The sequence below is a fragment of the Camellia sinensis genome, chromosome 3 (genome assembly GCF_055761805.1).
Source record: "Camellia sinensis isolate YWXY chromosome 3, ASM5576180v1, whole genome shotgun sequence".
NCBI lineage: Eukaryota > Viridiplantae > Streptophyta > Magnoliopsida > Ericales > Theaceae > Camellia > Camellia sinensis.
In genome coordinates this window covers 32,810,242-32,934,826 of record NC_138963.1, presented here as the reverse complement: position 1 = coordinate 32,934,826, position 124,585 = coordinate 32,810,242, and the positions used below count along the sequence as shown (strand labels likewise).

The window sequence follows — 124,585 nt, the reverse complement described above, 5'->3', positions numbered from 1 at the left end:
AAGAGGTTATGAAGGCCCTAAAACTCACTGAAAATGGCCTGAAATGAGGCTAGGAAGCATGCAAGTAAAGGCTCCTTTGAAAGGCCATGAAGAGGGTTACTTTACACATGCAAGAGGGACACCTAATATGGCAAAAAAAGCTCTGGAAAGAGCTCATGAAGGTCCTAAAACTCATCAAAAATGGCCTGAAACATGGCTTGGAAACATTCAAATAAGGGCTCCTTTGTAAGGCCAAGAAAGCTAGTAAACAAGACAAGGGGTGAGAGGGTGACCCCTCTTTGATTTTGATTCTCAAAATAGCATGCTAGCCACTGAAAATCCACTGGATTTCGGTGGCTAAAAGGCCAAACAAAGCACAACACAAAGGCCTTAGTGCATGGCTCAAAACAAGATGCAAGGGGGTAGATGACCCCCAATGAAAAAATGACCTTAAACAAACTTGTTAAGAAGCTCAAAATAATACTTTTTTCAGTTTATGCCAAAGCCCAAATATGCTTGCAAATATAGCTAAGATATGAAGCAAAATAAGGACCAAAAGGGAGATAAGAGAGTTACCCTTGTAGCCAAGAAAGACAGCAGCTTCTGGACCAAGAAAGTGGCTTCTCAACCTCTGAAAATAAACTCCAAGGTGCTTAGATGGATGATGGAGAGGTTAGGCTAAGAGGTGTAGTGCAAAAGGGCTAAGAACTTAGCACTTTTGGGACCAAAATGGAGATGTATGGAGATAGGTGTATGTATGCCTTGGTCAAAAAATCTGAACCTTGGCTCATGAGAGAGAGGCTCTCTCTTATAGAAGAGGAGGTCCATAGCTTCTCTAAGAAGCTTGGAGCAAAGAGGCCAAGCTTCTAAAGGAAGCTAAACCAAAAGGGTCAAGCTTCTTAAGGAAGCTAGACCAAAGGAGTCAAGCTTCCTCAAGAAGCTCAACAAAAGGTCAAGCTTCTCTTAGAAGCTAAGCAAAAGGGACCAAGCTTCTTTAAGAAGCCAAAATAAGAGGGTCAATCCTCGGAGGATAGGGCAAATGCCTCATAGCTGGCACAGCTGGATAGCACTCAAAAAGACAAAAAAGCAGAAGGCTGGCAGACCAGTTCAAGTGGTCGGCTGACCACTTGCCCTGGTCGGCCGACCAGGGGTCAAAAGGTTCAAGTTGAAAAGGTGGTCGGCCTACCCATATTGGTGGTCTCCCAGGTGAATGCAACTCAATGGTGGTATGGGAGACTAGAAATTGTGGCTCAAAAATGAAGGAGACCACTTACCTGTCAAGAAAAATCGGTTGATCGGGAAAAGGTGGTCTCCAAGAAGAAAATGTGGTCTCCCATCCTACTACCACCTTCCTAACAATGAAACTAGGGTCCATGTCAAAAATGAACCCACACTGATGTGAAACGAAGGTTTGGGGGCCAAAACGCGCAGCCGGGGGCCCCGAAAACTGACTATTAAGCATCGAAAGTGGCGTGCGACCACGAAAGTGGTCTCCCGGGCCACAGTGTCCCTCTAAGGAGAGGAAACAAGGTGTGTGCCAAAAACCGGAGCAAACAGAGGTAGTTAAGCGGTCTCGAACAGAGGCACACGACCGACGGCTCCGAAAATCGAAAACTGGTCTCGAAACGAGAAAAATGACCTACAACCACGAAACGTAACCTACGGCCATTGAGAGATGGTCTACGAGACCTCTTCCTCCATTCAGGAAGAGAAAATAGAGAAAACAGGACTTAGTTCGCAAACCGAGGCAAGACACGAAAAGGTTCCGAAGCCCGGAGGCAAGACTCTCAGCCAAAACTTTGCAACCTCAGAACGAGCACAATATGCAACATCACCGAGCGCTCAGTTGGTGACATCTGAGTCTTAAGGTCGGTCAAAAATGGGGTGTCTACAAGTACTTTATTTGATAGTAACATGCTACTCTATCTTACAGTAAGAGCATCTCCAACGGTGAATCAGATTTTTCACCAAATTTGAGTAAAAAATGATCAATTTTACCAAATTTGATACTACTCGCTCCAACGGTGTACTTTCATCAAATTTGTGCCGGGGACAACCGGTTGGTCGATCGGTCGGTCGACCGGTTAAGCGAAATTTTTTTTTTTTTTTTTTTACTGTTTGAACCTTTTCTTTGAACCGTTTGAACCTTTAGGCGGTCGACCGGTTGGTCAACCGGCTGGTTGACCGGTTGGTCTCTCCCAACGGTCAGGAACAGTGATTTGGTGAAATGCTTCGCCTGTTCTCATTTTTGTAAAAGATTTGCTGAATTCTCGATTTGATATCGATTTGGTGAAACCGTTGGAGCTCAAAAAAGTGGCTTTTTCATCAAATTTTGAATTTGATACCAGGTTTGATGAACCGTTGGAGATGATCTAACATGTTACTTTGTTTGACAATTACTCTATTTGACAATAACATATTATTCTGGTTCACAGTAATATGTTAATCTGGCAATATTATTCAAGTTAGAAAAAAACAAAAGAAGATATTTTACTTTGTTCTTACTCAATTATGTGTTTTCTCTTTACGGGGTTTATGAAAAAAATAAATTGAGCTGTCATTTTTACCAAATAAAGGTCCAATTGAGAGGTTTTTTTTAAAAAATTGAAAAAAAATCTGCTAAATACCCAAAAGAAAAGTTTATTTTTTTGACTTATGAATTTTTTTGACTTTTGAGATTCTTTTACATTAGATGGACCATAAAAGTAAAAAAAATTGACACAAATTTTAAAAATATCACTAAAAATAAATAATAATAAAATGACTTTTGTAGTTGGATGCTAAACCACGCCTAAAAATACAAAATGAAACGGGATTTACATATCATCCACAGTGGGCTTGAAAGATTCAAGTTATTGGGCTTGTCCTGGGCTTTGACGCTATGTTATGTCTCTTTCATAAGGCAAAAAATTGATTGGGCTTGCCCTGGGCCTACATTTTGTCTGAGCAAATATGGGCATTGCTTTTTTATTTTTTAATAATCGATCCATGCATAACGCAATAGGACTTGATCTCTAGGATAATTTCCTTACAATAGTGATTTGAGAGCCTAAAATGTAATCATTAAGTAAATTGAGGATGGTTTAATATTGTAATGATTGTGTTTTGAGTTGTTAACTCAACATTGTATTATTGTTAGAGTGAATTATTGCAGATTTTTTTTTTGAACTCCGTAAATTATTGCAGATTAGTTTAATATTGTAACTACACGATTTCATGATATTTGTTTTTATAATATATTTTTTAAATCATATTTGTTGGCTATTACTTTAGTGAAAAATTAGTTGATTATGTTTATCATATCAATTTAATTTATAAATGATTTAAACATATGTGCGTAAAATATGAATGGAGCACATAATCAAATAGTCTCTACAGTTGGTAAAAAAATCGAATTCAACAGTTCAATCTATTAACAGTACTATAGACAAAGTGTAGTGAATTCTCTCTCTCTCTAAACTTTTCTCCCCCTAGAGTTTCCCGAGTTGGTGGCTGCTGGTGGTGGGGGAGGGGTTTCCGGCGGCCTCCGGCCTCCTCTCCTCTCCCCCTACCCCTCTTTTGCTCTTCCTTTCCTCTTTTGCTTTCCCTAAACTTGGAAGTTTTGCCTTCCATCCTCTCCCTCCTTTGTGAGGTGTTTTCCCCCACCCATTCACTCCGGGAGTGGCCTTCTCAGATCTAGGCCGTCACCGCCTTTGCACCACTGTCTTCTCCATAACCACCGCCTTCTCTTCCTCCCTCCTTTGATCGACTCTGCCTCCTTCTCCATAGCCACTGCCTTCTCTTCCTCTCTCCTTTGTCGACGCTGGATTCGCCTCAGCCACCTCCTTCACCGACTCTTCTCCGTCGCCTCTTCCTCGCCGGTCTTCTCCATCGCCGGATCTGCAGATGCTGCTGCCAGATCTGCTTGGTTGTGGGTTTTTCTAGTTTGGTTTTATTTTTGTTTGTTTTTGTTTTTTCTTTCACTGGTTTGTGTTGTTTATGGGTTTGTTTGGTTCTTAGAGTCCATTTGTGCGTATTTGTCTAGCTTACCCTCATTGTAGTTGGATCTATGATTTATTTCGGACATGCTCTATTGTCGAACTTTTATGATCGACTCTGCATCGCAGTACGAGCACAAGTACGTTATGTACGTCTGAATATTTTCGTAGTTTTCTTCTTGGGTGCTTCTTGCATTATTTTTTCTTTGTTTGGTGTAAGTTTAGGGTTATATAGACTCTTGTAATTGCCGTTTTGGCTCTATTAATTGAAATATCTCTTCCGATCGAAAAAAAAAAAAACAGTACTATAGACAGGCCCATCCAAAATGTGTCAATAAAATATTTGCCATGCAACCATTATACTATTTAATATAATTGATTTATAGAATGAATCCCCCTTTAAGAAATGATGATGTCACCAAATTTGTGAGTATATTTAAGATTATTAGTGTATTTAGTATTCAATATGTATATATCAAAATCAACATATGCATGTGTGTGTAATGTGCTAAAAACTCTAAAATGCTACAAATTTGATGCCAACAAAACACTACACATATGCTACAAGAGGGTTGGTAAGTTATCCACCATCCATTAAATGACACAAAGAGGGTTGATGACATCAACTCAATTTTCTTGCAAAATCAGATGAATATCTATCACCTAACTCCAATAGGCTATGCCCCAAGAACATGCCATCTGTCCTAATATGTGCCCTAATTTTTCTTTTTTTCTTGGGTAGGTCCTTAAACATCTCCTCTTGTCTCCAGAGTCTTGCACCTCTTGGCTTCCATGAGAAAGTGCCACGTGTACTTACACGATATTCAACTTCAAAGCCAATCAAGTCGCTGTTTTATCGGGAGGACCTTAGAACATACTTGTTTTTGTAGTGATCCCCATATTTGTTCTTTGTCTTTTCAGTTTGTTGAAATGATAGACTCTGTATAACTAGAATGTATACATTGTTTTCATTTCATTTACACCCTTGAAACATCTAATTAGGTTAATCCAAAGACTATCTACTATTGAAATGTGTAAACTGGAAATGACATAAAAGTTCTTTTTCCTATTCTCCTCATAAAAACTCACCAAAGTGGCAAAAATATTTCAGCTTTATTATAACACAAATCAAATATAAAATAGAACACAGAATATACATAGATGAATAAAATTGTATATAATATTATACATCCCATATACATTATTGTCTAAGTTTGTGGTCATGACTTATTCAAGAGATTTTGAATAACAGAGGAGGGGGGTTGGAATTTGGGAGAACTACCCATCAGTAGTAGTTAGAAATTTTCTCACTAAAGTGTAATAATTTTTGAAAACCCTCTGAATGATAATTTTTCCTTAAAAAAAAGTCAAAATGGAAATTTTGAAGATAATTAGGCCCTTAAAAATAAAAATAAAAACATATAAACTTTATTTATATGAAAAGATCTTCATTTCTTTCTTATTTAATATCACAAGACTCCCAACACATAGAATAGAACAACTACATATATATATATACATCAAACAAGCCATCTATCAAAATCTCCATATATATATAAATCCAAAAGATCACAGAGATACCTTCAATCCAAGAGAGAGCTTTTCCACAGATGATCATAAGCCATGGATGGCATGGACCCAACAACACGCAAATCCTCCAAATCAGTCTTCACTCCCCTCCTCATCTCCATGCTAGGCATAGCCTGCACATCTCTTGCCTTAATCCTCTACCACTTCATAGTCAGGTACATCACAAGCCAAAGACGACAACAACAACAACAAACCACCTCCACGCCACCACATATCCTCCCCGGAGGTCAGTGGACCTCCGGAGTTGACCCCAACGTCCTCAACAAGATCCCCATCCTCTTCTATTCCGCCCAGAATTATGACCTATTTTGTTCTGACAATGATTGTCAGAACGAATGCGCGGTCTGCCTGGGCGAGTTAGAGGAGGGCGAAATGGTCCGTCTGTTGCCCAATTGCAAGCATGCGTTTCACGTGACTTGCGTTGATCAGTGGTTTGTGGGACATGCCAGCTGTCCGCTTTGCCGAGCCCCTATCGTCGCGCCACGTGTCGTTGATGGAGAAGAAGATGATGATAGTAATGAGGTCATCAGAGCTCCGTTTGGCGATGGAGTAAATGGAGTTGTTGGTGATGATGGTGAAGGTGTTAATGGTTCTACGATTTCTGTATCGCATTCGTGCGGATTGCTTCGCCATTGTGCATCAATGGAGGTGCCTGTGGAGAGATTTGAACCGGGTTTGAAGCGATCATTGTCGATGGATCAATCTTTTGTTGTTGTTGATATACAAAGAAAAAGTGAGAGAGCTTGTTCGTCCTCATCGTCATCAACATCTTCTTCTTCTGAAATTGATGTTACGAGGACAACAACGTACGTGGATCGATCGATGAAGCATTTGGATCGTGTGTCGTCCAAGTTTTTTGGGTCTTTTTCGCGACGTAATCCAAATCTTCTTCCCTACTGACGTTTTTTTTTTTTTTTTTTAAATTAAGTTGATGGAGAGTTGTGTGAAGATGAATTATGTTTATTTAGTGGGGATATCAAATTAGTGGTATTTTCTAAAAATAATTACAAATCAGCGATAAATTTTAGGGTAAATTACATTAATCGTCTTTACATTTTACTCTTTGTGTCATTTTGGTTCTTAAATTTTTAATTGGCTCAAATTTGACTTTTAATTTTAGATTTTGTGTTAAATTAGTCCAATTGATAATGCTTGTAGTGTTTTTGACAGAAATTATCATTGAATTTAAAAAACCCTATGTGATTCGTGATTCAAAATAGATTTAATTACTATAAATCCCAAGAACACAAAACAAATAATCTAAATCATCTAGCACATACGAAAGCGACTTAGCTTGTAGTTCACAATTGATAAATCAACACAAAAGATTTAACGTGGAAAAAATTATAATTAGAGCACCTTCAAGTGTGAGTAAGAATCACGGACTAAAAGCCACTAATCAATCAATTATGAAGATATTGAAATTATACAAGAATACAATCAATTACTCAACACACTCCAGAATTGTCATCCACTCATTGTGCCTCTTTTATCAACATCTTCGCCTCGGAATTGATTAGTTTGGTGTTGAATCAACAACTATTAACCGCTTCGAACTTCAAAGCATCCAAGCTCAAACCCTTCAGAATCCACCGATGAAAGCTCTAACTAGGTTAAATAGTAACAAGCCCCTTAATATGTGCAATTCAATCCATGTGAGGTGACAAACTCACAAAATCATCAAGGGAAACAATAGCAACGCTCTCTAGAAGAATACTCAAAGGTTCTTGGGTCTCAAATCTCAAATCTGGAAGAGGTAACCCTAAAAGAATGCATCTAATAAGGTTTTAAACAAATAGGGTTGCAAAGATCGCTCGAGCTGTGTGTCTATGAGGCGGTGGAACAATAAGTGACTTTGCTTGAACGATAGACAGTTTGCTCGAGCAGAGAATGAATCCTCCAAGTATCTCAGATCAAGTCTGAACTACTGGGCGAACCATTTCAGTGCTCGAGCATACAATTCACCACTCGGGCGGTCCATGAACAATGCTAGGCACAAACAATACAAATCAAATGTATTTGTTCGTGAAATTGACAAAATAAGAGACCTAACAGAATTAGTTGAGATTAACTTACTGAGTTAATTAAATTAATAATTTTGCCCTTAAAATTATGACACATGCTATTTATGTACATATTTTTCATAAATGATTGGACTAAATTGAGACAAAAATCATAAATTTAATGTCAAAATCGAGCCAATTAAAATTATGAGGATCAAAATGACACAATAATCAAAATATAGGAACTATGTCGTAATATATCCTAAATTTTACAAATATTAATAATTAAAATCTTAAATTTTTTCATAAATCTGTAATTATTTTTAAAAGTTTCACTAAATTATAATTTCCTCTTATTTAATTGGGTTATGGAGAATGATATATGAAATCGGATGAATTTTAGCTTCTTTTTTTTTCCACCTTTTTTTATCTCCTAAATCAATGTAACAAACATTATATATATATATATATATATATGAACAACTCATCACATCTATAAAATAATCGGATTGACCATTATTTTTTAATCTGGTTGGTCCTTTTTCTTGTCTCCTTATTCAAATTTATTCATTGCAATTGTTGAATTATATCAGAATTTTGAGATATAAGAATACCAAACCATGATTAGATAGATATGAGTGAATTGGGAGAGAGACAGTTGTACATAAATAGTGTTTTGTGTAGGAATGGCAATAAGGCGGGGCGGGGCCAGGGATCACACTCCCCGTCCTCGATCCCTGATGCTACAAAATTCCTCGTCCCCTTCTCCGATGCTACAAAATTTCCTGTCCCTGTCCCCGTCCCCGTCCCCGTCCTTGATCCCTAACAAGGAACCCATCACCCCCCGCCCCCTAACAGGGATCTGGTTTCCTCGACCCCGAAAAATCCCCGTAGCTCTGTGTGTGTGTGTGTGATTAGCTTTCTCTCTCAATAATAAATCATCAACAATAACATTATTTTCATCAACAACATCATCAACAAAAAAAGAAAAAAGAAAAAAAAGAAATGGAGACAGACAGAGACACACACACACAAACATACATGAGATCTAAGTGACGGGATCTTCTCAAATCTGAGATGTGAGATGTGAGAAAAAGGGAATCAACGGTGGTGGGATCTGCTTAGATCTGCCGTGGCAAAAACCGATGCCGGAGTATGAAGGTTCGGCGATGGCGTGGATGAGGAGAAGGCGAGGGTGATTGCGTACTGCCTCGAAGGAGGAAACGATGCCATTGCCAACTACGGAGAGAAGAGTGAGTGAAAGAGAGCCGTTGCCGATTGTGGAGAGAAGAGTGAGTGAGAGAGAGCCATTGCCGACTGCGAAGAGAATAGAGAGTAGAGGGAAGAGAGAGAGAGAGAGAGAGAGAGAGAGATCAGAGGAGAAACGTAGGGGGGTTATATATATATATATATATGAATGGATAGAGGGGTATTACGGTAATTTTATTTTGGGGAGAAACGGAGACCGGGCCCTGGACGGGCCGGGTCTAGGGCTGTAAAAGCTATCCCCGTCCCGGCTTGAAACTGATCGGAGATTCAATTTTAGATACCATTCCCGGTCCGTCGAGAGTATTTTTCGAGAAAACCCGCTCTTATCAGGGACGGGAGGTAGGTCTCCGTCAGGCCGGATTCAAATTATCATCCCTCATTTTATGTGTTAATTCATGTAAGAGGTGAGAAATCCCAGTGAAATTTATTGGGTCTGATGCATCTTTTTATTTTATTATTCTTCTGTTGACAGAAATTTAGTTTATAAGATTGATTGAAAAGTGCCCCAATAAGATTTTCCAGGTTTTCATGTCCTTTTGCAATAGATACTAAAGTTATGGTGATGTATAGAAAAGATGTACTTGAAAATCCCACAAAAATAATATGATGGTGTTGCAATTAATAGCCATTTTTTAAGGGTGTTTTGTTTTAAATTGTGATTTGGTCTGTACATTAAATCATTTATTGAGAGCATTTTCAATGTTTTATCAAATTTTTTTATTAAATTTGTGTAAAAATTTGATTTGATATCATGTACTCCAACAATTTTCATTAATTCAGTCGATTACCTAACTCATCACAAAATTCGATTGTCCGGAAGTACGTTTAGCCCAATGGCCACCTACAAATTTAATGAAAGGATAAAGCTTTCTTAATTTGACCAAAAAAATAACTCTCTGTATTTGATATCTATTTGATAAAACAATCGGAGCTAAGTTCTCTCCCTTTTTTTTTTAATATCAAATTTGAATTTGATGAATAATTAGAGATGGCCTAAGGAGTTGTTTGGAAAGTTGTTGTTGTTGTTGTTGTTGTTTTTTTAAGTCTAAAAAAAGGTATAAAAAAAATGTTACGAAAAAGTCATAGACAAACCGTCATTCATATTTTTTATACAATTAAGAAAAAAACATTTTTAAACACATTAATTTTCTTTCACTTCAAAAAAAATTAAGAATTTATTAATAAAATCAAACCCAAAATCACAGCTAAATCTTATCTAAAACAGCATCCCTCAAATCTCAGACCAGATGAGACACAATCCATGTGCAAAATGTGTTATTTATCTCTCTTTCCAACACAATAGGCAAGGGAATGTACACATCATGAACTGTTCACTACAACCACCAAAACCGATATAGCCAAATAATTTTATTTATTTATTATTGAGATAAGTTAAAGCTCAAAAAGCCAATTGGTAGTATTTTAATTGTGATTTTAATTCACTATAAAAAGAAAAAATTCAAAAAAAGAACAGATGTATCGTATTTTGAAGGAGATATTAATCTGCCTTGAATATGCATGTATGTGTGATTTTAGATAATTAATTGATCCATAAAACCCCTGAAATTAATTTGACATTTTCCATGATTATTTTAAATATATTAGTCATGAAAATATTTTAAGTTGTAATAATGTATTTGTATATACATGCAAATGAACTAGGAAGCAATTTGAGAACTAAAAAGAAGGGTACTGTAAATACATCACCTCCAATAAAAAGAAAAGGAAAAGGAAAAGAAAAAATAGATAAAAGTGAGAGAGGAAAAAAGGAAAAAAGAAAAAAAGGTATAGCCAATTACCAAGCCTCAACAGACGGTGTGCTTGCAACAACTAGTTACGTTCCAAATAATAAAATAAAATAAAATAAAGTAAATTATACTTAGTAGTTTTTATATTTTTTGTTCTTATATTTTTTTAATTCTTGTAATTTTGATTAGCTCGATTTTGGTTCTCAATTTATGATTTCGTCTTAATTTGGTCAAATTGTTAGTTATTTTATTGAAAATGCGTACATAAATGGCATGTGTTATATTTTTATATGTAAAATTGTTCAACTTAGTTAGTTAACCTTAACCAATTCAGTCGCCGTTTGGCATTAAGTTTTTTAGTTTGCTTTTTTGAATTGAAACTTTTTTAGTTTGAGACTAAAAAGTTTGTTTGATTTAACTTTTTTGGTTTTTTTTTTTTTATTTTTGTGAGAGAAAAAGTGAAATAATTATGATTTGGATGTGACATTTTGTCTTATTAACTTATTTAGCCTATTTTGCCTTTCGTGTTTTTTTAGCCCAATTAGTTGCCGTTTGACATTGATTTTTTTAGTTAGCTTTTTTGAATTGGGACTTTTTTAGCTTGAGACTAAAAAGTTCATTTGGTTTGACTTTTTTGGCTTCTTTTTTTTTTTTTTTTTTGTAAAAGAAAAAATGAAATGATTATAATTTGAATGTGACATTTTATTTTATTGGCTTATTTAGCCTATTTTGCTTTTTGTGTTTTTTTAGTCTAACTAAGTTAGCCAAAAAAGGCCTAGTAATCATTTTTCTTCAAAAAAACCTAATCAGCATAATTAGACGAAATTAGCACAAAATCCACGATTAATGATCAAAATCGAGCTAATTAAAATTATAGAAATCAAAATGATATAAGGAGCAAATGCAAAGAATATCAATGTACTTTTACCCCTCCCAAAAAAAAATGAAAAAATAAAAGGAAATTACCCCTTGGTGGGAACTTGAAAAAATTATTACATATGTATAAAAAAAATTATAATTTTAATTATCAATATTAATAAAATTTATTATTAATTTGTAAATATTTTTTTACACTCCAAAAAAAATCAGTGAAGCATCCCTCTCCAACTCTATGTAATAGAAGAGATCCAAGATATTTTTTTTATTAGTTAAACTCCCTTGATGAAATTTCCCTGTGATCATATCAGAGAAATTTCTCTGAGTCGGAAATTTTTTTTCAGAGTCGAATTTTCTTTATGAAAATGTTGAGAGACCTTAACTATTATGAAAATGTTATATGTCATTTTTATTTTATAAAATCTTAATATCAAAAATTTTTAAAAAAATAAATTCCCAAAAAACAATATAGTTTCACTTTGCAACAGTTTTTAAGCTAAAAAAAGGTCGAGATACCTTTTACTAAAGAAAAGTCCATGTTTTGTTCTACCTTTTTCTTCTTTGGCCTTATTTGGGATGTGCTGGAATGACACGTCTTTTTATTTTATTTGAGCCACATTACTTATTATTTGGATCACATTCTTCTAACACATTTTACATCTTTTTGTAAAAAATCAAAAAATATACTAATTTAGATCATTTCAAATAATCTCTTAATAAAGTCTCATCATAATATTATTTTAATAACTTAATTTTAATTATTATAAATGAATTTTTAAATTTAAACTTATGTTGCAATATAATTTTTCCAACATTTACCATTAAAAAATTAAACGAATACAGGGTGTGGGCTATGAAAATGAATATGAAATTTTTGTAAAACACAATTAATAGCTTCCTTAGGCTGCTATTCTTCTTTGTCCTCTTTTCGGCAGTCCACCAGCTTTAAAAAAAAAAAGAAAAAAAAAGAAGATGTTATTGGTTGTGTTCCTCGTGCGGGGAAACCAGTCCATGCCTTCTCATGTAAATAGAAAATTCGTAGAGAAATTCTATATAAAATAATATTGGTGAATTTGAACTTAATGGTCCCTTTAATTTGAGTAAAATTTACTTTGATCCCATTAGTTTTAATTCCATCAATTTAAACTTTATACTTTCAATTTTATTTCAATGAGATCCTTCTGTTAGGTCTTACTGACATATTGTATCCAAAAAATCACAAGTGTCACCGAACTGAAATTCAAAAGAAACTATAAAATTTATCAGTATAATTTTTTTAATTTTGTTTTTATTATGCTAGAATTCCTAAAATTTTCACATTTCTTTGGTCTGGAGTACTAACGACATTTGACAAAAAGACCACATTAAAATACAATTGAACATATAGAGTTTAATTGATAAAATTAAAACTATAAACATCAAAAGTGAAATTTCACTTTATCTTACTTTCAAACAGTAATTTTATGAAGACAACTTTCAATTGCAAAACTGTAACTATATCATCAATCTGATTATATTCAACAATCATGTAACATCCATCAATCCCTCCTCTTTCTCTCCCTCTGTGGGGTATAAGTTTCAAGGTAATAAATTAAAAACGAACTAACCAATTGATTGAGCTATATCCAAATTAGGCGGAAACGAAGAAAGTTGATTTGTTCCCCTTAAAAATGTGTTAAACAATAAAATGATGTCGTTTCTTTATGTAAACGGCCCATGTGCATTAGCGGGACCAGCAAAACTATAAACGGACTCCACAATGACTTGCTTTTGATTTCTTTAATTCCATCTACACCCCTTCCAAACCCCATCAATAATAATGTTGCATTATTGTACTCTCCACAAATAAAATTTGTTTTCTTTTTGGGACCCCAACTTCAAATAAATAACTTTCCTTGTACCCTTTTGTGTAGAGTACATAAAATAAACTGTATGATTCAAATTCGTTTTCAAATTTAAATTTGGGTACTTATCAATCAATCAATCATATTAATTAGACTTTTATCTATAGGTTTTAACTGATAAATTTATTTATAAAAACAAGAGAGGGCGATAAATTTATCACTTAATAAATTTATCAATAGGACTTAATGGGTAATAAGTTCAAAAAATAGGACCTATTGGTAATTTATAGGTCACTCATACGATAAATCTAATCTACTTATTTAATTTTGAGTCATTATAATTTATCTTTTGTGTCAATTTAGTTATATAATTCTAGTTGCATCAATTTTATTTTTAATTTTTGGTACATGGTATCAATTTAGTTAAATTGATAATGTTATTTTAAAGTACGATTAAGGGATTGACTTCCAATTTGAAATGGTCTATTTTTTTTAACCGACCAATACCCTTAATTTATATTTATTTTCTTAATAAATGGTATTGATTGGACTAAATTGATACAATGTAAAAAATTAAAAATAAAATTGATACAATTAAAATAGTATAGACAAAATACGGAGAGCATGTGTAGAATTTGCTCTTTAATTTTCTATGCACATTTTTTATATTCGTGGACCCAAACACTTTATGGTTACCTCATTTTAATTTTTTTTCTTTGGAGACAAGGAACCCCTAAAAGAAGGGCACTTTGTGAAACAAATTAACCACAATGAGTTGTATAAAGTAACTTTATAAGGGGGTAATTAGTTAGGAACCAAAAGGTGCCCTATGAGGAATGCCCTTTCTCCTCCTTGCATTAGGAGGTGGTGGAGGTGGGGGTGGCATGGGTGGGTATATGCATTGTGGTGAGTCTTCACCCAATTCTCCTTCCTCTCCTGTTGATGATGACGATGCCAATGACGATATGACTCTCCTTGACGGCCCTTCACCTCTCCTAATTTCCATAACTTCTTCATTCTTAGCCTCTAAAGTAAAGCTTGCATTCCCATTTCTCTTTATTCCCACAAGCTAAGTCATTAAACCCACAAAAAAAAAACACAAAAAACACAAAAAACAAAGCAAACAAGACAGATTAAAAAACCATTAAAGCAAAAAACTCATTTGGGGCAAATAGTTAACATGTGATGGTGATGATGATAATGATGCACCATGGCCATTAGTGGTGGGTTTGTGTGATGAAAACTATGGTGATGGTGAAGGTTTGTGAATGTGGGTCATGATTTGAGCATATATGGTGTGTAATTAGTAATGAGCATATGATTGGTTGTGGTTGGATGAGAATCATAAAGATGATCATCATCATGGAGTTACAATGATGTTGATGGGGATGATTTATGAATGTGGATCATTATGGTGGATGTTGTGCATTATGGTTGTATTGGTTTGGAAGGATTAAAGGGAGTTTAAAATAGGGATCTGTGGGTATTAGAATTTGTCTTCCAAAAAACTCATAATCCTTTATTGAATTCATAATTATGCGTTCGTTTCTCATATCGTGACCTCGTTTGAATTATTACCGAATCTCATTTTCCTAGGACAACTAATCACTTTTTGAATTATCTTCCCTCTTTAATTTAACAATCAAAACAATCCCTCAAATTTTATGATATTTTGTTTATGAACTTGTCTACAAATCCAAAAATAAAAATAAATAAATAAATAATAGAATCTACCTAAAATTTTGAATCAAATGTCAAGATTTATTTATACAATGACCCCACAACAAAACAATAAAACGTACACCATAGATCTGGAATCTGGATCAAATTTTGATTTCCTTTTTTCTGGTTTCATAGATTTTCCGATTGTTTATCCCGCTCAAACTAAACAATCACATTATACATATAATCTCATTTAATAATTTTATGAAATTAAAGGGACAAAATAAGACTAATTAGATGGAAGATGGGTTATGATATGACCATTATGATGAGTTGTGATGGATGTGAAGCAAGTGATCCAGGTTAAAATTAGAATGCTAACCTTACACCCCAATGAACAGAATCGCAATGGATCCAAGAGGCTTCTCCCACAGATTTCACAAATGTGAGAAACTCCTTTCCCACTACTACTCCTTGGCTGAGGCCTCTCATTCAAAAACAACACCCTTGCACTGTTTATCACATAGGTTTGAACTCCACTTATCTCCAATATCTTCTCTATCTCGGAAACCCTCACTACATCATGATATGAAGATCTCCTTATCTACCACAAACAACAAATGAAAATTTCAAATTAAAAAATAATAATAATAAGGTAATAATGCGAGTGAGATATTTGTATCCGAATACTTATGTCACGATATTCTTTCAATCTCATAGATTCTCATGCCTGAAAATGTATTAGGACAGCGAGATTTGGATAAAGAATTGAATGTCACGATTAAAAATGAAAAATCAAAATAAAATTTGATATAAAGTATAATCGTATAAATTGTAATTTACCCATATTCTAATAATGCAAGTGACATATATGGGACAATGTCATCTGCTCGGTGCGCTTTCAGTCACATCTCGGAAATTTAGTTAGTCCGTGACATAAAATTTTAGGAATGATTGCATTGCCGACATGAAATATATATGTATGCTTATATTAGGGTAAGCAAAGCAAAAAAAAACCCACCTGAATAACTTGATGATCTTTATGATTGGATGAGCGGCAATAGAAGCAAAATGAGTCTCCACCATTGCAGTCCAAGCAGTACATGTTGCACTCACTCCTGGCTGAGTCTCTGTGAGTCGGGCACACAGAGAAGAAGGCAGTGTTTAGCAGTGGTTCTAGCCATGGTGGAACCGGCATTGTGTCCTCCTGGTTGAACCCAAATGAGAATGGAATTGATGAGAGATCAAGGATAGAACATTTATCATAATTCTAGAGAGAGGGTTGTATAAAGTGAGCTAATGAATGTGTAATTAGCATTACCTTAAAGAGAATTGGATGGGCTGAGATGGGTTGTGGAGCAATGTGAATGTCTGTTAGATTTTCTTAATGAAAATGGAGAATTTGCAGAGCGAGATGAAAATGGGAGAGAGAGAGAGAGAGAGGAGACTATCTGGGCTAGAACAAGTAGACTATAGAGGACAAGGCTGGTTAACAAATTTGCGTAGCTTTTACGCAATCAACGGCCGAGATAAAGGGTGGTGACTGGGGTGATTGTGGGCCGTCTGATTAGAGAAGATAGAAAGAGAGTGTTTGGCGCTTTAACGCATGTTTGGACCTTGTTTTCGTCAAGACTTATCGTATGGGCTATGAGGTGAGGTCAGCCACCAGGCTACGCCTTCTAGCTGTCCTCTTCAAAATTATCCACGTAACTCACCCCTCACAAATCAATGTGAATTTTGGATTCTCTTTAATTTAATGTAATTTGTAGTATTTTGAAGTGAAATAGTGAAATTAAAATGATGTTTTTTTATTAATTAAGTCTGCATGAAAATATTAAAATAATGTTGTTTTTAATTTTAATTTTAAATTTTAATTTTAATTTTAATTTTAACTCTTAATTTTTTTTTCTTTTTTCTAAGTATCATTTTATCATTTAAATTATTACATATTACATTCTAAAAAGTGTACTATTGAATATTCAAATTCATAATGATGGTCTATAGATTAGGGATTTACATTGTAAAGAAAATTGTAAATACATAAAATTCATACACATAATCGAATATAATTTTCTCACATAAAATGAGGTCATTAAAAAGTGTGGTCTCACCATTGTTATTTTAGTAATGAAATTTGACATCTAGGGATAAAAAAACTATTCTTTTGGCGTTAAAATTTTCGTTTAAATTTTTTTTTTCATGAACTTATTTTGTCTTTAAAAAATGTTTGTATCAGCGGCATTTTTGAAATTTTGTTATTAAAGGTCTTTTTTTTTTTTTTCTGAGATAACCTATTAGTGACAATTCTCATAACAATAATGATTTGGTCTCTTAATATTTTTTTGCAACAATTTTTGCTTTTAGAAATTTAAAACTCTTATATATGTAATGTATACCAGTAAAAAAATTGTTTTGTGAAATGAAATAGAAGCCAGCTAAAAATTTTGGATTACCATATATACCCTTAAAAGATTGGGAAACTTTACAATAGTTGTGCCATGTAGGAGCTATTTTGGTCATAAATATGAAAATTTATTGGTGTTACATTAATATGTTATAATGGTAGTTGTGAGATCAAACTCCATATGAAATGTTAGGAATGATTCCCTTTTCCTTTTCCCCTTAGACCTAAATTAAAGAAGGTTCTAATGATCTAACGAATAGTCAAAAATAAATACATAAAATAAAATAATTGGTAAGACATTACTGTTAAATTTCTCATGTCTATTTATAATTGACTTAAAGTCAACTATATAACCTACATCACAATCACACATGCAATATTTTAAAATTATCAAATAATTTCTCCATAAATATAGGCAACATGTCATGTTGGAAGAGAAATTTATAATTTTTAACTAACCAACGAATTAAATAATTCAATTAGTTCTTTTAACGATAATTAACAAAATCAATTTCCAATTTAAGAAAATCAATTTATTATAAAATTGGCATATTCTTACAACAATAGTTGTCGGTATCATAAAGTTTGTAGCTATTGTGGGTTACAGCATTACAAATAAGTTACACAGCTCCCAACTTTGCCTTGATCTCGACCGTTGATTTTATGGACCATTAGGTGTTATATAAAAAAATAAATAATAAATAAATAAAAGAAAAGGAGGCCCACAATTTGATAAAATCAATAATCACTGTCAAGGATTATTATGCAATCTGGATTAGTTAGGATGTTAAAAGCATCACACTATTATTGCAACCATTGAAAATTTATGCTATTATATGACATGATATAGGGTGGGACCTATATTATAGGTTCAGAATATTGTATTTGATGTACAAGGCATTCTTAAAGTTAAAGATACTAACACTAGAAATTAAACATTATTCTTGGTTACTTCAATTATAATACTCTTATATATCATTTCTCAAGTTTTTTTTTTTTTTTTTTTACCAATAATATGTTCTTTGAATATGATTATGCAACAGAGAAGTGATTTAAGATAAAAGGACAATTGAGATGAAGATAAGAAATCTAATCTCATTATCATCAGCACCCCGACTCTATAAAGGTGATGTCTTTAATTTTTACATATAATGTTTCTTCATCTAAAAGATCTACAAGATCTATTGAAAATTACCTTTTTGCATGACGAATTTTATTATAATAATAAAAAAAAGGCTTGCTAAATACTAAATTCTCAAAATATATTTATTGGTAAGGTTGTTGTAATCAGTTGTTTCTAAACTTGGATCGACTTAGAGTGATGAGCATTCTAAGAAAGGTTATTTAAATTGTGAAATGTATTTTTGTCTTTTGCTTTTTTACCACCATACATTTATTAACATTAATCCCACTAGTCACTATCTTGTGTTCACTCATAAGAAATTTGGTAAAAAAATTTATTTATGTATTTGCATATTACATTTTTACACTAATTGGTTCAAATGGTAGAGCGGACCTTATTTAAAGCTGTAATTATCTCTTGCATTAATCAATTAGAGAAGAAGCTATTGTTCGTCCAACTGTTAAGTGGGTGTTTGTACCTAAATTTTTTAATTTGACATCTACAAAATAACACGTGTGATTGGAGCACATTTATCTTATTTAAAAACACATATTTATTTAATTTTTTTTAATACAAGTTGCTTGGGCAATACACACGTGTCAATTGGAATTTAGGCATTAAATCTTTTAATTTGTAGCTGAGTTATGTAATTCAAATTCTTGAATTTGAGATAATTATTATTTTGAGTTACTTTTGTATTTTTCCAAAGAAGTTCTTACAATTCATCACCTTAGCTAGTTGGAATTTAGGCACTACATCTCTGTCAATTGTGACTTGGCAATTTTTTTGCTAACAGTGAGTGAATAAAATCAGGCTCGCATATTATTCTTTTTCAATTGAACCCTAAAATGATCATTGCAAGTGGGCTTTATGTGACATGCAAGGTTGGCAACATGGGAACGTGCATGACAATATGTACTTTCTTTAGGAGCAAGTTCCCCTATTAGCTAAGATTGCATGTTCTCTTTATTATGATTTGATCATTAAGCTAATGTTATCTTATGATCTAATTTTAATCCAATTAAGTTGGCATGGAACGTGGCTCGGTATGCTGCCACATGGTTTGGTTTTGGATTACGAAAATTAAATAAATAAAACAATACCCACAATTTATATTTTGTTCTTCACATTTTACGTCATTAAGTTACAAATTTAAATCCATCAACCCAAAAATAATAATTATTATAATAATTTATAAATTTAACTGATTTGCATGAACTATACATCAAAAATGGAAATAAAATCCTAAGTTAGTATGGAATCCTATATCCCTTTGGCATACCATATTTGGATTAAAATAGTCACAAAAAGATAAATATACTAAAAAGTCAATAAGACAAGATATCACATTTAAACCATAATCATTTCATTTTTTCTCTTACAAAAGTCAAAAAACTCATCCCAAACGAGGCTTTTTAGCCCCAGGCTAAAATAGCCAAAAAACCAACACACATCCCAAACGAAAGCTAAATCATATTTTGAGATTTTTATATTTAGAGATTCTCATGAGATTTAACAATTGTGCGGCTTTTTCATATAGCAAGATATGACGATTTAGAGATAGAGAATCATTTTCGTTTGGGAACCCTCCCTTTTAATTAAAAAGTCAAAAAGTTATTAAATTAGTCAAAAAGCCAACAACACATACCAAAAAGTCAAAGATTTTCTTTTCTCTCTACTTTTTGCACATCTTTTCGTAAAAAGTCAAAAATTCATCCCAAACATACTAGTTTTTTTTAGCTCATATTTTAGCCAAATAGTCAAAAAGTTACTATATTAGCCTATTCCCAAATTAGTCTTTTTTTTATAGAATATGGTTGCTTTCTATACTACTATCTTCATACTCCTCTATTGTATATTTTACAAGTCTCATCCCAAGTACATAATGATGATCCAAATTGTTCATCTCGTGAACCTCACAAGGAAGACCATTTATACAAAAAATTAGCTTCATCGAATATCAATGAATAGATGAACAAATCGTATTTTGTTTTATAAAAGAAATATTTTAAATTCAAATTCATAGTTGTCATCTATTTAAAATAAAAATATATAATTTAGTTATATGTCTAGTGATGTCAATGAAATTAAATTTTGGACAAATTACCTACACCTCCCTTGAGGTTTAATGAAATTACAGATTCCCTCTTGAGATTTCAAAAATTACATCCCACTCCATCGCAATTAAAGCCGTTAATGGATATCATAAATTGACTAAAATGACCTTTTAAAAAATAAGGGTAAATTACCTATACCCCCTTGAGGTTTAGCTAATTAAATTAGAGATTCTTCTCTGAGGTTTAGCTAAATTACAGATTTTTCCCTGTTGTAGACACCCCATTTTTGACCGACCTTAAGACTCAAACGTCACCAGTTGAGCGTCCGGTGATGTTGCATATTGTGCTCGTTCTGAGGTTTCAGAGTCTTGGCTGCGAGCCTTGCCTCCGGATTTCGGGACTCTTTTGTGTTTTGTCTCGGTTTGCGAACCAAGTCCTGTTTTCTCTTTTCGAAAGGAGGGAGAGGTCCCGTAGACCATCTCTCGGTGGCCGTAGGCTACGTTTCGCGGCCGTAGGCCATTTTTCCCGTTTGAAGGCCAGTTTCCGGTTTTTGGAGTCGTCGGCCGTGCGCCTCGGTTCGGAACCGCTTAACTACCTCCGTTTGCTTCGGTTTTAGGCACACCCCTTATTTCCTCTCTTTTGAGAGACATTATGGCTCGAGAGACCACCTTCGTGGTCATACGCCACTTCTGGTGCCTAACAGCCTGTTTTCGGGGCCCCAAACCGCGTTTTGGCCCCCGAACCTTCGTTTTGCATCCGTCTTGGTCCATTTTTGGTAGGGACCCTATTTTCATTGCTAGGGAGGTGGTAGGATGGTGGGAGGCCACCTTTTCCCCTGAAAAACCAATTTTCTCATTTTCTCTCTCCAAAAGCCAGTTTTTCTGACAGAAAGCTGGTTTTTCTCACTTTTGAGCCACAATTTCTGGCTTTTCATACCACCATTGTGTTGTGCTCATCTGGGAGGCCACCAATATGGGTAGGCCGGCCAGTAATTCACCTTGACCTTTTTGAACCTTGCTAAAAAGCTGGTTTTCCTCTCTCCTGGGCCACATTTTCTGGTTTTTCACTATACAGCTGTGTTACACTCATCTTTGAGGCCACCTTTTTGGGGTGGCCGGCCAGAAATTCTTCTTGAACCTTTTGACCCCTGGTCGGCCGACCAGGGGGAGTGGCCGGCGAGCCACTTGAACTGGCCGACCTACTTCTTGCTTTTTGCCCTCTCTGAATGCATCACGACTGTGCCAGCTGTAAGGCAATTGGACCATCCTCCATAGTGTATGGAGGATATGTGACGCCACTTTAAGATATTTTAGAGCCTCTCCTCTATAAAGGGGAGGCTGATCTTCCATTGCAAGGGTGGAACCCCCCTCGAAGGCTTACAACTCTCTCTCTCTATATATATCTCTACACTTGAGCCTCAAAACCTTAATTTTCTTGCATCATTTGCACTACAACCCTTAGCACAACACCTCCTCCATCCATTTCAGCACTTTGGGACTGATTTGCAACGGTTGAAGGTTCACCAACTTGGTCCAGAAGCTCCAGCTTTGCTGCTCTTCAAGGGTAAGCACCTATTTCCCTTAAACTTGCATTTTTTTGCTCCATTAATTAGCCTTACTTGCAAGTATTTGTGGACTTTGTCATAAACTAAAAAGTGTCATATTTTGAGCTCATCTTAAATATTGATTAAGGACACTTTTCTGTTTGAGGTCTCCTACATCCTTGTATGCTTTATCCCTCTTTGTAGGCCTATTTTGCATCATATCTTAGTCCTACTTGTGAGCATTTTCGAGATTTGTCATAAACTAGAAAAAGTTTCCTTTTGAGCTTATAAACTGTTTAAGATACTTTTTCTGTTTAGGGTCATCTACCCCCTTTCATGCCTTATTTCCCCATGTTTTGAGCTATGCATGTGAGCACTTGCATTGGCCTTGATTTGGCCTTTTAGCCACTGAAATCTAGTGGATTTTCAGTGGCTTAGATGTGCCTTTGAGCTTCAAAATCATAAAGGGGTGACCCTCTCACCCCTCATTCTCTTTACTAGCTTTGTTGGCCTTCTAAATGGACTCCTTTTTGCATGCTTTGAAGTCATGTTCCAGGCCTCATTCTGAGGGTTTTGAGGTCTTCCTTAGCTCTGTCCGGAGCCTCTTTGGTCTTATTTTATGTCTATAATGCATGTGTAGAACAATTTCATTCAAGGCCTTTTGAGGGGGCCTTTCATTGTATGCTTCATTGACCCTTTTCAGGGCCAATTTGGTAAGTTTTAGGCTTTTCATATTTGATTTCCAGAGTTGGTTTTGCCATGCTAAGTGTCCTTGTTGTATGTGTTGAGTAACCCCTTGCATGGCCCTCCAAAGAAGCTCATCATTTTTGCATGCATTGGATGCATTTCAGTGGTTATTTGGGCATATTTTGTCATGTTTTATTCACTGTTTTTGGCTGGTTTGATGAGTTCTCATACGCTTCATATACATGTCATGTAAACCATGCTTGCTAGCCAAATTTGCATGCTATTTTAATCCATCATGTTAGCACTTTTTGGCCATGCTTCAAACTAGAAATGTGCATGTTTTGGGACTACCTTGGCTCTGTCTTTGTACTTCATGGCCAAATAATGCTTGCTTTGCATAGTTATAATTCAATACATGTGCCTAGCTTTGAGTTTTGGGGCTTATTTCATGCATCGGGTGCCATATTTCCTTGTTTTGGGACCATTTAGCATCATGTTTCAGTGCTGGAAATTACATGTTTGTATGCCATCTTTCATCTCTTGCCATGCTTTGGTAGAGTGGCATTTTATGCCTTAGGTTCGGTCCTCGGTATGCGTGCACGTGTGCACGCATTTCAGTTCTCTCATTTCCATCACATGGCTACTGATGTGAGTGTGGCTGAGGTCCACTCATGTTGGTATGAGTCCATCATGCATTGTGTATGCCATTTCGGTCCATAGCATTGCGTATGCTAGGTCGCATGTTAGAGCATTGTGTATGCCATTTCATAGCATTGCGTATGCTAGGTTGTATGTTAGTCGCATTGTGTATGCCATCTCATTTGCATCGTATTTGGGTAGAAGTTAGCCCAAGAACGGGAAACGAGGTACGTTTCGTACTCCGAGTGACGGAACGTGTCTCAATTCCCTGTCGCCGACACTCCGGATTACCCATGATGGAGTTTAGGTCTTGTCGTGTTTTCATGTGCATTCATTTCATATTGAGTCGTGCAATTCGACTTCTCGGCCATCATGCATCGATATGCGTGATTGGTGGTACGAGGATCGAGGACTACACTCCTTGAAGAGTAGTCATGCATACATATGTGAAAATACTTTGCCATGCCCCTTTGTTGCTCTCTGTTGCAGTAAATCAGAAATCAGCGGCCTTCTGGAGCGTTGCGCAATATTCTGAGAAACAGAGGCAAACTGGGGCATCGTAATGGATTTCTGCGCAAGGCAACTCGAGCATGCATCATTCATCATTTGGAACAGAGCTGAGGCGGTCCATGGATTTGCGTGCTAATTTACCTGCTTTCCTAAATTAATTTGTTAATTAATTAGGATTTTGTATTTATTCGGACTGTACTATTTATTCGGACTGTATATTATTTATTCGGACCCTCCGAGCGAGGGCAATGTTGTAATAAGTGTGCGTGAGTGTGATGTATGTCTTCTAACCCCACGTCTTTCTCCCTTTTATTTACCAGCTTATGATGGTTAATTTAGGGCATGTTTCAATTAGCATACATTATGATAGCATGTTTGCATTCATTCATCTGTCTTGCATGCACCGGGCTCGGTGCATCATACTAACTGCATTATATTTCAATTCTAAGTTGAATATTTGTTAGTTGTAGCATCATCACATGCCATCTTTAGAATAGCCGAGCCTATTGTAATTGCATTCCTGTATGTGTTGCATTAGGCATTTCTGTATAGTTAGGATCATGCATGGATTTCTAACATAGCTTTTGTTTTGGCTTGGAGTACTCGGTAAGTTTTACGCTTTAGCATCCTTGCATGTGTGTGAGTGACTGCCATGATAGCATTCTTACCATAAGGATAATTGCTTATGTGATATAACTACCTGAATGCCTGTGGGTGAAGGTTGGGTTATTTGAATTGGAACAATTCATTAATTGTGAGTTTTAAAGCCCACTAGATAATGGCAAAATCATGTTTTTCTAAGCCCACCCGAGGGTGACAAATCCACGTCTTAGCCTACTTGCGGGTAGCACTATCAAACCACTTTAAAAAACAAACATGAAACGTTTTGTTCCAATTCGGGTGATCCAGTCTATACTTGTATGTTGTGCGTATCACATAGTAAATCTAGGCTAATAACCGAAATAAGAACGCATAATGTTTTCAAAACTAGATATCATGATTAGTAGAGGCCGATCTTTGATCGGGCGAGCGGAGGTGCTCACGAAGTGACCTTCCCCAATCGTACCCAAGTTCCCGAACCGAGGCAATTTTGGTGATGACGGACACGTGGCCTTAGGCAACGAGTCAGGATTTTCTAAATTCCCCAAAATAAAACATTTAGGTGGCGACTCTGTATCTGGCAAAGCAGTCCATGTTTGGCACTTCTTTCAAAAAATCTGTTTTCAAAAACGATTTGCCGGATTTGGACTTTTTGATGATTCATCAGTCTTGCATTGCACTCCGCGAGATTAGATACAGGACCATGACACAAATTGAGTCCGAACTATAGTGAGGCCCAAGGGTGCGTCTACAGTTTCTGGCGACTCTGCTGGGGATTTAGAGAACTTGACTCAAACTCATGATATCTTGTTTTGATTACACTTATGTGTTTCTTTGCATTGCATGTGCATTGGTACGCCTAGAACACCATGTTTGCCGTATGCTATTGCTGAACGATTTGTCGGAGGCTCGCTTCGAGAAACGTGCCATAAAGGCTGACCGGTTGCGGGCTCTGCCACGACGGGAACACAAACCCCAGTTTTACCGGGGCACCCTTTTTGACCATTCGACCTAGTGCATATCGGAATCCATAGTGACCATTCCAAAGCTAGGACAGGTTGCTTACCCGATTATAGGTTGTTTGAAACCGCTGCGTGCGTAGTGAAACCTTAGCTCCTGACAAAATAGGACAGGAAAACCCTACCCCAACATAGGGGTGTTTTGGTTCTCACTTGCTTGTTATGTGCTTTTAGAGCGTGTCTCTACAGGAATGCATGTATCAGTTTGCAAGTCTGAGTATCAGGCCTGAGGGCATCAGTATGTGGAGAATTAGTTTGACCTGAGGGTATCAATTTACAGGCAGAATCTTAGACAGAATTCAGTAGAGAGTACAGTTGTTCGGCTGCTCATATCTGTTTTGGTGAAATCAGGTTGAGATGCTGCATATTTTCTCTTTTGCTAGGTAGTCTTGGAACTATAGCTCCAGAAGGCTTTGAGATCCCCCAGATTCATTGGACTTGTGTTGATAGACTTTGGTGGGTCAGAGATTCAATTCAAGGGCAATCAGTGTTCCCTTTGCCAGAGGTAGAGTAAAAGGGCCAGTCAGGCACAGATCACCAGTTCAGCAATTACCAGATCAGTGGCCCTCATCCACCCTACCAGTGAACAGTCAGGCTGAGGCCTCAGTTTTTATCACAGAGATAGATATACCAGTCAGTCAGCCGGAACAGCAGAACATGGCAGGGATGGAGGAAATGATGCATCAACTTCAAGAAAGTATGAAACTCATGCAGCAAGACGCTGCCCGCCAGACGAAATTTGCCAAACAGCAGGCTGCGATCATGGCCCAGCAGGCTGAGCTGATCACCAGGCTGCAACAGCAAATCGGAGCATCTGCTTCGCACCAAGCCCCTCTCCTACCAGGAGTTCCAGCACCCGAGGAGGCACCAAATGTCCAGGGAGATATGGACATTCCGACAAGACCGGCTCCGCCCCCAATCCTACCCCAATTATCCAAAACACCCACCAACCTGCCGAATTCTCCCTTTGAGTCTGAGGTGGACCCCACAGCATTGAAGGTGAGCAAGCTTGAAAAACTGTTCAAGAAATCTCAGGGCGTCAAGTCCATCTCGGACATTGAGGATGGGTATACCAATGCGGCTGTGACGCTGCCAGACCGCTTTAAAATGCCACATATTGACCGCTTTGACGGATCCGGGGATCCCATGGTGCACTTACGGCTGTTTTCAGACATACTAAGGCCGATGGGCCTCACCAGACTACAGAAGCTTTCTTTATTCGGCCGGACCCTGTCGGGTGTGGTGCCCATCTGGTACGCAAAACTGGAAGACGATGTTAAGAAGGATTGGGATAAGATGGCCGAGGCTTTTGATGCTCAGTACTCCTATAATACACAGATCGAGGTCACAACCCGTGATCTTGAGACGACTAGGCAGGAGCCTAAGGAGAGTTTTTCCGACTTCGTAACCCGGTGGAGGGCCAAGGCCTCAATGATGACCACTAGGCCCACTGACAAAGATCAGATTCGGATGATTGCGTGCAATCTCCAGCCCAAGCTTATGCAGAAAATGATCGTTCTCCCTTTCCCCACCTTTTCAGACTTACATAAGATGGGAGTACAAATTGAGGATGCTATGAAGCAGGGCCTCATTGACCAGGAGAAGGAGCAGCCCAGGAGGGCGTTTTCCCGCAGTTCGAATGCGACCACCAGTGGTGATATAGCAACAAGATCTTCTGAAGTAGGTATGGTCACCACCGCCACATCAAAAACAGCTACCCCATTCACCGATGCGTCCGGAAGTAGTTCATAAAAAAACAAATATCCACCTCGAGTCAAAAGGGTTTTTACCCCACTTTATATGCCTTTGTCAAAGGCTCTAGAGGTCTTAATCCGGAAAGGACATCTGAAACCATTGGAACAACGACCTTTACCTGATCCTCTCCCTCCAAAGCATGACCAGACTAAGTACTGCGCCTACCATCAACAAACCAGTCATGACACTGACAGTTGCTTTCGTCTGCGCCATGATGTACAGGATCTGTTTAATAACAAGGTCATCGCCGCACCAGCTCAGCAAAGTCTATCGCCACTGAATCAGTGAACTTGGGGGATAGTGCGAATATGTGGTTAGGGGATGAACCACCTGCGGGTGACACTCAGTTTACTCCAGATGTGGCGTGTGGCACGCACTGTTTTGAGCATTTGTGAATGCTAGTTTTTGTATTTTCTGACTTGGGTATTGGGTCAGTTTTGTTGTTTTGTACATAGTCAGTCTTTTTATACTGTGTCAGTTGGGTCTGTCTTGTTGTATCGAGTCAGTCCTGTTTTGTTAGAGTCGGGTGATCCCAGGGCTGTTACCTCAGATATCATTATTTTGTTTTGTGTCTATCTTTTCGCTTCCTTTTGAGTCTGTTTTTGCCGGGGAGCCAGTAACACCAAAAGATTTGAATGAAACAGCAGTGGTTTTTCATGCTTTTGTGCTTGCTTCTGCCTTGTGCCGGTTGTGCCAAAAATTTGAATGAAACGGCAGTACTTTTCACCTGCTCTTCTGTGCCTTGAAATTGTTGTATTGACCTAAGTTTTTCAAAACTTTTCAAACACTGTGATGAAAACGAAGAGGGAGGAATTCCTCGAGTTTTGTAAAATTTGCTCAATTGAGGGAAAGAGAGGCGTGCTAAGCCCTTAATGATTGAGATCATGTTTGTTAGTTTGTTAGTGTGAATACTGAGAAGGATCCTGGCTTGATCCAGATTGGTTCTACACTGTCTTCAGCGCAAGCGATTTGTTGCTTTCTTAAAAGATTTCAAAAAATATTTTGCGTCGTCCTGCGAAGACCTGTGCGGAATCGCTCTTGAGATTGTGCAGCTTAGGATCGCTCTCAGCCTCGAGACTTGACCCCTCCCCCTCTTGATTTCAAACCTTGAACCTTAATTCAGAATGTTCAACGGCCAATTGCAATGTGAGGCCTGTGTGACCAGATTCGAAGCAACCTATGCGTTAACGGCAATAAAGTCAGGTCGAGAAGGCTAGCCATCATCAAAAGAAGCTTGCAAAGCTAGATCAGAAGCACCTCTGGAACTAGGGACAGAAAAATGTCAGATGTGCTCGAAGAGTCAAAGATGAAGACTGGCAAGAATGCCAAATGCCAGAAGGGAGGAAAGAAGAAAGCATTGCTGAAGAACAATTGAGTTCCTATCCACAACACTAGGGGCAAATTTACCCCTCGGATGGACTCCTGCATCATCAGCGAACAACAAGCACTCTCCTGGATTCGGATGACTTCAGGATCTCAAAACCATTTGACATGGACCAAGCTACACTTTTACCCTTGAGAGGCTCGCTGGGCCGAAAACCTGAAAGGGTGACCCAGGCAAAAGTTAGAGCGAAAAAAAAAAAGAGAAAAGAAAAGAACAAAAGAGAAAAATGCAAGAAAAAAATGATGACGAAGAAAATGCAAAAAATGAAAAAAAAGAAAAGAAGAAAAAGATGAAAAAAGAATAATTGAAAAGAAAAGAAGAACAAAGCTCGCAAGGTTGAAAACCCGGAAAGGGCGGCCTTAGCAAAAGTTAGAGCGCAAAATGAGAGGTTAATACCCGAGTGTACCTTAACCCCGAATTACGTAAGGCTTGATTCCCATCTTTGGGATACGTAGGCAACTTCATTCTGGAGTCCAGCCGTAAAACACTTCAAATCTGACTGTGTCCATGTGATGGTTCTGGTCATCTTTGTCTTCTCTGTATGTGAGAATTTGGTTGTAATTGTCACTGTAAGGACTGGTCGCCATGTGCTGCGACGCTATTCAGACTAGGGGCAACTTTCTGTTGCCATACAATGTGCCACGGTGCTATTCAAACAAGGGGCAACTTTCCGTTGCCATGCAGTGTCCTTCAAGCGAGGGGCAATTTTCCTTCGGATCTGAGGTTGTGCATCTCAAGGGTAGGTTCCGTGCTCGTTGAGCAGTGGCCGTTTGCAAAAACAGTTTTTGAGAATTTTTACTGAGGTTGACTAATTCTCTCGAAAATTATTCCATTCTTCTAAAACTGGACCATTTTTTGGATCCAAAAAAGGAAAATTTTCAGTGCCCATAACCTAACTTGCATGATTTCAAATCAGAAAATCGAACAAGCATGTTAATCTAACTCTCATGTCGGTCAAAATTGTTTTAGTAGAAAACCAAAACAAAAAAGATTGGTCAAAATGATGAACTAGGGACACAGTTGAGTTAGGCTTCCTGTCTTTCCCCCGTCGTCAATGCATTTGCCCGAAAGGGCACCCTGTTCGCTAAGAAGGGCACAACTGAAGCTAACAATATTTTCCAAGTAACGAGGTATCAAGCCAAGTGCGAAGCATGAACTGGAATGGATCAAGATATTCCACTCCCTCATCTGGACACATTTGATCATGTCCAAAATCCCCAGCAGAACATCGTCAGCATATGTCAGCTGCAGATTTGCTACACACCCAGTTATAGCGCAACCCCTCTACAGGAAAGTTCACTGTTGTGAGCAGAAGAAGAGAATTTAGCAGAATGCTAAGGACAAGAGCTCACAACTTCTGATTTATCCATCAACCACCCTGGGGAGGGATGAAAAATGAGAGATTAAAGAATAGAGAGATGTGCGCTGAGAGAAAAAGTGAGGAAAAAGGTTTTGTGAGAAAAACAGAGCCTGAGAGTCGAGTGATGTGAGAATCACAAATGAGAAAGGGTGGGAAACACTACCCGGAGAAACTGGCTCCTCGCGAACTGAGAGGTCTCTCGTCTTTGTAACACGTCTGTGTATCGTGTCTTTTCTATTGTCTCGATTCTTGTTTTGAGTCTGTTTCGAGCGTGTCTCGTTGTGTTTAAGTAGTCTACCTTTTGTTTTGCGTTGCTGAGTCCTTTTTCACTGTGTTCAGTCGTAGGCTCAATACCCGGTTGAAAACCCTCTCCTCAAATCGTTTTATGCTCAGGGTGCTGTGCCATTCTCCACATTTGTGCAAAACAGAATTTGTTCTTTCATAAAATCGTTGGGTTTAATCCAAGTCATGCAAGAACAGTAGAACCAGGACCTATCTGAAGCTATATGGGTTCCAGACTACAAAGCAAAAGAAAAGAGGGAAAATGTCGGGTATCTGAGTTTGTTTCCGCTTCAGTAAGTTCCGAGACTACATTCTGTGTGTACCTCTTCAGGTCTTGCTAATGCTCCGAAGTATGAGTGTGCCTCTACCTCAAGCTCGAGATCAAGTCTGCTTCAAGCCAGAATGGCGATCAAAAGTGCTCTCCCTGAGTACCATTCCCTGCCAGAGGCATCTTGGCTGTGTTCGCAATGAGTTCCTAGAAGACCAACTGCGACAGTGGAAACTAGAGTTCGAATGGCTGTTGCCTAGAACGCAAAGGTTCGGGATTTCCGTGACTAAAGTCTGGTTTAAATACCCAGAGGCATGTCCTCGGCTTAAAATCTGTATGGAAGCCCCATAGGTTGAGATAGCGTGTATGCACCTCAATTCTGGATACCGAACCAACCTAGTCTGTCACCCCGTTGGAGAATAGGGAAAGTTGTGAATATGATCAGGAAGAAAGGCAGCATCCAAAGTGTTCTACGTGAAGAACCCTTGTTAGTATTTCAGAGCCTTTGTACTGTGAGTTGAAGGTAAGTATTCGACGAGCACAAGGGGAGATCCCCGTTGGAGAAGAGCGGTTCACCGCCACTCACCTCATGAGGTGCTTTCTAAAGCGCCGCTACGCTTGTTTATTGCGTTCCTTAAACGTCATGCATTGTATTGCATTGTACCTATCAAGTTTCTTTCTCATTCATGCACGATATTGTATGTACGGTTCATTCAAAGAAGTTCCGTTTGAGATCATTTATTTAGTGTATCAATCACACTTCATTCAGTTAGTGTATCAATCACACTTCATTTATTTAGTGTATCTATCACATTTTCTTCAATCGCACTTCATTTATTTAGTGTATCAATCACACTCTCTTCACTTAGTGTGTCAATCACACTTCTTTCATTTTGTGTATCTATCACACACATTCTCATTTTCTGTATCTATCACACACACCCACCTTTAGTGTATCCATCACACTTGTTCACTTAGTGCATCTATCACACTTTGTGTTCACCTTTAGTGTATCCATCACACTCGTTCACATAATGCATTTATCACACTTTGTGTTCACTTTTAGTATATCTATCATACTCTGTTCACATCGTGCATCTATCACATTTTGTGTTCACTTTTAGTATATCTATCATACTCTGTTCACATAGTGCATCTATCACACTTTGTGTCCACCTTTAGTGTATCCATCACACTCGTTCACATAGTGCATCTATCACACCTTGTGTCCACCTTTAGTGTATCCATTACACTCGTTCACAAAGTACCTCTATCACACATCGTGTTCACCTTTTATGTATCCATCACACTTGTTCACTAAGTGCATCTATCACACTTTGTGTTCACCTTTTGTGTATCCATCACACTTGTTCACTAAGTGCATCTATCACACTTTGTGTTCACCTTTTGTGTATCCATCACACTTGTTCACTAAGTGCATCTATCACACTTTGTGCTCACCTTTTGTGTATCCATCACACATTTTCACTAAGTGCATCTATCACACTTTGTGTTCACCTTTTGTGTATCCATCACACTTGTTCACATAGTGCAACTATCACACTTTGTGCTCACCTTTAGTGTATCTATCATACTTTTTCACTAAGTGCATCTATCACACTTTGTGTTCACCTTTTATGTATCCATCACACTTGTTCACATAGTGCAACTATCACACTTTGTGCTCACCTTTAGTGTATCTATCATACTTGTTCACTAAGTGCATCTATCACACTTCGTGTTCACCTTTTGTGTATCCATCACACTTGTTCACTAAGTGCATCTCTCACACCTTGTGTATCCATCACATGTTCATTTTAGTGTATCTATCACTACACTCGCTTTGTGTGTCTATCACACATGCTCACTCACTCTGTGTATCTATCACATCTCGTCCACTTTTGTGTATTTATCGCACATGCTCGCTAAGATTGCATAATCTTTTTATATCCTTTCTGCATGTAATGTAGTTTGGTTTTCATTCTTGCTTAAAACAGTTGCATTTATTGTGAATATTTACTTCATTACCGTTTGCTACTTTGCATGATCATAAGTTATGTGCGGCTTTGTGCATATCATTTTGCATCTTGCCTCCTACCTGCGGGCATGCCTGCGGGCACATCTACGTTATCTTGCCTGTTTGTTTAAGTCTTCGGCCTTGTCAAAAATGGGTCGTCTCTGGGCTTTGACATTCACTCCCGTCACGTATGACTTCCGAGTTCTGTCAAAGAGGGGCAACTGTAGACACCCCATTTTTGACCGACCTTAAGACTCAGACGTCACCAGTTGAGCGCTCGGTGATGTTGCATATTGTGCTCGTTCTGAGGGTTCAGAGTCTCGGCTGCGAGCCTTGCCTCCGGACTTTGGGGCTCTTTTGTGTTTTTTTTCGGTTTGCGAACCAGGTCCTGTTTTCTCATTTTTCTCTTTCCGAAGGGAGGGAGAGGTCCCGTAGACCATCTCTCAGTGGCCGTAGGCTACGTTTCGCGGCCGTAGGCCATTTTTCCCGTTTGTAGGCCAGTTTTTCATTTTTGGAGCCGTCGGCCGTGCGCCTCGGTTCGAAACCGCTTAACTACCTTTGTTTGCTCTGGTTTTAGGCACACCCCTTATTTCCTCTCTTTTGAGGGACACTGTGGCTTGAGAGACCACCTTCGTGGTCATACGCCACTTCTGGTGCCTAACAGCTTGTTTTCGGGGCCCCAAACCGCGAGTTTTGGCCCCCGAACCTTCGTTTTGCATCCGTCTTGGTCCATTTTTGGTAGGGACCCTATTTTCATTGCTAGGGAGGTGGTAGGATGGTGGGAGGCCACCTTTTCCCCTGAAAAACCAGTTTTCTCATTTTCTCTCTCCAAAAGCCGATTTTTCTGACAGAAAGCTGGTTTTTCTCACTTTTGAGCCACAATTTCTGGCTTTTCATACCACCATTGTGTTATGCTCATCTGGGAGGCCACCAATATGGGTAGGCCGACCAGTAATTCACCTTGACCCTTTTGAACCTTGCTAAAAAGCTGGTTTTCCTCTCTCTTGGGTCACATTTTCTGGTTTTTCACTATACAGCTGTGTTACACTCATCTGGAAGCCCACTTTTTTGGGGTGGCCGGCCAAAAATTCTTCTTGAACCTTTTGACCCCTGGTCAGCCGACCAGGGGGAGTGGCCGGCCAGTCACTTGAACTGGCCGGCCTGCTTCTTGCTTTTTGCCCTCTCTGAATGCATCACGGCTGTGCCAGCTGTAAGGCAATTGGACCATCTTCCATACACGTGTATGAAGGATATGTGAAGCCACTTTAAGATATTTTGGAGCCTCTCCTCTATAAAGGGGAGGCTGATCTTCCATTACAAGGGTGGAACCCCCCTTGAAGGCTTACAACTCCCTCTCTCTCTCTATATCTCTACACTTGAGCCTCCAAACCCTAATTTTCTTGCATCATTTGCACTACAACCCTTAGCACAACACCTCCTCCATCCATTCCAGCACTTTAGGACTGATTTGCAACGGTTGAAGGTTCACCAACTTGGTCCAGAAGCTCCAGCTTTGCTGCTCTTCAAGGGTAAGCACCTATTTCCCTTAAACTTGTATTTTTTTGCTCCATTGATTAGCCTTACTTTCAAGTATTTTTGGACTTTGTCATAAACTAAAAAGTGTCATATCTTGAGCTTCTCTTGAATATTTATTAAGGACACTTTTCTGTTTGAGGTCTCCTACATCCTTGTATGCTTTATCCCTCTTTGTAGGCCTATTTTGCATCATATCTCAGTCCTACTTGTGAGCATTTTCGAGATTTGTCATAAACTAGAAAAAGTTTCCTTTTGAGCTTATAAACATGTTTGTTTAAGATACTTTTTCTATTTGGGGTCATCTACCCCCTTTCATGCCTTATTTCCTCATGTTTTGAGCTATGCATGTGAGCACTTGCATTGGCCTTGATTTGGCCTTTTAGCCACAAAAATCCAGCGGATTTTCAGTGGCTTAGATGTGCCTTTGAGCTTCAAAACCATAGAGGGGTGACCCTCTCACCCCTCATTCTCTTTACTAGCTTTGTTGGCCTTCCAAATGGACTCCTTTTTGCATGCTTTGAAGTCATGTTCCAGGCCTCATTCTGAGAGTTTTGAGGTCTGCCTTAGCTCTGTCCGGAGCCTCTTTGGTCTTATTTTATGTCTATAATGCATGTGTAGAACAATTCCATTCAAGGCCTTTTGAGGGGGCCTTTCATTGTATGCTTCATTGACCCTTTTCAGGGCCAATTTGGTAAGTTTTAGGCTTTTCATATTTGATTTCCAGAGTTGGTTTTGCCATGCTAAGTGTCCTTGTTGTATGTGTTGAGTAACCCCTTGCATGGCCCTCCAAAGAAGCTCATCATTTTTGCATGCATTGGATGCATTTCAGTGGTTATTTGGGCATATTTTGTCATGTTTTATTCACTGTTTGTGGCTGGTTTGATGAGTTCTCATACGCTTCATATACATGCCATGTAAACCATGCTTGCTAGCCAAATTTGCATGCTATTTTAATCCATCATGTTAGCACTTTTTGGTCATGCTTTAAACTATAAATATGCATGTTTTGAGACTGCCTTAGCTCTGTCTTTGTACTTCATGGCCAAATAATGCTTGCTTTGCATAGTTATAATTCAATACATGTGCCTAACTTTGAGTTTTGGTGCTTATTTCATGCATCGGGTGCCATATTTTCATGTTTCGGGACCATTTAGCATCATGTTTCAGTGCTGGAAATTACATGTTTGTATGCCATCTTTCATCCCTTGCCATGCTTTGGTAGAGTGGCATTTTATGCCTTAGGTTCGGTCCTCGGTATGCGTGCACGTGTGCACGCATTTCGATTCTCTCATTTCCATCACATGGCCACTGATGTGAGTGTGGCTGAGGTCCACTCATGTTGGTATAAGTCCATTGTGCATTGTGTATGCCATTTCGGTCCATAGCATTGCGTATGCTAGGTCGCATGTTAGAGCATTGTGTATGCCATTTCATAGCATTGCGTATGCTATGTTGTATGTTAGTCGCATTGTGTATGCCATCTCATTTGCATCGTATTTGGGATAGGAGTTAGCCCAAGAACGGGAAACGAGGTACGTTTCGTACTCCAAGTAACGGAACGTGTCTCAATTCCCTGTCGCCGACATTCCGGATTACCCATGATGGAGTTTAGGTCTTGTCGTGTTTTCATGTGCATTCATTTCATATTGAGTCGTGCAATTCGACTCCTCGGCCATCATGCATCGATATGCGTGATTGGTGGCACAAAGATCGAGGACTACACTCCCTGAAGAGTAGTCATGCATACATATGTGAAAATACTTTGTCATGTCCCTTTGTTGCTCTCTGTTGCAGTAAATCAGAAATCAGCGGCCTTCTGGAGCGTTGCGCAATATTCCGAGAACAATTGCAAACAGAGGCAAATTGGGGCATCGTAATGGATTTTTGCGCAAGGCAACTCGAGCATGCATCATTCATCATTTGGAACAGAGCTGAGGCGGTCCATGGATTTGTGTGCTAATTTACCTGCTTTCCTAGATTAATTTGTTAATTAATTAGGATTTTGTATTTATTCGGACTGTACTATTTATTCGGACCCTCCGAGCAAGGGCAATGTTGTAATAAGTGTGCGTGAGTGTGATGTATGTCTTCTAACCCCACGTCTTTCTCCATTTTATTTACCAGCTTATGATGGTTAATTTAGGGCATGTTTCAATTAGCATACAGTATGATAGCATGTTTGCATTCATTCATCTGTCTTGCATGCACCAGGCTCGGCGCATCATACTAACTGCATTATATTTCAATTTCAAGTTAAATGCTTGTTAGTTGTAGCATCATCACATGCCATCTTTAGAATAGCCGAGCCTATTGTAATTGCATTCCTGCATGTGTTGCATTAGGCATTTCTGTATAGTTAGGGTCATGCATGGATTTCTAACATAGCTTTTGTTTTGGCTTGGAGTACTCGGTAAGTTTTACGCTTTAGCATCCTTGCATGTGTGTGAGTGACTGCCATGATAGCATGCTTACCATGAGGCTAATTGCTTATGCGATATAACTGTCTGAATGCCTGTGAGTGAAGGTTGAGTTATTTGAATTGGAACAATTCATTAATTGTGAGTTTTAAAGCCTACTAGATAGTGGTAAAATCATGTTTTTCTAAGCCCACCCGAGGATGGCAAATCCACGTCTTACCCTACTTGCGGGTAGTACCATCAAACCACTTTCAAAAACAAACATGAAACATTTTGTTTCAATCCAGGCGATCCAGTCTATACTTGTATGCTGTGCGTATCACATAGTAAATCTAGGCTAATAACCGAAATAAGAACGCATAATATTTTCAAAACTAGATATCATGGTTAGTAGAAGCCGATCTTTGATCGGGCGAGTGGGGGTGCTCACGAAGTGACCTTCCCCAATCGTACCCAAGTTCCCGAACCGAGGTAACTTTGGTGATGACGGACACGTGGCCTTAAGTAATGAGTCAGGGTTTCCTAAATTCCCCAAAATAAAATATTTAGGTGGCGACTCTGTATCTGGCAAAGCAGTCCATGTTTGGCACTTCTTTCAAAAAATTTGTTTTCAAAAACGATTTGCCGGATTTGGACTCTTTGATGATTCATCGGTCTTGCATTGCATTCCGCGAGATTAGACATAGGACCGTGACACAAATTGAGTCCGAACTATAGTAAGGCCCAAGGGCGCGTCTACACCTGTGATTTAGCTAAATTATTATTTTTAAATAAGTTATGAAATGCAAAATTAAAATGGAAAAACACTTATTACATTACAAAAAATTAAGATTTTAGAGACCAAAATTTAGAGACAAAATATTTTTGTTGCAAAAAGTGTTGTTATTATATTTTTACCAACGAAAATTGAATATTAGTGACATTTTCGGAATTTTATCGCTAAAAGCCTTATTATTAACTTTTCAGGGCGACCGTTTAGCGACTATCCTCACAATGATAGGAATTAATCCCTAAATGTCTTTTGCAACAAAATTTTCACTTTTAGTGATCAAAAAAATTAGTCTCTAAAACTCTTATATGTTGTAGTGTCAAATGGTGAAAATATTATAAAATTAACAAATAATTAAAAAAGTTAAAAACACATGAAATGACTTGTTAAAAAATTCTTAGAATATATTTAGTTTGATTTTTAGAAATTTATTTTTAATTTTTTAATAATTTGGTTAAGAAATAAAAAATAAAAAATAATTATTATTTTTATATAATTTTATCTTTTGAGTGGTTAGAAATAATTTTTACAAATTAAATATATTTTTTTATATTTATTTTTATTATTATTTTTTTTTTTAAATTCTTTTTTTTTTCTAAACAACTTTTTTTTTTTTTCCATTTAACGTAATTCTTTTGTAACTTTTGTTGATTTATCAAAGGGATTTCAACTGGAGCAATATCGTCTATCAATTTATATTTTGATGATGTCAGCTAACCATTCTTAACGTTTAGTTAACGGTATGGGTTAAATTGTTATGTGAATATAAATCTAGGAGGGCGGGATGTAAATTCTAAAACTTCAAGGAGGAATCTGTAATTTAGGCCTAGTTTGGGAAGACTAAATAAGTGCACTTTTTGACTTTTTATGAAATATGGGTTGGGTTTGGGTTGGGTTTGAAGTGATGTATTAGAGAGCTGATGTGACTTAAATAAGATGATGTGACTTAAATAGGATAGTGACTTTTTGACTTTTTGTCTTTTTTCAATTTTCCCAAACTAGGCCTTAGCTAAACCTCAAGGGAGATGTAGGTAATTTTTCCTTAATTTTTTGTACAACTCATCTTTACAATTATGCTTACAAGATGAACAGTTCGGATTATTATTGTGGACCAGGAATAAAGCCCACAAAATAAAATTTAGAGAAGTACAAAGAATAAGGATATGAAAGAGAGTCATCCCCTTTTTTATATATATATATATATATATATCCTTGATGATAGAGAATATTAGAGTTTGAGCTCTAATTTTAACTCTAGTAATATGACAATACATAAAAATAAAGATAAAAATGCAACATCACAAACTAAAACATCAAAGCATAATATGGAGTTCACCTCTAGGGCTCCTCATCTAGAGGTCTCAAGCATTTTTTTTTGATTCACTTATATGAGTTTTGAAAATTACAAATATATTTTGGAGCTGTAATGTGGGAGCTCTAAAAAAGCTCTAGGAGTAGGCCTCACTCATGTTTTGACTTCTTCTTTTTTTTTTTTTTCTTTTTTTTTTTTCGCTTTATCACATTACTATAGCTCTAATTTACCCTTCCCACGTCACTGCAAAGAGCTCAAATTTAAAACTCTCTATCATTATTGTTGTGAAATTATTCCTCGAAAGATGATTGTAGAGTAAGTTTAGAGGGTGAAAATGGTAAATTTCCGTAAGGTATATGTGTTCTTGTCGTTGATGAAGACTTGGTTTGATGCTATTGGATGGTCTGCAGCGAAAATGCCAGTATCAGTGTTTGATTCTTCTCTACTATATCTTTATTTTTAATTCGTGTTCAATTTATGAGCAATGATCTTTGTATGTTATTGTTCCTTGTTGATTTTTTTTAACCAATTTGGTTTCTATGGTTCCTAATTCTGGTTCTCTGTTTCATTAATTCTCAATGGTTTGTTGATTTGATTTACATGTTGGCAATTTCTTGTTGACTCATGGTGTTTCAATTTCATATATTTTATGAAACTCTTGAGTTTGGAGAAGTGGAGTGCTTGATCCTGTGTCTTGATTCCATAATTTTGGCATAAACTTCCCTTCATACTTTACATCTTTATGTCTATCCATATTCCTTTTGTGGGCTCTAATTTGGACTCACATCAATGATTCGAACTGTACATTTTGTAGACCTCGCAATAAAAGTTATCCATGCAAAAAACAGCTTTACCGAAATATAAACACAGAAACAAATTACATTTATTTTATAAAATGGATGATTTAAATTACAATCCTATTTGCCGTTTATTTTATAAAACAAAATATTATTTGTTTATGTGGTTATGCTACTCAATCAAATTAATTTTTTGCATGAATGACTTTTAGTGCAAAGCCTAAAAGACAGACGATTTAGATCATCAATATGGGTCCGAATTGAGACCCACATGAGAAGTATGAATGGATATGGAGAGATGAAAGTCTAGATGGGAGCTCATCCCATAATTCTGTGATTGGATTTTTGTGGTTTGGTAGTGGCAGTGGTGGGAGTGATCTGAAGGGAAGAAGATGAATGGTAGATAAAGGAGAAAAAAAGACCATTTTCCCTTAAAAGTTGGTCACGAGATCTTTTTTCCAGAAATGAGATGGCTGTTAAGGATTGGACTAACTCCATACAAAATCAAATAACAAACGGATTAATATGATACAAAATAAAAAGTTCAAGGATAAGTGTGTTACAAATTGAAATAACAAGGGTCAAATTGACATTCGGAAAAAACTATAGGAACAATTGGTGTAATTTTCCCTTTAAAAAATAATGAGACCTACCATAACATATGTATAGGAAGTCGCATATACAGGAGGTTATGAGTTTTGAAGAAATATTTGAGTAATAGATAGCATCCCTCCTAGAAATTAACAGGGTCCATCTCTTTTTATTTTAACTTTTGGCAAAATGTTAACCAATGTCCTCGGCACACAACTTTTAAAACATTTATACATTTTTGGTAAAAGTAGAATATATAAGAAATATACAACCATGTAATGCATTGTTAGCTTGTGGCACAGACATATATTAGTGAGACCCACCCTTAATTTTTTTGAGTCTGTGCTCTAGTCCATTTTCATTTTCTTGCTTGGTTCATTTGTTAGGTCATGTGTCTTTGTTGATCTTAGGTCTAAAATTGTGATTGAGCATTAGCTATTTTATTTTCAGTTTGTTTGTTCTATGCGTAACAACCTCTTTCTTTTATTAAAAGAAATAGAGAACAAGAGGATAAGAAAAAAAACAAAGAAAAAAAGGGTGAAAAAGACTATAGCACAAGAAGATGGAACACTCCATAGTCCATATGCATCATGGAACTATAGTTTATGCAGGGTATGTTACACAACTCCCATCTAGCAGGGCCCTCTAAAATAGAAATTTGTTCGAAACCAATAACTTTTTTTTTATTTTTTTATTTTTCTTTACTATGTTAAGCCTACTCATATGTGAACAAACTCATCCTTGGATTTATCGTCTAAATTTGTTTTGTAATTACTACTCTCTTTGTAGTCAAGAGACAAATAACTGATGGTTCCTATGCCATAGCTTTCTTATATACAAAGTTGTCCCAGCCATTTCATTTGGATACTAAAATGGCATCAGTGAAGAGTCTTTTGCTCCTTGTTTCTCTCTCTCTGCTGGTTTCTAATTCATTGGTTCTTGCAAATTCCCATCTTACCGCAGGGACTGATGATGGTTCGGAACAATGGGGATATGTTGAAGTTCGACCCAGTATGTCAAATTTTTCTATGAAACCTGAAAACAATATCCCCCGACTACTTTATTCTTGTGGTGGTTGTCAATAGTTGAACTATGCACATATTTATCAACAAAAAAAATAATAATAATAAAAGTTGAACTATGCACATATAAACCAGTCACAGAACTGGATGCAAAACATGGATAGGTTTTCGAATCTGTGACTGGTTTTCTGTGTTCCTAGCAGTAATCTCTTGTCAGTAGTGTAATTCTTAGTACTATTGGTTTGTTGGCACCTTATTCATTGTTGTGCATTGTGTAATGTAGAGGCCCACATGTTTTGGTGGCTTTATAGAAGTCCTCACAGAGTTGAGGATCCATCCAATCCATGGCCTACAATTTTATGGCTCCAAGGTGGTCCTGTAAGTAGTTCCTGTAAAATGAAAATACCCAAAACAAAAACACAATGCACTATTCATAGTTGTATAATTTATCTTATTTTATGTCATGATTTTTGAATATTCTAGGGGGGTTCCGGAGTTGGGTTTGGAAACTTCTTAGAAATCGGACCACTGGACGTGGATTTGAAGCTGCGGAATTCAACATGGCTCACCAAAGCTGATCTCTTATTTGTGGTAAATTTCACATTCACATAACTCTTTCTTTTTTTTTGGTCGTAATAACTTAATGAACTTAAAATTTTGTAATTTCACGCGATCTACATTTGTTCTTGTAGGATAGTCCAGTTGGAACAGGATTTAGTTATGTAGAAGATGAGAGTTTGGCGGTTAAGACTGATGAAGCGGCAGCGATTGATTTGACTGCAATGTTGAAGGCCCTTTTCAATGGAAATGAGACACTACAAAAGAGTCCTCTGTTCATTATTGCAGAGTCATATGGAGGAAAATTTGCAGTTACTCTTGGGTTATCAGCTCTTAAAGCTATTGAAGCAGGGGAATTAAAGTTACAACTTGGAGGTAGTCATTACCGTCTACTATTTTGGAAGTCCTTTGAGAGCAACGACTGGTTCAAAATTCACTATCCATATAAACATAAAGAACTTGTTTGGTATCATCTTTATTTTTTGGTTTTTTTGTGTTTTCAGAAACAAAATAATGAAAAGTTCGAAAATAATCACTGTTTTCATATCGTATTCATTTTTTGCAAAAACAGTTTTTAAAAAATTCAAAAAATATTTTAGAGGTGTTACCTAAAAAAATGGATGTTCTTAGAAAAGGTTCCTGAAAACAGTTTTCAGAATCAGTTTGCCAAACAAATTTCCATAGCCGTTGTCGTTTTTTGATTTTGTGAGAGCAAAATATACAGAACAAAAACTATAGAAAACTTGTGTCCAATAATTACTCTCTAAATACAACTTTTTTTCCTAATTCTGTATTCTTGCATTGTATTATACAGGAGTTGCTTTGGGAGACAGTTGGATTTCTCCTGAAGATTTTGTGGTGTGTTGGTTGCTTGATTATAACCAAAACTCTTTATCCGTTTGGTTTAAAAGAAAATTAAATTTGGTTCATTTAATTTGGATATATGAATTGTGCATGTGATGCAGTTTTCATGGGGACCTCTTCTCAAGGACTTGTCACGACTCGATAGCAACGCCTTGTACAGTTCAAACAGGTTTTGTTAAAACTGCTTTTCGAAAAAAAAAAATTAATAACAAGAGAGAAAATACTCTTAACATAACCCTGGTGCGTGCAAGTGCAGTTTAGCGCAAAAGATTCAGCAGGAACTTGCAGAAGAAAAGTATGAAGATGCAACAAACACTTGGCAAGTGCTTGAGGGTGTTATTTCAGCAAGCAGTAACAATGTGGTAAGTCTCTATCGAGACACACAGACACACAAACACGAGCATAGTCATATACAATTGGCATTTGGAACGTTGAGTAATTTTGTGATTGAATTGTAGGACTTCTATAACTTCATGTTGGATTCTAGTAATGACCCTGTTGAATCAAGAACATATGAATCGAAAGGACTAACCAAGATTTTTTCATCGATTAATAGTGCATCGGGTCCTGACCTTTACACCGTGATGAATGGACCTATAAAACAGAAGCTAAAGATTATTCCAGAGAATGTAACGTAAGTTCTTTCGTGCTAAAAAAAATGAAAAATAAAAAAACTTTTTATTTGAAAACAAAGAGGGTATGATACAAGATATAAATTTCTACATATAACAATTTTACCCGAAATCGTGTAGATGGGATGGACAAGGTGCAATTGTTTTCCCAGCAATGGTTGGAGACTTCATGAAACCAAGAATCAAAGAGGTAAATATGACTATATTTCAATGTTCAATCTCACTTGCACCTAAGAAATGACTGTTTTAGGTTGTAGACAACATAAAGTTAAATTGGGCATTATGGTAATTCTCAATCAACAATTTCAAATTACCTTCCATTGACTTGGCCTTGTGAAGAATGACTTGGAATTGGACTGATAATGTTTACTCTTTTTTGTCCCGAGTCCAACTAAGATCTATTGGCTATTTGTGTGTTTGTTGGAGTTTGAATAAGTCTACGAATACAGAAATAGGTCACATAATACATATAGAATGACAAGATTTTTAAAAGTGAACCCCACTAATAAACCTGTAAAATCTTGTTTATTCAAGTGTATTTTGTGTCCAATTTTGTGATCGATTTATGTGTTCGTAGAAGAACTCCTATGAATTATAACCTTTTTTGCATTTTTCAGGTTGATGAGCTCCTAGCCAAAGGCGTAAATGTGACCATTTACAATGGACAGGTACTATGAATATCTTGTATTTTCAATATAGATGAATATGTCAGATAGAAATTAGAAAACTATGGATAAAAAGGAGTGTAGACAAGGATATACTTTATCTTAGAACAAGAATGCAATGAAAATCAGAATAGAGTTGTCCCATAGATGTTTAAGAATATTATTTTCCTCCAAAGTCTTGCATTTATTTGTTTCCATTAGCTTCTTTGGTTGATATGGTTTTGATGCTATGTATGACAGATTGATCTCATATGTGCAACCAAAGGAACAGAAGCATGGATCGACAAACTCAAGTAATGGTTCTTTTCATTTTAAATTTACGCTTCTTTTGCCTAGGCCAAAAACGTTTTATGCAGAAAACATTTGTCAGAAAACGTATTTTGGATTTTTGTGAGATTTGCTAATAAACTAAATTTTATAGATGGGAAGGTTTGAAAACTTATTTGAACTTGAGCCGAACTCCTTTGTTTTGTGGAGAAGATAATATAACTACAAAAGCGTTCGTAAGGTCCTACAAAAATCTCTTCTTCTATTGGATTCTTGGAGCTGGCCACTTTGTAAGTGATTCTATCACATTATTATTGCCTCCCATAGTCAATGTTGTTGTTCTTATCATCATCATTCTTAGCCATGGTTTGTCAATTCATTAGTACTGAATTGATATCTAAACAATTGAAAACAGAGTTTCAAAACATTGCTATACTCGGATGAATCTCACAAGATTGATATGCCACATGTAATAACAAATATCGAGTCAATCATGATTTTCGACTAGATTATAAGTGAAGACCAGTTAGTGGACACTGATACTTGAGATCGCCCCTACTCACGACCCCCTAGGTCCATCCTTGCTCCTAAATATTTTAGGCTCAAATTCACTACCCAATAAACAACATTCAAGGCATGGTCAAGCAAGAAGACATTGATACTTGGTCGATAATAGCACTCACAACGTTAGAAAGTGGGTAGGGTTGGTTTTGTTTTTGGAAATTTGTGCCTTATGTGTTAGGTGCAACTTATGCTTATTGTTTATGAAATAGTAATAACGTAAATAAGCTGAAAAAATTTAATTATTGAAAAACAGGGAAAGAAATGTTGTAGTTTCTGCTTTCTGATAATCAACTTTCAATAAGTTACACCAAATAAGCTCAATATCCTTTTTATTTCTGCTTTTAATGATTCAAGTATAGAAACATGTATTTGTGTATGCATGCATATTTATGTATTGTATATTTATTTTTGCTTTATTGGAAGGTCACTTTCTACACAAAAGGCCTCCTTTTATCTTGCATTTTTTACACTAAAAAAATTGTTAGTATGAATAACCATATTACATAATGAAGTAACAAATTAAGAGACGAATTCATACCAGTCTTGTTTGACAAAGATTTGAGTCTTAGAAAGCACATGTAGCCCCTAGTCTCATATAATGTAAACATGTTAACCATAAAATTACCTCCTAAACGAAACAGGATTTAACATCCTACATTTTCAAAACTTCAATTCTGTGTTAATGCGCATGTATCTCGTGAATTCAAATCTTATTGTTGTTGTTATCTATGTGCAGGTCCCTGTAGATCAGCCTTGCATTTCTCTGCAGATGGTTGGCAGCATTACTCGATCACCAAGTAAATCATGATGGATTATTAACGTGAAAAGCCAAATTCTTGAAGTTCAAGCAGTAAACCAGATGTGGCTGGAAATGCACTTACAAGGGATTAACAAACAATTAATGTTATTGAAACAAGTTATTGATTGTAATCGAATAATATTTGTCTTGTAGACAACAAAATATTTTCTAGAAATAGCAAAAAGGATTTCTTGTCTTATAATATTCTCCAAATTTGTTTGCATCAAATGTATTCCTAATTTGTTCTTCTCAAGGGACAGAGATGGATCAATAGAAATCACCCAACTTGGGGATTAGATATTGTCTTGCCAACAGATTCAAATCACAGAAACAGTCTTTTTAAAAATGAAAATAAAGTCGCATACATCTATTAACAAAAATCTGATTAGTAATCTCAGTATACTTTTTACAAATCTTAAATCACTTTTACAAATTTTCAACACTAAAGACAGTCGGTCCAATTGTTTTTAACATTTTTCAAATAAATAAACGAAAAGGAATTTGACATCTACATGCTTCAATCATGAGTGTAGAAAATTGTTGAAGTGACCAATAAACACATATTTAATTTGCACGTGGTCAGTATATATAAGATTTGGTTTAATTTCTCTTTTTCGTTTTATGTTTTGCCTCTTTTGTTTTGCAGCTGCTAAAAAAAAAAAAAAAAAAAAAAAATTACACTTTCAACCACTGCAAAGTAAATTTCATGACATTTTTTTTTAAAAGAATAATGCTCTGTATTTATTGGAGAGCAAAAGAGAAACATTCTCTCGAGTGAAATAACAAAACAAAAACCCAACGGGGTGGTTTAAGCAACTCAAATCTACATTTAAAAAATATGTATTAATAAATAAAATGAGTCAAATATTAGAAAGCAAGTAGAATGACCCTACATTCCACTAATTTGTAATTCTTCTATATTTAGGCCTCGTTTAGGGATCAAATATTTTAGCAAAAAAAATTAAAAAATCACTATAAATTGTCACATTACTCTTTTTTTTTTTATACATATTTTTTCGTAAAAAGTCAAAATGTTACTAAAATAATATATTCTCAAACGAGACCTTAGCAATGGGTGTTTGGTTGATTATTTTAGTGGTTCTTTTTTAATTTTTTTTATACTATTGAATTCTATTCTATTAGACGAATCTAAAATTTTGAAGGAAAAAAAAAATCAGAAGAAATTATTAAAAAAAGTTCCAATTTTAAACATTTTTTAAACATTCTTTGGCAATTTCTGGGTTCAAACTTGTTAGAACAATTGATGTGAAATTTATGAGATTTGAAATTCTGTTCTTAAAATTCTCTATCATGATTGTGTGACAACGAAAATTTCAAAATTGTGAGTCACATTAATCAATATTTTTATTTTAAAGTGATAGACTTATATTTTTTTATTATCGGTAATGTATTGTAGTTAACTAAGGGGTTGTTTGGGAGTGTCCTAAATAAATGAACTTTTTGTCTTTTTAGACTAAAAAATTGAAGAAAAAAATATGGATGTTTGGGTTAACTTTTTGACTTTTTATGAAAAAATGTGTATTAAAAAACTATATAAATAAGTGTATAGGGGAATAAAGTGATGAATAGGCCGTACGGCTGGCAGCCTAGGTAGAGGACTTTGGAATAGATTGATTATCTACTTTTTGGGCATAAATTGGTCGGTTCTGTTCGGACCATAGGGGCCCACCACGGGTCCCATTTTACTAATCGGAACGGTTCAATGTGTAGAACTCGTCGAGTACTATATGCTTGTAAAAAATCACGTTGATTGGATATTGATAGCTATCTGATCCTGTTAGTTTTTTTTGTTAACTATTAACTATAACACCATCCATTTTTATACAAAACTGATTTGATCATATATTTAGCTATATCTGATAGGCGTAATTTTTTATAGGCATATAGTATTAGACGAGTTCTACATATTGACGGTTCAGACTGTCAAAACAGGACCCATGATGGGCCCCCACGGGCCCAGCTCTACCATCCAATTTAATGAATATTTTACTCTATTTTTTTTTCCCCGGTCACTGACGGGCCCATCACGTCAGTACCTTGTTAATTGCATTTTTTTTGATTTGTATTAATATGTGAAAAATATTTTTTTAATATTTTTTTGGTGAATAATGATAACTTTTTAACTTTTTTAGTAACTTTTTGATTTTTTAAATTTTTTGAGAGTTCCCAAACCGGCCCTAAATTTAAATATTAAATTCACTTCCATGATAGGTGCTTCCAGTGATCAATCATAAGAAAGTGCCAGTTTTTAACCCTGCATTTTATTTGCCAAATTTGTGATTTAATTGTCAAATTTGTTTGATGCTGTTGGATGGTTTGCTGCAAAAATGCCTTTACCAGGGTTTGATTCTTATCTATTTTTTCTTTGTTTATTTTTTTAATTTGTGTTTCAATTTATGAGAAAATGATCTTTTGTGCTATTGTTGCTTGTTGAATTTCGTTACCCAAATTGGTTTCTAGTCGAAGTTTGATTGAAGTTCTATTATTGGACTGTTCCTAATTCTGGTTCTCTGTTTCATTAATTCTTAATGGTTTTTCAATTTGATTTACATGGTGGTGGTGTAGGATGGTGGTTATTGGGTGGAAGTGACAGTGGAGGGAGAAAAGATGAATGGAAGGGAAAGAAGAAAAAGACCATTTTACCCCTAAAAGTTGATCACGTAATCATTTCTGTCCAAAAATGAGATGGTTGTAAACAATTGGAATAATTTGATACAAAATCAAATAATGAATGGACTAATTTGATACAAAATCAACAACTAAAGGACACTTGTGTTACAATTGAAATAACAAGGGGCAAAGTGAAATTTGGATAAAATTATAGAGATCATCCATGATATTTGCCCTTTGAAAAATAATGAGACCCCCTTAACACATGTATTGGAAGCTACATGTATAACAGGTGATGAGTTTAAGTGAAATATTTCCCATCCCTTTTATTTTACTTTTTGGAATGTTAACCGGCGTCTTCTACACACATTAACATGTTTCAAAATAGTTATATATATATATATATATATATTTTTTATAAAAGTAGAATAGATAATAAATATGAACCACGTAATGCATTGTTGGCTTGTGCCACGGACATTTGTTAGCAAGACAATTTTTTCTAGTATGAGGTGTTGTCCATTTTCTTGCATGGTTCATTTGTTAGGTCATGTGTGTCTTTGTTCACTTATATGGGTTTTGAAAAATATTCCTCCAAGATGATTGTAGAGTAAGTTTAGAGGGTGAAAATGGTAAATTTCCGTAAGGTGTATGTGTTATTGTCGTTGATGATGACTTGGTTTGATGCTATTGGATGGTCTGCAGCGAACATGCCAGTACCAGGGTTTGATTCTTCTCTACTATATCTTTATGTTGAATTTGTGTTCAATTCATGAGCAATGATCTTTGTATGTTATTGTTCCTCGTTGAATTTTTTTTTAACCAATTTGGTTTCTATGTTTCCTAATTCTGGTTCTCTGTTAATTTGATTTACATGGTGGCAATTTCTTGTTGACTCATGGTTTTCAATTTCATACATTTTTTGAAATTCTTGAGTTTGGAGAAGTGGGGTGCTTGATCCTGTGTCTTGATTCCATAATTCTGGGAATAAGCTCTCCTCCGTACTTTACATCTTTACATCTATCCATATTCCTTTTGTTGGTACTAATTTGGGCTCACATCAATAATTCAAACTGTCCATTTCATAGACCTCGCAATTAAAGTTATCAATGCAAAAAACAGTTTTACCGAAATATAAACACATAAACAAATTACATTTATTTTATAAAATGGATAGTTTATATTTATAATCCTATTTGTCGTTCATTTTATAGAACAAAATATTATTTGTTTATGTGGTTATGCTATTTAATCAAATTAAATTTTTGCATAAATGACTTTTAGTGCAGAGCCTACGAGAGAGATGATTCGGATCATATATGGGTCCAAATTGAGACTCACAAGAGAAGTGTGAATGAATATGGAGAGATGAAAATATGGATGGGAGCTCATCCCATAATTCTGTGATTGGATTTTTGTGGTTTGGTAGTGACAGTGGTAGGAGTGATCGGAGGGGAGAGAAGATGAATGGAAGATAAAGAGAGAAAAAAAGACCATTTTTCCCTTAAAAGTTGGTCACGGGATCCTTTTTCCAGAAATGAGATGGCTGTTGAGGATTGGACTAACTCGATACAAAAATGAATGGATTAATTTGATACAAAATAAAAAGTTCATGTGTGCTACAAATAATTGAAATAACAAGGGCCAAATTGATATTCGGAAAAAACAATAAGGACAATTGGTGAAATTTTCCCTTTAAAAAATAATGAGACCCACCATAACATATATATAGGAAGTTGCATATACAGGAGGTTGTGAGTTTCGAAGAAATATTTGAGTAATAGATAGCATCCCTCCTAGAAATCAACAGGGTCCATCTCTTTTTATTTTAACTTTTGGCAAAATGTTGACCAATGTCCTCGGCACACAAGTTTTAAAACATTTATACATTTTTGGTAAAAGTTGAATGTATAAGAAATATACAACCATGTAATGCATTGTTAGCTTGAAGCACAGACATACGTTAGTAAGACTTAATTTTTTTGAGTCTGAGCTCTAGTCCATTTTCATTTTATTGCTTGGTTCATTTCTTAGGTCATGTGTCTTTGTTGATCTTAGGTCTAAAATTGAAATTGAGCATTGGATGTTTGTATCCAATCTAGCTATTTTATTTTCAGTTTGTTTGTTCTATGCGTAACAACCTCTTTCTTTTATTAAAAGAAATAGAGAACAAAAGGATAAGAAAAAATAATTTAAAAAAAATGGTGAAAAAGACTATAGCACGAGAAGATGGAACGCTGCATAGTCCATATGCATCATGGAATTATAGTTTGTGCAGGGTATGTTACACAAATCCCATCTAGCAGGGCCCTCTAAAATAGAAATTTGTTCGCAACAAATAATTTTTTATTTTATTTTTTTATTTTTCTTTGCTATGTTAAGCCTACTCATATGTGAACAAACTCATCCTTGGATTTGTCGTCTAAATTTGTTTTGTTATTACTACTCTCTTTGTAGTCGAAAGACAAATAAGTGATGGTTCCTATGCCATAGCTTTCTTATATACAAAGTGTTAGTCCCAAGTTCCAACTCACATGTGTGCAGAGTCTCAGGAGGATGGTGTACGAGGAGTTCCACCGGAAGTGAAAGTCTAAACTGGGCATCTGCAAGACTCTCCCTTCTCTTCACGTTGTTGCCATTGTTGACACTCACCCTCACCATTAAAGAATGTAGAAATTTTGGTGCGTTTGTCTCCTCTCTCTCTCACTCTCATCTTTGTGTATAAATAGAGACGGAAGGGAGGGGATGTATCATCAGAGATTGAGAGATAGAGAGCTATGAGTTGAGTGAGAATTCTTTCTCCTCCTCTGTTTTGTATTTGCTCTGTTTTAGTGAAATTTTCTCGTTTTTGTCCGTGGACATAGGCATTGGGCCGAACCACATAAATATTTGTGTCTCCTTGTGTGTGTGATTGTTTATTATTTATTAGTCTAGGTGTCTATTATCCTAACACAAAGTTGTCCTAGCCATTTCATTTGGATACTAAAATGGCATCAATGAAGAGTATTTTGCTCCTTGTTTCTCTCTCTCTGCTGGTTTCTAATTCATTGGTTCTTGCAAATTTCCATCTTACTGGAGGGACTGATGATGGTTCGGAACAATGGGGATATGTTGAAGTTCGACCCAGTATGTCAAATTTTTCTATGAAATCTGAAAACAATATCCCCCGACTACTTTATTCTTATGGTGGTTGTCAATAGTTGAGCTATGCACATATTTATCAACAAAAAAAAATAATAATAACAAAAGTTGAACTATGCACATATAAACCAGTCACAGAACCGGATGCAAAACATGGATAGGTGTTCGAATCTGTGACTGGCTTTCTGTGTTCCTAGCAGTAATCTCTTGTCAGTAGTGTAATTTTTAGTACTATTGGTTTATTGGCACCTTATTCATTGTTGTGCATTGTGTAATGTAGAGGCCCACATGTTTTGGTGGCTTTATAGAAGTCCTCACAGAGTTGGGGATCCATCCAATCCATGGCCTACAATTTTGTGGCTCGAAGGAGGTCCTGTCTGTACAATGAAAATACCCAAAACAAAAATACAATGCACTATTCATAGTTGTATAATTTATCTGATTTTATGTCATGATTTTTGAATATTCTAGGGGGGTTTTGGAGTTGGGTTTGGAAACTTCTTAGAAATCAAACCATTGGACGTGGATTTGAAGCTGCGGAATTCAACATGGCTCACCAAAGCTGATCTCTTGTTTGTGGTGAATTTCACATTCACATACTGTTTTTTTTTTTTTTTTTTTGGTCGCAATAACTTAACGAACTTAAAACTTTTAATTTCACGCGATCTACATTTGCTCTTGTAGGATAGTCCAGTTGGAATGGGATTTAGTTATGTGGAAGATGAGAGTTTGGCAGTTAAGACTGATGAAGCGGTAGGGATTGATTTGACTGCAATGTTGAAGGCCCTTTTCAATGGAAATGAGACACTACAAAAGAGTCCTGTTCATTATTGTAGAGTCATACGAAGGAAAATTTGCAGTTACTCTTGGGTTATTGACTCTTAAAGCTATTGAAGTAGGGGAATTAAAGCTACAACTTGGAGGTAATCATTACTGAGAGGGTAATTTATATATAAATTGGGCCGAGCTGGGTAGATGGGCCATTCTGTGGGCCACGGTAAGAAGGGCTGAGTAAAAAGGCCTTGTAATTAGTCCGGTCCAAAAGAGCCTTGTAGACAGTCCGGTCCGAAGGAGCTTGGTGGTTAGCTCGGTGGTTAGCTCGGTCACCACGGTTGGCGCGGTGATAGTTAGCTCGGTCATACTATGTTGGGCCGAAGTATGTTGAGCTTTCCTCAGAACCTTGCTATTGGTTAGCTCGGTCCAAGCTCAATGTGATCAGTCCGGTTTCAGACAACCCAGTTGGAATGTGTCAACTGAGGTACACGCGCAGTGAAAGGAAGAATCGAGCTAGTTGGCGCTCGGTCTAGTTTGCGACTTTAGTGTGGCCATGTTATCTCGGTTGTATTGACATCCAACCATGGTAAAACCATCTCACTTGGTTTAAGCAGTGAGGGGGGTGTTGAAGGATAAGCATTATCTTTCAGGAATGTGATTCCTATGAGGACTTTACATGGAGGAGTAAGAGTCCTACTAGGATTGTGCCACACGGAACCTATAAAAGCTCATAACATCACCTATGGAGAGGTAACTCGACTTTGATTCCCGAATACATAGAGCTTTTTGTCTATTTGCTATTTCGCTAACTTAGGCATCGGAGAGGTATTCGGCACACACCCGCCGGCTAGCTCACGTTGGTGTTTTCAGGGAGTAAAGCAACGTCGTACGGAGGAGCGCAGACTTGATCAACAGGATTATACGAAAAAGAATATTTCTTGCTCGTACAATTACTGTCTACTATTTTCAAAGTACTTTTCTTGCTTTTGATAGCAACGATTGGTTCAAAATTCACTATCCATATAAACATAAAGAACTTGTTTGGTATCATCTTTATTTTTTCGTTTTTTTGTGTTTTCAGAAACAAAACAATGAAAAGTTTGAAATAATCACTGTTTTCATGTCGTTTTCATTTTTGTGCAAAAACAGTTTTTAAAAAATTCAAAAAATATTTTAGAAGTGTTACCTAAAAAAATGGATGTTCTTAGAAAAAGTTCCTGAAAATAGTTTTCAGAATCAGTTTGCCAAATAAATTTCCATACCAGTTGCCATTTTTTGATTTTGTGAGAGCAAAATATACAAAACAAAAACTATAGAAAGCTTGTGCCCAATAATTACTCTCTAAATACAACCTTTTTTTTCCTAATTCTGTATTCTTGCATTGTATTATACAAGAGTTGCTTTGGGAGACAGTTGGATTTCTCCTGAAGATTTTGTGGTATGTTGGTTGCTTGATTATAACCAAATCTCTTTATCTATTTGGTTTAAAAGAAAATTAAATTTGGTTCATTGAATTTGGATATATGAATTGTACATGTGATGCAGTTTTCATGGGGACCTCTTCTCAAGGACTTGTCGCGACTTGATAGCAACGCCTTGTATAGTTCAAACAGGTTTTGTTAAAGAGAAATGTTAGAGATCATGAAAATTTTGTCATGAAAAGGATCATGAAAAATTTGTCACGACTTGATCCTTAGATTATCTTGATTAGTGTGTGGTGTTTTATTGTAAGTGTAATCCAAAGGTCACAAATCTTTCATGACCATTTTCATGAAAGACTTTTCATGATACCTAGCATTGCTGTTTGTTAAAACTGCATTTCAAAAAAAAAATTAATAACAAGAGAGAAAATACTCTTAACATAACCCCGGTACGTGCAAGTGCAAGTGCAGTTTAGCGCAAAAGATTCAGCAGGAACTTGCAGAAGAAAAGTATGAAGATGCAACGAATACTTTGGGAGTGCTTAGGGATGTTATTTCAGCAGGCAGTAATGATGTGGTAAGTCTCTATCGAGACACACAGACACACAAACACGAGCATAGTCATAAACAATTGGCACTTAGAATGTTGAGTGACTTTGTGTTTGAATTGTAGGACTTCTATAACTTCATGTTGGATTCTAGCAATGACCCTGTTAAATCAAGAACGTATGAATCGAAAGGACTAATGGTAGATAGGTACTCAAAATATATGCGCACCAAGATTTTTTTCATCGATTAATGGTGCATCGAGTCCTGACCTTTATACCGTGATGAATGGGCCTATAAAACAAAAGCTAAAGATAATTCCAGAGAATGTAACGTAAGTTCTTTCGTGCTAAAAAAAATAAAAAATAAAAAAACTTTTTATTTGAAAACAAATAGGGTATGAGACAAGATATAAATTTCGACATATAATAATTTTACCAAAAATCGTGTAGATGGGATAGACAGGGTGAAATTATTTTCCCAGCAATGGTTGGAGACTTCATGAAACCAAGAATCAAAGAGATAAATATGACTATATTTCAATGTTTAATCTCGCTTGCACCTAAGAAATGATTGTTTTAGGTTATAGACAACATAAAGTTAAATTGGGCATTATGGTAATTCTCAATCAACAATTTCAAATTACCTTCCATTGACTTGGCCATGTGAAGAATGAAATGGAATTGGACTAATAATGTTTACTCTTTTTTGTTCCCAAGTTCAACTAAGATCTATTGGCTATTTGTGTGTTTGTTGGAGTTGAAATAAGTCTACGAACACAGAAATAGGTCACATAAGACATATAGAATAATAAGATTTTTCAAAAGTGAACCCCACTATTAAACTTGTAAAATCTTGTTTATTCAATTGTATTTTGTTTCCAATTTTATAATCGATTTATGAAACAGTAATCACGTAAATAAGCTGAAAAAATTTAATTATTGAAAAGCAGGAAAAGGAATGTCATAGTTTTTGCTTTCTGATAATCAACTTTCAATAAGTTACACCAAATAAGCTCAATATCCTTTTCATTTCTGCTTTTAATGATTCAAGTATAGAAACATGTGTTTGTGTATGCATACATATTTATGTATTGTATATTTATTTTTGCTTCATTGGAAGGTCACTTTCTAGCCAAAAGGCCCCCTTTTATCTTGCATCTTTTACACTAAAAAAATTGTTAGTATGAATAACCATATTACATAATGAAGTAACAAATTAAGAGATGAATTCATACCAGCCTTGTTTTGACAAAGATTTGAGTCTTAGAAAGCACGTATAGCCCCTAGTCTCATATAATGTAAACATGTTAGCCATAAAATTGCCTCCTAAATGAAACAGGATTTAACATTCTACATTTTTAAAACTTCAATTCTGTGTTAAAACATTCTACATTTAACATTCTACATGTTAACCATGAATCTCGTGAATTCATATCTTATTGTTGTTGTTATCTATGTGCAGGTCCCTGTAGATTAGTCTTGCATTTCTCTGCAGATGGTTGGCAGCATTACTCGATCACCAAGTAAATCATGATAGATTATTAATGAGAAAAGCCAAATTCTTGAAGTTCAAGCAGTAAACCAGATGTGGCTGCAAATGCACTTACAAGGAATAAACAAACAATTAATGTTATTGAAACAAGTTATTGATTGTAATCGAATAATATCTCTCTTGTAGACAACAAAATATTTTCCAGAAATAGCAAAAAGGATTTCTTGTCTTATAATTTTCTCCAAATTTGTTTGCATCAAATGTATTACAAATTTGCTCTTCTCAAGGGACAGAGATGGATCAATAGAAATCACCAAACTTGGGGTTTAGATATTGTTACCAACATATTCAAGTCACAAAAACAGTCTCTTTAGAAATGAAAATAAAATTGCATACATCTGTTAATAAAAATCTGATTTATAATCTCAGTATACTTTTTACAAATCTTAAATCACTTTTCCAAATTTGCAACACGAACGACAGCCTAAAGAATTGGTTTTAACATTTTTCAAAAGAAAAAAAAAAGGAATTTGGCATCTACATCCTTCAATCATGAGTGTAGAAAATTGTTGAAGTGACCAATAAACACATATTAATTTGCATGTGGTTAGTATATATAAGATTTGGTTTAATTTCTTTTCTATGTTTTATGTTTTGCCTCTTTTGTTTTGTGGCTGCTCAAAAAAAAAAACACCTTCAACCACTGGTTAATGCGTGCAGAAGACACTGGTTAACAGTTTTCCAAAAAGTAAAATAAAAGGGATGAATCCCGTTAATTTCTATTAGGGCTGCTATATGTTACTGAAATATTTCAGTTAAACTCATCAACTGTTATATATGTAGCTTCCAATACATGTGTTAAGGGGGGTCTCATTATTTTTCAAAGGGCGAATATCATGGATGATCCCTATAATTATATCCAAATTTCACTTTGTCCCTTGTAGTTTCAATTATAACACAAGTGTCCTTTAGTTGATTTTGTATCAAATTAGTTCATTCATTATTTGATTTTGTATCAAATTATTCTAATTGTTAACAGCTATCTCATTTTTGGACAGAAAATGATTACGTGATCAACTTTTAAGGGCAAAATGGTCTTTTTCTTCTTTCCCTTCCATTCATCTTCCCCCCCCCACGGTCACTTCCACCACCAATAACCACCATCCTACACCACCGCCATTTAAATCAAATTGAAAAACCATTGAGAATTAATGAAACAGAGAACCAGAATCAGGAACAGTCCAATAATTTGGGTAACGAAATCCAACAAGCAACACTAGCAGAAAATATCATTTTCTCATAAATTGAAACACAGATTAAAAAAATAAACAAAGAAACAATAGAGAAGAATCAAACCCTGGTAAAGGCATTTTCGCAGCAAACCATCCGACAGCATCAGACAAATTTGACATTTAAATCACAAATTTGGCAAATAAAATGCAGGGTTAAAAACTGGCACTATCTTATGATTGATCACTGGAAGCACCTATCATGGAAGTGAATTTAATATTTAAATTTAGTAAATAACAATACAGTATACCGATAATAAAAAAATATAAGTCTATCACTTTAAAATAAAAATATTGATTAATGTGACTCACAATTTTGAAATTTTTGTTGTCACACAATCATGATAGAGAATTTTAAGAACAGAATTTCAAATCTCATAAATTTCACATCAATTGTTCAAACAAGTTTGAACCCAGAAATTGCCAAAGAATGTAAAAAAAATGTTTAAAAATCTGAAAAAAGTTAGGAAAAAAATTAATTCTTTATGGGTAAATTACACTGACCTCTCTTGAAGTTTTTGATAAATACAAAGACCTCCCTATGATTTCAATAATTACAGTAACCACTTCTACTTTGCCTGACATTCTTCAGATTTCCCCTTCTGTTGACTTCCATTTATTTGTTTCAAAAAAAAAAAAACTGATGTCATCAAAGTTAAATGCTAAAATGCCCATAATGCCCTCAAGTGTCCTTAACCCATCTATATATACTAATACCAAATGTTGGCTGGTCATCCACTCGAACGTCTGGCCAGTCGTCTGCCCGGAACACTTTTTTTCTTTTTTTTTTTTTGCAAAACAATAACAAAAAAACATGTTTGCTTTATTGTTGCTACCTCTAGAAGGGAATTTGGGTGGCACAAGGTTGTCGTTCATTAAAAGATGCACGAACTTCTCCCCTGTTTGTAAAGCTAATCTGTCTCTGCAATGCCTTCTGCAAATGTTGTTTAATCATCATGTTTAAATTGATGTTAAAAAAATCACATTTCAATTGAATGATAAAACAAAATTAGGGACAAAGGATGCTGGCAGTACGTATAGCCAATTGATTATAAATCAATTGCTTTCATGAGACTAAAAGTCCATGTGGTTTGGGACTTGGGAGGGTAAGACTAGATGTAGACCTTGTCTTTCCACTATTTGCGCAAAGTGGTTGCTCTCTGACTCAAGAAAACATTCTTATGCTTGTCAGTATTGTACTAAATAATATGTGGACGCATATTTGACAGAGCCCTATTATGTTCATCAAATTGATGAAGTTGTATATACTTAAAAATGAATGTTCTTGTGGTAGGTACACGATGGTTCCAGCTTCCTTGTACCTGGGATTTTCTGCTTCAATAATATGGGTTGTGGAGGTACAAGTCCATCTTTTAGATTTGGTTTGTCACTTTGTTGTGTTTGATGATGTAATAAGTACATTACTTTTTCCCTAACGATGTTATAGTCCATCAGGGTACATATCTTACTTTTGCAGCACGCAGTCATGCACATGATTTAAACTTAGAAAAAGGAAACGTGATTGGTAACTTCAATGGAGAATTTTGGGGAATGTTTGCAGGTCACCAGGTGCTGCATTTTAGTTTTTGATGACAATTTTAATTTTCTTTGGTTCTAATAAGAATATATTCAATTTGTTTTGTATGGATGTTGTGCATCTGGAATAATCTTCATTTTTTTATTGAATTTTGCAGTTCGTTGGAAACCTCATGTCTCTTTTTCTATTGAAAGATGGAACAGTATGTGCATGCTTGTGATTCCAAGCTGATTTCCATGTCCTATATTTTTCTATGTTGTTTGTTGCATTACCAGTACCAATTCATTATCATAGATTTAGTTATTAATGCTTGCATTACACTCGAGAAACTCTAACCTTCATTGTACGAAAAAAATTATTTAGTGTTAAATTTCTCTTTTGCATCTCCAATGCAATTTTAGCTATAAGTTAGCACTAAAAAAAAAAGATGGCAGAAAGATGAGGAGAGTCTTATTTATTATGAAGTGAATGATTTTTATTTCCTTTTTTCCCCCTCTTTGGCTAAGGGAGGCTTTCCCTTTTTCTTTTGTTTCTTTAATAATTTCTTTGGTAGACGTTTTAATGATAGTTTTTTTTAAAAAAATTTAAAAAAGGGATAAAATCAAGGATCCCAAACCTTTTTCGATAGTCTTGAAATCAATCAATGAAGAGAGTTTCAAGAGGAATGACTGCCCTTAGTTGGTTTGAGTGGCATAGCCCATTGGAGTAGTTGTCTAACTGGGGGAAACAATTTAGGAATGGCAACGGGGCGGGGCGGGGATCACCCTTCTCGTCCCCGATGGTAGAAATCTCCCCGTCCCCGACCCCGATCCTCGACGAGGAGCCTATCACCGCCCCCGCCCCCTAACGGAGATTGGATTTCCCCGACCCCGAAAATTCCCCGTCCAAAAAAAAAAAAAAAAAACCAGCAATACAGACGTCAGTGTACAACTTACAGATCAAATACAACATCAAAAAAAAAAAAAAAATTAGCAGATCAACATAGCAAATCGGAGGCAGATCCACCGTCGTAGACCCCAGATCAAAACAGATCGGAGGCAGCGAAGGAGGATCGAGGCTACGTTGCCTCCGATCCACCACCGTACTATGGCGATGATGGCGGATTCACTGCACACAAGGTCACGGATGTCAACATAAATTTCAGAACATAAACCTTACACTTTGGATCATTTACCATGTGTATTATCAAGAAATCAAGACAAAATGACATACCTGAATCCATTGATGAACTGTTAAACGGAAGCGTGATTATCAATGAACTCTTTGTTATTGATTATGTTATTGCCTTCTAATCCTTTCCCCTTTGGTGCCTTATGTTTCTTCTTGAGAGGATTTAGGAAAAAAATGGCAGTGTTCTTATTTCCACCTGGGAAGGAATAGGGACCATAACCTTTTAAAGGTTGTAATTGGTTTTCAAAACTGAAAGGTTGTGGAAGTTCAAAAGGAATGAAAACCAACTTTAACCATTATTGGTTTTAATTTCTATTTATTGGTTTTCAAAACTGAAAGGTTGTGGAAGTTCAAAAGGAATGAAAACCAACTTTAACCAATATGTTTTAATTTCTATTTCTGCCCCTCATAAAAATAGAAATTATACAACTAGTATCTACACATTGGGTCCATAACACATATACCCTTAAGCCTATTAACTAAATTGAATCACTTAAATTGTAGGCTTCTTATAAATGATAACACCACATTTAATTATGTGGTCCCATTGAGACATTATCTAACAATCTCCCACTGGACCACATATGTATCCTGAAAAATGTGCTTAACTTTAGTGAGCTCAGAAATTTGTTGTCATAACTTGAGGGTATCTAAACAATCTTGTCCATTAACTATATTAATATAGGATCAAAGCGGTCTTCGTTACATCAATCGTAACTCGACCCACCAATGGTCATGTATACTAATACAGCTAAATGACATAGATCAATCATGGATGCGTAGCATGGAAATTACATGTGATGTGATCCATACATGCCTATTTCCAACTGGTCCTACTTAACTTTATTAAGATCAATACTTCACAATATGTAACAGAGCGTAATAAACTGAATATTTCATTTCTGCAGAAAATAATCTAATTACATAGATAAAACTCAAGGCTGACATAAAGCAGTAATATAAATACAAACTCCCACTAAACCAGAATGTTCTCAACTAGAACAACACCCATCTGAGCAGTGTGCTCATGAAAGACCTTGGGTGATAGTCCCTTCGTAAGTGGATCCGCTATCATGGAGTTTGTCCCAATGTGCTCTATGGAAATCTGTCCACTCTGCACTCTTTCTTTTACAACTAGGAACTTGATATCAATATGCTTTGATTTTGTCGAGCTCCTGTTGTTATTGGAATATAAAACTGCAGACTTATTGTCACAATATAACTTAAGTGGTCTTGTAGTGCCTTATATTCTTCATTCATGGCTTCTATCCACTTATGAGAGTTGGAACTTTCCATGGCTTGACGAAAGTTGATTGGATCATCTTTCGACATTCCATTTTCTACCTCATGTTCTTGGAGATATACAATATAATCATCTGAAAATGCAAATCTCCTTTCTCTGGTGGATCGCCTTAATGGCACAGATTCTTGAGGATGAGGTTGTAGAGTTTGTTCCTCAGGAACAATTACCTCATCTTGAATGGGGGTTTGAACTATATTATCTTGAACAACATTAAGTTACCAAACAGATAATCTCTAAATAAATTAATTTAATGACAACATCTGAAGATACCTAGCACAACATTAATACCAAGCCTTTGGGTAATGATATTAACTGTAAGTGGTATTCTTGTTGTAATGATCAAACATTGACAATAAGTTATGTCAAATAACAAATCTATCTTTTGATGGATTTATTATTCACATTAGGTTTTCTTGACAATTGGCACATGTTTATCACCACAAAATGTGTGTGTAATTCTGCCAAGTCTTAATCATGTCTTTGGACCGATAAATACCCGCATGAGATACACAGACATGAACTTCAAAACATTCCATATAAAACAATCTAGACAAGAGAGATCACTTTTGTGACATCTTGTTTGAATTGACTTATATTGAGAATGTTAGAAAATTAAATTTCTGTAGACGTTGTATGAAATTACATTAAATTTAAAGATTTCTAAATTTGTGATCCCGTATATGTTATATAATCTGTAGCAATTCCAATTAAATATATACATATATAAATAGAATTGACGGGTCCAAAAACAAATATTTTTTTTTTTTTTTTTTTTGGATACCCTCAAGTTATGATAACAAATTTCTGAGCTCACTAAAGTTAAGCACATTTTTCAGGATACATATGTGGTCCAGTGGGAGATTGTTAGATAATGTCTCAATGGGACCACATAATTAAATGTGGTGTTATCATTTATAAGAAGCCTACAATTTAAGTGATTCAATTTAGTTAATAGGCTTAAGGGTATATGTGTTATGGACCTAATGTGTAGATACTAGTTGTATAATTTCTATTTCTATGAGGGGCAGAAATAGAAATTAAAACATATTGGTTAAAGTTGGTTTTCATTCCTTTTGAACTTCCACAACCTTTCAGTTTTGAAAACCAATATATAGAAATTAAAACCAATAATGGTTAAAGTTGGTTTTCATTCCTTTTGAACTTCCACAACCTTTCAATTTTGAAAACCAATTACAACCTTTAAAAGGTTATGGTCCCTATTCCTTCCCAGGTGGAAATAAGAACACTGCCATTTTTTTCCTAAATCCTCTCAAGGAGAAACATAAGGCACCAAAGGGGAAAGGATTAGAAGGCAATAACATAATCAATAACAAAGAGTTCATTGATAATCACGCTTCCGTTTAACCGTTCATCAATGGATTCAGGTATGTCATTTTGTCTTGATTTCTTGATAATACACATGGTAAATGATCCAAAGTGTAAGGTTTATGTTCTGAAATTTATGTTGACAGGTCCCAGGATCGTAACCTGGCTCTGATACCAATTGTAAACATAAATTTCAGAACATAAACCTTACACTTTGGATTATTTACCATGTGTATTATCAAGAAATCAAGACAAAATGACATACCTGAATCCATTGATGAACGGTTAAACGGAAGCGTGATTATCAATGAACTCTTTGTTATTGATTATGTTATTGCCTTCTAATCCTTTCCCCTTTGGTACCTTATGTTTCTTCTTGAGAGGATTTAGGAAAAAAATGGTAGTGTTCTTTTTTTCCACCTGGGAAGGAATAGGGACCATAACCTTTTAAAGGTTGTAGTTGGTTTTCATTCCTTTTGAACGTCCACAACCTTTCAGTTTTGAAAACCAATAAATAGAAATTAAAACTAATAATGGTTAAAGTTAGTTTTCATTCCTTTTGAACTTCCATAACCTTTCAGTTTTGAAAACCAATAAATAGAAATTAAAACCAATAATGGTTAAAGTTGGTTTTCATTCCTTTTGAACTTCCACAACCTTTCAGTTTTGAAAGCCAATTACAACCTTTAAAAGGTTATGGTCCCTATTCCTTCCCAGGTGGAAAAAAAAGAACACTACCATTTTTTTCCTAAATCCTCTCAAGGAGAAACATAAGGCACCAAAGGGAAAAGGATTAGAAGGCAATAACATAATCAATAACAAAGAGTTCATTGATAATCACGCTTCCGTTTAACCATTCATCAATGGATTCAGGTATGTCATTTTGTCTTGATTTCTTGATAATACACATGGTAAATGATCCAAAGTGTAAGGTTTATATTCTGAAATTTATGGAAGCGTGATTATCAATGAACTCTTTGTTATTGATTATGTTATTGCCTTCTAATCCTTTCCCCTTTGGTACCTTATGTTTCTCCTTGAGAGGATTTAGGAAAAAAATGGCAGTGTTCTTATTTTCACCTGGGAAGGAATAGGGACCATAACCTTTTAAAGGTTGTAATTGGTTTTCAAAACTGAAAGGTTGTGGAAGTTCAAAAGGAATGAAAACCAACTTTAACTATTATTGGTTTTAATTTTTATTTATTGGTTTTCAAAACTGAAAGGTTGTGGAAGTTCAAAAGGAATGAAAACCAACTTTAACCAATATGTTTTAATTTCTATTTCTGCCCCTCATAGAAATAGAAATTATACAACTAGTATCTACACATTAGGTCCATAACACATATACCCTTAAGCCTATTAACTAAATTGAATCACTTAAATTGTAGGCTTCTTATAAATGATAACACCACATTTAATTATGTGATCCCATTGAGACATTATCTAACAATCTCCCACTGGACCACATATGTATCCTGAAAAATGTTCTTAACTTTAATGAGCTCAGAAATTTGTTATCATAACTTGAGGGTATCCAAACAATCTTGTCCATTAACTATATTAATATAGGATCAAAGCGGTCTTCGTTACATCAATCGTAACTCGACCCACCAATGGTCACGTATACTAATACAGCTAAATGACATAGATCAATCATGGATGCGTAGCATGGAAATTACATGTGATGTGATCCATACATGCCTATTTCCAACTGGTCCTACTTAACTTTATTGAGATCAATATTTCACAATACGTAACAGAGCGTAATAAACTGAATATTTCATTTCTGCAGAAAATAATCTAATTACATAGATAAAACTCAAGGCTGACATAAAGCAGTAATATAAATACAAACTCCCACTAAACTAGAATGTTCTCAAATAGAACAACACCCATCTGAGCAGTGTGCTCATGAAAGACCTTGGGTGGTAGTCCCTTCGTAAGTGGATCCGCTATCATGGAGTTTGTCCCAATGTGCTCTATGGAAATCTGTCCACTCTGCACTCTTTCTTTTACAACTAGGAACTTGATATCAATATGCTTTGATTTTGCCGAGCTCCTGTTGTTATTGGAATATAAAACTGCAGACTTATTGTCACAATATAACTTAAGTGGTCTTGCAGTGCCTTTCAAAATACGCAACCCAGTGACAAAATTCCGCAGCCATATCCCTTGGTTTGATGCCTCATAACATGCTACAAATTCTGGATTTCCTACTGTCTTGGCATCCAGCAAAATCGGAGTCGGAATATCCAATGACCTCTAACTTATCCGATCTCACACTTATGCTCACATTAAGTTACCAAACAGATAATCTCTAAATAAATTAATTTAATGACAACATCTCAAGATACCTAGCACAACATTAATACCAAGCCTTTGGGTAGTGATATTAACTGTAAGTGGTATTCTTGTTGTAATGATCAAACATTGACAATAAGTTATGTCAAATAACAAATCTATCTTTTGATGGATTTATTATTCACATTAGGTTTTCTTGACAATTGGCACATGTTTATCACCACAAAATGTGTGTGTAATTTTGCCAAGTCTTAATCATGTCTTTGGACCGATAAATACTCGCATGAGATACACAGACATGAACTTCAAAACATTCCATATAAAACAATCTAGACAAGAGAGATCACTTTTGTGACATCTTGTTTGAATTGACTTATATTGAGAATGTTAGAAAATTAAATTTCTGTAGACGTTGTATGAAATTACATTAAATTTAAAGATTTCTAAATTTGTAACCCCGTATATGTTATATAATCTGCAGCAATTCCAATTATATATATACATATATAAATAGAATTGACGGGTCCAAAAACAAATAGCTTTTTTTTTATGATGTTCAAAATTAAACCGATCAAATCGCAAGATATATCTATATATATATAAATACATGATGTTCATCCATTTGAGAGAAAAAAAAAAAAAAAAAAAAAAAAAAAAAAAAAAAACGAATCATTTTACAATTCCAGAAAACAGATTGCCATTTTCACAGAACAAAACAGGAAAAAACAGAATTTACATCCATAAGAAAATTCAGAATCTGATTCCAGGAAACTAAATAGAATGAATAAAGCATATCAATTCTGATAAGACACATGATATGCTGGCTCTGATACCAATTGTAAACATAAATTTCAGAACATAAACCTTACACTTTGGATCATTTACCATGTGTATTATCAAGAAATCAAGACAAAATGACATACCTGAATCCATTGATGAACGGTTAAACGGAAGCGTGATTATCAATGAACTCTTTGTTATTGATTATGTTATTGCCTTCTAATCCTTTCCCCTTTGGTGCCTTATGTTTCTTCTTGAGAGGATTTAGGAAAAAAATGGCAGTGTTCTTATTTTCACCTGGGAAGGAATAGGGACCATAACCTTTTAAAGGTTGTAATTGGTTTTCAAAACTGAAAGGTTGTGGAAGTTCAAAAGGAATGAAAACCAACTTTAACCATTATTGGTTTTAATTTCTATTTATTGGTTTTCAAAACTGAAAGGTTGTGGAAGTTCAAAAGGAATGAAAACCAACTTTAACCAATATGTTTTAATTTCTATTTCTGCCCCTCATAGAAATAGAAATTATACAACTAGTATCTACACATTAGGTCCATAACACATATACCCTTAAGCCTATTAACTAAATTGAATCACTTAAATTGTAGGCTTCTTATAAATGATAACACCACATTTAATTATGTGGTCCCATTGAGACATTATCTAACAAAGTGGACTACGGGGAGGAGGAGAAAAGGCGATAAAGGACAGTGGTGAAGGCAAGGAGGGGAGGAGGCGACGGAGGCTTGGACCCTCGCTTCTTTCTCATCTCTCAGATCAGTCACACACAGAGTAGAAGGGGGAGAAGAACGAGACAGTGAGAGAGAGAGAGAGTTGTTGAAAAGCCACTGAGTTCTAAATATATATTATATAATATAATAAACAAGCCACTGAACTGAGTTCTAAACACTAAAACATATATATTATATATATAGATGTACACACGCGGTGAATGATCGAGGCGGGCCGGGGCCAGGGTTGAGGCATCTATCACCGTCTCCGGCCCGAAAATTATCGGGGATCTATTTTTTACTACCAGCCCCGGCCCTATGGGGAATAATTTTCGGGAAAAATCCAGTTTATCGGGACGGGGCGGTCCGGGTCCCCGTCGGGCCGGGTTTAAATTGCCATCTCTAAAACAATTGTATAGCCATGTCGACAATTAGTGCTATAGAGTTTTCCACATGGTTGGCTACCATTTTTGGCATTCCTTTTGTTAGAAAATTTTGTCAAGTTGACAAACTTGACTATTCCATTCTGCTAATCCTTCACACCTCGACCCAAGTATCTGAAAGGTATCAAGGTCTAAAAAAAAAAAGTTGATACAGTATCCAACACCTGTCAAAAAGCGTCCGATGAGTGCTAGTGCCGGACATGCATCGAACACGGATACGCACCTTTTTAGTAGTGTCAAAAAGTGTATGTGTTTCTTGGGTTGTTCAATATATATATTTTTAAGATAGCAAATAAAATATTAATATATACATAAATTACTTGTATTAAAAAACAATAAGGATATTCAATGGCACACCTTTAATCTTATGTAGTGTTGTCCTTGACAGCAATATACCACTCTCTTTCATTTGGTTGTGGAAAATTTGAAGCATTGTAGATTCTGCCTCAATGTCAGAATCTATGATTTTTTAGTTCTTTTAAAACACTCGCATATTTAATTTGTTATTCTTTCTTTCACATCACTGCAGGGGGGAACTACCAATGGCAGTGGCATAACTTTATTATATATTGTGTTCGTTTGTAGTATGACTTTAGGTACCATACTCATGTGCTTCTTACAAAAGAAGGATGCTAAAGGAGAGGAGGCTTTACCAGATTCTTCTGTCAGTTTCTACTCTTCCATGGTTTCTTTGTCAAAGTCTGTCATCGCTCCATTGTTTGACTTACAAATGCTATTAATCATCCCCCTTATTGCATATTCAGGCTTACAACAAGCATTTGTATGGTAATTGTTGATTAACTTATGACATTTTACTTTTTTATTGTCCTTTGACCATTCAATTTGTGCACTATATACATTGTAACATTTTCTTCAATTAAGCATGGAACGTATTTACAATTTTAGGGTTGAATACACCAAGTACATTGCGGAACCTAAACTTGGTGAGTCTGGTGTAGGTGGTGCTATGGCAATGTACGAGGCTTTTGATGCAATTGTAAGTATGGCACTGCAGAAATGAGTAGCTTTATGGAATGGTTTACATGAATTAGCTCACTTGGTGAGTCTGTTTTTGTTTTACGTACATTAATTTTGACAAGGCATGTTCTTCATCTCTTTCTTGTTGAGTTGGAGAAATAAAAATGAATTGAGTGAACAACTTTAAATTTCATTTACCCTTTCCTTTTGTAAGCAACAAGAATAACAAATAATATATATCCTTTTCCATATTTATTCTCTATGAGTTGTGTTGTGTGTTTGCAACAATATACAAAATTTCATTTATTGCCCTGGTGGTACTTCACATGGATAATATGGATGGATAATCATATCATGTGTTTTGTTCCATAATCTTATTTTTCCCACGGTATGTGCATTCAAGTTATTACTCACAATCTCTACTATGATCTCTAGCCTCATATGTTTTATAGGAAATTATTCGATAATAATGTGGCATAGGATGTAAATACTATTACACCTCAAGTTCGCTAAAAGTTAAAAACCTAGGAAAACCATCTTTGTTTTATAATTTGTCATTTATTTGATTCATTAAGTTTTTCAAACTCCGTTTATATCTGGAATATGTGTCAGTGTTCGCTAGCTATGGGTCGACTCACCTCTGGTCTCAAGTCAATCACTCTAATAGTTTGTGCTGGAGCTTTCATTCAGTTAATTGTACTGCTTTGGCTTCTACTGAAGTACATGTTAGGTTTCTTGTCGATTCCAATTAAAGTTATTTAGAATCTAAAGTTTTTAATTATATATATCTGATTTGAAACTGCTATGACTTTATCAGTTCTTGTTAACTGTGCCATTGTGCAGCGTAACTAGTGGAGTACTCAACATTTTATACCCCCTTCTCATGGCAGCCACATTGGAAATTGGGGATGGAATATTCAACACATAACTTAATGCTTTGCTTGGGATGCTCTTTAAGCATGATATGGTAGTGATTTATTTTGTTTGTTTTACTACGCCTTTTTTAGTTTGATTTATACTCTTTTTCACATAAGTGTTGACACGAGAAGTGCATGCCTTGAGTTGAGTGTATGAATAAGTGATGGACGTGTGTCCAAAGCGTGTCTAGATCTAAAAAATAAAAAATAATAATAAAATTAATGACACATTTAGACGTGTAGCCGACACATTATCTTCTTAGAGGTGTTTGTGCTTGGGGGATCTAAGTGAGAGGCAGGTGGGATGAAACTATGTATTTATTTATTTATAAATAAATAAATAAATCAGTGGATGTAATTGTGAAAACGTACGTTTTATGGTTGAAGACAAGGTATATTGAGATTCTTGAGACATAAATTCCATATATTGAAGGAAATTAGGAAAACTTATTCCTTTAGGAAAGTTAAAAGATGTGGGTTCCACAAGTGTTCTCCTAATTGAACAATTAAACAAATAGGAGAAAATTGGCTTTTGTGTGTTGTACTCTCCTTTATAATGTTAGTTATCTTAATGATTTTTGTACTTATGTCTAATTTATTTCTCATTCAAGTATATTAAAGATATTTGGCGCTCACTTTTTCTTGGTCGTTTCTTTGTGCAAATGCACTTGCATTTAATTCTCAAATGTTACTTTTGGGGTGTACACGAAGGAGCGCACAGCTCAAGGTTTGGCAGTGTGTTTCGATCGCAGTTGTGTTTTTTGTGAGCCCTTACGTTTCTTTGCATGCTGTGTTAGTGGTTATGCTTGTTGCAGTCTGCATCTCTGTTGTCGGGTTTCTATTCCTCACTCTTATGGTCGAGAAAGCATTCTCTTGTGCTGATTGATTTTTTGCAACCGGATACGTAATAAATATTTATTGCCAAAACATGTATTATTCACGTCTTGCACATTGATTGCCTCAGAAAGTTGTATCTGCCTGTGAAATCTATTAAATAAGAAAATATGTTCCCCTGTTAAATGTTTCTTCAAAAGAAAAGTATTGAAAAGCTAATTTGAATGTAATTATCATTATTGTTCTTTTCTATTGAGAAGAGAGTCTATGAGAAAGTGGCGATTAGTTCAAGTAATATTTTGTGGAATATAGACATCTTTTGTGTGCAAGGCCTGCCTAAATTGGAACCTAGATTAGCTCTTTTCGATTTTTTTGATTTATGAAAGCGATTGTTATTGCTTACATGAACAACTGCATAAATTAAAGGGTAAATTATATTTTGCCCCCTTAAAGTTTCACCTATTTTTCACTTTGGCTTTTTAAGCTTAATTTTTTTTACTTTGGCTCTTCATGTTTGTAATCTTTCTCACTTAGACCTTTTAAGTTTAATTTTGCTCACTTTGGCTTTTCATGTTTGTAATCCATTTTATTTTGGCTCTTCACATTTGCAATCTTTTCCATTTTATTCTTAGACTAACTTCTATCTAAAAAACTAACAAAATTTGCCACATCAATAACACATCAGCTCCATGTGTGATGTAAAAAATTTATTAAAGATGCAAAAAATAAGAAATAGAAAACAAAAAAATTGGAATTTTTTTTTAGTCTTTAGTGAACTTTTTTTTTTCAAATTTATTCATAAACATTATTACATTATAGATGCATCTAGATTAGATGCCAGTTAAAAAAATAAAAACAAATTTAACTAAAAAAAGAAAAAAGTTTAATGACTCAAATCTCTATATTGTCAATTCTGAAATCAAAATTTTACTATAATTTTTTTTCTTCTTTAGAGATTTTTTTTTGAAAGTTAAATTTGTTTTTATTTTTTTAACTGTATTTAATCTAGATGCATTTATAATGTAATAATATTTATGAATAAATTTGAAGAAAAAAAAGTTCACGAAAGATTAAAAAAAATATAAATTTTTTTTTTTTGCATTTTTAGTGAATTTTTTATATCACATATGGAGCTGATATGTTAGTGATGTGATAAATTTCGTTACTTTTTTGGATGAAAGTTAGTCTAGAAGTAAAGTGGGAAGAATTACAAACATGAAAGGCTAAAGTGTGAACAATTACAAGTATGAAGGGTTAAAGTGAGAAAAATCAAACTTAAAGGGTCAAAGTGGAAATGATTGTAAACATGAAGGACCAAAATGGAAAGGATTGTTAACATAAAAGGTTAAAGTGAAAAAAAAACTCAAACTTAGAGGGTCAAAATGAGAAATAGGTAAAACTTTAAGGAGACAAAGCATAATTTACCTAAATTTAACATGAAAGCACTGAGAGAGGTAAGTGATCTCGGTTTCACAAAGTGTTGGACTGGTTCCCATAAAAAAACCCACTTCTAAACTCAAAACTTCTTTCTTCTGTGTCTACTATGTTAATGCATCATTCACTTTGTTTGATGTTATGAAATTGAATATTTTTATAGATGGTAACATTTTTACTAAAATTACTAGAGGTAAAATATGATTGATAGCAAAAAAAAAAAAAAATAGTAATACTTGGACATGCAAAAGGTTCCTTTGTCATACTATGGTCACTTGGTACGTAGGATTTATTTTTAATTTTTTTTTTTTTTTTTGAGTTATAGTTCTAGAGCATCGTGTGGCATTGCATAAATAGTCTAAGAATTATAAAAATATGTTAGGTTGGTTCATATCTTGTCTTTAAAACCATTTTCAATGGTCCATTAAATTTAAATTTGATAAAAAAAAACTCACTTTTTGTTGTTCTAACCCATCACCAAAATTTTCATCAAATTCAGGATTTCTCAAATCTTTCATCAAATTGAAGATATATATGCCTTTCATCAAATCATTGTTCATATCTGTTAGATTTTCACCACCGGATGTTCCCTCGGATGACTACCTCAAGATAAAAATTTGTGAAAAAATTACACTGACCGGTCGATCAGCTAGACATCTACCCGGTCGTATGCTAGGTCGATCGGTGTTTCAATGGAGCCTTAAAAATCTCCGTTGGAACACTTGATATCAAATTGAACTTTTATTCAAATTTGATTAAAAAAAGATGAACCATTGAAAATGTCCTAACTACTTAACAAATGTAAACTAACATTATTTCATTCGTAAATTTTTTTGTTACATTATTAGTTGCGAACTAATATGAATAACTTTTTATATAAAGATACGTTTTTCATGCAAAATTTTTCACAAGAATAATATGATAATAACATTTTTATACATAAATTCATATTTATGAATTATACCTGTTTTGTTTTATAATGAAACCTCTATATATCTGTATGAAAGGGTTCAAGAACGTCGTTGGAAAATTCGAAGATCTTTGAAGAGAAAATTCGAATTTTCTAGATATGATGAGAGGCTTAGATTCTTCAATAGTCTCAACTAAGAACACAAAAGAAAGGAGATGATGGAGATAAGAGAATGGGTGAAGAAGAAGGCAAAGCAATTAGAGAGAGAATAATGGCAAGGCTCTTCCATGGATCTTCCACTTTCACTCTTAAGGTTGATAATAAAGAAAGGAAATTAGTTATTTCCCAAGAGTTTTCTCTCCAAAATCCATCCCTTGTAAAGCTATGGGTAGGTGCTATTTATAGGCACCTCATAATGTATGATGGAGCCCATGTGCAAGGCACATGGGGAATATTCTCTCTAATCACCTTGTCCGAGGAGGTGACCTCTCCGAGTATGAGGAAAACCCCGAAGAGGAGATCAACCTCTCGGCGAACCCTTCTTCTTAGCCACACCTAACCAATGATCCCCAATCATCCCAAAGGGTCAGGAGTAGTCCCAGAGGACGTCCTGCCACATAAGGGTCAGGGGTAGTTCAAGAGAACGCCCTGCCGCAAATATTTTTCGCGTCTCAGGGACCCCCTAGATCGTGCCACCTCGACCCGGGTATTGGCTAGTTTAACCAAAGAGTGAATTTATCTCCACTCACCGTCCTCGGGATCGGGTCCTTTGTTCGGACTCCATTACGCCCATGGTTCTGGTACGTAGGTCCTGGAAAGCTCCAAGTCCGCAAGTGTTCTAGGACTCATTAATGGAGCGGCTTCTAAATTGCGTCTGAATCCGTTCGAAGCCAAGTGCTTCAGATCTCTAGATTTGTGGATCCGAACCCTTTTGAGTCCGAGCCCGAGTAAGTCTCTAAGTTCGTGGATCCGAACCCTTTCGAGGCTTAGAGCGATTCAACCCATTTGATGCACTATAAATCCGAGCCCACCAATCTTGAACTTGCGATAAATTCGGGCTCACCAACCTTGGACTATTGGGCCTAATTAATTTAGTGGGCTCAAATTAGCTCCTCTTATAATATCAAACCACATTATAATAAAATTTTTATTCATAAATCATTATTTGTTATACCGTATAACAATATTAATACTTTAATAACAATAGCTTTATATTTATTTATTTTTAAAATATATATATACATTTGTTACGTGATTTAATTATGTATCAACCAATGTTTTGAAAATTGGACTACACCAGCCGGTTCGATTAGTTGAACTGTCAACCGATCTATAGTCCGGTTTGGATGTACTCTCTTGTCCATTCTCTCTTGAAAATCGATCATTTTAAGTTAAACTTAGAGCATGAATTTCCATTTTGCCACCATAATTCCTTGTTAATATATAGAAAATATATAATATTAATTGTATTCCCTCAAACACATGTACAATTAATATGTTTATAAACAATATTAATATAAAAATATATAAATATATATGTTTGATAAATATATATATATTAAATTATAAAAATATTTTAAATGAACGTATTTTATTTATTTTTAGATTATAAAAATATTGATAAAATAATTATGATATCACGATTTGATTCCGGTTCAACTCGACAGTTGCACAATGATCCATCTATCCAATCTCTTTTTTGATTCGCTCACCAATCTGATTTTTAAAGCATTGGTACCAACAACAAAAACATCAGCCTCAGCCCACATAACCACTCTGAAAGATATTCTATTCCATCATACCGAACTCGAACAAACAAATAGGAGGTCGATTCATTCATGAGATCATCAACAACACTCTGGTTAATCTACTTCACGCAATTCCTAATCCAAAGTCGTTGAGTTTAGATTCATTTTATTCTCCACATAATCATATATGTCATTGCTACATAAATCTAAAAATTAGATTTAGTTTTCAAGTTCAATAATGAATAATCAATTAGTATATTAAAGTAACATTCTCTCTCATATTTTTTAAATCATTACTAATCATATCACTTATCAGTTAAATAATATATTTATTGTGATATTAATTCTTTATTATTTATTTTTATTTCTTAGGTATCTGAACTGCATATGGCACCTGTTAGTATATATATCCACACAAGAGCTCGAATCATTCTTCGCCATTGTTGTGCTTGATTTTGATCCTAGAAATGACTCTCACTCTCTTCAATTCAATCTTCCACCGGCTCACCTCCCGGTGGCCTCCTCCGCCGCCGCTGCTCTACGCTGCCGCATGGACGGCGGTTCTGACGGTGACTGTGGCGGTGGCGTCGTTCTGGTCGGAGGCGGCGTTCGTATCGACAATCTCTCAGAAGTCTGTATTCTCTCGGGCATGTAAGAGGGAGGGATTGGTTAGTGTTCCGATGGATGTTCCGACAGAGGTTTTGTGCTTCCCGGTTCAAATGTTCCGGCGGCGGTCCAAACTGCTGGACCTGTTGGCTCCTCTAGTTTTTGCAGCGGTCATCGTCGGTGCCTCGGCTTTGGTTGTCCAAGCCTTGGGGTAGTGGGAGGTTGAGGACGATGATGAGACACATTGAAGACCTTGGAGCTCAACTAAATCGATCACGGTCAATTTTCTCGCTTTTGCATTAATTCACAGTGTAATATTGGAATCTAAAGCCTTGGTTTGAATTTGTATTTTGTATGAATTGAAGCACAAATCATGTTATATATTAGTTTCTTCATGTTTGCATTACTTGTGGAAATTGATTATAGATATGTTTTGTTTACGCAGAACAATATCTACTTAATTACATCTGGAAAGTTATTCAATAACTTCGGAACATTACGCGGTCATATTTTCAACTAATTATTAATTACTTAGCTCTATGTTATTCCCTTCTCCCTAATATAAATTGTGAATTCCTATCCTCTCTATCAATTAAAATCTTATGGAACGCCACGTGTTCATACTTTAGGAATACTAAATAATCACACTATATATATATGTCAGCAAAATGAAATCCAGTTTGAGAAAAAAAATTAAAAATGTTTATTTTCTTTTTTTTAATTTATTTATTTTCGTCTTTTAATGAACCTTTTAAAAATTTTAGATCTCTAAATTTAAGTTGACAAGATGTATAGAAAAATTAAAAAATTAGAAAAGACATATCAAAAAATTAAAAAATTAGAAAAGACAAAAATAAATAAAAAATAGTTAACTTTTTATTTATTTATATTGGTATTTTAATTTTTTTTAGAATTTTTTACGGAAATTTTCTTTAAAAAAAAAGTAACATAATTTTTTTTAAAAAAAATTTACTAAAAAAAATAAAAAGATTTTGTAAGTGCTCCCAATGCCGATGGATGTGTATATATGGACATTTTAAAAATATATATATATTAAATTTAGTTGGGCAGACTTTTGCTGTGAAGTGTCATTGTACACTCAAAATACCGTAATGACCAAGTCACATAAATTAGGCGTACCCATTGCGTCCCCGTCGCGACCAGGCTTGCACATATCGTATATAACGTACTTAGGGTGTGTTTGATTGGGGGATAAGAGGGGGGACTATTTACTGTATGGATTGTAATTCGGGGGAAGCATCTAATCCGCCGTTTGTTTTTTTTTAGTCCGCCAGACATGGAGTCTGGCCGGACTCCTTATCCCCCATATGGGAGACTATTATATCCTGGGGGGTATGAGACAATTTTTAGGGGACTATTCACTGTTGGGATTAGGTGGTAAAATGACCATTTTGACCATCTACTACTTAATTATGTATTATATTTAATAAAATTCAATAAAATTAAAATGTCTCAATTTAAAAATAAAATAATTTTATTTAACTTTTTATTGATGTTTTATTTATTTAATTTTTTTTAAATAATTTTTTATAGATATTTTATTAATGTTTTATTTTAAAATTTTGTTTATATTTTATTTAATTTCATTATTTAAATTTAATAGATGTTTTATTTAATTTCATTGTTTAATTATTATTATTTTTAAAAACAAATTTATTTAAAATTTTAATTAAAAAAAACATATATTTTTATTGATATTTTATTTATTTAATTTTTAAAAAAATAAATTTATTTGATTGTGTAAAAAATAAAATAAAATAAATTTTTATTTAATCTAGCTAAAAATAATTAAAATATTAAAGATGTGTTTAATATTGCTATTACTTAGTAAACAATTGAAAAATGGTAAAATAGTCTTTTGTTCATTTATCATATCAAGTCCGTCCAACCAAACGTTGGATTCACTAAAAATAGTCCTTTCTAGACATCTAATCCCATGAAAAAACAAACACAGGATACATATCCAATCCAACCAAATAGTTCGGGGATTCACAGTCCCAAGACTCAAGTCCGATAGATTCTAAATATATACGTGTATCCATATTCAATAAATATTCAAACTTATACATTAACATTTTTAAAATACTCATATTTCGTAAGTGTTCATAAATTAAATTCATCTGATTTCAAAGCAAATCAGAGATAGAAGCATTCCTCATTAAAATTGCAACTAATATATAACTGGATATGATATATCACTCCTAACTAATCATTGGTTTGGTCTATAGTTCTTAAAATAATATATTACTGGATATGATATATATTTTACAATAATGTTATATATATATATATATATTTCCTGGAAATGGGGTCAATGCTGCAGTGAGTGTGGTGCCTCTATTTGAGGTGTATTATGACCTTATTTTTATAATTCAAACCGTTCATTTTGTAGGATTTGTTGAGTATTTCATGTTTATCAAAAATCATATTAATTGGATATCAATAACTATATGATCGAATTGCATATTGTTTATGCTATTTCTCAAAAGAAAAAATTATTATTTATTTTTTTGGTTATCGATCATATAGTTGTTGATATCCAATTAATATGATTTTTGATAGGCATAAAGTACTCAACAAACCCTACAAAATTATTGTTTGGATCATAAAAACAAGACCATAATACACCTCAAATAGAGGCACCACAGCAATTATAGCGATCCTGGTTTTCCCTCCATTGATTATTGTAACCCGGACTTGGTTCCGTGGGTGTTGGTTGTTGTTGTATCTTGTTTTCGTCCTTCGATTTTTTGTATATGAGTTTTAGGATGTATTGGGCAGGTTTGTAATAGGTTGGGTGAGTTTTTAAACCAAGTGTTGTTGCCCAGAATTTTGGTTCTTCGCTTGAGCGAGGGTTTTGTCGCTCGAGCGAGCTCTGTGTTGTAGATCCTTCGCTCGAGCCAGGGTTCCTTCGCTCAAGCGATAGTTGAGTTTTCTACCTGGTGGCTCGAGCAAGAAGTCCTTCGCTCGAGCTTGCGTCTGCGTCTGATTTTAGACCTGAGAGCTATGTTTCTTGGCTCGAGCGAGCTTTCCTTCGCTCGAGCGAGTGAGGTGTATGTTTTGAGTTTCTTCGCTCGAGCGAGCATTCTGTCGCTCGAGCGTGCTTCTGGGTTGCAAACCTGAAGCTTCGCATTCTTGGCTCAAGCGAGAGTTCCTTGTGTCTGGTCGCTCGAAAAACCAATCCTTCACTCGAGCGAGCCTGTGTTATATCAGTAGATAGCAGCGGGATTACACTTCACTTTTTCATCTCATCTTTCTCTCAAACCCTAGATCCGACCTCTCTCTCTCTCTACACATCTTCTCTCTAGGGTTTCATCTATTTTTATTGTGTTTCTACCCTAAGTTCTTTGTAAGAAAGAAAGGTAGAGGGTCACGAGGGCTTTGTTTTAATCTGAACAATAATGGATTTAGAGCACTTTGGTTTTCCTCATCAACTCCTTTGGGCTTCTAATTTTGAGGTAGGGATATCCTACTCCTTCTTATGGGTTTTGACTTAAATATTTGTCATTTTGATTAGTTGTTGTCGTTGGGTAATTTTGGAGAAAGTTAGGGTTTGGTCTGTAATTTATAAAAGAGGGATTTTGTGTTTAATAACTCCATGTGTATTTAAGGCCTTGGAAATATGAGTTTGAGAGTTAAATTGGTGGAATTTGGTCTTAGGATCAATGTTTGAGAAAATGGGAAAAATGCCCTATTTATGTTAAATAATTAATTTGAATAATTAATTTGAGAAAAGGTGAAATTGAATTGAGAATAGTGAAATTGGGTAATTGTGGGAGTAAATGATGTAGTTGGATAATTTAATCACTCACCTATAAGATTGTCGATATTTTATCTGTTGATAAATTCATTATCTGTTTAGAGATAACTGCTTTGGGCTATCGGTGGAGAATAGTCTTGATTGTTGTAGACACTGTATGTTGATTAGGGAAAACTGAAACTAATCGAACGTGTTATGTCATTGAATGTGATGGTTGAAATAATACAGCAAATATGTGTATTAATTGATCATGATATGTGATGAAGTGCTTAAATACATTATATATGTATATTTGTTAGGGAGGAAATAGGGGATGTACTCCAGTGTGTTGGAGGAGATAGGGGATGTACTCCACACACATATGTGTTCATATACTTTAACACATTATTTATGTATCTTTGTTTGGGAAGAGATAGGGGATGTACTCCATATGTGTTCATATACTTTAACACATTACTTATGTACTCCATATGTGTTCATATACTTTTAACACATTATTTATGTACTCCATATGTGTTCATATACTTTAACACATTATTTATGTACTTCATACGTGTATTCATATACTTTAACACATTGTTTGTGCATCTATGTTTGGGAGAAAATATGGGATGTACTCCATAGGTGGTTATATGTTTAAATACATTGTAATGTATCGTTATTTAAGAGAAGTTGGGGAATGTACTCCATAGATAATTAAGTTGGCCGAGGCGTCCGGGGTGAAAGTCCCGGGACCTTATAAAGTGAAGTATTAGTTACGTGAGATGTAGTCTCAATTTGAGTTATGGGTAACGGAAGAGTTAACAAGTCGAGTGGTAGTCTCACTTAAATTGTTTGGTTAGATATTGAACCATAATTAGGAATTGAATTGGATAAATAAGGGAAGTGGATGGTGGCATGGATGTAATTGTTGTCGGGCTATGTGAAGGATGTGATTTGGTGTATACGTGTCGGTCATTTGTTGTATGATAATGTTTTAGTTATTTCTCATGTTGAGTTTAGTATATCTCTACTGGGCTTTGGCTCACCCTTCTTGGGACACCATTTTCAGGTACAGGAGACGTGCCAAGTTCAAGATCTTTGCTTAGGAATTTTTCGGAGTTGAACTACTTTGCTTTTTTTTTGTTTTATTGATTACATGTAAATACAAGCCGGGGGCTTTACTGGTAAAAGAGTTAAAACTCTTCTTATGCGTAACCAAGTAGCAACTTGGAAAGATGTAAGCCCGCAGGGCACTTTATTATTTTTGTGAACATTTGTAATTAATATGAAATACACTTTTGTAATATTAACTCTGATGTTTGTATGGAAATGTAAACCATTTATCATGTTTATGGAAAAATTGGATGTGGAAATTATGTATTATTTTGAGAGTGTTACAGCAATGACCCCATTTCTTATATTTCTTAATTTATCATTCCTAAATGACCCTTAATAATATGGCATTGAAGTTAAATCCCATACGATGGAATGTTCGACAAATCAAAATTTGACACTTGTCAAATACATCATTAATTTAGGGGTAATTTTTAAAAATAATAAATTTCGTGTCTCAAATATTATTCTATATCTTATTATAAAATATAAACTATCAACAATTGACATAATTGAGTTGATCAAACCTACTCAATTCCATAAATTGGTATTTGAATCTTGCTAGCCAATGCATTTTTGTTCTTACATACATAAATATCTAAAAATAATATATAAATACATCATTCTTCGAATCGGTTCAGAATTATAATTGAAACCTTAAAATCGCAAATTGAACTCACTGAGTTAATTTAAACAATTCCATCATTTGGCTTCAAAAATAAAATAAAATAAAAAAATCCACCGTTTTACGAAATTGGTACCATAACCAAAACTAATAACATCCGAAACATACCAACACTTGGATCGAATTGAATTGATTATTTATTTATTTATTTAGGTGAATTCAACCAATTTTTTTATGAATACTCCTAATTACATCCATATATAACTCTTACAATCATGAAGCAAATGGCTCAACAGAAACCATATGATCAACAAAAGGCTAACAATACCTTGTGAAACAACTCAAATATTGAAATCAAACAATGAGAAACACACACAGACACACACACACATATAATTTAAATTTTCTGAGTTGAATTAACCAACTGGTTGCTGAAATCCCAAAGTTTCTTGGCTAACACCTTGTCTGTGGTAAACTTGCTTGGTGGCCCCTCATTGCAGTCAAGAAAATACTTTCCAGTTACACCTTTCAACTTGGGGTGAAGTGCCACGTAGCATGTTGTGGCTGCTCCCTGAAAAAAATAAATTAATTAATTAAATATTAAAAAATGGAAATGAAAAAAAAATTGGAAATGGAACAAGTGATTCTTAAGCAAGAAACTAATGAAAGTATTAGCTAGTTGGCCACAAATTAAAAACTTAATTATAGACAATATGGTCTAATTGTTTCCATTACAATTAAAACATATTATAAGAAGGTGTTGGGTACATATTTTATATAAGCCAATTACAATTCAACACGTGGCCGAACAAGGGAAATGCGGGGAAACAACTCAAGTCCTTAATCAAAATCACACACGTGGCAGTTAGTGTTGGTTTTTGTAGATTTGCGTAGCACTGGATCAGCAAAGAAATGCAAGATGACGTGGCTTCAACGGTTACTCATATTTAAATTCAAAATCAGGAGAGAAACCTAACTACAGATATGGCATAGCGGAGCTAACTATAAGGCATCATGATCAGCGATCATGGAAGGGTGGTTCGATGATTAGAAATGCAGTTCAACGGTTGCCATTGAGAAGTATAAATAGTAGAGAATGCCCCAGAAAATCCCCCAGACTCAGATCCAGAAAACCAATTTTATCTACTTTATTTCCTTTCCAGTTTTTATATTTCTTGTTCTTTACGTTTTGGTACTTCAATTTCCTGCACTGCATTTCGTTCATAGGAGTAGTTTCAAATAGTTTGTTGTTGTAAACCTCCACGAGGCTGATTTAGATCTTTGTAAGTCTCTCATTTTACTTAATGAAATGTTATAATTGTTCTTCGTTTAATTATTGTTTACTTAATTTTCCTAAACAAAGCTACCAGTAAAAGTCCTCTTCATTAAGGTTGAAAGAACTAAAACACAATCGTCTGATAATTGGTTGGCAATTAACATTCTGTAAGGACTGATTGATCCTTACTAGCACGCTCACAATTACAAAAATAACCTTCGAAAGCCAAAAAGCCAACATATATTTTTGGCACGCCCGGTGGGACTAATTAAAATGGCTAGACGTAGGAGACAATGAGAAAATGAACACCTGGAAGAAGGCGTAGAAGGAGAGGTAGAAATGCCTAATCCAGAGGACAATATGATGACACATCCTGTGGAAGTACCTGTTTCATCAGACCCTATGGTCAAACAGACCAGCACTTCGGAACAAGTACCGCATGTTCAAAGTATTGGACAAAGCCAAGGAATTGGATCATCCACTGTTCCATCTACTCAGCCAATGAATCCATGGAGAGGCCTAATAGATGCCATGGGACAGCAGTTAATGAACACCATGGAAAGATGGGCAGCATCCTTTTTGGATCAAATGACTACTCATCAACCAACTAATGTAAAGCATATAGAGGAACATTCAAATGTCCCTCAGCAAAGATTGGCTAAAGATAAACAGCCTATGCAGAGTAATGGACATGCTAATGGTCAAACTAGTAGCCAAAACCGTGAAGACTACCACCTCAGTCTTGGTATGTGCCTCTTTCGAGGCCTATGGCAAGTCAAAATGCCTCATTACTTAACAGTGAAGCCATGCAAATTGGTGGATCTGGCCTAACACAAGATAATGGCATAAGGATTGTTCAAAATCTCATGTTCGAAGCCATACCTGGCACGAGGGGGTTCACTAATCCTTTGTTCGAATTTATACCCGGGGGGTTGGAAGGTTTTCCTACAACTGGAAGAGACACAACACCTGTTCCAGTACCTTTCGCAAGTTTTTTTTGCAGGACAAGCTCAAAGGGGTCACCCATATCCCCAATAACAGCCAGCACCACAGGAACAACCAATCCCAAACATACCACCCTATGAACCAAGAGGACCACAGGCACAAGGTTGTCAACCAAATCCTGTGTTTATTCCTCCAGTAGTGGTTCAACAAGCACAAAATATGGTCCCTAAGGACCAAATTGCTGATATTGTTAGGGAGGGTTCAAACTCCTGTGTACAGAAAACCATACCCAAAATGGGTAGATAGGGTACACAAATACCCAAGTGGCTTCAGGATACCAGATTTTGCCCCTTCTTATGGAAATGGAAACTAGTCAACAGTTGAGCATATTGCTAGGTTCCCTGCTCAGTGTGGTGAATTTACTAACAATGACTATATGAAGTTAAGATTGTTCCCAAATTCTCTAACTGGGGCAGCCTTTGTATGGTATATTAACCTTACGCCTGGCTCTATCCAAACTTGGCAACAAATTGAGGCGGCATTTCATGCTCAGTTCTTCTAAACAGAGCCAGAGGTTTCCATGGCAGACTTGGCAAGATTGAGTCAAAGGCCTGATGAGAAGGCTACTCAGTTTATTGTCAGATTTAAAAGAGCACGAAATAAATGTAGGATCATCTTACCAGAGCCTGAATTTGTGAGATTGGCTCAAAATGGTCTAGAGTTTAGGCTTCGAAAGAAGTTTGACTTAACTGAGTTTAGAGACTTAGTGGAATTAACCTATAAGGTGTCTAGGTATGAAGTATTACTAGAAGAAGAACAAGATCGAAGTAATGCATCATACAAGACGTATTATAGAGATCCTAATTATGAAATTAATGCAGTAGAGATTGTAGGGGAAAAGCCCATGATCTGTGAGGCATTAATTCATAAAGACACAACAATTGACCAGCAGTTTACAAAGAAAGACCTTCATAGAAAATACTCTTTTGATTTGACAAAGGCAGATGACATTTTTGATCATTTACTTGCTACAAACTTCCGAAAGTTACCAAAAGGAGTCAAATCCCATCTCTAGAAGAACTTAAAGGAAAAGTGTATTGTAAATGGCATAATTCTTAATCCCACTCAACTAAAAACTGCATTGTTTTTCGAGACAGAATCCAAGAGCAAATTCGAAAGGGAATTTTGAAATTCCCAGCTAAAGCAGAAAAATCCATAGGGATTGACACTAATCCATTCCCAGAAATTGGAGAAGTGGCAGCCAATGTTATTGTGCCAAATTTCCAGAACTTGTCCTTGAAAGAATTAGAAGAGGTCAATGTACAAATGCATGTTACCAGTCAGACTACTGTCAAGAAATATGCTAGAAATCTGCCAGCTACTGGACAGGGTCTTCCAGACCAGAGGGAAGATTTTGATGAAGAAGCATTGCATGATGATTCTTTGGAGGCAGCTGTCATGCAAAGAATGTGTCCCAGATGTAGGTTGTGCTATAAGTGGCTGAAAGGGCTTTCGATTGATGGGAAACAGTATTACAAAGATATGCAAAGGCGTCCTAAACCAACTAGTGCTTATAACAAAAGGGCATATCTGTAGACGTGCCCCAAGAACTCTCGGCTCCGCGCGCGAGGGCGCAAATCCGTTTTGTTCTTTAGGCTACTACAAGTTTGGACTCGTGTCACGGTTCTGAATCTAATCTCACAAAGTGCAATGTGAAACTAATAAATCACCAAAGAGTCCAAATCCGGCAAATCGTTTTGGAAAACTGATTTTTAATAAAGAAGTGCCAAACATGGACTGCTTTGCTAGATACAGAGTCGCCGCCTAAATATTTTATTTTGGGGATTTAGGAAACCGTGACTCGTGCCTAAGGCCACGTGTTCGTCATCACCAAAGTTGTCTCGGCTCGGGAACTTGGGTACGAGAGGGGAAGGTCATGCAATGAGCACCCCCGCTCGCCCGATCAAAGATCGGCCTGTACTAAGCATGATATTTTATTTTTGAAAACACATGTGTTCTTATTCCGGTTATTAACCTAGAATAACTATGTGATGCGCACAGCATACAAATATAGACTAGATCGCCTAACTTGGAACAAAACATTACATGTTCGTTTGAAAACGGTTTAAAGTTGCTACTCGCAAGTAGGCTAAATCGCGGATTTCAATGAATTGTTCCAATTCAAGCAATCCAACCTTCACCCATAGGCATTCAAGTAGTTAATCACTTAAACAGTTAGCCTCATGGCAAGCATGCTATCATGGCAACATATACACATGCAGTATGCTAAAGCGTAAACACTCACAGTGTACTCCGAGCCAAAACAAAGAACTACTTAGAAATCATGCATGATCCTAGTTCATGTTAAGACAGCTAATGCAACACATACAAAAATGCAACTAAAATAGGCTCGGCTATTCTAGAATGTCATGTGACATGCAATTTGATAACATGCTATTGAACACGTACTCAAGTAAATGTATTGAAAATACAATGCAGTTAGTATGATGCGCTGAGCCCGATGCATGCAATATAGATGAATGGATGCACGCATGCAAGCATAAGGTATGCTAATTGAAATATGCTCTAAAACTAACCATCGTAAGCAATTAAGTAAAAGGGAGAAAGAAATGGGAGTTGGAAGACATGCATCACACATACGCACGCTTATTACAACAATGTGCCCTCTCGACGGAGGGTCCGAATAAGAAACTAACTAGCTAATTAAACTAATTATTACATCACAAAACTAATTAACTAACAAGCTAATTAATTAAACTATTACAACACAAATTGAATAGTTAAACGCATTAACTAATTAAGCACAGACCCCAAAGCATAAACTAGCTAAGGAAAGAAGCTAAGTAAAGCAGTAAATCAGGAGCCTCAAGGCAGGAAGAGTGTATGCATGCTCGGTTGCCTCGTTCGAAAATCTGTCGCGATGCCCCAACTTGCCTCTATTTGCAATTGTTCTCAGAACCTTGCACCAAGCTCCAGATAGTTTCTAACTCACCTTAGGGACCTGTGGGAGGGTGGCCGACCAGTTGTTGATGTGGGAGACCACCTGCCGACCACTTTTCTTTGTTGCAAACCAGATAAAGTGGTCGGCCAGCCACTTTTTCTGGTTTGCCGACCAGTTATTGCTGCACTCCTCCAGTTTGCTGCAACAGAGAGCAAGAAAGGGTATGGCAATGTATTTGCAAGATATGTGTGCACAACCACCCTCTCTATCATTTCATAAGCTTAAGGGAGTGTGGTTCTCGGCCCTCAGGCCACCAATCACGTATCTCGATGCGTGATGGCCGAGAAGCCAAATTGCACAATTCAATGTAAAATGAATGCACAAGTAAACACATAAAGCCTAAAACTCTATCATGTGTGATCAAGAGTGTCGACGACCGGGAATTGAGGCACGTTTCATCACTTTAAGTATGAAACGTCCCTCGTTTCTCGTGTTTGGACTAACACCTATTCCAAACAAAATGCAAGCAACTTAAGCATGCAAATATGGAATGTAACTTAAGCATGCAAACATGCAATGCAAGACATGCAAAACACAATGCAACTACATGGCATACACAATGCAATGAACAACATGAGATTCTAAACACAGTGTAATACATGCATGCACAATGCAATACACCATGAGCAACTTATCAACGCTAAAGACATGCATACTCAATGCAAGGCAATATAAGCAACCTATCAATGTTAATGGCATGCATACTCAATGCAAGGTAACATGATCAACTCAACAAAGCTAATGACATGCAAACAATGCTAATGGATGCACAATACAAGGTAACATAAGCATGCAACAACATGATGCAATGTAACAACATTCACATAACATGTTCGATGGACTTAAACCAAAATGGACAGACCTCAGTCATGCCCAAATCAGTGGTCATAATGATGAAATGAAGGCACCAAAAACATATACAAGCATGCACATGCATTGGCCTATCAACTAGGCCTAAGAGCACAACTCTCAAGAGTGCTCAAGGAGTGACAAAAGTGGAAGTGTAACAACACTATAAGCTCTGAAATAAGGTATGAAATGATGTCAAATCATTCAAACAACACAAGTAAAGCATGCAATGGTCCTTAAAGCTTGAAGCTAGCAAAAAGGACTACAAATGGGGCATGCAATACATGGCACAAATGCATGAACCAATCATGGACAGAGCTCAAAAAGGTCTAAACAAAGACCAAAATATGCTAAGATGAAGGCTCAAGGACCTAGGTAAGATGGCATACATGCTAGGGCACAAATGAGGCAACAATGCATAACACTCAAAGGCACTTAAAGAGTGAATGAAGTGAGAACATGGAAATGCTACATGCTCTGAAATGTCATGTTAAGTGATGCTAAATCATGTACACAACACAAATGAAGCATGCTATGGTACCCGAAGCTTGAAGCTAGCATAGGCATGTGTACTATAACTATGCAAAACATGAAGCATATGGTCAAGGCAACCCAAAAAAGTCCTAGAACATGTCAAAATGAGTCTAAAACATGTATAGAAGGAAGCCAAAATAAGCAAACATGAAGGGCCAAAACATGGATCATGCAAGGGCAAAATGGGAGGATTACACTACACCTACCAAGACCAAGCATGGGATGGCTTAATCAAAAAAAAATTAGAGTTATATTATACCAAAATAACCCCAAAAACACATTGAAATGATAGCTCGCAAGCTTAGGCATGAAGGCATACGCAATGATTCATGTTTAAGGCATAAAGAACCACCCCTTCAAAGCATGGAATAAGTGACAAATGAGAGTGCATGACCACACTATATGGACTGAAATAACATTTCAAGTGATGCCAAATCATGGAAATAGGTCAAGCAATGCATGCTAGTGGACTCAATACACAAAGCTAACAAGCTAGATTGCACTATAGCTATACAAAGCATGTCATGCATGACCAAAACAACACAAATCAGAGCTTAAGCATGCTAAAACATGGACAAAATCTTCTTAGAGTTACGCCAAAAACATGCTAGAATGATAGTCTAAATCATAGTACACATTAGGCTAGTTCATGGAATTGCACTACAAGTGCATGGAGCATGGAAGGGGCTATTAAACGAAACCCTAACAGAGGTATATCATGGAAAAATAACACCAAGAACATGCTGAGATGGACTCAAAATAAGCTAGAATGACATGCTACTTCATGAAGCATACAAAGCTAGTTTATGAGATTTACACTACAAGTGTATTATGCATGCACGAGGTGCTCAAGACAACCAAAAATAGTGGCATGCTATCTCAAAATAACCCCAAATACATGCTAAGAACAAGCCAGCACAAGCTTAATAAACATGCTCAAACATGAGGCATATGAAGCAAGTATTCAAAACACAAGGAGAGGGGATGATCCTCTCCTATTTGGGATCTCAAAACACCATTTTCACTACTGAAATTCCTTTAAGTTTCAGTGGTGAGAAGGCCAAAATAAGTTGGTCCCAATAGCTGAAAAGATGGCACAAGAACAAGGTCAAACAAGACCTAAGAGTGGGTAGACTACTCCCAATACAAAACTGACCTTAAACAAACATGTTAAGGACTGAAAAACAAATATTTTTACAGTAGGAAGTTAAGTCTAAAACACCATACAAATAGGTCTAAAAGCCTAAGCAAAACAAAGGATTAAAGGGCTAGTTGACTCACCCTTGTAGAACCTCTTCAAGGCTACCACTCCAGCAGCTTTTTTGGATCAAAACCAGTCCAAAAGCACCAAAACAAACCTCAAGAAGCCTCAAAAACAAAAGGATGGTGTTTGAGTGTGTGTTTGTGTGTTAAAGTATGAAGAAATTACACTTTAAGACACAAATATAAGACCAAAAGAGAGATATAGAGATATATGTATATATATATATATATATATCTCAAATAAGAAGATCTGACCCTGGAGGAGGAGGGGGGTTTCTCTCTTATAGAGAATAAAAGACAAGCTTGTTGGACAAGTTTAGGGTTCAAGACCATCCCTCCATACACGTGTATGGAGGATGGTTTTAGTGCCTTCCAGCTATGACAGCTGGAGAGAAAATATCTCTAAAAAAGTAAAAAAAAGTAGCCGACCACTTGAAGTGGTCGGCCAACCACTTGAAGTGGTCGGCCGACCACCACAAGTGGTCTCCCAAGACAAAAAGTGGTCGGCCATGGTGGGAGAAGGTCAGCAACATGAAAACAATGCAGTGGTATGGTGGCTGACCAGAAAAGATGGCCCAAAGACCAAAAAGACCAGTTGGTAGACCAGAAAATCGGCTAGTGGGAAGAAAAGTGGTCTCCAAGGGGAAGAACTGGTCTCCCACCCTTGTACCACCTTCCAAACAAGGAAAACAAGGTTTGTACCAAAAAAAAACCAAAAAGGATGCAAGACAAAAGTTCGAGAGGCAAGACGCTCAGCCGGAAGCCTCGAAAACTAGTCTACGGGCACCAAAAATGGTTTATGACCACAAAAGTGGTCTCCCGGACCACAGTGTCCCTCAAGGAAAAGGCAACAAGGTGTGGTTCAAAAATCACGCCAAACGGAGAACATTAAGCGGTCCCGAGACAAGGCACGTGGCCGAAGGCTCCGAAAATTGAAAACTGATCTCCAAACGAGAAAAGTAGTCTATGACCACAATGAGGTGGTCCACAGACCATTCCCTCCCTCTAGGGAAGGGAAATAAGGCTTGGTCCACAAACCGAGCCAAAGCACAAAGAGTTTAGAGGCCCGGAGGCAAGGCACTCAGCCGAAACTCCAGAAACTCGAAACGAGCACAACATGCACTATCACCGAGCACTCAATCGATGACGTTTGAGTCTTAAGGTCGGTCAAAAATGGGGTGTCTACAATATCCAACTGGTATTAGGCAGAAGCCATTAATGGCTGAGCCAACGGCCACTAGAGTGCACTCTAAAAGCAAGAGACCTCTACATGAATCTAGACCACCTAACTATTACAAAATAAAGGGTAATCATCCTGAAAGGAGTTCAAGTTATGGAATCAAAGCCAGGGATTGGCCTCCTAGATCAGCCTCACACAGGATGGAAAGTGGCCACCTTTATCGAAGGCCTGAATTGGGCCCAAAACAAGCAGTCAAGGCCAAGTAGTGGCCTTCACAACTAGTTTCGAAGATGGATTCGAAGGATGAAAGAGACAGTTCAACAACTGGGCCAGTGGGTTCATGGGTACCTGGAGTTCCAGATTGGTTTGTCATGCAGAACAAACCTAGGGAGATGTCTACCCAAAGAAATGTTGTTAGAAACCAAGGTAGGATGGTTAAACCTCCTTTGGTGGCTCCAAACAATTGGGTGTTACTCAAGCACCCAAAAACAAACGAACCAAATATGGTCCCAGTGATTTCTAAGTCCCAAAGAAGAAAGATCCAACAAAGGTACACTCAGTACCAGAATAATCTAAAAGAAAGTGGAAAAAGCTCTTCATTGGTCCAGCCAAAGAGCCAGGCAAATAGAGAAGAAAATTCAAAGTCAGATCATGATCCAAAGTCAGCTCTTCAAGACAAAAGGAGTTGTAGTAGAGAACAATTAGCCAAAGTTCACTTCGAACTAAAAGCCAAAGAAAGATCTAGTTTGGCAGGATTGGAAAAGGCTCTGATGGAAAATGATAGTGAGATAGAGGAAGAAGTCGGCCTAGGCCAAAGGAAGGAGATGGTTGAGGAAGAGATATTTGAAGCCTTTATGGCTAAACAGTCATTTTTGGTTGGAAAACCAGCAGAAACAGACCATTCGAAGAAAGCTACTGTTACTGAAGTGCCAGAATACAGCATGGAAGATGCTTCCGAAGTAGTTGAACAAGTTAGCCAAGAAGAAAAATAGGTACAGCCAGTCGTCCAATTTGGCTCATTTCCTCCGGTGTCAGTGAATATGGTGTTTATATTACCATAGGAGTTTCAAGCTGAAGATGCCAACCAAGGTCAGGAGATTGACCCAATTCCAATTTCCAGTGAAGACTCACGAGTGAGTATGGTGCAAGACGAATCCGAAGTGGCCGCACCTATGGAAACTAAAGATGAGAGTGAGGAAGAGGTGGGTATAAACCTCTCATACCCTTTTGAGTATCCCACAACCTCCATGACACAGCATGTCAAACCGCTGTATATCAAGGCCTTCTTCGATGGGATGCAGATGAACCGGGTATTGGTGGATAATGGGGCAGCAGTAAACCTGCTTCCGAAATCTTCTTTGAAGAAACTAGGAAAGAGGAACCCCAGGCTAATCCCAACCAGTACAACTATTGCTGGTTTTGCTGGAGACAAACAGATGGCTCAAGGCATTTTGCCTATCAATCTGAGTGTGGGAACCAGGGACTGCATGACTGCATTATTCGTTATCAACAGCAATGCTAAGTACAATGCTCTACTTGGTAGGGATTGGATTCACACCAACAAATGTGTGCCTTCCTCTTTACATCAGAAAATAATGATGGCCTTGGACAGCGGAGAGACAGAGGAGATCAATGCAGATCCCCAACCCTTTATAGCCTGTGCAGATTTTGCAGAGGCCAAATTGTATACTGAAAGAGTAGCACCACTCAGTATACTGAGAAAACCTGATGGATCAGCCGAAGTGACGGCTGATGAGGAATTAGCACACTGGAAGCACTTACTCTAGAAAAGTACTGATGAAGAGTTTGTCATTAAGGATGACAATAACGCCTGGTTGTAGGCAAAGAGATGGAATCCAAGAGGCCAAATCTTTGGCTTTAATCAAGTTGTCAACATTGGACATAAAATCAATAGTCCATAAAGCGCAAAAGCAAGAGAAAGAAGCCATGATAATTGGCTGTAAGCAGGAACAGCAACAGGTCAGATGTTTGGCCTTGGATAAATATTGCGCTTTGGACATTGAAATAAAAGTCCAGGAGATACAGGAGGAAGAAGCCTTGTGGACAGACTTTGTCTATGAGGAGGAGGGTAAGGATGTCGAATCAAAAAAACTGGGAACAGGACAAAGCAAGGAGATTGCTTCGAAGTCAAAAGGAATCAAAGAAGAAGTATCAATGAGTTCTCAGGTACAAGACCCCTTGGAAGAAGTATCAATGAGTTCTTATGAAGTCTAATTTCAAGCCATATAAGCAAAAACCAAGAAGAATGAGCCCTGAGGTTAGGGGTGTGCACGGTGTGGTTCGGACGGTTTGAGAGTAAAATTACAAACCGAATGCCGGGTTAGCGGATTAGCGGGTTGACAAATTGCGGTTTGGGCGGTTTTTGGGGAATTGGCGGATTGAAAAATATTCTAACCAATTATCATACATTTGCATAATATATAACTCTAATTTGTATAATATTTTTTAGATATATAACACAAAGTAATTTTACATAATATGTTTCATAAATATAACTACTAATTTGTAATAAATTTATATCTTAAATCTCTCTCATACTCATTTTTACATTGAAATTTCATTGGAGGTTAAAAAATATATATGTATTAACTATAGCAAAGCGGAGCTGTTTGGTTGGCGGATTATAAATTTTAAAATTTAAACCGTGGTTAGCGGTTAGAGCAGTGCGGATTGATGCGGATCGGTGCGGTTTTAGCGGATTAGGCGGTATTTTGCACAGCCTTACCTGAGGTGATTTAGAAAGTCAAGGATGAAATTCTTAGGCTCCTCAAGGCAGGCTTTATTAGGACAGTCAGGTATGTTGAATGGCTATCCAATATTGTGCCTGTAGTTAAGAAGAATGGTAAAATGAAGGTATGCATCGATTTTAGAAACTTGAATGTAGCAACCCCAAAAGATGAATATTCTATGTCTATAGTAGATTCGTTGGTAGACAGTTCAGCAGGGCATCAAATTTTATCAATGATGGATGAGCAATCTGGTTATAACCAAATCTGTATTGCCGAGGAGGATATCCACAAGACAGCATTCAGATGTCTTGGGAATATTGGCACCTTCGAATGGGTTAAAATGCCATTTAGTTTGAAGAATGCTGGGGCTACATATCAAAGGGCTATGAACACTATTTTTCATGACCTCATTGGAGGATATTTGGAGTGTTACATTGATGATATTGTAGTAAAATCCCAATCCATGGAGGAACATTTGTTTCACTTGGAAACAGCCTTTGAAAGAATGAAAAGGTTCAAGTTGAAACTTAATCCTCTCACATGTGCTTTTGGCATATCAGCTAGAAACTTCTTAGGCTATGTAGTACACAAGAAGGGAATACAGAATGATCAGAATAAAGCCAAAGCTATCATTGAAGTCAGACCTCCATCAAGTAAGAAAGAATTATAAAAATTCCTTGGACAGGTTAATTTTCTTCGAAGATTCATTTCTAACACTGCAGGGAAAACTAAATATTTTCTTCCTTATTAAGGCTGAAAGATGAAGAGGAGTTTGTGTGGACAGCAGAGCATCAAACTACTTTCGAATGAATCAAAGCCTACTTGGCCAACCCTCCAGTGCTGATGCCACCAAAGGGTGATAAGCCCTTGAAGTTGTACATAGCTGCAGCAGAGGATTCATTGGGAGTTTTCTTAGCCCAAGATAATGGAGAAGGAAAGGAGCAAGCTGTTTATTACCTTAGTAGGTTTCTAAATTCTTGTGAATGTAAATACTCAGCTATAGAAAAACTATGCCTTGCATTGTATTTTGCTACAATGAAATTAAGATACTATCTTTTGCCTACAACTGTCTTGGTAATTGTAACCACAGATTTGGTTAAATATATGTTATCTAGGCCCATATTGAGGGGAAGAATTGGCAAATGGATACTAGCTTTATCATAATTTCATTTGGAATATGTCCCCAAAAGGCAATAAAAGGACAAGTTTTGGCTAATTTTTTGGCAGATCATCCATGTCAAACAGAAAGCCAAGAGATAATGGAGCTTGGTATGGTTAGTGTTGAACCATGGCAAATGTGGTTCAATAGATCAAAAGCCAATGGTCTAACAGGAATTGGTGTGGTAATCAAGTCACCATAAGGGATAGAAACCATACATGGTTTCAGAGTGGATGAAATTACTTGTTCCAATAATCAAGCTGAATTTGAAGCCTTAATAATGGGACTGGAAATACTTATTGGATTACAAGCTTACGCAGTTGACATATTTGGAGATTCTCAATTGGTAATTAACCAGGTGAAAGGGATTTTTAAATGTCAAAGTGTGAGCATGTTGTCATACTATGTGGTTGCATTACATTTACTTTCTCAGTTTCATATAGCAAATGTAACTTATATCCCTAGATTCTTAAATAATAAAGCTAATGATGTGGCTCAGGAAGCTTCGAATTTCAAGAAAATGGATAATACTCAAAGGGACATAAGCCAAACAACATACTAGAAAGTAATACCACCCTTAAATAAAAGAGATGTGGTCTTGGAAGTTAATCATAATGGCTTACAAGAACAAGATTGGAGGCATCCAATAATGCAATATCTAGCTGGCCCATCTTCGAAAACCAACAGAGAAATCAAATTGCAATCTATGCAGTACATAATGTATGGTAATGCTCTCTACAAAAGGGGTTCAGATGGGTTATTATTGGAATATTTAGGTCCTAAGGAAGCCTTGACAGCCATGGTTGAAGTTCATGAAGGAATTTGTGGTGTTCATCAGCCTGGTGTGAAGATGAGATGGCTGCTTCGAAGACATTCTTACCATTGACCAACCATCCTTAAGGATTGCATAGAATATGCTAGAGGTTGCCAAGCATGCCAAAAGCATGACACAATAAGGCATGTATCCATAACTGATCTGCATGCGGTTGTGAAGCCTTGGCCATTTAGAGGATGGGCTATGGATATGATAGGAAAAATACACCCACCCTCTTCGAAGCATCATTGTTTCATCTTAGTGGCCACAGATTACTTCACTAAGTGGGTCAAAGCTAAGCCATATAAGGCTGTGGACCAGACTGAAGTCATTGGATTCATTAAAGATTTGATCCACAGATTTGGTATCCCACTGACCATAACTGTTGATAATGGGACTGTATTTGATGGGAAAATGGTAAAGTCTTTTGTGGCAGAGTTTGAAATTAGTCTTATTAATTCTACCCCTTATTATGCACAAGTCCATGGTCAAGCTGAATCATCCAATAAGTCTTTGAAAAAATGAATTCAGAAAGTTATGGAAGATAATCCCAGGGATTGGCATAACTTGTTGTTGGATGTATTGTGGACTTATAGGACTTCACCAAGATCATGCACAGGAATCACTCCTTATGCCTTAGTATATGGGCATGATGCAGTGTTACCTGTGAAAATTAATGTTAAGTCCTTGAGGGTGAGATGTCAGAATCAGTTAGATCTTGAGCAGTACCATCAGAGTATGTGCTTGGAATTAGAAAGTATAGATGAAGCTAGAATTCTGGCCTTAAATAGCATTCTTTTCCAAAAGAAGAAAGCAGCCAAAAACTATAATAAGAAAGTCAAGCACATTGGCTTTGATGAAGGTGATTTGGTATGGAAGACAATACTCCCAATGGGGATTAAAAGCCACAAGTTTGGTAAATGGTCACCTAATTGGGAAGGACCATATCAAGTTCATAGAGTCCTGCCTTTTGGAGCATACCATTTGAAAATTTTGAATGGATATGTACATCCCAAGAAGATTAATGGCAGATATTTGAAGTCTTATTATCAAACTGTGTGGGAAACACAAGAAATAGAATAAGTGCTAAATAAAAGAACATGAGAACACTCAAATGATAAATAAGAATTTTTATTTCATAAAGAGTCAAGTACATGTAGCCAGTCAGTACAGTGTTTCAATTGTTCTTTTACAATAGATGCTCTATTCTTGAGGGATGGGAACAATTGAATAGCTGTGGTCATCTCTTGCTTTCGATCAACCAGCTCTTGATTAGTGATTTGCAGCTTGGTAGCAGTTCAATTTAAAGCTTGGTTAATTGCTGATAATTCTTCCTCAAGTTAAGCCTTCTTTTCTAATAGTTGGGCTTGAAATTGGGAGACAGAGGAATGTTGTTCATTCAATTCTGACACTTCAGCATGAACTTTGGAAACAAAACTCTGGTCTCTTACCAATTTCTCCTCTGCAACCTTGGCAGCATGACAAATGTTGATGTAAAAATCAATGATGGCTGCTGCCTGAGATAAATGACTTGAGATAGTCATGTCAGATTGTTAACAACCTTGCAACACTAGAGGAAGCCATTTTTTATTACAGTCCTTTATAAGGCTTCAAAAGGAATCCTCGAAAAAGACATCAGCAACTCCAAACAGCTGTCCAAGTCTATCGAAGGCAAGGAAGTCTTACTACTGGAGGAAGAGCTCTCAAAAATTTCTAGTAGAGAATCAGTTAAAACTAATGGCTCAGTCTCATTGCTAGCTGTTGGAGAAGTGGAAGGTGTGTCAAAGAGACTAGCTAGCCTAACTTCGAAATTGTCCACCTCATCCATGGACATGGAAGGTGCAAAAAAAGCTCTGGTAGAAAGAAGAAATGACTGCATAGGAATAGGAGAAGAAGGTGGAGTATCCTTAGCAGTTTCCATAGTTTTGGCTACCAATAGGTCGAGGGAAGAGGGATTGGAGCTAGGCAAAGATAATGGACCATGAGTTGTAGAGTTACTAGTACCCTTTCTATAGGAATCAGTTATGATTAAAGATGAAGTAACAACTGGAATTTCCTTAGGAGGGGAAGGAGAAATAAGGCTTGAGGGGAAATTGAATTGAGAAGAGTTGAAAGATAAATAAGGGAAGTATGGAGTTAAGCCAAGAGAAAGAGATACATGAATGCTTGACCTCAAGAAGGGTATAGAGAATATAGGACCAAGAGGTGGAAGTATTGCTTGAATTGGCTTTACAATTTGAGGATTTTCAACTTCAAGTGAGATTGAAGGAGTCCTTGTTGAGGAATGAGGCGGAGTAGTCGTTCTTGCAAAAGAAGAAATACAAAGTAATGTCAAGTCTCAATACCAATAATTTGACAAGAGAATAGAGGCATGAAATAAGTTACTTGTTTCAGAAGTGGTAGCAATGATGGAAGAGCTACGAAGGGAATAATGCTCTGCAATGTGTTGCTTTCTCGCAGTTTCCCTTTGGATCGTATCAGCAACGGCAGCTTCATCTCTTAATAATTGCTGCTGCCGCCTTTTTTCAGCTCTCTGGAAAACAATTATTTCCTTAAAGTGTTCTTGCTCCACTATTTTGGTAGCTGCCTCATGAATAGGGTCTTCGACTAAATCAGAATGAAAGACAATTATTTTCTTTCTCTTTTTCCTTTGCAGTGGTATTTCCTGCTCTTTTTTAGTCTCTCTCTCTTCAATCTGAGACTCAGACTCCTCAGAAGTGAGTATTAGCTTTCTTTTCTTTTTCTGCTGATGTTTGTCTTTGAGAGTGGCCAGGGCTTCAGCTCTCTTGGGAGATTCTTCTTGTGGAGATCCTACACCAAGAAGTATGAATGTAAAGAAAACAAGCAGAAAAGTCTAAAAGAAAAGAAACCTCAAGATATATACCTTTTTTCGAAGCAGCTCTGGTAAATCTAGAAGGAGGGGGTGAGGTTGCAGGGACAGTTTTGGCAGCTGTAGAAAGAGAATGAATGTTCCGGCTTCTTTTGGTTTAGCCTTAGAAGGCACACCTAGCCCTATCAGTAAATCATGAGGATGTATTGCTAGACGCACTTCCATATTGGCTGTCCACCAGTTTTGAAATCTTTTCAAAGCCAAGCCAGAGGGAAGGAAGGGGACAAATTTGAACTCACTCAAATCTTTCAACAGTTTAAATGTTGCCTCCTCTAGTTTGGATTTGGGTACTCTCAGGTCTCTAGCTGTAAGATGGACATTCGAGAGGCTGCAAAGTGGGATGGGAATCCCTTGAGTAAACCCGAATTTCCTGGCAAACTGAGAAAAGATATGCACTTATAAGCTCGAGGGTTTAAAGTGCCAATAAAAAGTTCCCATGGCAACAAAATAGAAACCCACATGTCTTTGTACGATGGAATGGAACATTGTCTATCAGCCAAGAATGTCTTTAGCCAAATTGGCCCTTTATTGGCATCAAAGGGAGAAAAAAAGGTGGCCGTTGGGGAAACAAGGAGCTGGTGGAAAAAAGTAAGATAGTAGTGAAAGAAGCGGGATAAAGGGCAATTCTAGCATACTTTTCCCCATAAGTGGTAGGATCCTGAACTAGGAATTTTAAGCATTTGGGATGCAAATCAATAAAGTAAGCGAAGAGTCAGAGTTGAAACACTCAAAGAGGACCTCCTTGGTTGATATCAAGAGGTTTTTCACAAAATTAGGAGCAGGCTCTATAAACATGGCCTAAGAGATAAGAGGCAAAGGCTATGCGTTTCTTCAAAACAAAGACCTTTTCAAGTAAAGCAAATTCAGGCATGATTCGTTGAGATGGTGTACAAAAAAGAAATTTGCACAACCAATATAAAATAAAGGAAAAGAGTTCTCGATCGCCCACAGGACTCATCTTTTTGTTTTTAGCCTTTACGAAGTCACTAAAAGAAGAATTCAAAGGTGAAAGAGAAAATTTAACCGAAAGGTTTGGGTAACTAGGTGTAAAAAGGGTTCCAAGGGGCGAAAGCCCTAAGAGATGGAAAATATCAAGAACGGTGGGAGCCATCATACCACAACGAAACTGAAAAAAATTAAAAGCCATGTTCCAGAAACAAAGAGCAGCAGAAATTAAAAAAGGGTCTTCAGGAATGATAAACCTGGAAAGACGGAGGGCATCGAGGATGCAGAGTTCTTGTAGGTCCCATTCTCTTGCAGGCACAACCCTGTCATACCACTCCTCCCACTCAACCCTCAATGTTGGCCAGCAACAATGAGGTCGGTTCATTCTCCAATTTCCCCAATCCAGCCCCCCTTCATAGAGAAGAAAGTGGTCCTCTAGACGAGGGTACAAAGTTTGAAGATGAGCGGGAGCCTCTCGAAAGATAGGACCTAAGACATATTCTTGTTTGTCGTTATGACGAGAGACAAAGAGGCGTCCGTCTATGGTACTCGATCCATTAGCTTTAAATTTGGCGATCTCTTCCTCAATACATCTTTTCAAAGCCATTGTTGGGCTTATGTGGTCGCCAGTTGGTATTTTCAAAGAAGAAGAATCCATTGGTGACGAGCAGCAAGGCAAAAAGGGTCAGTGGAGGTGAAGGGTTTGTGTGCTGAGCAAACGAGTGAATTCAAAGCACGAAATAAGAAGGGTTTTAAAACTTTTGTGTCCTAAAAATATACCCAGTCGTTTGACACGGACAGAATTCACAAAAAGTACTAAAAGTACGCATGCAAAAGGTTTCCCTCAATATTGATAGGTTTGGAGAGAAACACATCTCAAATACTAATGTCAGCTTCGAAATAAAATATTTGGCTTCAAAGCCAAATTTTGGCCCCAAAATCCGATGACAAACAGCTTCGAAGGCAAGGAGTCGACTTCGAAAAACATTCCATGCCTAAGGGCGCATGAATATTCAAGTATTCGTTTACTTTAAAAGGATTGAGGGCCTGTGTTAGAGTTTGTCATTGACAGTAAAACCTTTCGAAACAAAATTTGAAATACCTTAAGGTTAGAAGTTGTTGTTCCAAGTGCCAGAACCAATAGTTAGTTTGATGATACACAGAATAAATCACTTTTTTAGAACTAGATTAGTGCGGTTCTTAAAAGAGGTTTCCATATTTTGGAAAATGTAGACTGTTTGATTGAAACAAAATTAGTCGATTTGAATCACTTGATTGTATTAACCATATGTTGGAGAACTGGATATGATCAAATCGAGTTTCGAAGGGCAGAATTGATAAAATTCGAAGCTTTGATTCTAAAAGGAAACCAGCGAAAGTTGTTAATTACACTTCATAAGTTGGAAAAAATTCAAATTGGGTTCTCAGTATTTCATTAAGTATGATCGAATTAAGATACAAAGGATGAAATTATTGGTTTTGAAGCCCTAAGTTTGTTTAACTTTGACAAATGGGGTAAAATTAGACCATGCCAAATAAAAAAAAATATCTTAAGTTATATTAAGACAGAAACGATTACATCAGAGGCCTTGCTTAGGCACATATTCAAGCTCATAAAAGTAAGGAACAGAGTAAATGACAAGATCATGGAATTTGGTCCAACTATGGTCAATAAATTTCTGTTCCTTTTTTATTCTATCTTCTATTTCCTCCAGGCTTGGTTGCTGAAGTTGATGGGCTTTTACTTGACAAAAGAGTTTTTCGACCTTTATTTCAAATTCTGTTTCTTTTAACCCTTGTTCCATCTCATCCATATCCAAGTCATCCCAGTACGTAGAGTCTTTATTCTTGAAGTCATCATATTCTTCGATGAGGTTCTCTGCTTCATACCGGGTATGAATTCGAAGGGCTGAGAGTTAGTTCAAAGATTGGGTGGTGGCCACAGAAGTTTGGTGCCAATGAAGAAGCAATGGGAGTTGGTCCAAAAACATCCGAAGCTCTGCTTGAGCGATAGGGTTAAGGGCATGACCCTGGGTCATAACATCACAAGCCCATTAAAAGTTCTTGAGAGGGACATTGTCCTCAAGAACATTGAAGGGCAAGCAAGAAAAGGCCGCAAGCAAAAGTTGGGTTTGCTTTCGCTGAGTTGGAGTAGGGGGAGGTAGAGGATTATAGGGAGAAAAAACTTGGTCCTCAAAGAGGCCAAGCCTCAGTTTCTCTATCCAGGGGGGATTTTGCGGAGGATGAGGTATAGAAGCTTCCATCTCGAAAGAATGAGGGAACTGGGGGGTGTTAACACAGTCAAGCTAGTCATAAGAGCAAAGCTTTGCCTTCTGGGCTAAGAACGAAGGGCAATACCCTTATGCCTCTTCTGGACGTCAGGTAGCTTGTACTATCTTCGTAGGCATGGAGGATGTGTACCATGCTACGAGCAAATTGTCCTCCAAACTGCGGCGGCGGTCAAGGGGTACATGTGGATAAACCACCGAACTCCAAGCAAATGGAGGGAAAGCTAAGGGATCAACAAATTCGACAAAGTGATGATTGATTCGTTCCCTTAACTTAGATTCTTCAGGTTCTGGCCAGCTTCTCCAACTAGAAGCTCCAAAGGAAGGAGAAGCTGTAGCCTCATCCCACGTAAAAGGTTTTGGGTTAGAAGAAGAGCTCCCAATATCCATGTTTGCAAAATTTTGGGTTAAAGAATCGTGGATAACAGGTTCATAGTCCAAAGGTTGATAATTTACAAAAGCTTCCATGACTTAAATATAGGAAGGTGGGTAAAGGTAGCCAATAAATGCATGGAGGTTCTTTCGAGGATGAACAGCATCATCGAATAACTCTTCGTATGCTTGATCAATGTAAGAGAAGATTGGCTTAGCCATAAAAGATGTATCAGTCTTTTCGAATACTGGAAATAAGTGGGGGTGTTCAAAGGATGAGAGGAGAATTTAATGTAAATGACGAATGACGGTTGCATTTTTGGAAAATACAATGCCCATGCACGTTCTAAGACGTGGATACAATTCCTTGATCCACTAATATCACCAAGTATTGGGTATATTAGTGCGGGGGATAATGTTGGCTACATATTTTGTATAAGCCAATTACAATTCGACACGTGGCGGAACAAGGGCAATGCGGGGAAACAACTCAAGTCCTCAATCAGAATCACACATGTGGCAGTTAGTGTTGATTTTTCTAGATCTGCGTAGCACTGGATCAGCAAAGAAATGCAAGATGACGTGGCTTCAATGGTTACTCATATGTAAATTCAAAATCAGGAGGGAAACCTAACTACAGATATGGCATAGTGGAGCTAACTATAAGGCAACATGATCAGCGATCATGGAAGGGTGGTTCGACGGTTAGAAATGCAGTTCAACAGTTGCCATTGAGAAGTATAAATAGTAGAGAAGGCCCCAGAAAATCCCCCAGACTCAGATCCAGAAAACCAGTTTTATCTACTTTATTTCCTTTCCAGTTTTTATATTTTTTGTTCTTTACGTTTTGGTACTTCAATTTCCTGCACTGCATTTCGTTCGTAGGAGTAGTTTCAAATAGTTTGTTGCTATAAACCTCTATGAGGCTGGTTTGGATCTTTGTAAGTCTCTCATTTTACTTAATGAAATGTTATAATTGTTCTTCGTTTAATTATTGCTTACTTAATTTTCCTAAACAAAGCCACCAGTAAAAGTCCTCTTCATTGAGGCTAAAAGAACTAAAACACAATCGTCTGATAATTGGTTGGCAATTAACATTCTGTAAGAACTGATTGATCCTTGCTCATACGCTCACAATTACAAAAATAACCTTCGAAAGCCAAAAAGCCAACAGAAGGTTATCAAAATAAGCACTAGTATTAAGACTAGTAATATTTTGCAACCAAAATCTTTAGGCTAATTTTAAACTGACTATTTTAGTATATGTTTAAGCTCTACTTGACTAGATGGATTAGAAATTTTTTAAAAATAAAAAGTTAAAAAAGTCACTTTTAAGCCCTCTTTTTTTTTTATTAAACTTTTTTTTGAAAATTTTCATTAAAAAAAAATCCTTCTACAATAGATGAATTGATGAAAAAGTAAAAATAAAAAAAAAATTTGACTTAATACATTTGAAAAAAATCACTAAAGACCAACCACCAATTTGGTTTATAACCAAAACGAAAGCCTCATAATCAAGTCTATTTTGATTCAAAGCCAACCACCACAAAGTCTTATAACTAATCATCACAAATCCGACAATCACAAAACTTCATAACTAGACAACAACGTTTCATAGCTAGTAATAGTAGAAATCTTAAAGGGTTTAAATGAAAAAAAAAAAGAAAAAAAATTGGTGGTGGTTGAAACAAAGTTCAAAGTGGCCAAATCTGTTTGATTTTAATTTTCAAAATTCACTTTTCAAAAAATTTTAGTTTTTCGTTCTTCGTATTTTTTTTTGTTTTTATTGATTTTTTTAAAATATTTTAAGTAATTTTTTTAAATTTTTAGATACACCTAACATAAATACGTTTAAAAAGTATAATATTTGTAAAAAAATCTTTAAAAAAATCACTAAATACCAAAAACACAAAAAAGAAGAAGAAGAAAATTCAGTACAATTTTTGTATTTTTATGTATTTATTAATTTTTTAAAATAATTTTTCACAAATATTTTACTATTTAGATACATCTAAGTAAGGTGCATCTAACAAAGTAAAAAAATTGTTGGAAATTTTAAAAATATTCACTAAAAACAAAAAAACACAAAAAACAAAAAACTCAATTTTCAAAAAATTGAATTCAGAAAACTGAAACCAAGCACATTGATTATTTTTTTAGTTTTGGTTAATGAGTAAACTCGTAAACCTGTCATCCGCTGATTTCGAAATCAACTACCTAATGTCAGTTAACCGGAGTAGAACGAGAGTCAAATCTCAGGTGTGTGCACCAACTCCGCAACACACACACTATTTTAGTCAAAGAGTGCAACGGTTAGGATTTGACCTCACACCTAAGCCCTGGATATGGGTCGTCTAGCACTTAGAGGCCATCCTAGGACCACTACACCAAATCCCTAGGAGTTGGTCCTAGGGGGTGTGAAACCTAAGCTCTCAGGGCTTATACCCCAAAGTCTTACCAAAGTGCCACAGCCCCTTGGGTTACTGATTAGTTTTTACCCCTTTCCTTTCACTTGCTATTGATAGAGAGGGATTGATTACCTAGGGGACGTTCTTCCATAGGAAACAAGAGAATACCTTCGAAAATTCTGAAAAAAAGAGAGAAAGAAAGTTATTGAAATAATTAATCATCCAGGTCTTCTTCCCTCCCATTTTTTAAACTACAGAACAGTACTAAAATGAGTACGTACTCATGAGCAAGATAGAATGAGGGTGTTTGGTAAAGCTTAAAAACTACTTAACTCAACTTTTAGATTATTTTAAGCTGTTTTGGTATGTTTGATAAAACTTAAAATCACTTTTTGTAGCTTAAATTAAGCAAAAAAGTGCTTTTTGGCTGAATGGCCTCCGGGGTGCTTAACTCATTCATCTTAAGGGGGAAGCTACAAATTAAGGGGCAAAATTACTTAAATGCAATTTACTAGTTTGAAGTATTACCAAATTGCCATTATATAAACCAAAAAGCATCATTGTTCATTCTCTGAGAGAGAGAGGGGCGATTTCCAACGGGTGATTTCCGGTGCTCTCCTCTCTCTTTCTCTCTCTCACGAACCAGTGTTCTCCTTCTCTCTCACACTCAAGAACCAGATCTCTTTTCTCTCTCTTTCTCTCTCTCTCTCTCTCTCTCTCTCTCTCTCTCTCTCTCTCTCTCTCTCTCAGCGATTGAAACCCTAGCTTCGCAATCGAAATCCTAACCATCGATTGCGTGATGATCGCGATCTGAAACCCTAGAGTCATGATCGACTACGTGACGATCGATGGTGACGATCAACTGTCCGTTGTCATCCGACATTGGTTCGTTGCTGCTGCTCTCTCTCTCTTTGGCGTTGGTTCGTCGTTGTTGTTCTCTTTTTCCGACGATGGATTTCAATTTTTTTTTTTTTGGAGGTTTTTGAGTGTTTTTTTAATAAAAAAAATCAAACTAATAACTAAGCATTTTAGCCATTAATGAAATAAATTTTATATTAATTGATACTAATTAACAATTTTAGTATTAATTGATGCTACTTAAGGTATTAATTGACACTAATTAATTTATAATGAAAAAAATGAAATAATTTTACTAAAAATGAAAAAATGAAATATCACTAAAAATAATGACATAAATTGAAAAAAAAATGAAAGGATTTGTCAAATGAATAAATGAATTACTAAAAATGGAAAAATGAAATATCACTAAAAAAAATGAAAAAATGCAATATCACTAAATTAAAAAAATAATAATAATAACATAATCACAATTTTTTAAAAAAAATAAGATTGAAGAAAAAAAATGAAATACAAAATGAAATAACTTATATTAAATGAAAAAAAAAATTGAATATTATAACTTCTATTGAATAACTAATTGAAATTAATATAAAGAAAAATAATGTAATGACATCACAACATTAATACTAAGGAGAAAAAGAAAGAAGAGAAAAGAAAATAAGGAGAAAAAGAAAAAAGAAATGAAGAAAAAGAATAAAAAAAAGCGTTGATGCTAATTAAGCCATTAATTGACACTAATTAATTTATAATGAAAAAATGAAATAATTTTATACTAATTGATACTATTAATGAAAATAATAATTTTTGTAATACTAATTATATTAACTTTTATTAATGAAATAACTTTTTTAAAATTAAAACTGAAGAAAATGACAAAATAATCATTTTTATATCATATAAGGGCAAAATGACAATTATATAGCAAAAAGTTATTTTACAGCTTATCAACCAAACACTACTCTGTTGCTTAAATCTATAATCACACAACTGTACCAAACAGGTTAATCGTTTATGTTCACAGTTATAAGCTATAATCTGTTAAGTTATAATATATAATCATTCTTCCACAGTTCTACCAAACGAGGCCAATGTCTCATGAGATTTGTCATTATCAACCCCAGATGCACCGAGTACATTGTAACATTTGCACCTTCCTTCTACATATATGCAACTCACATCAATAAATATACGATTCAAAATTGGAAACATATACACAAATATTACTAGAAATATCATAAAAAAAAATTGCATTGGCCAAGAGTAGTTGCAAAAAGCCCCTAGAGATCATCATGAGTCAGCAGAAGGGGGAGAAGCTAATATGGAGGTGATAAAAAGTATTTGTGTTAGAGAGGCAAAAGGGTAAAAACCCACTTTTAATTTCAGTAGTAACTCTGACTCCAGAATTGAGTTATTTGTAAGAGAAAAATTAGGTACACGTAAATTAAGCTTTTCCCCACCGTTCAAATTATTTTTGTATATGAACTCTCTTGTAAAGTGGATGACTAAAAGAAAAGTAAACTATTTGTAATTTTTTTCCCCTTTCCTTTTATGTAATTCAATTTTTTTGAAAAGATATTTTCTTTTACAGCATTCTTAGCAACTGAACGGAGCAAGCTTTTTGAAGAAGTAGCCAAATCACCTGTAAATGTCGAGAAAGCTAGTTGGCATGCAATATGTTAGCTAATTTGGATTGACCATACGCCTTTTTATTAGAATAACTGATTCGAGACAACAATAAAAAGAAAGAAGGATTGAAATTAGCTTCATTTATTCATGTAAAAATTATAGAAGTATTAAATGCTCATAAAAATTATAAGCTATTAAGGTTGTGTCTAAATGTTAAATTTGATAATAAATTAATAAAAATTAAAAAAAATAAATAGAATATAAGGAAAAGTTAATAAAATAATTTGAAAGACGTGAAAACACAAGATATTCATGAATTAAGGTCTTGGTTATCTATTTGATTAGAAAGAAATGACGAAAAAGTAAAGGGTTAGCATTAAAATTATATAAGAACATTGTTGAAAATTTTAGCTTTATCATTCGAAAAGCTTGAAAGTTGTAAGAAAATTCTTATATTTTACTTAATGATCTTTTTCATTTTAAACAAGTGAATGGAATCATGAGCAAATCTTAAAGGAATGATAAATTTTTTCCACTTTCAAGTGTTCCCTCCTTATTTTGTGGGAAACCAAAATCTAAGTTTTGAAGTTTAAGAGGATTGTATGAAACTTTATTGCTAAAATAAAAAACAAAACAATAAAAAAATATAAGAATTTTTTTCTTTTACATACTTTTTTCCATAACTATATTGCTTATCAAAACAACATTTTTGAAGTTTGAAAATGTGTGAATAAAACGCAGTATCAAATTGGTCAAAAATAGTGAAATATAAAATTTTTGGGTGATGTTTATATACCTTTTAGATAAAATGTTGATTATTTTAATCAAATATTGTTGTGTTTTGAATTTTGAACTCTAACGTTGTATTTGAATTACAAATTTAGATAGAAATTTGAAAATAAAAAGAGAAACGGCACACACAAAAAGAGAGCTTATATTTCACTCTCTCTTTTTTTTTTTTTTTGGGTCTAAATTTATAATTTAAACACAACCTAAGAATTTGATGCTCTATGCAAATAACAAATGTTAGGACTAACAGGGTCAGGTACCACTCTAACCTCCCATTGGACACTGTCAATGAGATAGTGCCTTTTCAACTATCTCAAAATGGAATAAAAAATCTGATTTTCAATATCAAAACCTATAGAATAACCTCCCCTATTACTATCCCTACTTAAAAAAGTGTCATCAGAGATGAAATTTTGAATGATTGTGTGAATGATGTTAAAATTTTGAATGGTTGTGTCAATGAATGTTATTAAATGGGTTACATGTTCCTCTCTTACACATCATGGGCAGGCCCATCCAATTTCAGTGATGTACTTGTAATATGCCCAATATCTAGAAATGGTGATTTTTGTCCATCCCGCCTTGCTCTAATGAGTAAGTGGGGCAGAAACAAATTTTGTTTCCTCACACCCGATAATATTTATTAAACAAATTTATGTATATAATTTAATTTTTTTAATATAATAATATTAACAAAAATTATACATCTCTCTAATTTGAAAGCTCTAAAAGAGTAATAATGATGTGGAAAATATTTTTTAAAAAAAAAATCCAAGCCAAAACATCACCTCATATGGGACCCACACACCAATTAAAGCTATTAAAACTCTTAATTTAGAGTTCCCAATCTTTTTTCTAATATTAAAGAATGAGACTTAACATTCATTTTCACACATTAATTTAATTCTCATCTTACATACTTTAACTCTTATTAATAATAAATCATTATTCCTAATATATTATATTATCTCTGATTTTGTATTAGTATCCCCATTTTTACAACTATAAAATTAACTTACCCTCATTCCGTCCTAATTTGCCCCTCCCTGATTTGATACAATCTAGATAGGGGTGGGATACTACAAACGTACCCAAAATCCAGGCTCCCTACCTATGCTAATTTTATTATCCCATCCAATTGTCAACTAGCACCCTCAATTTTTTATTTTCAATTTTTTTTCTTTTGTATACAATATGATCATAAAAATTATTAAATATTTTTGGATTATCATATAACATTGTCTATATTTTTTTTATCGTCATATGACATTGTCTATATGATAATTAATCTCGGCAAATGAGAAAAATCACAACACACAGTCATCATTTGTCTTTTAATTATCTAATAAAGGTATAAATCTCTGTATTTCAGTCATACAATATTTTACTACATGATTAATTTAGAATATCATATAAATAATATTACATAATGTTTTGAAATTACTAAATAATTACCCTATGATCATGGTTTTTCTACCAAACTATATGTTAGGATTGAAATTTCAGCACTTCTTTAAAAAATAAAAAGAAAAAGTAGCATTATATAAATGAATGTAAATCATCATGATAGTTTACACGAATCTACATTACTTGTTACCTCTTTTCTCTTCTCTATCCTATTGGATCTTATTTGATTCTTATGATGATTTTTGTGACATGAATAATTTTATAAATCAACAAAATTTAAAGAGACAAAAAAGAAACATGTGATATTTGTTTCGTTTACCCATCAAGTGATATGAAATTAAGCTTAAGAGGTTGTTTGGGAAACTGATAAAATAAAATAAAATCAAAAAATCATTAAAAAAGTTTTAAAAAATCATATAAAAAAGTTAAAGATTCATTTCTTTCTTTCTGTACTTCTTTTTTTTTTAAATTCAAAAAATTATTCTCAAACACTTTATTTTTTTCACCTCATAATTTAACAAAATTACTAAAAAAACCATTTCCTTAACAAGCCCTAAGTATAAATGCATATACTTATTTTTTTCTACTCCGATAAGAGTGTCTCAAACTTTTACTGAAATTTTTCATCAAATTTAAATTTGTTAAAATACGCACACTTTTGTTGCTCCAACCATGGCATCAAACCCATATCAAATGAAAGGAAAATAAAAAATTTCATCAGATTGAGGGAGGCTTCATCGTTCATCAAATTTTTACAAATAGTCGTTACTTTTGCAGAGATTTCACCGTACACCGGATGACCGGCCGATTATCCTCCCGATCAACTGATTGTTTGATGAAAATTTACATAAGTCGGACGACCTCTTGTCAACCAGTTGTTTGATAAAAATTAAAAATTAGCATTGGAACACATAGTATCATATGAAACTTTCATTAATTTTTTATTCAAATTTAATATTAAATTTTTTTTTGAGTAAGTGTTAGAGATACTCTAATTGCTGTCTAATTGTCTAGCACATGATTTGGGTGCCCATTATGAAAATTATTCAAATTATTAGCTTAATTATTCAAATTATGGAAACTATTTAAATTATTCAAATATTATTCAAATTATTCATATTGTAAATAATTCAAATTATTCAAATTATGGAAATTAGGATAGACTCCGTGGATCATTCCTCCCTCCATATTGTAAATAATACAAATTATGAAAATGATTCAAATTATTAGGATAATTATTCAAATTATGGAAATTATTCAAATTATTAGGATAATTATTCAAATTATGGAAATTATTCAAATATTATTCAAATTATTCATATTATAAATAATTCAAATTATTCAAATTATTCATATGGTAAATAATTCAAATTATGAAAATTATGGAATAAGCATATTAGGATATATTGCCTTTTGGAAATTAGGAAGGTAGGAAGGAATGAAACTTCCAGAGAACAGAGGGAAAGCGTGTTCAAAGAAAATAAGGAATGTTAGAAACATACTATAGACTACTGATGAGAGAGAGGGAGAGAGTATATTCATGTTCAAATGTGTCTCTCTCACTCAGCCATCACTGTCTGAAAAAAAATCTCCCTTGCTTTCTTCAGGGATCCCCTGTCCCCTCTGTCTATCCATATATATTAATCACTTTCAGTTCAACCATTCCACACAGTCTCTCTCTCTCTCTCACGACAATTTTTGCAGCCATTCACAGTCTCTCTCTCTCTCTCTCTCTCTGTGTCTCAAAATGGCCGAGTCACAGAATAAGGTTTTTGCCGCCTTTTGGTACTCCATCATAGGCCGCCTCCTCTGCACCAACAGCAGAAAGAAAGATCAGAAGGAGGAAAAAAATGGAGTTAAGATTTTTTATCTTCATCATTTTGATCTTCACAGTTTGAGTCCTCATCAACCAATGTTTGCGTCTTTGGCATTCACAACTCAAGCCATGAGGCTGTTGGAGGAAGAGCAGTTTCCTCAGTTGAATAAGTAAATTTAGTAATTTTCTCTATATTTCTCTCTCCCCCCTTCTTCTTGTTCTCTCTCTAATCTTTGTCTCATTGAATTTCTACAGGAAAGAAAAGGACCCGTTGAAACCGAAGCAACCGATGTCTGCGTTTTTCATGTTCAGAAATGAGCAAAGAGCAGAGAGCAAGAGTGGCTGGGAGGTAATTGAAGAATGGAATAACATGACAGAGAAACAGAAGAAGCCTTATGAAAAGGTTCAATTAACTCTATCTTTCTCTCTCAATCTCTCTCTCTCTCTCTCTCTCTCTGTGTCTCTGCAACAACAATTTCATATTTTGGGAACTTACAAATTGCAAAGCAAAACATGGAAAAGTATTTGGAAGAAATGGAGGCTTACAAGTAGAGGAACGAGGAAGAGTCTACCAATCCCAAAAAAGAAGAGGATGAGAAGATGAAAATTCACAAGCAAGACAAGAAGGAGGAGAAAACCGATAACATAATCAAGGTTTGGCCTTATAACAATGAATTGTCGATACCTTCTTATGAAGCTTGGCTTTTGTGACCGCTAAATTATGTCTGCTCTTGTTACAGAAAACGAAAGAGAATCGCTAGAAGAAGAAGAAGATTGATGATCCCAACAAACCGAAGAAGCCTGCATCCTCATTCCTTTTATTCAGGTCAGTCATTTTAAAATATGTTATAAGGACCTATATATATACCTAACAAGATTAAAAGTAAATACCTAAAATTTTGGTCATTTTATTTTTATTCACAATAATGCTAGAATTGCTAGTAGTCACGGATTAGCCATATGGTGGTGAATCAAAGAATTAGCAGACATTAACAGTACAACAAAATGTAATGAAATTTGCTTTATATTTTCTTATACTATGTTTCTTATACTATGTTATTTTTGTTGATAATACAGCAAAGAGGCAAGGAAGAACTTGTTGGAAGAGAGGCCGGGAATTAATGACTCTACCCTTAATGCCCTCATTTCAGTGAAATGGAAGGTGTGAAATTTAACTATCTGTTTGGGTAATTCTTTTTTTGAAAATGTAAAAAGAAGTACTGAAAATTTTGGTTTTGTACTTGTAGGAATTGAGTGAAGAAGATAAGCAAACCTGGAATGAAAAAGCTGCAGGAGCCAAGGAGCCAAGATGGAATTAGAAGAGTATAACAAATCTACAGCAACGGAGGAGGAAAACAACAACAACCCACAACAGCAAAAAGCAAGCTTGAATATTGATGAAGGAGGCTCTACTTTTTTTTGGCCATTTCAATGTTGAATCTATAGTTTGAGATTGAATTAGTATTATGATTCAATTAGGATTATAAACAAGTTGAATAGAGTTTGAGCTGAGTGGTAAGTTATTTTATTTAATTTAAAATTTTAATGAGTTTCAAAATGAATTTAAGTTTGATTTATAGACTTAGCACAGATAGACAGGAGGCTTGTTTGGCTTGATACCTGATCATACTTTTTACATTTTGATTCTGCACCTATAACTTGGTCTTGTTGGGTACATAGATCATTTATTTATTCCAAGTTTATCTTCCAATCATGTTCTTGACTTTGAATTTCAAGTTTACAGTTTTTTTTTTTCATACTTGATTCCTAACTATAATCTGCTATATGAACCATAATTTTCAATCTACTATATCAATCTGCTAAATAATTTTGGGGCTAAATAAGTCCTTATTACCCTTAGTCTTTATAGCGATCCCGGTTTTCCCCTCTCATGTTTACTGTATTCCGAACTCGGTTCCGTTGACAGTTGTTGTTGTCTGTATTTCATTTTCGTCCTTGAACTCTTTGCATTTGAGTTTAGAATTGCCTTGGGCGTGTTTCAAACAGGTTGGTTGAGCTTTTGTCCCAACTCTTGTTGCCCAGATTTTTAGTGATCCGCTCGAGCGGGTCTTCTTGCGCTCGAGCAGAGTTTGCATACCTTCAGTAGTTTTTCCGTCTGCAAAAATACTGCAGATGTGTTTTCCACGCTCGAGCTGATTTCTTTACGCTCGAGCGGGTCGAGCTCGAGCGGGTACACTTGCGCTCAAGCGGGTGTTCTATGACTGTAAAAGTACTGGAAGAGTGTAATCTACGCTCGAGCTGGTTTTCCTTTGCGTTCGAGCGGATAGCGTTTTGCTGTTGTGCCTTGGCGCTCGAGCGGGTCTTTTTGTGCTCGAGCGGGTTAAGTTTTTGTGTCTGACGCTCGAGCGTCCTATTCTCCGCTCGAGCAGGTCATACGTATATCAGATCGCAGCTAGGTCATTTTAAATCACTTTTTTAACTCTCTCTCTCTCTCTCTCTCTAAGAATCCATCTAGCTCTGGAGTGTTTCTACCTTAGTTCCTTTGTATAAAAGGTAGAGTTTGGCTTGGGCTATCTTTGGATCAGAAAAAGTGTTGATTTGGAGCATTTTTGGGTTTCTTCATCTTTCCCTTTGGGCTTCAAACTTTGAGGTAGGGATAACTACTCATATTTATGGTCTTTGACATAAACTTGTTGTCATTTTGATGTAATGTTGAAGTTGGGTAATTGTGGGTGTTAGGGTTTCAATATGAAAAGAGGGGTTTTGTTCTTTTGGGCCAATACATGTGTATTTGGGTCCTAAAATGAGATTGCAGTTGTTTAATGATAATATTTGGACCTTTGGGTCAATATTGGAAAGAGGGGAGAAAGCCTTAATTTTTGTTATGAGTTAATTTATATAATAAATTTGGGAATGTTATGGAAATATGAAATTGAGTTGGGAATAATGAAATTGGCTCATTATGTAGTCGAATGGTGGAGTTGGATTTAATAATCACTCACCTTTGAGAATTATTGATAATTTATCTGTTGGTGCATTTATTATCTGTTTAGAAATAACTGCTTTGGGCTATCGGTGGAGGATAGTCTTGATTGTTGTAGACACTACATGATGATTAGGTGAATTAAAACTAATCAATTTGAGTATGTCATTGAGTATGACAGTTGGAATAATACAACGAATATGTGTATTGATTGGTCATTGTATATGATAAGTATTTGGATACATGGGTGCCAAATCCCGCGGATGAAATTTCCGTAAAATGGTAATTCAAAAATAATTATATATGGGTGCCGAATCCCGCGGATGAAATTTCCGTAAAATGATAATTCAAAAATATCTATACATGGGTGTCGAGTCCTGCGGATGAAATTTCCGTAAAATGGCCACAAGAAAATAATTACACATGGGTGCCGAATCCCGCGGACGAAATTTCCGTGAAATGGAAGTTTGAAGTATTGTTAGCATGAGATGTAGTCTCATTTAAGTTGTTTAGCCAGGTTTTGAGCCGTGCTTACAAGTTGAGAATTGGTTAAGTAAAGGATTATGGAACTGGATTGTACTGTATGTTGGTTTTTATGAGTTAAACATTTATCAAGTGCTAACGTTTTAGTTATTGTTCATACTATGTTTAGCATATCTCTACTGGGTGTTAGCTCACCCTATTTGGGACATCATTTTCAGGAGCAGATGACATACCACCTCCAAGGACGTAGCTTGGGAGGCTTAGTGGCTAAGAGACCTTTTTGATTATTTTTTTGTATTATATGTATATCAAGCTAAGGGCTTATTTTGTGTAGAGTTAGTACTCTCCTTTTTGTAACCAAGTGTTGACTTGGAAAGTTGTAAGCCCGTAGGGCATTTACTTTTGTTGTCAACATATAATACATTCTGTAAGAATACTCTGATTTATGAAATGTGATATCTCTTTCTTGTATCATGGATGTCTATTTTTTGGTTTATTTTGAGGGCGTCACAGGCTTGATGTAGGGACATTCAATTTTGGGGATTTAAGCCAAAAAGGAAGCATTTACACCTTTCACAAGTTTCCAATTTGATTAAAATTCCTTCAAAAATCTAACATCTCCCTTTGTGGGTATCCAAAATTTGTTAATGAATCAAAGGTTTAATCCATTTGCCCTGTATCTTTGTTTCCATCACAATTAATTACATCCAAGTAAAAAAACATTTTCCCTTTCTTGTTTTTATTCAAGGAACATAAATATATAACACAATCATTTCTTACATTTTTTAAAAGAAAACATGAAAAATAAGATGTTAGATTTAGAATAGGCAGATCACAGCGACAGAGTACCATCACAGTGGACTGGTTTAGATATATAGCAGTAAAATAACATGATCTGGACATGAAGAGGAGGACAGGAAGCTGGAAAGACAATGCCATTATGTTTCTTTATGAACTAATGGCTAAACAATGTATTTCTATTTGTCACATTAAAAGCATTATTAAATAGTAAATATATCTTCTATGTAGCCAAATTAACCAAAATGACACTTCTCTATCTCTCTATGTTCATTATGGACAAAGCAAGCCAAAGGATGCAAAAATTCTATCTCAGAGTGATGTTCTCCTAACCACCTATGAAGTTTTTTCTTCAGAATTTTCAACAGAGGTATCCTAAAGGGTTCTTGTTTGAATTTATGTCATATCTTTGAGCACATCTTGCTTAAGTAGCATGTACAGATAAAATCAATATAAATTTTTCTTCCATTCTATAGTTTTACTTTGTAGAAGGCTAAAGAAAATGGGGGACTTTACTCAGTGAGATGGTTTAGGGTGGTGCCTAACGAGGGACATACCATAAAATCTTCTAAGAATCAAATGTCTATGGATGCAGCTACACTTACTGCTGATCGTCAATGGTGTCTTACTGGTACTCCTATCTAGGTATATTAATATAATCAGATTGTGGTGTTGTACTGAGATTATTATTCAGTTAACCGTCTTTTTCTTTGAACTGTTTCTATTTTATGTCTTGTGGATTACCTTAACTATATGGGCAGTGTACAATTAGGACACATTCATTATTTAGCAGTTTCAATTTTTTTTCCTTCTTGTAATTTATACTTTGTTATGAACTAAAACAGAAAATCGTAGGAGAATTTCTGAATTTACTAGTGTTTGGGGCTTATTATCTGGTATGCATTAACTGGTATAGGAACATTATTTGCCTCATTCACATTTCTTTTGAGAAGTTTTTTCATCATGTTTAAATTCTACACAATCTTGTATCAAACATTCTGGATTGCAGTTTTCTACTTAAGTACATTGTGATTGTGGTTTCAACTCCTAGTTGCATATATATTTTTATTTCTTGACTTTAAGGAATTACATATTGATAAAAAAAGATATATGGAAACCCTAAATCTATGAATATTTTACGAAATATGATAGCATGGAAGAATTTGCATAAATTAATAAAAGTAATATGGTGGATGGATAATGTTGGTACATAGATATGTTGAAGTTAGGAATATGTTGATGGCTATATCACAAAAACTACATAATTTTGACAGCTGTTTGAATTTTCAGAGCAATTGTACAGTTAGTGTTAAATCTCCCAATCATCACTCATTTTCACTTGGATTTTAAATAAAAACTTCATTTGATATGAACACCAATGGCAAAAACCAATTTTCTTTTTAAAAATTCTCATCTTATCACAAGAATGGCAGTTCGCTAAATGATAAACTTCAAATGAAGCAAATATAGCCTTTGAATTGAACATTTGAGTCAAGATTTAAGTCTCCCTTCATTTGGATATTTAGAGTCGAAAACCCCATAAACTAAGTCGAAAAAGGGCGTTGGGGGCCAACAACGTAAAATAGCCCCCAAACCACTCTAGGGATGTCACGGATAAGTTCCTCATGACAAATAGGACTTGTGGGGTCAGACGGCATGTAATTAGCACACGGAGGTTGGGAGTTAGAGTAAAAAACACCTAAAACTTAGTCGAAAGAGAGCGTTCGGGGGGGGCGAAAATGCAAAACAACTCCTGAACCACTCTATGGATGTCACGGACAGCTTCCTCATGACATATAGGACCTGAGAGGACAGACGACATGTAATTAGCACACTTAGGTTGGGAGTTAGAGTGAAAAACACATAAAGCTTAGTCGAAAAAGAGCGTTCGGAGGGCGAAAATGCAAAACCCCCCCCCCCCCGAACCACTCTATGGACGTCACAGGCAGCTTCCTCGTGACAAATAGGACCTGTGGGGATAGACGGCATGTAATTAACACACATAGGTTGGGAGTTAGAGTCGAAAACGCCTTAAACTTAGTCAAAAAAGGGTGTTCAGGGGGCGAAAATACAAAACAGTCCCGAACCACTCTATGGATGTAACGGGCAACTTCCTCATGACAAATAGGACCTGTGAGGACAGACGGCATGTAATTAATACACATAGGTTGGGAGTTATCGTCGAAAACGCCTCAAACTTAGTCGAAAAAGAGTGTTCAGAGGGTGAAAATACAAAACAACTCCGAACCAGTCTATGTATGTCACATGAATTTGCAAATTAAACAAACAACTACAAGTAATGCAACACATAAAATAGGTAATGAAGAAATCCAAGTCTAATTTTTCAATTGTAAAAAACCAACATGACCGAGCGTTTGGAAATTCCTTTTCAGAATCCAACAAAGATGTTGTCTGAATCCAATAATAGTGAATCACGACTAAGCTAAGCTAAGGCTTGATTGGCAAGGGTAGATATAGCGCATAGCTCGCGACTAAGCTAAACTTTACAATTGGGTTTAAACTTATCATTAGTTCATGCAAATTTCCATGTTACTGCAGGGACTGATGATGGTTCGGAACAATGGGGATATGTTGAAGTTCAACCCAGTATGTCAAATTTTTCTATGAAATCTGAAAACAATATCCCCCAACTACTTTATTCTTGTGGTGGTTGTCAATAGGTCAACTATGCGCACATAAACCAATCACAGAACCGGATGCAAAACATGGACAGGTGTTTGAACCTGTGACTGGTTTTCTGTGTTCCTAGCATTAATCTCTTGTCAATAGTGTAATTCTTAGTACTATTTATCAGCACCTTATTCATTGTTGTGCATTGTGTAATGTAGAGGCCCACATGTTTTGGTGGCTTTAAGTCCTCAAAGAGTTGAGGATCCTTCCAATCCATGGCCTATAATTTTATGGCTCCAAGGAGGTCTTGTAAGTAGTTCCAGTAAAACATGAAACTACCAACAAAAAAAAAAATGCACTATTCATAGGGGGCTTCTGGAGTTGGGTTTGGAAATTTCTTAGAAATCGGACAATTAGACATGGATTTGATGCCACTAAATTCAACATGGCTCACCAAAGCCGATCTCTTATCTGTGGTAAATTTCACATCCACATACCTTCTTCTTTTTCTTTTTTTTTAATCATAATAACTTAATGAACTTTAATTTTTGTAGTTTCATGTGATCTGTGTTTGTTCTTGTAAGACAGCCCGGTTGGAACCAGATTTAGTTATGTACAACATGCGAGTCTGGTAGTTAGGACCGATGCAGAGGCAGCGATTGATTTGACTTCGATGTTGGAGGCCCTTTTCAATGGAAATGAAACCTTACAAAAGAGTCCTCTGTTCATTATTGCAGAGTCACATGGAGGAAAATTTGCAGTTACTCTTGGGTTATTGGCTCTTAAAGCTATCGAAGCAGAGGAATTAAAGCTACAACTTGGAGGTAATAGTTACTGTCTACTGTTTTGGAAGTACTTTTCTTGCTTTTGATAGCAATGATTGGTTCAAAATTCACTATTCATATAAACATAAAGAACTTGTTTTGTATTGTTTTTATTTGTATTTATTTATTTTTTTGTGTTTTTTGAAACAAAACAATGAAAAGTTTGAAAATAATCACTCTTTTCAAGTCGTTTTCATTTTTGTGCAAAAACAGTTTTTTAAAATTCAGAAAATATTTTTAAAGTGTTTCCTAGAAAATGGTGCTCTTAGAAAAAGTCCCTGAAAGCAGTTTTTAGAAACCAAACAAATTTCTGTATCAGCTGCCATTTTTTGCTTTTTGAGAGCAAAATATAGAAAGCAAAAACTATAGAAAATTTGTGTCCAATAATTACCCTCTAAATACGACCTTTTTTTTCCTAATTCTTGCATTCTTGCATTGTAGTATATAAGAGTTGCTTTGGGAGACAGTTGGATTTCTCCTGTAGATTATGTGGTATGCTGGTTGCTTGATTATAACCAAATCTCTTTATCTGTTTGGTATAAAAGAAAATTAAATTTGGTTCATTTAATTTGAATATACGTATTGTACATGTGAAGTTTTCATGAGGACCTCTTCTCAAGGACTTGTCACGACTCGATAGCAATGCCTTGTACAGTTCAAACAGGTTTTGTTAAAATTGCTTTTTGAAACAAATTTTGAATAAAGAGAGTGAATATACTCTTAGCCTAACCACGATACATGCAAGAGCAGTTTAGCGCAAAATATTAAGAAGGAAATTGCAGAAGGAAAGTATGAAGCTGCAACAAACACTTGGGAAGTGCTTGAGAATTTTATTTCAGCAAACAGTAATGATGTGGTAAGTCCCTATCGACACACACAGAGACATAGACACAGACAAACACTAGCATAGATATATACAACTGGGATTTAGAATGTTGAGTCACTTTGTGTTTGAATTGCAGGACTTCTATAACTTCATGTTGGATCATGGCAATGACCCCGTTGAATCAAGAACGTTTGATTCAAATGGACTATTGGTGGATAGGTACTCGACATATATGAGCACCAAGATATTTTCATTGACTAATGGTGCATTGGGTCCTGACCTTGGTACAGTGATGAACGGGCCTATAAAACAGAAGCTATTCCAGAGAACGTAACGTAAGTTGTCCCGTGCTATTAAAACAAATTATTTGAAAACAAAGCGGGTGTGATGCATGACTATAAAATTTTACATATAACAATTTTACCCAAAATCGTGTAGGTGGGATGGACAGGGTGGAATTGTTTTCTCAGCCATGGCTGGAGACTTCATGAAACCAAGAATCAAAGAGTAAATATGACTATTTCAATGTTTAAACTCACTTGCAAGTTGCACCTAAGAAATGACTGTTTTCGGTTGTAGACAACATGAAGTTAAATTGGGCATTATGGTAATTCTCAATCAACAATTTCAAATTACCTTCCATTTACTTGGCCCTGTGAAGAATGAAATGGAATTGGACTAATAATGTTTACTCTTTTTCTTTCCAAGTCCAATTTAGAGCTATTGGCTATTTGTTTGTTTGCTAGAGTTGGAATAAGTCCACGAGCACAAAAATAGGTTATAGAATACACATGGAATGATAAGATTTTCAAAAAGTGGACCCCACTAACAAACCTAAAAAATCTTGTTTATTCATGTGTATTTTGTGTCCAATTTTATGTGTTCGTAGAAGAACTCCTTTGAGTTATAACCTTTGTCGCATTTTTTAGGTTGATAAACTCCTGGTCAAAGGCATAAATGTGACCATTTACAATGGACAGGTATTATGAATATCTTGTGATTATCAATGTAGATGAACATGTTAGATAGAAATTAGAGAACTTTGGATGAAAAGAGTGTAGACAAGGATATACTTCATTTTAGAACAACAATGCAATGCAATGAAAATAAGAGTAGAGTTGTTACGATAGATTCTTTAAGAAGATTAATTTCCTCCAAAGTCTTGCATTTATTTGGTTTTGATATGTTATGTATGACAGATTGGTCTCATATGTGCAACCAAAGGAACAGAAGCATGGGTTGACAAACTCAAGTGACGGTTCTTTCCATTTTAAATTTGGAAAATGATTGGTGGCCCTAAAAAAGTTGCCCCTAATACCCCTAATTTCCATTTTTGGAAACTGTTTTTTTCTTTCTTTCTTTTTTCCTTTTTTTTTTTTTTTTTTTTTTTACTTGAAATGGAATTTCGGGGCATTCGAGCCCCGAAATTTAGGGCCCTCAAGCAGCACCGTTTAAATTTATGCTTCTTTTGTCTTTGTAAAAAACGTTTTATGCAGAAAACATTTTTTGGAAAATGTATTTTGGATTTCTGTGAGATTTGCTAATAAGCTAAATTTTGCAGATGGGAAGGTTTGAAAAACTATTTGAACTTGAGCCGAACTCCTTCGTTCTGGGGAGAAGATAATATAACTACAAAAGCATTCGTAAGGTCCTACAAAAACCTCTTCTTCTATTGGATTCTTGGAGCTAGCCACTTCGTAAGTGTGATTCTATAACATTATTATTGCCTCTTATAGTCACTGTTATTGTTCTTATCGTCATCATTCTTAGCCATGGTTTTTCAATTCATTAGTACTAAATTGATATCTAAACAACCGAAAGCAGAGTTTAAAACATTGCTATACTCAGATTAATCTCACAAGATTGATGTGTCTTATGTAAAAGTAAATATCAAGTAAATCATCATTTTCGACTAGATTCTAAGCAAAGACCGGTTCGTGGACATTGATACTTGCAATTGCCCCTATTAACCACCCCTAGGTCCATCCTTGCTCCTAAATTTTTTAGGCTCACATTCACTACCAATAAACTACATTCAAGGCATGATCAAACAAGTAGACATTGATACTTGGTTGATAATAGCACTCACAATGTCAGAAAGTGGGCAGGGTTGGTGCAGTTCTATCTATTGTTTATGAAATAGAAGTAACATAAATAAGGTGAAGAAAATTGATTATTGAGAAGCAGAGGAAGGAATGCTTTAATTTCCGCTTTTTGATAATCAACTTTCAAGAAGTCATACCAAACAAACTCTAAATCCTCTTTATTTCTGCTTTTAATGATTCAACAATATAAGCATGCATTTGTATATGCATACATATTTATGTATTGTATGTTTAATTTTCGTTTATGGGAAGGTCACTTTCTACATAAAAGGCCTCTTGAATCTTTTTCACTAAAAAAAAATTGTTGGTATGCACAACCATAAGTAACAAATTAAGAGATGAATTAATACCAGTCTTGTTTTGACATAGATTAAGTCTTAGAAAGCACATATAGTTCTTTCTTAGTCTCGTATAATGTAGACATTTTAACCATAAAATTGCGTCCTAAACAAAACAGGATTTAGCATTCTACATTTTGAAAACTTTGATTCTGTGTTAATGCGAGTGACCCTCACGAATTCAAATCCTACCGTTGTTGTTATCTATGTGCAGGTCCCTGTAGATCAGCCTTGCATTTCTCTACAGATGATCAGCAATATAACTCGATCACCAAGTAAATCATGATAGATTATTGATGAAAAAAGCCAAATTCTTGAAGTTCACGCAGTAACTAGGGGTGAGCATGGTCCGGATTGGACCGGATTGGAATAAAACCAGGACCAATCCGTTTTCTACGGTTCCTAAAATATTGAAACCAATCCAATCCGTTTAAATCATGGAACCAATCCGAACCAATCCATTTAAATACGGATTGGATCGGTTTAGGACCACGGATTCACATAATTAAATAACCAAAATATATTTATAACACTTTAATTTTATAAAAATATAAACAGCGCTATATTAGTTCCACAATAGCAACATATTTTTCTATAATAGCGACATACTATTCTAAAATTTAAACAACCATAAGAAAATTGGTTTCACTATAAATATTTAAACCATTACAAATTAAAACTAAAAACCAACAAACAAGAGTAATAAAAGAAGATATTATATGGTTTTAGGTTTGATTTGAGTTTAGATTTTATATAGAATTAAGAGAATATACTATGGGGGGAAATGTATAATAAAAATATAGACTATTTGTATACGGTTCGGATCGGTTCCAATCCGGAACCGTGGGGTTCAATCCGGAACCAATCCGTAGACTACGGATTTTTAATTCTTCAATCCGGAACCGAACCGCGGATTCAAAAAACCAATCTAAACCTATCGGATTGGACTGGACTGGATCGGATTACGAATTTTACGGATTGCTTGCTCAGCCCTAGCAGTAACCCAGATGTTGTCTTAGCAACAGATTCAAGTCACATAAACAGTCACTTCAAAAATGAAAATAAAATTACATACATCTTATCTTTGCTAGATCTTTGTTTAGCAAAAACCTCTTGAGTAAGTATATATTGCAAAAAGTAATTTGGAGTTTGGAATATTTATCATTTGGTGCAACATATTTTTGTAATCATTTTCTTTATGGTTTCATTTGTCTTGACGTAAATTACAACAAGAAATTAGTTTTGATTTAAAATAATTTTTGCATAAAATAAAAATTTTCTTTTTTAATTTTCAGTATTTGGTTAATACTTGAAAAAAATTCATGACAATTTTTTTTGAAGAATAATGCTATGTATTTGCTGGGGAGCAAAAGGGAAAAATTCTCTAAATAACATTGAGTGAGATGAGCAAATCTACTTTAAAAAATATTTTATTTAAACTGTTTGGTTAACTAAACAAAGAGAAAATTGGTAAAATGAGCCTACATCCCGTTAATTTGTAATTCTCCTATATTTGGTATTTGGGCTTAACTTTTATCATAATTTTTTTTGTTGATTTTTTTTCTCGTTTGACATTTGTAGTAAAAAAAAAAACAAAAAAATTCTATATTCTTAAATTTTACTCAACTAGATTGGAAAACTATATTTTTAGATAAATTATACTCATATCCCTTAAGGTTTGAGAATAATATAGTTAACTTTATAAGGTTGGGGTAATTATATTAACCTAATATTTAGTAAAATTAAAGTGATCAAAATTAATATTTATAGTGGATAGATAATAAAATAGACAAATATAAACAAACAAGAAGATGGTAACATCACATTTTCTTCCACTCGACCCATCAATTACTGATTAAAAAAAATCTAAGTATTATATATGAATTAAAATTTTAAAAAAAATTGATATAATTATGTTAAAAATATGAGACTAAGTCAAAGGTGACGCCATCATGCAACTAATGGGATGCCCCCCCAAAAAAAAAAAAAAAAAAAGATTGCCCAAAGCCCTTTTAAAAAAAATTATGGTAGTAAAAGTTTTAGGAATATGTGGCCAAAAATCTCTCATTGGTCCCTTTAAAGTGAAAAGGACAGTTCAAACTTTTTTAATTTGGAAGCCACTTACAGAAGAAGTGCCTCTTTCATAAGAATAAACAAATTTATTTTCATTTTTTATAAACAATCTTACTTAGTAACTATTTTTATATTTCAACCTTTAAAATTGTATAACTTTTGATTTATATATTGATTTTTAATAAAATTAATAGTTTTAAAATTTTTTCACCAAGATTTATTAAATAAGATCCATGTTGGGTATGAAATTCTTTTTTAAAAAAAATTGTAAACTTTTTTTCCTAGTGAAACTAACGTCAATAGTAAAATTTTACCGTAAATCAGAATAAAATTTTATTGTGAAACAAAATAAAATTTTACTATTTACGTAAGTAATTATTATTATTATTATTTTTTTTTTACGAATTTCATAGTCAACCTGGATATTGTTTAATAGATCTTCATGAAAGTATTCTGAAAATAATAATTTTATTAAAAATAGATATATAGATCAAAAGTTTTATCATTTTAAAGTTTAAAATATTAAATTAATTACTAAGGATATTTTGGTAATAGTGGCATGTTGTACTTTTCAATAAAAATTTTCATGGTTGTCCTTTATGTATTAAAGTTTTCAGATGGGAGTTCTAAAAAACATACCACTAATAGCTCTAATGAGTTAAAAAAAAAAAAAGGGACACCCATCACATCATGGGAGAGCCAGCTCATTAGTGCTCTCCCTGGTGCTCCATTTTTAGTGTTCTCAAACATTTTTGTTAAAGTTTTATTATAAGGAAGTTTTGACCAAATTCTCCAAAGTTTTACTTAATAACTAATTGACCCCAACAAATTAAAAATAGCAATCCACCCACTACGGAACCAAAGTATCTGCTTGGTTTAATTTTTCAAAAATTATTTATAGATGAATTCCCATTTATTTTTATTAAATTTGTTTTGATATTTAAATTATTATTTTTTTGTATTTTTTAGATGCATATAAAAAGTCCAATAAATTGACTAAAAATATTTTAAAAATTACTAAAAACAAATAAAAATTCAGACAAAAATATGTGTGCACTTTTTGTTTAGATTGTTGTTTATTTTTAGTGAACTTGTTTCATAGTTTAGTTAAAAATTTTACTTTTTAGATACATCTAATCTTAATACATTTAAAATATAAACAAAAAATGACTAAAATATGAAAAAGTTTAATAATGACAAATGAGAACTCATTTAAAAATAATTTTTATAAATTGTAACCAAACAAAGTGGAGTGCCTTAGACTATCTCCAATCTAGCACTTCTTATTTCATCAAATTTAAATTTGACGAAAAAAATACATTTTTGTTGCCCCAATGGTTTTATCAAACCAATATCAAATCAAGGATATGTTACAGTTTTCATCAAATTAATAATGGCTATAGTTTTCACCAATTTACTGTTCAGAGCCGTTAGAGTTGCAGGTAATACAACACCATCGGACAACTGGCTGGATGTCCCCACGGACGACCACTTGGGTGAAAAATTACCCACAACATATTATAGATTTGATTAAAACTTACACTGGTTGGTCAATCTGTCGGACGTCCACCTAATCGATAGGTGATTTGATAACTCTCATTTGAACCGTGCAATATGAGATGAAATTTTTACTCAAATTTAATGAAAAAGAAGATTAAATGTTAGACATGCCCTTACTCATTTCTTTGAGAATCACCAAACATTCATTACGTTTTTGCTTCCCTTCCCCTCTCTCTCTCTAACAATTATTTTGTTTGTTTTATTAAGATGATAATATTTTATTTAAAGTTAGAGGAGTTTCAATCTTAATTATTTTTTTTCATAAAATTTGTAGAATTTAATTTTTTGGAGTTGCCACTGCTAATTATATATTCTTTAAATCTTTAGAGATGTTAGGGAAATTTATTTTCTTTTATTTTTATTTATGAAACAAAATCCACTACTTTTAGATTCTTCTATGCGAGACAATCAAGAAAAAAATTTGAGTTTATTATCTGAAAGTCTTAATAACAAATGTTCCAGTAACTCATGTCTTATTTAAGATTTTTTAAACCAATAAGTCATATTTAATAAAATTGATAATATTATCAAATTTTTTTAATTTTTAAAATTAAGAACATTATCAATTTTACATAGTAATGTTTCAAATAATTATTTCACTAACTGATAAAATAAAACGGAGTATGAGATTAAACATTTTTGTCCTTCTACTTATTGGTTTGATTCAACTAACTAAAAACATTGACAGTTTTTCTCAGTTTTAAAATTGAGAACATTATCAGTTTTTTTATTTTTAAAGTTTTTTTTTTTTTAGTTTTGCACATCAATGTTCCATCATTCTACTCCTTTAAAGACACAAAATTTTCAGTTTTGCACAAAAAAATAATTCAGTTTTTTTTTAAAAAAAATTTGTGCACATAATTTTTTTTTTAGTTTTTTCAATTTGAAAGTTGATGTTCTAAAATTTTAAAAATCAAAATAAATATCAAATCATCATGTTCCTCTATAAATAATCATATAATCATAAAATGAACAATCATTATTTGAAAGACAATTCTGACTGTTAAAAATTTAATGGGACTTGAAGATCTAAAAAATCTTAATTATGACTTAATTAATGGAGCATAATTCTTTTTTAAAAAAATTAAAATGATTTTTAAAAAATTTACTAAAAATATAAAATAAAGTAAAAAAGTTCCATTTCTTGATTTTCAGTTGTATGCGAAATTGACAATGAGCAAATCTAGTATCTATCCATATATTATATAAGGAAAATAGAGTGTCTAACCCACGAGGCTTGTCGAAACTACAATATCTCAATCTTAATTTTTTAATTTTTTAATTTAAAAAAATATCAGCATTTACTGATTTCTCCTAACCCACAAACCTTTTTAACTTCTGTCATATCTACTGTCACACCATTTTCAACTTCTCTCATATACTATAGTCAGTGATGGGATTGTTAAATTATTTTTATAAAAAAATTGTATATTAAAAAAATATTTAAAACAAGTATAAATTCTTATTAACAAAATAACATATTGCAATTGCTAAAAAAAAAAAGAGAGAAAAAAATTACACTGTAAAAAATAATTTTTATATTAAAAAAATATCTAAAATAAATATAAATTCTTATTAAAAAATAACATGTTGCAATTGAGGTGGAAA

At 35.2% G+C, this 124,585-nt stretch overlaps 3 protein-coding genes and 2 pseudogenes across 5 annotated transcripts; 4 read left to right on the top strand and 1 right to left on the bottom strand.

The window, feature by feature from the left end:
* The first annotated feature begins 5,579 nt into the window (after positions 1 to 5,579).
* On the top strand, positions 5,580 to 6,446 carry LOC114258741 (RING-H2 finger protein ATL2). Its single transcript, XM_028198724.2, has one exon. The coding sequence runs from the start codon at positions 5,580 to 5,582 to the stop codon at positions 6,444 to 6,446; it is 867 nt and encodes a 288-aa protein (XP_028054525.2).
* Positions 6,447 to 13,841: 7,395 nt separating this feature from the next.
* LOC114258742 (protein RGF1 INDUCIBLE TRANSCRIPTION FACTOR 1) lies at positions 13,842 to 16,419 on the bottom strand. 2 transcript variants are annotated; one of them, XM_028198726.2, is made up of 4 exons: positions 16,270 to 16,419; positions 15,970 to 16,155; positions 15,331 to 15,552; positions 13,842 to 14,355 (listed from the first exon to the last, which is right to left on the bottom strand). In XM_028198726.2, the coding sequence occupies exons 2-4, from the start codon at positions 16,144 to 16,146 to the stop codon at positions 14,095 to 14,097; spliced, it is 660 nt and encodes a 219-aa protein (XP_028054527.2). In that variant the 5' UTR covers positions 16,147 to 16,155; positions 16,270 to 16,419; the 3' UTR covers positions 13,842 to 14,094. The 2 variants fall into 2 exon arrangements, with proteins under 2 accessions (XP_028054527.2, XP_028054526.2); XM_028198725.2 differs by having other exon boundaries at positions 15,970 to 16,411.
* Positions 16,420 to 37,922: 21,503 nt separating this feature from the next.
* On the top strand, positions 37,923 to 45,591 carry LOC114262354 (serine carboxypeptidase-like 51). Its single transcript, XM_082919480.1, has 13 exons — positions 37,923 to 41,029; positions 41,324 to 41,418; positions 41,524 to 41,631; positions 41,733 to 41,973; positions 42,413 to 42,456; positions 42,564 to 42,631; positions 42,719 to 42,824; positions 42,921 to 43,096; positions 43,215 to 43,284; positions 43,712 to 43,762; positions 44,000 to 44,052; positions 44,181 to 44,316; positions 45,327 to 45,591. Exons 1-13 carry the CDS (start codon positions 40,891 to 40,893, stop codon positions 45,396 to 45,398), a joined length of 1,359 nt encoding a protein of 452 aa, XP_082775606.1. The 5' UTR covers positions 37,923 to 40,890; the 3' UTR covers positions 45,399 to 45,591.
* A 5,425-nt stretch (positions 45,592 to 51,016) lies between these two features.
* Positions 51,017 to 119,671, top strand: LOC114264864 (serine carboxypeptidase-like 51; annotated as a pseudogene). The gene is made up of 14 exons (XR_014363339.1): positions 51,017 to 51,146; positions 51,442 to 51,536; positions 51,633 to 51,740; positions 51,846 to 51,914; positions 115,904 to 116,081; positions 116,527 to 116,567; positions 116,672 to 116,739; positions 116,826 to 116,931; positions 117,038 to 117,232; positions 117,340 to 117,408; positions 117,831 to 117,881; positions 118,101 to 118,153; positions 118,463 to 118,598; positions 119,559 to 119,671. The product of XR_014363339.1 is annotated as a serine carboxypeptidase-like 51 (transcript).
* LOC114262374 (UNC93-like protein 3) lies at positions 51,961 to 73,749 on the top strand (annotated as a pseudogene).
* Positions 119,672 to 124,585: the final 4,914 nt, after the last annotated feature.

Excerpts from the sequence above, each read along its gene's own strand:
- LOC114258741 (XM_028198724.2), top strand. The coding sequence starts at position 5,580 with ATGGATGGCATGGACCCAACAACACGCAAATCCTCCAAATCAGTCTTC.
- LOC114258742 (XM_028198726.2), bottom strand. The coding sequence starts at position 16,146 with ATGCCGGTTCCACCATGGCTAGAACCACTGCTAAACACTGCCTTCTTC. Across the intron at positions 15,553-15,969 it reads AAGATCATCAAGTTATTCAG|ATAAGGAGATCTTCATATCA; the intron begins GTGGGTTTTTTT and ends TGTTTGTGGTAG. Across the intron at positions 14,356-15,330 it reads TCTGTTCATTGGGGTGTAAG|CTTGTGGGAATAAAGAGAAA; the intron begins GTTAGCATTCTA and ends TTAATGACTTAG.
- LOC114262354 (XM_082919480.1), top strand. The coding sequence starts at position 40,891 with ATGGCATCAGTGAAGAGTCTTTTGCTCCTTGTTTCTCTCTCTCTGCTG. Across the intron at positions 43,285-43,711 it reads TGAAACCAAGAATCAAAGAG|GTTGATGAGCTCCTAGCCAA; the intron begins GTAAATATGACT and ends TGCATTTTTCAG. Across the intron at positions 44,317-45,326 it reads TTCTTGGAGCTGGCCACTTT|GTCCCTGTAGATCAGCCTTG; the intron begins GTAAGTGATTCT and ends ATCTATGTGCAG.